The sequence below is a fragment of the Xenopus tropicalis genome, chromosome 2, assembly GCF_000004195.4.
Source record: "Xenopus tropicalis strain Nigerian chromosome 2, UCB_Xtro_10.0, whole genome shotgun sequence".
NCBI classification, from domain to species: Eukaryota; Metazoa; Chordata; class Amphibia; order Anura; family Pipidae; genus Xenopus; species Xenopus tropicalis.
In genome coordinates, this window is record NC_030678.2 from 135398657 (window position 1) to 135542835 (window position 144179).

General features: G+C 40.5%; 4 protein-coding genes across 16 annotated transcripts in view; 2 read left to right on the top strand and 2 right to left on the bottom strand.

Annotated features, from left to right (window-relative positions):
- Positions 1-2833: 2833 nt before the first annotated feature.
- Positions 2834-40215, top strand: prpf40b (pre-mRNA processing factor 40 homolog B). Of its 5 annotated transcripts, none has more exons than XM_018091675.2 (28): positions 2892-2913; positions 5465-5527; positions 6474-6554; positions 7934-8077; positions 8915-8983; positions 9499-9529; positions 10549-10574; positions 14561-14614; positions 17611-17721; positions 19236-19356; positions 19659-19686; positions 21053-21235; positions 21723-21834; positions 23232-23296; positions 24832-24996; positions 25641-25749; positions 25947-26097; positions 27135-27268; positions 27660-27774; positions 28268-28359; positions 29120-29236; positions 29334-29471; positions 30437-30532; positions 31074-31235; positions 33881-33983; positions 35979-36040; positions 36213-36380; positions 39369-40215. In XM_018091675.2, exons 1-28 carry the CDS (start codon positions 2911-2913, stop codon positions 39459-39461), a joined length of 2796 nt encoding a protein of 931 aa, XP_017947164.1. In that variant the 5' UTR covers positions 2892-2910; the 3' UTR covers positions 39462-40215. The 5 variants fall into 5 exon arrangements, with proteins under 5 accessions (XP_012813224.1, XP_017947164.1, XP_012813220.1 ...); XM_012957766.3 differs by having other exon boundaries at positions 2893-2913; positions 39365-40215; XM_012957770.3 differs by lacking the exon at positions 5465-5527 and having other exon boundaries at positions 2834-2913; positions 39365-40215.
- A 3715-nt stretch (positions 40216-43930) lies between these two features.
- On the bottom strand, positions 43931-118967 carry fmnl3 (formin like 3). Of its 7 annotated transcripts, XR_001169991.3 has the most exons (28): positions 118674-118966; positions 77778-77861; positions 75787-75867; positions 74628-74704; positions 67435-67518; positions 66671-66823; positions 66233-66344; positions 65063-65139; positions 60995-61088; positions 60693-60767; positions 60498-60608; positions 60147-60296; positions 59154-59255; positions 58234-58513; positions 57783-57851; positions 57567-57691; positions 56618-56820; positions 55053-55287; positions 54625-54693; positions 54435-54515; positions 54123-54252; positions 52541-52701; positions 52002-52103; positions 51199-51291; positions 50506-50629; positions 50195-50314; positions 47674-47721; positions 43931-46544 (listed from the first exon to the last, which is right to left on the bottom strand). XR_001169991.3 is itself a non-coding variant. In XM_004911840.4 (27 exons), exons 1-26 carry the CDS (start codon positions 118779-118781, stop codon positions 50223-50225), a joined length of 3069 nt encoding a protein of 1022 aa, XP_004911897.1. In that variant the 5' UTR covers positions 118782-118967; the 3' UTR covers positions 43931-46544; positions 50195-50222. The 7 variants fall into 7 exon arrangements, 6 of the variants coding, with proteins under 6 accessions (XP_004911897.1, XP_004911895.1, XP_031753004.1 ...); XM_004911840.4 differs by lacking the exon at positions 47674-47721 and having other exon boundaries at positions 66233-66341; positions 118674-118967; XM_004911838.4 differs by lacking the exon at positions 47674-47721.
- A 12215-nt stretch (positions 118968-131182) lies between these two features.
- Positions 131183-137808, bottom strand: atg101 (autophagy related 101). Of its 2 annotated transcripts, none has more exons than XM_012957003.3 (4): positions 137541-137686; positions 137373-137460; positions 135659-135953; positions 131183-132530 (listed from the first exon to the last, which is right to left on the bottom strand). In XM_012957003.3, exons 3-4 carry the CDS (start codon positions 135908-135910, stop codon positions 132126-132128), a joined length of 657 nt encoding a protein of 218 aa, XP_012812457.1. In that variant the 5' UTR covers positions 135911-135953; positions 137373-137460; positions 137541-137686; the 3' UTR covers positions 131183-132125.
- Positions 137809-140613: 2805 nt separating this feature from the next.
- Positions 140614-144179, top strand: part of tmbim6 (transmembrane BAX inhibitor motif containing 6) — a 14023-nt gene continuing 10457 nt past the window's right edge. Inside the window, 1 exon segment of one of the 2 annotated variants that reach the window (NM_001017100.2) lies at positions 140614-140627. The gene's annotated coding sequence lies outside the window, so the exon portion shown is untranslated. 2 annotated transcript variants of the gene reach the window in all.

Below are 144179 nucleotides of genomic sequence, written 5' to 3' on the forward strand. Positions count from 1 at the left end.
CTTTATCCATTGATATATTGGCATCCTAAAGTGTTTTTATTAGTGTGCCAAATTTTCTGTCACCTATTGGGTAGCCTGGCAAGGTATGGGTTCCTTTAACCGGCTGGTACAAAGAAGAGATGCCACACTTGCTGTATTTATAATAAGAGTGAATGCAGCACTCTATTTTACTAGAAAATGTCAATCAAAACCATAACAGAACAAATACAAAGAATGCCAGAACAGAACAAAGCCATACAGACACAACTTATTAACCCCTGTGATGCACCACACAGAACTGAGAGTTCAGGCCTGACTGTTGGGCACACTTTATTGTTGGTGCGCACTTATAGTAATCTATGGTGTAACATCCATGAGATCTGTAATTCGTTAATGGACATCCATCTTGTATTCCTTGGAAGTGGCCTAACTATGCAGGGCCGGAACTAAGGGTAGGCAAAAGGGGCAGCTGCCTAGGGTGCAACGAATAGTGGGGGGGCCAGGCAGGAGCCTCCTGCCTACCCCTAGTCCTCCTTCTTTGCCATTGCCCCCGCCGCTTGTCATTAGTGGCGGGGGCAATGACCCATCGCATGGCGCACCCCCCCCCCGCGTAAGACTACGCATGCGCACCAAAGCACGGGGGGGTGTGGCGGCCGACTGGGTTGCCTAGGGCGCCCGGTCATCTTGGCCCACCCCTGGAACTATGTATACAGCAGACCCTGCGGTCACAGGAGGTCCAGACCACAGGGTCTGCTGTACCCCTCTCCTACTTGTAAGTTTAGCGGGGCAGTCGGGCCAGGAAGTGCAGCACTAGAGGGCCTGGAGTGGAGGAGGGACTGATTGCGCTGTGCCCCCTTAGAAGATTTTTCTGCAGGAGGGCCCAGCATGCCCAAGTTACACCTCTGTTTCCAGGGATTGCAGTGCCCAGCATTCAGTTGCAGCTCTCCTCTTAGGTAGAACTGGGTAACTAGTTATGCAGGAGTGACCAACCCTAATGGGCACTGAAACCTGGCGCTCTAACCTACTCTGTTTAGGGAAGGGGCCTGACCAATAAAATTTCTAGTTCTTATGAAGTGATTTCCTAAGTCCCTAACTGGGCCTTAGATCTGCAATAGCTGGAGTAAAAGCCTACTGGAACAAGAACCTAACGGCCTAAACTGCAAGGAGGGTGAAGTCCTTCCCTTACTGGCACACTAATTGCAACCTGAAAATTGTGCAGCCTTTCCTGCACTTTACCAGCCTTGCATCCCATGGGGTCTCTCTCTCTCCCTGCAGCCAGCCTTGTGTATGCTCTCTCCTTGTTTTATTGCCTTGGCTCCTCTTTCCCATCTCCCCTTACACAGTCACATGGAATCAGCCTTGCTGTTTCCGGATTGCCATAGGCTGCCACCTGCAGGCTGGAGATGACCTATGCACTGTGCTTATTTGTCCGCTATTAAAATTATTATTTTAGTTGGGTTGAGGGGGTATTTACTTAGATCAGGGCTGTGCAGCTGGATTGAATTTTAATTCAATCCAGCCCTCAAATATGTTATATCAGAAATAACTGGCCTGCTACATGTGATAAGTTAAACATCACTGACTTAGATCTAAATTCCATATTATTTATACATTTACATTAGTGGCATTACTATAAAGGGAGCAGATTCCATGACCGCGGGTGGGGAAACAGCAAAGAGGTGTGGGGCTGTTAAGTTACACCACTGATTTTTACTTCATTTCAGGCTAATGATTGTGAATACATGAGTGATGATCTTTTTTATATTGGAAAATGGAATATCAATGGGTGAAAGAAGGGCAGTAAAGATTAATAAAGGAATGCAGAAAAAGGAAATTCACAAAGAAAAGGTGGAGGAAGAGAGAAGGGCAATATAAGTGAATGAAGAGGGGGGGAGATGTTGAAAATGTAGAAAAGTGAAGATTAATGGTAAACATGGAAAGGGATAGAAGAGGAGAAAAAGATATATGCAGGTACACAGGAAAGCAGATGGGAAAGCAGACAGGATAGGAACTGTGGGAAAGCACCAAAAGAAATGAGTGACATCCTAGCCAGGTGAGAAGGAGGTTACCAAAACAGAAAAGCAAGAAGGGCCGATTAATGAAAAAATTAGTATGCATATAAGTAAGGTTTGTCTGGAATTATTCCAGAAGTCCTTTACACATATGTCTAAAGAAATAAGTCCCATGTCCTGAGCTCTGAATCTGGGTTAATACTCACAAATCCCTATGCACTGTGTGTCTCTCAGGGATAAATTACCCATATGCCATTTATTTGTATTGGTGGCCCTTCTGGGCAAATACAGATTCTGCACCATATTACTGGCCCATTAAGGGATGGGTTATTAGGCATAAAGCACATTGAACAGTCTTGTGCCTGGGGCAGAGTGCTAAATTCCCTATGCACCATAAGGGGCAATAGGCAGTTCCCTTCAGACCTACTCTGCAGCCTGGTGAATGGCACAAAGGCAGAGGGGCCCAAGGCATCATTTCCAAACTGACAAAAACTTCAAAAATAAGCCGTGGCTTTTCAGGTACACAAAGGAGCAAACAGCCCCATAGCCCTGGCACTGAGGGCAAGGAACACAGTGGCCACAAACATAGCACTTCAGGCCATTAGCAATGTCTGTACAGCTGCTCATTGGAGAATAGCTGCACCTTGTTAAGGTGAGATTCATGTACAAGCATTGCATCTGCTGCTGTACAACTCGTAGAGCTGGACTGCCCTTATTATCATCATTGCCCATGCTTGCGCTGCTGCACTACTTTCTCTGCACCCCGGCATCGCTGGTGTATGGGGCACACATGCGAAATATCGCGTTGGTACTGAAAGGGTTAACTATTCGCCCCCCGCCTCTTGCAGGCGTAGCGGCCAATGAGTGCACTGCTTGTTGCAGGGGCGGTGCCAGTGATGGGTTCTCGGCTGGCGCAGAGATGGTAGCGGAGCTTTGTTTATTTCTTTCTGGGTTATCGAGGGGGGAGGTGGGGTTAGGGTAATGGGAACGGGAGTGGGGTGTGGGGGGCACTAGGTACTGGTTCCTTTATTCCGGAATGCTTGTCTGTAAATGGGCTGGGGGCATGCTAGAAATATGGCCGGGGGAGCGATCAGGAGGATCTGCAGTAGGAGCTAAGGGTGTATGTCATAGGGCAGATGGGAGACTGGCACTGGGGCTATTTACTGCACATGGGGTAGAACATAGGGGGTGGGTGAGGTGCCATGCAGGAATGGGCACAGCTAGTCATACCAACATAACTGTCGCAGGCATAGTGCCTGTATTATTATATAGGAGCCACACATAACTGACACAGGAATAGTGCCTGTATTATTATATAGGAGCCACACATAACTGACACAGGAATAGTGCCTGTATTATTATATAGGAGCCACACATAACTGACACAGGAATAGTGCCTGTATTATTATATAGGAGCCACACATAACTGATACAGGAATAGTGCCTGTATTATTATATAGGAGCCACACATAACTGATACAGGAATAGTGCCTGTATTATTATATAGGAGCCACACATAACTGATACAGGAATAGTGCCTGTATTATTATATAGGAGCCACACATAACTGATACAGGAATAGTGCCTGTATTATTATATAGGAGCCACACATAACAGATACAGGAATAGTGCCTGTATTATTATATAAGAGCCACACATAACTGTCACAGGAATGGTGCCTGTATTATTATATAGGAGCCACACATAACTGATACAGGAATAGTGCCTGTATTATTATATAGGAGCCACACATAACTGACACAGGAATAGTGCCTGTATTATTATATAGGAGCCACACATAACTGATACAGGAATAGTGCCTGTATTATTATATAGGAGCCACACATAACTGATACAGGAATAGTGCCTGTATTATTATATAGGAGCCACACATAACTGACACAGGAATGGTGCCTGTATTATTATATAGGAGCCACACATTACAGGACACAGGAATGGTGCCTGTATTATTATATAGGAGCCACACATTACAGGACACAGGAATGGTGCCTGTATTATTATATAGGAGCCACACATTACAGGACACAGGAATGGTGCCTGTATTATTATATAGGAGCCACATATAGATAGCCGACACAGGAATGGTGCCTGTATTATTATTATATAGCAGCAGATACTGTTGGTTAAACATATAAACTGTGTGCATATCCATTTATATCAAGGTGTTCAGGACAAGATGCTTTATACAAAGGTAGGCTCTAGAGTGAAAAACCTGTAAATGTTCTTAGCAAATGTAAGCTTCCAGTAACTATAAGATGGGAAAAGTCCTGTCTCAGGGGCTGTTAAAAGAACAAGAATGACACAGTGCATAATACTCTTAAATATAGAAGGGGGTCACTGATCCCAAAAACCTATTGTGACCTTTATTGTTAAATTGTATTACTTTACTTTTACTTTCATTATCTTTCTGTTCAGACCTCTTCTGTTGATAGTCCAGTCTGTTATTCACACTGCTTGCTGCTAGGGAAACTTGAACTCTAGCAACCAGGGCTGCTGAACAAAAAGCTAAATAATTAAAAAAACAAACATAATAAATTGAAGACCATTAGAACATGCCTACCCCTCATTTGAAATACTGACAGGGACATTAGCAGATGTATGGGGAGCTCCAATGAAAGGGACTTTTTTTGTATCTTTGAGTTTTTACATATTTTGTTCTGCATATCTCAGGCTTGATGTTTTAACTGCTGTAGGGTTACTATGGGGCACATTTATCAAAGTACGAATTTGAATCACAAAATGGGAAAAATTCTGATTAAATATGATCATTTCTGATGATTGGAAATGTCACAAAAATGCTTCCGAAAAATATTGTAATAGTCATGATAATTTTTGTAATGGTGATCCGAAAGTCACAAAATTTTCATATCCGAACGATCGTAAGTTATGTTTTATTACCTATATATTGTATCTGCGCATACAATAGTCGACCTGCAAATCACTAATATAAATATATACTAATACAAGTATGTCTATTATCCAGAATTCCTAGGACCTGGGGTTCTCTAGATATGGGGGTTTTTCTAGCAATTTGGATCACCATACCTCAAGTCTATTAAAACATACTTCAACATGATCTGGAATATATTGCTGTGTCTGAATCAGGCAGCTGTGCAGCGACAAATGGAAATACATTATAAATAGGTTAATCCCATTTGGTTTAAAAGAGTCAGATGTGCTGGGATGAACCTGCTAATTATATTATATTATCTTTTGGTCACAAAGGAAAAGTTGGACTTTATATAGAAAAAGAACAAATTTGTACAGCAGGGTTTATTATTTATGTTACACATTACATTTTATGTGCTTGTAGGGAAGCCAGTCAGTGGCAAGGATTCCAGGCCTGTCATTGAGCACAAATACAGAGTGTTGGAGCATGGAATTGTTGCTTCAGCAGTGAAGTTAGGTTCATCAAGACAAAAAGTTAATTTGTGTATGTTTTTGGATTGTAGGGGAGCGTGGAGTGCCTAGAGGAAACCCATGCAGATATGGGTCATGACACATTCTGGGCAATGGTATGCTGGGAACTGTATGAAATAATGAATGCATAGGGTCATTGATTAATGATAGATCATGGGGGAACTGTGGAGTTGGAGAATTAATATTAAAAGAACATAACTTCTAGTGGCAATATTGGCTACTTCTGCAGGTCCTTAGTTTGGTATGTAAATGAATATATATAAAGTGCGAGGGGAAGATTATACCACTGAGGTCCCTGTCTTTATCTGGCAGAGTTGTACATCATGTGCCTGGCATACTTTAAGTGTGATAAAATGTTCTAAGTTAAATAAGGCTTGCTGTCCAAGCCCCCCACCCATTACATTTTGGCAAACGCTTATATGATAAAGTCATACTCTGAACTATATTTAGTTGTATTATTTGGGTCTGTTGGTGTAGATAATTCAAGAAGGGTTCTCCTGTTTGTACATAAAGTTTGTTTTCTCTGTTATTTATAAAATATATTTTCTTGGGTAAAAATCAAGTTGTTTCAGTGTCAGTACATGTATGATTGTACTTAAGGTTCTCTATACTTGTCCATTAGGAATATAAACAAAGAGATTTTATTGGCTCTGTCTGGCATAAGATACTACTAAGACTGAGGCTGTCTGGCTAAAACCTTCCAGTGCCAGAGAAACACATTTGCGATTTGCAAAACATGTGCAATTGCCGATGAAGCAACTTTCCGCGCAGCTGCAGTTACCCTTGATTTGCTATATGTTGGTTAAAAAAATAGTGATTTGTGTCTGAAAACTGCACTTAGGACTACTGCAGGTAGTAATTGATGTGCACCACCTAGTAAATGTTGTGCTGGTACTAAAGCTGTGCCATCTGTACCCAAATACCATCTGATGCTTCTTTATAACATCACAAATGCATATATATATATATATATATATATATACATCCAAAGTCATATAGTATGTAGTTTGTGGGTAACTATGTTTCCTTTTTCCAATATAGTCAGCACCAGACTCAGGAACAGCTCCACCTGGACAGCCTGCTCCATTTCCCACGGCTCCGCCCCTTATGCCTCCGCCTTTTGTAAGTGCTTGTGTTCTTTTGTCCTGTTACTCTCTATCGGTAAGGAAACCTCGCACTACAGTGATTTGTGTTGCAGGGTGCACAATGTGTAACGTATTTAATATGGAACAAGAAGTAAGAAGAACACAATTTTCACAAAATTTGCGAATTTGTAACTACACATCAATAACAAAACTTTGTTATTGATGTGTAGTTACAAATTCGCAAATCATCCAAAGATCGGTGATCTTTAACTTAATAGATAACTTTACAAGCGTCACATTAAGTGTTTCCATCGGGGGTTGAATGCATTGTGAAATACTTACCTAAAGCTCTCACTACGAAGTATCCGGAAGGGTAAATAAGATTATGCCTATACGCAATAATAACTAAATGTAATATCAAACCGTGGGACACTGCACGTAACGTGAGATAGGAACCTATCCGTACCTAACGTGGTCACTCTAATCGAACTGCAGCTTACACCAAGAGTAATGATTAGATTGGTTAAATAACATACCAATGAGATTGATTGAATAGTAATAACCACAAGTAGAACGTTATTAAAGGTGAACGACACATATTTTTATTTTTATACGCGTATTAAAGTCACACAAATTAACCTCAGACGACCTATAATAATACTCACCTGCAAACCACTGTCTTTATTGTAACAAAGTCCTCTGCAAGACACGAGTGTTGTTTGGTGAGAGGAGTAACGATTTCCATCAATTGCTACATATGTTACTTGTAATACGTATCAAGACACCTAATAGCAACATTCACAAATAAGTAACAGTGTCACAAATTCGTTGACACGCATTGAAGCCTGGTGTATTATATAGATCTAGGGTGTGTTTCTTTATATTTTAATTCTTTCTTTTCTTTCCTTTGCTTTACTTATTTTAAATAAAAAGTTTTTTAGCTTGAACAAAATTAAAAGTTACATTTTAGACTTTACAGGTGTGCCAAGAAAATTGTGTTCTTCTTACTTCTTGTTCCATATTGTCCTGTTACTCATGAATTATAATTGCTGCATGTTACTATTTTGTAAGGGAAGAATTAAGGCTCAGAAGTAAATAAAACCCCACTGAAATAGAATAGAAATTGAAATAGAAATATAAGTTTCAGCACCTCTAATAAGTTTAAAAAAAAATGAGGTGTTACCATAGGCTAAGGGATGGTTTTTATATATACCAGAGAATGAAATTAAATCTAGTAAAAGCCAAGTCTAAAGTATCAAAAAGGAGGTGGAACCAAAACAATCGGCAAATGAACCCAGTGATAATTGCTAAAGACTTTATTGGGGAAGGTAAATAATTCTCTTGTAAATGATCCTGTTACCAAAGGACATACAACTTCTCTTTGCTAATTTGATTTTTCTTTATATTTTTTCACAGATGCCACCTCCAGGGCTTCCACCACCCTTCCCACCAATCGGGTTGCCACCAATTGGGCAGAGACCTCCAGCAATTCCACCAATGCCACATACCATGCTACCACCTATGATTCCCCCTCTGGCAGGCCCTCCGCCTATTGGCCAGGTATGAGGCACATACTTGTGGACTTGCTCTGTTTCTCATGCATTACTTGTTGGTCTGTCATTTTTATAATAATGAGCCTGTCAAAATACAAAAATAATGATATATTAATATAATACCTGTAGTCCCATTTGCCCAACATCCCTCTGGGGATGAAGCACAGCTCCCTTTAAGAAGTCAGGGCATGGTGAGCATTTCCTCTTAACAACTGGTGTAGGGGAAACATTCATTGTAATGTCAGGCACGATTTACATTTAGTCAAGTTAATACTGGTTAAGTTCTTTGTTGCCTTTATAAAACCTCTACTAAATAGGTAATGACTGGTACAGGTATTGGATCCGTTATCTGGAAATAAGTTATCCAGAAAGTTCTGCATTACAAGAAGACGATTTTCCATGGACTACATTTTAAGCAAATAATTCTAAATTTTTAAAATTACTTTCTTTTTTTCTTGTAAAAAACAGTACTTTGTACTTGATCCTACCTAAGGTATAATGAATCCTTATTTGAGGGAAAACAATCATATTGGGTTTGATTAAGGTTTAATTTAAGGTATGGAGATCCAAAGTATGGAAAGATCCCTTATTCAGAAAAGCCCAGGTCCCCAACATTGTAGATAACAGGTCCCATACCTGTAATGTCTGATGTTTCGATTGGATACTATAAACAATACTCTGTGTTCCCTCTTAAAAGAGAAATAGGCAGATATTGATTTTTACCTGAAACTCCCCCCCCCCCCCCCTTGGCTACTTACTAATTAATTTGTTGTTTTATTTCTTTTGTTACCATCACCCTGTTCAATTTGATGAGGATATATTTAATACTAAATGTCTCCCAAAGCTTCCAAGTCTGGTGCCTCCCCTAATGCCAACAATGATGCTGCCAGCAGTTACATCTAGTTCTACTACTGTGAGTATCTGTGACATAACCTCATACAGCTGCTTTGCACCTACTCCACTTTCTCCCATTGTCGGCTGGTGTCACCCCGTAACTGCCAGTTTCTCTCTGTAAACCCTTTTCAAGGATAAATCTCTGCACCTTTGAGCATCTGCATATGAACAATCCTCTACAACCATGACAGTTGTCCATATAGAGGAAAATGCTTTTGTGCAGTATTTGACCCACTTGCCACTCTTGAGTGCCACACAAAATACTGCAATATTTTACTGGCCCCTTCTGGCTTCTTTATGGAACTCCCCTTGATAAATTGGCTTTGGCAGGTTGGTGGATTGTGCACAGTAGTACCACGTGGTATAATTCCGTGTAATATTTGAGGTGATACTGTGACTTCTTTGTTTGCAGTGTCCATTAGGTGCAGGTATTTAACTTGAGAGAGGTCTTTTCCCTCACAAACCCATATGTCTATTTCAATGAATGCAAAGATTCAGTTTGCATGAGTAATACTGTGCTTTTTCTTTTGGCAGGCGCCTGCTCCAGGAGCAGAGTCTGTGAGCTGTGAGTATCCCATTAAGGTAGAAGTAACAGAGGGCTTTGGGAAGCTATTAGTACCAATAGTTTTTATAAAATGGGGTTTTTATACATTTTACAGATGTTTCTTCTCCCCTTCTGTTCAGGGGGGACTATAGTAAAAACATTTACAATAAACTTTTTCCCATGGGTGTAAGTAACTTTCTAAATATGAGCAATTTAATATACCGTATTGTTTCTGAAGTAATCAAGTAATGTTTCACTATCCTCCCCAGCAACCTGTCTCTCTGTATTCAGCTTTGTGTCAGACTTTTTGAAACACAAATACATAGTCCTGCGCTTAAGGACAAATGCCCATACCTGGTGCACCCTTTACCTTCCAATTTCTGCCTGTCTGTTACCCAACCACTTAGATTGTAAGCTCTACGGGGCAGGGACCTCCTTCCTACTGTGTCTCATACCACATGGCACTTTCTCCCTGTTTATTTATACTTATTTATTGTATTTATTATAACTCTTGTCCTCCCTGTGTGTAATTTTGTATATTGTAAGATTGTATAGCGCTGCGTACCCTTGTGGCACTTTATAAATAAAGTTATACATACATACATCATGTAGGCAAAGGGAGAACAGACAATTTATATATTCAAGCTTACTGTCAAAAATTGGCCTGGCAGCATGTAGAGAGACAGATTGCTGAAAGTGGGATAGTTAAGGGTAACTGGATTATAAATGAAATGGAAGAGCAATTTTTAATTTATTATGTTGAGAAAATATTTTATTTCCTTTAGATGAGACTATTATTACATTTTTGTTATCATAATATTTCCACTTTTTTCTAAATTATTTCCGTTTATGTGTAACACAGTCCCACTTTGCATCTCTCCCCTCCTTGCTGAATCCAGAAAAGCTAATTTCCTAGCACTGTCTCTACTTTCCCTTTCTGATGCATTTCTCCCCACTACCTGCTTTGCTCCTCCTTTCCTAGAAGCCTTTCCTTTATAAATGTAAGCATGTATTTTTATGTCCTTGCATTTGTTTTTCAGCGCCCGTGGCTCAGCCGGCTCCCACAGTGAGTAGCTAGAAACTTCTCCCTACATATTCCAATTTTTATATTTCTGTGGGCCATAGTCAGAGCCGCCATTTGGGGGCAGAGGGGGTACAAGTATACCGAGCTAGAAAAAATCAGCTTTGCAAGTGGGGCTCGGCCATGTCGTGAAAGCTATGTAAATTGCGTAAGTTATGTATAAAGTTATGAAAACTAGTTTAACTTACCTAGAAACTTAGGTAACTTCCGTACAAGCAAAAGACAATGTAGAGAAGCTGACAAGGGCAGGCAGGGGCAAACTCCACTGACTACCAATGAACTAAATAACTTAAAGGAGAACTATACCCCCCGGGCGCAAAAAGCACCATTAACTATTATTGGCTAGACCCCCTCACCTCTCCCTTATCACATAGTTTTAAAGTTTACAATCTGTCCCTATCGCTAACCGATAACTAAAATTGCAGAGAAGAGAAACCGTGTACCTTTCTGACATCTTACCTAGTGAAGAGTTTTCGGGTTTCTCCACATGCGCAGTTGGAGGCAGCAGGAAATCCTCTTCAAATGCGCATGCGCAAGCAGGTTAGGTTGTTGGCTGTGAGACCCGAAGAGTCTTCAGTAGGTGAGATGCCGGCGAGGTACGCGGCTGCGCTTCTCTGCAATTTTAGTTAGCGGTTAGTGATAGGGACAGATTGTAAACTTTAAAAAATATGCGATAAGGGAGAGGTGAGGGGGTCTAGCCAATAATAGTTAAGGGTGCTTTTTGCACCCAGGTGTATAGTTCTCCTTTAAGGTAAATACCTCCCCAATGAACTGACTGACATATTAGCACATTAATTAATCATTTTAACTATTTATATGAACTTCTTATTATAGAGTGACATCAACTGTTTATATTGGGATCTATTTGCTGAATTGTATGAGTGTCTCCTTCATGAACTTTCTACTCAGGCACATTTGGATGTTTGGTTTACATTATTTTTTTCAGATGCACAAGCAATAACTTTTTAATATAATTTGATACTGGAGATTTGATGTGTTCATAACAGCATGTGATAGATGTAGGACCTAAAATGTCATATTTGTAAAACTTTTGTGACCTTCCATTGACTGTTTTGTCCATAATCCTGGGACAAATACAGTTACAATTTCCTAACATGCTGGGTGATTTATACATTGTGCAGGGTGTTTTCACCATTACTTTGTTGGGTAGTTCTTTGGGACATGCTAGAGGCATCTGGCTTAAACCGTATACAAGATGTAGAGCAAAGGGCACTCTGTAATTACTGCTTTTCCTTTTGCAATAAGAAGTATCTTGGCACTGTAGAGCTTCAGGGGGCCATATAATGGCCAAGTCTAAGAATCCCACAGATCAGTCCCTGGGCTGATGGATACAGCCCAAATGATCAGAATAGCATAACATGTGAGAATTTCAATGAATTAAATCAACACCCAGTCTTACAGAAAATATTTAAAGGTGTATTTCCCCTTTTAATTTCCAAAACTAGTGCATAGATTCAGGTGTTTTTTAGATTAATGCTGTAGCAAGATACTGATATTTAATCCAGAGCCTCCACCATTCAGCAGAACTGCCTACTTACAAACCGATGGTTGCCTATAGTAATCCAGCAGATCTCTACTCTCACTACATCCTTAGACTCCAACACAAAAGATATACAAAAATCTAATAAAAATTTAATATATAAAAAAAAATCTTTGAAACATGTTGCACTTACATTTAGTTACTTGGGGTCAGTCACATATGTACATAAGTTTGCAAGGTTGCTGTTTGATTCAGAGGAGGACTAAATGTGACGTAACTCCCGCCTAGCCCTTAGAAAATAACCCTGAAGGACTAACATTTCCAAACACTTGTGTTATAAAATGTGAGAAGCTGCGTCTCTTTGTCACTTTTTCAATTTCCAGTGCTTTGTGCTGTGGGCAACATGGTGCATCTGCAAATGATATTTTCAAACCTGCCCAGTCGATGGCATAGATATATTGGTTGGGATTGTTCATCCAACATAGAGGTCCAGACAGTTGTGCAGAACTTTTTATTGGTCTGTGTAAGGGCAGCATTACTTACAGTGAAGGTTACTGTTATTGCCAGGTTTTGTATTACATTCATTTGTACCTTTCCTCCAAACTTTACCTTCAGAAGGCAGGATATTTGAAGAACAAAAGAGAGGGTGGGCTAGCTTTACCCCTAGCACTTCCTCTCTGACACAGTTTTTTAAGTGTCCTGTCTGCAGGAGGTTGGATCCATAGGTCTCCAGTTAGATCCACCAAAAGGAGCCATTTAGTGGAGAGTAGTGCTCACACCTGGGCAAGACTTTTGGGTAGGGTTCCCTGCACCTGAAATGTTAACCCCTGACACAGAAGCATGCATCCCTGGTGCCTTCTGACCCTCCATTATGGAAAAGACCACCCAGATTCAGACTGGGAGTCTGGACGAACAGATACAGGACAGAGCAGTAAGTATTTGACTCTGCTCTTATCCATCGTATACTGTTGGCTCCACATTGCTCCACGTGGCTCTGCAGGATCACTGCTAGCTCTCTGGCTTTTGGGCTAAAGGTGACCTTTTTATTTTTTGATTTAAAATGTGAGAGCAGTTTTAGAGGCTTTAGAACCTGGTCTAAATGTTCATGCAGATAAAGGGGATCTATTGTAAAAAAACGGAAATTGTATATAACTTTCTTCATAGTGATATTAGAAACTTTCTAAATATAATAAGTTATCTTTGTGTTTTTGAAATAATCAAGTTTCTCTTTACTCTGCCCATCTTATTATCTGCCTCTCTTCATTCTCTTTTAATGCAGTAGGTGCAGTTAGGTTTTCATTGACAATTAGGTTTAATACATCCTTTGGGGGGAGTTGTTTTCTTTGCTTAAAGCTCACTTTTTCAAAATAACCAGCTTTGTAGGTGGGGATATCGGGTGAAGATCCGCTCGCTTGGCGACATCGCCGAGCGAGTGAATCTGCCCGTGTATGGCCAGCTTAAAGGAACAGTAACACCAAAAAATGAAAGAGCTTTAAAGTAATAAAAATATAATGCACTGTTGCCCTGCACTGGTAAAACTGGTGTGTTTGCTACAGTAACACTACTATAATTTATATAATAAGCTGCTGTGTAGCCACGGGGGCAGCCATTCAAGCTGGAAAAAAGGAGAAAAGGCACAGGTTACATAGCAGATAACAGATAAGTTCTGTAGAATACAATGGTGTTTTATCTGTTATCTGCTATGTGCCTGTGCCTTTTCTCCTTTGAATGGCTGCCTCCATGGCTACATAGCAGCTTATTTATATAAATTATAGTAGACTTTTTGAAGTAAACACACAACTTTTACCAGTGCAGGGCAGCCGCACATTATATTTTAGTTACTTTTATACACTTTCATTTTTCGGTGTTACTGTTCCTTTAAGGTATTTTGTTTATGCTGAAGTCAGATATTTGTGTGAGTTCTAAGGGCAAAGACACACAGAGCTACTAGTAGCAGCTACTTGTCACAGCTACAGAAATAGACAATGTTAATCATTTACTGCTAATTGTCTCTGTGTGTTTTAGCAGTGGCAACTCTCAGTATTGTCTATGGCAGGGTATTTTCTGGTGTTTAGTAGCTGCTACTAAGTAGCTGGGTGTATCTTCACCCTAACACATCTGCTGGGAAAGGGTGCCCCCTAAAAGATATATTAGATCTACTTGTCAATCAAAACCTGACCTGACCTGAGGAAGAGAAACGTGTTGCCGAGGGGGGATAGCGAAGATTGACTTGATCATTTCAGAAACAGTGCTGAATTTTTAATTGATTGTATTAAGAAAGTTTCATATTTCCATGTGACAAAGCTTATATTCCATTATAATTTTATAGTTCCTCTATAAAGGAGCTGCCTTATATATTTGAAAACTGATTATTGTTCTGTTATTAAGTTATATAACTGGGAATGTCAGACTCTTGTCTCCCTGCTTTTTTCTCATGTGTTATTTTTCTATTATTTCATTGTATCTCTAGGTGGCGAAGGCAACAGTGGAGGAAAGTTCACCAGCTCAGGACATTCCAAAAAAGGTTTTTACTGCTTATGTACCGAGTATAGCAGGGTTCACCAGTCTGGTAAAAGGGGTTGTTCCTGGGGATGTATCAGTGTTATATTGTAAGGCTTAACTATTAAATGAGGAGATTCTGGAAGGTTCTTATTGAAAAATGTTTTTATATTTACAAAACCTCTAATTTTTTTCCTTAAAGGAGAAGGAAAGGCTAAGTCACTTGGGGGTGCCAAAATGTTAGGCACCCCCAAGTGATTTACGTAAGTGTACGAAGAAAACAGCCCCAGCCCGGGGCAGCAGTGATCGCTTCCTACTTCCTATTCGCTTGCGCGCGCATGCGCGGTAGAGTGAAAAGCCGAACTTAAACAAGAAAGTCGGTGTTTCACTCTACTGCGCATGCGCCGGCCCACGGATTTCGCCGGCAGAAGATAAAGGAAGAAGGAAGCGCTTCCTACAGGTACCCCGGGCTGGTGCTTTTTTCTCCTAACAGGGGCACCAGCCCGGGGTAAAAGGTAAGCGATCTAAGTCACTTGGGGGTGCCTAACATTTTGGCACCCCCAAGTGTTTTAGCCTTTCCTTCTCCTTTAAAGGGAGCTGCCAAACTATTTTAAATTCCTAATTTATTTTGTACTGGTTTTTTGTACTTTTTTTTTCAATTTCTATCATTATATAGATGATGTACCTACCAACCTTTTTTGTTGTAACCATTGCTACTGCTATAGAATATAGAACATGAGTAAGTGTCTGCAGCAGGAGAAATTTAATGCTGTGTTGAGGCTTTTATATTGACCGTGTGGCTACAAGCTTCCATACCTCCCCCATAGTCCTGCATTGGTGCCTCACAATAGCACTTATTAACCTTAGCTTTTAGCAAGACCTGGGAAGCCAAGTTCAAGAACTCTTGCCTTATGAGAAGCCAGAGTCGGGGTAGCCCAGTAGCCAAAAGACCATAGTTTGACTTCATAAGTGGTGTGGCAATATGACAGCACCTGGGAATAGTGTTACATTGCCATAGCTGCAGGAGACACAGCCCTCTAAGCACAGTGCAGAAGGCACAAGTTAATGAATTGTGGTCTTTTATCAGCAAGAATAACTATAAAATACAGTTATGGGAAAGCTGACAGGATATAGGACTGGAGCTCTGTAGACTAATAGTGTAAAGCAAGTATCCCCAGCCTTTTTTACTTGTGATCCACATTGAAATGTTAAAAGAGTTTGGGAGCAACACAAGCATATAAAATGCCAAATATGGGCTCTGAATGGCTATTTGGTAGCCCCTATGTGGACTGGCAGTTTACAGAAGGTTCTTTTCAGCAGTAGACCTATTTTTATGCAACCAAAACTTGCTTCCCAGCAAGGAATTCAAAAATGAGCACCTCCTTTAAAGGGTTGGTTCACCTTTAAGTTAACTTTTACAATGTTATAGAATGGCTAATTCTAAGCAACTTTTCATTTGGCCTTCTTTTTTTTTGGAACCGTTTATAAAATTATTTGCAGTCTACTTCTGACTTTCCAGCTTTCAAACCCGACATCTGAAAAACAAATTTTTTTACAGCTACAATTTTAATGTTACTGCTACTTTTTATACTCATCTTTCTCTCTGGGTCCTCTCCAATTTATATTCCAGTCTCTTATTAAATAAATGCCTGGTTGCTATTGTAATTTGGATACACAGAAGGGGGTTGTGGGAGCACTCCAAGGCTAAATAGAGTATACAAATACAATGGAAGTGCGACTGATCTGGCCAAATGAACTACAAGCATACAAAAAGAGAGGGGGTTGATCAATGCACATTCCCTGGTCCCCTGTTTCATAAGTAAATTGTCTATGCTAGTGCATGTGTTTACAAACAGGGGTTTTTAGTTACAAAATTATGATGATAAGATTGGTAAGCCACCATACCACATCAAGGTAAACCCCGTATGGCAGTCCTATCTATTTACCTCTGGTCATATTTTTCAAAGGCTGGCACTCCCGTGCACTGTTGCCATTCTTGACCTGGGGGCTGGTTTGAGTCAGAGGGCTTAGTCACTTAGTCACTCCCATGCCTTCTGCTTATATAGAGAGAGATTGCCTGGTTCTACAGGCTAAATCCTCCCCCACTAGCGGCTTGTAAAGGAGAAGACTGCCCATTAACCAACACCAATTTTTTAAAGGCATTAAGACCACCATTAAAGGGACGGATGTGGGGGTGCTGCACCCACATGGAAGTTTGGCCATTCTTCCTGCAGAATAACTCTGCTAAAATACATAGATACACAGAAGGGGGTTGTGGGAGCACTCCAAGGCTAAATAGAGTATACAATACAATGGAAGTTCCAATGATCTGGCCAAATTAACTACAAGCATACAAAAAGAGAGGGGGATTGCTCAGTACACATTCCCTGGTCCCCTGTTTCCCTGGGGACCAGGGAATGTGCATTGATCAATCCACCTCTCTTTTTTGTATATTGTAATTTGGACCCTAGCTACCAGGTAGCTTCTAAATTTCAGAACTGGAGAGCTGCTAAATAAAATCCTAATTAACTCAAAAACTACAGATAATAAAAAAAAGTGAACCAATAGCAAATCATCACTGAATATCCCTCTCTACATTATGCCAAAAGTTAATTTAAAGGTGAAGAAGGCAACTGAAAGAAACATTCAAGGGATTGTTGAGCAACATGTTGCTTACAATCCACTGCTCGCGGATCACTGGTGTAAAGTAACTGGGCAGCCCCCTGAAAAATATAACTAGTTTGAGTTATGTGTTTCAATAACATTGACAAAATCCACCTTTGGGTCTTTGCTTTCCCATGCAATATGTTAGGTATATAATTGGTGACATAATCATCCCATAGATAGGGAGATCTGACTACTGGCAGATGTAATGATATAGTTAAAACATCTGCCATGAATATTTTGTGTGTAGAATTATGGCCTTCTTCATTTTTATACAAGTGCCATTGGGGGATTTTGGAAGGTGAAATCGTGTCCCTGATTTGTGATCTGCTTCACATATTTTTGTTGTTTTGGTAGAAATCATTGTGGACTGAACACAAGGCACCAGATGGACGTACTTACTACTACAACTCTGAAACTAAGCAATCTACATGGGAGAAACCAGATGAGCTGAAATCCAAAGCAGAGGTAAGAGGGATTCAACTGTGCAACTCAATAGGAGGCACAGGTAGAAATGTGAAGGCACCTAAGTTAAATCAAACAACAAAACCTGTAACCCAGTTAAAGTCATCACATTAATGACAATCAGTTATCCTTATTAAAGGGGGAGTTCACCTTTAGTATGTTATAAATGCCTCACTCCTAGAAACTGTTCAATTAGATTTCTCTTTCCAGCTTTCAAATGGGGGTCACTGACCCCAGCAGCCAAAAAAAACACGATTGTCATTGTTACTTTTTATTACTTATCTTTCTGTTCAGGCTTCTCCTATCCATATTCCAGTCTCTCATTTAAATAACTGTCTGGTTACTAAGGTAAATAAGCCCCTGGCAACCAGATAGCTGCTGGAATTCTATACTGGAATTCTATACTAAAAAATTACAAATGAAGAAAGTCGTACATAGGCTCAAAACACTAAAAACTAATTTAAAAGTGAACTACCCATTTAAGAGGAAACTATTCCCCCAGATTGAATTCTTAACCAAAAGACAGTTTATATCATATTTAGTGGCCTTTTAAAGAATTTTACCAAACTGAAATATATATATATCAGTAAATATTATCTTTTCCCTTGAGCCACCATTTAGTGATGGGCTGTGTGCTCCCTCAGAGATCACATGACCAGAAATAATACAGCTTTAACTGTAACAGGGAGAAGTGTGGGAGTGAAAGGCAGAACTTTGTCCATTAATTCGATGTGACCTAACATGTATGTGCCTTGGTTTGGTTGTGTGCACCATGAGTCATACGATCGCAGGGGGCGGCCCTTAGTGCTTAAAATGGCAAATTTCTATTTATGATTACCCAATAGCACATACTACTAAAAAAGTATATTTTTCATAAAAATGGTTTCTTTGGAGGAGCAGGGATTTACATATGAGCTTGTTTATGTAATATATTTTTTATTGAGACCTATATTGTTGGAAGTATAGTTTTTCTTTAATAATTAGATTAGAATTACAGATTATTCAATTAGTACAGTCAGTGCATACTATGACCCTGATGCCACAAGCCTTGTTCTTTCATTATGGAGTCACTCAGTTAAAAGAAAACGGACAGATTTTTCAGCCAACTTGGGTGCCATAGCCATGAGTCCTCCGGTGGGGGGGTGGGGGGTTGAGACCAGAAGTCACTTATGTTGTAATAAAGTGGAACAGCTGAGGGAAGCAGTCACTCACCACTAATGAAAAATGATCTGGGTGCAAAAGCCCTGAACCTACACCTTAGAGAGACTTCTCCATCTCAAAAAAGCAAAGCGTGTGAGTAGGGAACCTTAGCAAGGCATGTGAGTAAGGAACCTTAGCAAGGCGTCTGAGTAGGGAACCTTTATTTCACATTAAATATGCCATTGCTATGATATGTTTTTAAAGTTTCAGCTTAACAACTCATTACTAGGCAACGCAACTGAACCCCAAACTGATATTTAAAAGATTATCGTGTTCTCATCTGTTCTAATCATCATCACGTTCCCCTCTCTGTACAGTTTCTCCTCTCACAGTGTCCCTGGAAGGAATATAAATCTGACACAGGCAAATCCTACTATTATAACTCTCAGACCAAGGAGTCTCGCTGGACCAAGCCCAAAGACCTAGATGAATTAGAGGGTAAGGGGGCACGGCTGGAGGAAGAGAAAGTATTTCTTTTAAAAGCCTTCTAAACACTTTGCAGGGTTAGCTTAGTATAATCTGTAAGGGAAGGCATAGGCAAGTCTGAAACTGCAAGCTAAGCCGGCAATAACTTCTGCACTTTTTCGAAAAAAATAATGCACATTTCATATACAAATTCAGAATGTAATGTTTTGGGCAATAGTGAATATGGCACAGTGATGAAAAGTTAGGCAAATAAAGTCATATCCAGTCTATTGTGAAACTAAGACATTCATTGTTTTATTTATTTATTTTTGCAGCACTGATAAAGCAAAAGGAGGATGTTAGGTAAGTCTTGGGCTCATAACACAGTGGATATAGTAGAATATGGTGAGCTATAAGTAAGTGGCATAAAGGCAAAAGGATATTGGAATGATAAAGTGGGAATCGGCAATATGCCTCAGAATATGTAATGTATATGGAAAACACAGCAAGATAAATTCTTATTTCTTCTTATTCTTAAAAAGCATTTATAAAGCACCAATAGGATATGGGTATACTTTGAAGGAGAACTAAAGGTATAATCACTGGGTGGTGCCAAAATATTAACCCCTAGTAAGTAAAATTGCTCCAGGCCTAGTGCTCCTTTTAGCGGGAAAATGGCACCTTGGGTATTTCTGTAGCAACTCATTGGGCACAATCTTCTTGCTCTGCTGCCTGAACCCAGGTACGTACATGTGCATTACGGAGAAAAAAACAGCTATTTGCATTTAAGTTCGGCTTTTGCTCTACTGCGCATGCGTCTGACTGGACCAGAACGAAGCTGAATAAGATGGCTACAGAAATACTCTGGGATGGCTACAGAAATACCCCGGGATGGTGCAGTTTTATTGAACAGGAGCACTGGCCTGGGGTGTAATGATAGAGTTGCTATCATTTTGGAATCCCCCAGTGATTATACCCTAGAAAAGGACAAACATTGCTTTTAATAGCAATTATATATACAAAACCATTGCAAAAGTGTAATGAATGTATATTGCAAAGTTGCTTAGAATTTTTCTTTAATTAGGCAAGAATTATGTTCTAGGTTGATTTGTCCATTAAATACAGGACCTGTGCAAGTTGTTCAGAGCACCTTGAACCAGATTTTTAATCCAGTGGCAGGTACAAAGAACACCTGGCATCTGCCAATGTTTTATGAGCCCTAAGGGGCTCTCCCACCTTTGGGTCTGTGTTGTTTGTGAACAAGAACTTATTTGTGTTGTTTAACAAGGGAATTCAATCTTATTGCTTTATTTTGCTTGTCCAACCATTAGATTTTATTTTCTGACCTTCTGAGTGACGCACCCCTTAATTTATATATAGCTGTGTAGAATATGGTGGGTCTGTGTAAACACTGAATCATGGATGCTTACAGTATTTTCTTTGCATGCCGCAATGTTATATGTGTGTTAGTGTCAGATCCTGCGTGGGCTTGCCAATGAGCACACAGCTTAGCCAAACATTACTTTTGAGCAAACCACAAGAAGCTTGCTAGAGTACTAAAACTGACCATATCTGCTGTTTTTAAGAACATTTTATTTGTGACATTTATACCATGGTAATAGTTTATTTTTATAATCCAGTTAACTTTTCACATTAAGTATACATTACCTTTGGTATAAGATTGAATTGCAATGTGGCAATGGATATGTGACAATGGATACTCTTCTAGTGCTGAACAGGAGACCCAGTCTGCTATCTCCAGCCCCTCAACTGCAGTTTCATCTGATACAGAGATGACACCCACTGAGGAACCAGCTGTAGCACAACCCAGTATACCAGAACCAGTAGAGGCATCGGAAGTAGAAGCTCCACAGGAAGAAACATTGCAGTGCCAGAAAGATATCTCAAACAGGTATCATCCTGCCACATTGTACTCAAAATACTACTTTGGTCAGCATTAAGACTAAATCATTTTGACCATTGAAGCCCTCTGAGGCAACAGTCAAAACAACTTATTTGCCACTTCCTATTGAAAAGCCAGTTAATTACAATCACTGACAGTGACTGACAGACACAAAGCACAGTGTAAAGCAGATGTAAATGCCAGATGTTTAAAGGCTATCTGACGGCCATAGTTCTGACTGAGAGGCACCACCATGGTCAAAAAACTTTCCTATTCCTTTTATGCTACAAGTTAATTTAAAGGTGAACTACCCCTTATGTATACAAATGGTTCACAATATTATATAGTAAGGTAAGATTGACATATATTTTTCCTTTTTTCTATACCCAGTGTTTTATTAAAGATTGTTCATCATTAGCATTGGCCCCTGTCCTATTAATGCTATATATATATATAACAATAAATTATTTCTGGCATCTTTTCTTTGCCTTTTCAGCGAACCACTCAGAATTGAGGATGGGGTTAAGGTGGAACCAGAAAAGAGGTCGTATAACTGGAGCACAAAGGAGGAAGCCAAGCAATTCTTCAAGGAGCTCCTAAAGGATAAGGTGTGCTATCTGTATACCTGTGTGGGAGAGGGAATATCGGGAGACAAACGTAGTTGCCCAGATGTTTAGAATCAATACTCAGAACCTACAAAATAACACAATGGAGCTAAGCGAGCAAGGATCTGATTGTTGGCTTGGACAATTGTACTAGTTTAACCTAGTAAATTAGCCCAACATCTCCGTTATCTACACAATTTGGTTTTACAGCTGTTGCTGATCTTGCTTCAAACATTACAGGCTTGAAGCCATTGTAGTTACACTAGCTGGATTCCTGATGCAAGTATAGTGGAGGTTGGGGTGCTTTATTTTAAGATTTTATCTGTTCCCTTAAATAACTATTATATGTGTTTCCTAAAAGGTTGTTAAAGCCTACATTTGGAAGCAAATTGCATTTTAGTGTAGGGTAAGAGTGTTACTGGGGGTGCTATGCACTGGGCAATTTATTCCTGTATTCTATGCAAAGCTCTTTGTCTTTTATATCTCATATTTCCCTTCAGTTCAGCTAATGCTCTCCACTGCAGTTTGCATGGTTTATGAAGACAAGTGCTACTCACATGGCAAAATGGCATGTTAATATTAAAGGGGACCTGTCACCCAGATATAAAAAGCTGTATAATAAAAGCACTTTGCATATTAAACATGAAACCCAAATTATTTTTTTATTAAAAATTTCTGCCTTAAATATATTTAAAAATCTAAACTGTCAATCATATTTCCTGTGTTCTATGCCTGAGGCTTCATTTTCTCTATAAGCATCCATTATAATCTTTGTATTCACACACTTTATGGTCAAAGTAGACACAGCAAATTGAGGAGCTTCCATAACATTTTGTATGCACACATACTGTATCATTCAGCTGTATCATATGTGATCCCAAGCTGTCATTTTTGCATGAACCAGTTGTTTGTAGTTGTTTGTTTTCCCTTCTTTCTGTGAGTAAATTAGTTCCCACAAAGGCTCCATTAATGATCAGTAGCTACTTTATCATATGTGACTGTACAACCCCTTTAGAATGGGAAATGAGGGCCAGAAATGTAAAAGGCCCCTCTATTTGAGATACAGATACTCTGTAAACTGCGGTCTAACTGGGAGATTAGTTGCCGTGGTTAAATCTCTGTTACCGCAGGTGTATAATTTCCCGAAATTCCTTTCCGCTGGCAACAAAGAGAATCGCTGGTGGAAAGGCATATGCATTGCTTCATATTTCTGAAGTCACACAAAGTATGCATATGCCTTTCCACTAGTTATTCACTTATTCACTCAGAGAGATTAGTTGCCTGCGGTAGTTGAGATTAACCACGGGCAACTAATCTCCCTGTGGGCCATCAGCCTTACACTGGATAGTAATTATCAGATTATGTTGATTGCTTCACTGTAAAATGAATGTCTTGTGCAGGGTGTTCCTTCCAATGCAACGTGGGAGCAAGCAATGAAAATGATTATTAATGACCCGCGATACAGGTAGGAGCCAGAGGTGTCATATTTTTTAAATTTTTAGGCCTAGAATCACTATGTGGCTGATGCATGTCCATGGGTGTGGTTCAACTTGTTTTGCTCTAATTTATTATATAACATGAAAAATCTTTTTGTAATATACTGCTATTTTCATCTTAGGGAGAATAGTATTGGCATGTTTATTTATTTTGCCATAGCAGCAGCAACAGCAGCCTGATAACATGTCAGGAGCAAATTCCCATTGTCTAAAAAGTGGGATGAAGTGTACAAACAAAATATCCTTCTTTAACAACCTTTACTTTCTCTCACATCCTGGGGGGTCACAGGGACCATGGGGTTAAAGGCCCCTCCCATCAGGAGTCAGGACAGATTTGCAGAACCTGCCATCGCCATATACTTCCCATAACCAGGCACCTTAATGTTAAATGGGTAAAGGTTATGGAAGGTTATGGCATGCCTTTAGGGCTCCATTGCAAGAGGTTAATGAGGGAGCAGGGCACAATTTCTTATCATTGACCAAGAAGATCCTGCTGCAATGACTTTGTACCTTCAAACCCCCAGTGTGTCTCCTAAGTCATACTGACCTACTCCCATAAAGGATCCCAAAAAGAGAATATAGTTTTTAAAATTGGATTTCCAGCTTCAAAGGGCACTTTTTCTGGGGCATTAGAGAGTTGGTCCGATGAGCAAACATTTCCCCCAACAAACCATCTCCTTCAGAGCTCACTCAAATCAAGCCCTTAGTATTTCATGGGAAGGGTAGGAATGTTGCTTTATCATAAATAATAACGGGAACTGCACTCACGTGCATTAAAGGCAATTAGCCGATTTCTTTGTGCCACAGACTGGCTCATGATAAAGTGCCTTAAAGGGGTTGTTAACCTTTAAATTAACTTTTATTATGCTGTAGGAAGTGTTGTGTTTGCAACTGGTATTTCTCTTTTATCATTTGCATTTTTGAATTATTTCGCTTTTTGTTCAGCAGCTCCTATCCTAGTAACCAGGCAGTAGTTTACAAGTGAGACAGGAATATGAATAGTGAATAGAAAAGTAATAATATGTAACAATCCCAATTAAACTGTAGCCTCACAGAGTGGAAACATTTCCACTTACCAGCACCTCGGTACTGTGCTTGGCGTGGCTCTATCGTTTCTGTTTTCTGTTACAATTTGGGTACTGTTGTGCCTGTTGATGCAGGAAACCCTGGGTTTCCCCATTGCCCTCAGTCAATAGCACAGCACACTTGTGGCAAAAGAATAGGGCTCTCAGGATACTTGCACAGTGAACACCAGAAATGAAGCCAGGCAGACTTACTGTATATTATATTGTGCTCAGTTTGCAACAAACCGCATATGGGGTTGCGTCCATTTTGGCAAATTGGAAGCAACTGTAGCAGGCTCAGCACCTGCAATGATGCCAGCATTCTTTGGGAAAAGTGAATGCACCCTAATATGCAGTCAGGCAGACATTGTGTGCCACGTGTCAGGGGACCGTGATGTTGCTAGTAACACTGGGTTTACATCCCATCCTTTTTTCCTTAGTGCGCTTCCAAAACTGAGTGAAAAGAAGCAGGCGTTCAATGCTTATAAAGCCCAGCGGGAGAAGGAGGAAAAGGAGGAAACCAGGCTCCGAGCTAAAGAAGCTAAAGAAAAACTGCAGCGCTTCTTGGAGCAGCATGAGAAGATGACTTCAACCACACGCTACAGGTAAATAAGTGCCACAAATGGTGGAAGGTATTTGATAAACATATTATATTTCCTCGATCACTTATTATAGTTCTGGATGCAGATTCAACTATGAATACGTGATTTCCCCTTGTTTACTGAATATTCAGATTTTTTTAATGTACTAATCAAGGCAACATTTTAGGGGCTACAACCGCTCACTGCTAAAGACTTGATTCTAGGTTACTGGGGCCTGCCAACCAACCAACCAGTAAAAATAATTGATTGCACCCAAAAACAATTAACAGTCAGAATCTGAGCCGTTGTGCCCAATGCCTCAACGACTGTAAATGACAGCACTAAATCAACCTCCTATTTGTGCCTGTATGTTACACAGCCATTTAGAGATACGTCTATGAAGTAGGTCGATTGGGCAGGAAGCTCCTTCCTCCGAGTGTCACTTGGCACTTCATCAGAACCATATAAGCACACTTATCTTGTAGATTGTAAGCTCTTACTTGTAGATCGTAAGCTCTTTTGGACAGGGCCCTCTTCACCTCTAGTATCGGTTATTGGTTGCTTTGTATGTAACTCTGTTACAGAAAACCCACTTATTGTACAGCACTGTGGAATATGTTGGCACTTTATAAATACATGTTAATAATAATAGCTTATCTCATTCACAGGAAAGCTGAGCAGATGTTTGGAGAGCAGGAAGTTTGGTCTGTTGTCCCTGAGAGAGATCGCAAGGAGATCTATGATGATGTGCTCTTCTTCCTGGCAAAGAAAGAAAAGGTAAAGAATGAATTGTAAAACGGAAGCTGATTATGATCATGGAGCATCACAGCAGGTGCTTGTATTCTACTTACATAGCTGCCTGGCTTATTATGTGGAGGGTGTCAAAATAGTTGAAGAAAGGTTAAGGTCCCACCATCCTTAGATATCTCCGGTGTTCTTGAAGCCTGTACGTGTGTTTTTGTTTTATTTTTTAGGAGCAAGCAAAACAGTTGAGGAAACGCAATGTCCAAGCTCTCAAGAATATTCTGGACAATATGACTAATGTAAGCTTTCAGACCACGTGGTCCGAGGCCCAGCAGTACCTCATGGACAATCCAATGTTTGCTGAGGATGAAGAGCTGCAGAGTGAGTCCTTTGCAGTGTTGTAATGAAAAATAAAAGACCTAAGTGTAATTGGGGAGACCAGTTTGTTGATGTTTTTCATTTGGCTTAATGCCCTGTGGAATAAAAGACAAAATACTCGCACCCAGTCTAGTAATCCATAGCAACCAATTACATGTTTGCTTTTAAATAGGTGGCCAATAAATGCTACCTGCTGATTGGCTGCTCTGGGTTAGTGGAAATGGTGCAAACATTATGACTTTTATTACAATGACCCTTTAGCTAAAACACTTTTACCATACACTAGAAGCTTGCTTTGTTTGTTTAGGAAAGCAGCTGCCATTTTAGCTCGGTCTGACATGACTTCCCTGCCTGCATGCTGCTCCCTGGAATAGATCTCAGCTCAGATTACAGTGGAGAAGGGAAGGAGGGATGGGGGAGAATGGAGGGGGAGAGAGGAGCAAACTGTCTAGGTGTCTTGGCTTGTGCCGTGCCCTGAAGGATAGCTGGAAGTCTGACACAGAAGAATAGACGGAAAGAAATGTGGTGTTTCTTTTAATAGGACTCAGTGCAGCGTTTCTGTGAGTGCTTATGTCTGTATTTACATAGACCTTTCTGATAAAGCTTACTTAGTTTTTACACTTTCCTTCTACTTTAATAAAAATTTTAGTATTTTTTGGACTAGGTAGGATATTGAAGAGGCTAAAACATTTTTTCCACTATATGAATTTTTAAAAAATTATTATTGATGAAAGACATAAAAATATATCAATATTCATATATACAATTATATATGCATGGGTGCAAATAATGGAGGAGTGTTGGGTTGACAAGTTCAGAAGAGGATACCATTATTGTGGGTTTTCAGAACACAAACCTTACCGTATATATCAAAATCAGCTTGGTAGTGTGGGAGCTAGGGGTAGTAAAACTGATCCAGCAGAAAAATAAAGATAGGGTCATGCTGTTACCACTTAAACATCTGAAAATAATAGATCTTTGGAAAGCTGAACAGATAATGTGTCTTAGTCCTTTATTGTGTGTAAGCCATTTCTTCCCAGATATGGATAAAGAAGACGCGCTTATATGCTTTGAGGAACATATCCGTGCTCTGGAGAAAGATGAGGCAGAGGAGAAGGAGAGAACCAGGCTCAGAGAGCGACGACAGCAACGCAAAAACAGAGAATCTTTTCAGGTACTTACATATTTACAATTAGAACAGATCCTGGCAGCCGTGCCCAAGCCTGCTGGCACATTTTAATGTTGAACACACTGAGTTATCCCCAAAGCTGCAATGAGGGAGGTTATAGGCTGGCAGCAGGGTAGGCAGGTGCCATCTTAAAAAAAGGGGGGTCTGTAAAGGTTTGCCATTCTGATGTCACTGCCTCCTGATGGGAAGACATTAAGACAAAAAACAATGTGTTTGTGCAGAATGGTGGCTGAGTCCTTATTGGTTTAGAATTATGGGTTGACATGCAATATTTTCTGCACTCCACAATTTATTATTTTCACTGAAGTCACTAATTGTGTATGTGCCCATGCCATTAGGCAGAGTACTTGAATGCAAACTGTACCTACACTATCAGGTATTTCTTGATGAACTCCATGAGACTGGCCAGTTGCACTCAATGTCTACGTGGATGGAGTTGTACCCTTCTATCAGTACAGATTCTCGCTTTGCCAACATGCTGGGACAGACAGGTAATGCCCATTTATTTATCATATATTTGCACTCATACTCTGATCTTTGTATTTAATTTAATTCACTTTGCATACAATGTATTGAAAGTGACATTTTTGTAGGACCTTATCCAGTATAATACTTAGAAACTGTATATGTGTTTATGTATGCTCATATAGATAAATAGGCTGTATATCTTTGTTCTGAGAACAGCCATAGAACTAACAAATTTGGCCACAGATTTCCATTGAAATCTGGAATAATTTTTTCAGGCCATTCTCCATTACATTTCTGGTTGAAATGCCCATGAGGTTGGGCAGCTGATGCATAGTAGCTCCTGCTATAGCAAACAGAACTAGGAAAGCATCCTGAAGCCCAGGCCTTTGTTTTACCAACAGGAATGCCATAAATATGTTCTAGCATTAGGTGCATCGCCAGCCTTGCTTAAGAGTGTAGATTTAGTTGGTATTTTGCCCTATGTCTTCCCAGTTAATTTTATGATGTATTTATTAGGTTCAACGCCGCTAGACCTCTTTAAATTCTATGTGGAGGAACTGAAGGCTCGCTTTCATGATGAAAAAAAGATAATTAAAGATATAATAAAGGTGAGAACTGTGTGTGCACCCTGAGACCATTCTAGCATGTCTGCAACAGAGCTGGTTTCTTTAAACTGTGTTCATATTATTGAAGAAAGTCTACAGCTATCTACTGGGGAGGCCACTGGTTTTGCCCAATACACAGGAAACAGCCTCCTGACTCAGTAATGAGCGCAAAAAGCAACTGTCCAAATCACCCCATATATGGCCAGCTTGTCTGTATTCTTGTATAGTTACTCAGAAATAGAAAATGGTAAATTAATGGTCATTCTAATGATTGAGGAACACAGCATTAGCCACAATTCTATGTACATGTTGTTGTCTCAGTGAATCTTTTAGGACATTGTTACTGACACATGCTGTAAATAATAGAAACAACAAAAAAAGTTTTGGTATTGGGATACTTGGGATCAGTTTCTCTGGCTATCAGTGAAATCTATTTAAGGTTCTTGCATATGCACTGATTCCCCCAGATGTTTAATAGCTGATTAATAGCTATGTGGGTTGAAGGCAAAATGCTCCCTTTTAATTTGAACATTAGTGTCTGGTAAGTGTTGCATAGTAATAGACTAGTTAGTGTATATGAGCAACAGTCACTTGACACAGGAGTGCATCGATGTTTGCAGGCAAATGAGGAGCAATTCTGGGCATTTTATTGCTTGTTCAGAGCTATTACTTGACAGAATGCCAGGATGGCTACATGTACCAGTTGCCTAAGAAAGATATAGCAAGTGTATTATGGCAAGGAATATTCTTTCCTGACTTCTAGGATCGCAACTTTAGTGTGGAGGTGAACACAACTTTTGAGGACTTTGCACACATCATCAGTTTTGACAAGCGGGCAGCAACGCTAGATGCTGGAAACATTAAACTGACATTTAATAGTGTAAGTGACCTGGGGAAGCTGGCACAATGGAAGAAAGGGGAGCAAAGGCAAGATAGGCAGAACCATAGGGGTAACTTGGACCTCTCGTTTGGCCTAGTTGTTAGAGAAAGCTGAAGCTCGGGAACGTGAGCGCGGAAAGGAGGAAGCCCGCAAAATTCGGAGGAAAGAAGCTGCCTTTAAAAGCATGCTGAAGCAATCTGTTCCGCCTCTGGAAACGGACAGCATCTGGGATGAAGTAAGAAATCCGTTCTGTGTGTGTAACGTTGTTTACAGAAGCAGGGCCAACTGGAGGTAGGGTTGCCACCTTCATATAAACTTCTGGGCTGGTGGCACAAGGGGACATTAGTCGCCTCACAAGGAAACTTCTGAAAAACAGAAGCAACGCATATGCCATCCCGCCGGCGATTCATATTCTTGCTGGTGGGAAGGCATTTGGGGAAGCTTAGTATGTGCAGCATGTCCAGGCACCCTTTTTGTCTGCAGTGGGTGGCACTCATGGAGTAAAAGTTCTAAATTCCAGCATTATTCTACTGGGAATAGAGGCAAGATAGCAGCATGGCCATCTGAGCTTAGAAGCTATCATTTCTAGGGGTTCCTAACAAATTGGCACCAGCCCCCAGTGATTAACCCTTTCCTTGTCCATTTGATGTACTAAAATAATTTGTGAACAAGAGGTAACAAGAGTTTTGAGATGCCCTAGCATGGAAGCAGCCATAAATCTGAGGTTCAAACTTATATCACTTAGAAATTGCTGTGTTTAGTCTTGTTCTGGTGCAGCCCTGGCATTGTCAGATTAAAGAAATTGTTTTTTTAATATACATTTTTTGTAGACCTCAAATAAATACAGCAAAATATGTATTGTATTTTCTTAAAGGCAAGTATAAAGATGAATTGCTGATTGACCCTTTAAAGGACAAGCACTGGGGGTGCCACTTTATTAGAATTGCCTCCCCCAGTGAGTTAAATTGTTAGTTCTTTCCCCAGGCTCCTCTTTTGACAAAATGCACTGGACTATGGATTTATTCTAGGTGCCACCACCTTACCATTTCCCAAATCGTGGTAAGTTTGTGGGGTAGAACTTTCTAGGCCAATGTATTTTTTTCATAATGAGGAGCCTGAGGAAAAAAAATGTTAGATTTTTTCATTTAATAAATATAAAGAAACACTTTAATGATTCTCTTCCTGACTGTGTCTCCTCAGGTGAGGGAACGTTTTGTCGGTGATCCTGCCTTTGACCAAATTACTGTGGAATCGGAAAGAATCCGTCTGTTTAAAGAGTTTGTTCATGCTATTGAGGTGATTTCCCCCCAGGAACAATTTACCTTCCCTCTCTGTTGTATAGTAAAGTTTAGGCAAGCATCAAAAACATTCTATAATTTGATCTCTCCTCTGCCCCAAACACTAGTTTAAATCATATAACTGGACAGTGAAAGGCTGAGTAGAATTGGCCTACGTTATTAAAAGCTCCATGTAACTGTCTGTTTCTGCTTCTGTAAAGAACCTGGTGAGGCTTCACCATGAATATTGCACTCAGTCACACACTATGTGGTCTAAGCACCAAATGATAGTCTAGAATAAAAAAGCAATAGTGTTGATAGCTATTTAGAATAGATACAGTATACAGGGCTCAGCAGCCAATCAGTGAGAGCAGTGATAAAGTATTAGGGTCATTTGAAGTGTAAGCATTAAGTTCCCACATTGCCGCTGGCTGTCAGGGTAGTAAATACATACACAAAGCCGTAAGGGGAGCCAGTAGTTGCTCAGGTTATAAGTGATGGCTCACGTGTTCCTGTAGGAATTCATATTTGCAGTTTAACCATGTGCCATCTCTGGGTAGAATGAATGCCAGCATCACCATGCCAGAAACAAGAAGCACTCCAAGAAATCCAAGAAGCACCATCATAAGCGCTCACATTCCCAGTCTCCGAGTTCTATGGACAGAGCAAAAAAGAAAGGCCCAGAGAATCTCCAAGGGTGGGACGTTCCTGTAGCAGAGAAGGTGGGTTTTGTACTTGGTGTTCTGTGTATAGCACTTGTGTGTGACAAATGTAGCAGGTATATGAGTACATCTGGTCTCTCCTCAAGTTACTGGAGTTTAGGTACAAATAGCCATTACAGTATATTATACCTATTACAGGTATGGGTTCTATTAGCCAGAATAGGGTTTTCCAGTTAAGGGGTCTTTCCCTAATGTCGAGCACCATTCCTTACCCCTACAAAAACATTTAAACAGTAAAATATCCCATTAGCATTATCCTACCGCCAATATGGATTTTTGCAGCTTCTCATCAGGTACAAACTACTGTGTTATATTACAACAGAGAAAAATTTGTCAACATTTTTTAATCTTTTATTTAAAAACAGGCTCTATGGGATTCAGCAATGCTGTAATTTGGAGCTTTTTGTGTAACGGGTTTCTAGATAATAGATTGTGGGATCCACCTATATCACTATATAATAACAGATCATGTCAGTTGCTGCTAACAGAAAAGTCAAAGCAGATTGTTCTGGTGGGGAATAATCTTCCTTTCCCAAGCTGTGGCCTCTGCTTTTGAATTTGCTTCACTGGATTTTATTGGTCAGATATAAAATGTAAAGCAGCTATATTGTATATTATATATATATATATAATGTGCATTAGCTATTAGATTGCTTCTGTTGCCATTGACTCCAGTGTGTTGCCATGTTTTTGTTGGTGCCCATTATATTTAATGACAGGACCCTTTGCCCAGGTAACCAAAAAGGTAATAATTGGGGACCCATGGGAAGGAGGGCCCTGCTAATTCAGTAGTATGGGGCCCTGTTATTCCTGAGGCAGCACTGGATATTGGTTGGTGCGTGGAAAAGCCCTGTGCGAAAATCGAATATGCTAATATATCAAATGTGTGAAACATTGTTTGGGCCTTCTGCCTCAGTGACAGGAACAATAGAAAGGCAGCTATGCTGTTGATGGACTCTCACATGGTATCTGTCTATTCGACCCACTAGCCAATTGGTTGGCTACCTGCATGCCCCTGCAGGCTGTCTTTAGAGCAGTCTGTTCTGTATTGTTGGGAAATTCACCCAAAAAAATAAACTTGCAGTTCAACTTTCCAATAATACATGTATACTTTTTAACGTTATTTGTAAATGTAATTGCTATTGTAAGCAGTGTCTGTCTGTCCTTCTCTATTCTCTTTATAACCCATAGAAAATTTATATTGAAAAATGTACATTTGTACATTTTATTTTAATTGGCAAAATTTGTGTCTACCTCCACTTTAAGTTGTTTTAGGTTTCATGTTACAGATTGTTGCAACAGTGTATCCTTATCCACCTAAGTCGAGAAGCCTCCTGGTGCCCCCTGGTGGTGACTATAGTTATTGGATTTTTTTTCTTATTTATACAGTCAACACATTTACCCAGTGCTTAACAGAGATTATACTGTTATTATTTTCTATAACCATTATTCACATCAGTCCCTGCTGCAGCGGAGCTAAGGTCCCAATGCAATTCAGACACAGTAGGATCAGTATTTATTAGGAGCCATATATCCTGCCTGTATATTTTTGAATTGTGGAAGGAAACCTAGAGGAAGCCCATGGCAACACAAGAGGAACATACAAACTTGCACGGCTGGATGCTACCCACTGGGCTTCCAGTTGTTGCCAAATGTTTACAAGGCCTAGACTGGCTATCTTGTATAATCTGGTAAATGGCAGATGGTCTGCTGTAAGATAAGCATATAGGGTCACATTATAATGGGTCTATGTGCCAGGGCCCATTATGAATATCAGTATTGGCTTGCAGGAGTGCTCCTGAATCTGTGGTCTCCTGAGGCAGCAGCCATGATGCTACTCTCATACTTCTTTTGCATTGGGGTGGGCTCGGTGGGGCACATTGCTAGTGCAGAGAGCATGACTGCACTCCCTGGTTAAAAGAAAAGTTACCAGAGGCGGTGTCTTGCCACCTTTAGTTTCCTGCCGCACCCTTCTACCTGAGCCAAGGTTCTACATTACCTTATGGCAGGACATGCAGAAGTAGGATGTATTTTATTTTCATTTTATGATGAGGTTTCCATATTCTCCCATTGAGGACCAATATATTTCTTGTATCTTGTGCTCAGCAGAGCCATTCTGATAAGCTAATTATAGCAGTATGCTTTGTTCTTAGCTGAAAATCTCTGGCTGCACAACATAGGACATAACTTAAATGCAATACATGTAGGTTGTGGTTTGCAAAGATGTAATAAGGCTTAATGAATGTGCAGAGTATTTAGCCCTTTGTGCTCTTTTGGTTCATTATAGTATTTAGATGGTGGGGCTGCTGCTTCGGGCCATGTGCAGCGATTAAGTCCATAAACAGTAATAGTGACCATCTGTAGGAGGAAGAGAAAGGGGGGCTGGAGTTGTGAAACACAGGAATGAATATTTATTAAAATAAATCCAGGGCTCAGCAGGCTCCTATTTCTTCAGAGAATTGCGCTGGAGTCTCCTGTATCCTCAGGGGGAGCAAGAAAGTTAGTCCACTGGACTGATAAATGCCGGTATCTGTGTGTTACTGAGTTGTGTCAGACTTTGCCCATAAACTATCATCATGGGGGGGGGGGGGGGTAGGTATATAGTGAGTATATATTGCATATTTTATGCATTTTTCTTTTTGTAGGGGTCAGAATCAGAAGAAGAAAATCACCACCATCGGGCACAGAAAAGAAGGAAGCGTAACCATTCAGAGTCAGGCTCAGAAATCTCCTCTTCTGCAGATTCAGGTGAATGGGGAAGCCAGTACCTAAGGGGCCTGAGGAGGGATGCTATAAGCTTCCATGTACATCAGATACATAGGGGTAGGGACAGGGGATGAGACTGACTCAACTCTGAGGTGGGGTCATTAAATGGGCAAACCAGTAACTGGATATGTTATTATAATTTAGCACAAGGGCTGGTTTCGGGGGAAGGGGATACATACCTCCCAACTATCCTGATTTTCGTGGGACAGTCCCAAGTTTAACAGCTCAGCCCGCAGTCCCCGATTCATATTGAAAAGTCCCAAAAAAAGATACAAAGTTTCTCAAACTAAATTAGAGCCCAGAATAATGAACACCTGCACTTGCAGCCTAAAGGGCATTTTCACCTTCATTAGCAAAACTGTAATAACATATAAAACAAGACACCAAAACCTCCAGACATGTGTTCAAACTTTATATTTAATTTTGTAAAATGGGAGTGGTATTTATGGGGTGGTCACAAAAATGGGTGTGGTCAAAATGTTGCCATGCTACACGGGGCATTGATTTTTGTCCCTCTTCTTATTTTTTTTTAAATATTTGGAGGTATGGGGGCAATTTATTGTTTGATTTAAATTCTAATGCCAGCTACACAAGTAAGCTTCTTATTGGCAGCGAGAAGAGCCATGAGGGGTCCTTTAGGCTGATGTCCCATGAAGAGATTTGGTCGCCCACAATAGATCTCTGCTACCAAGGACGACTAATCTCCCCAAAATGCCTTTCCACCAGCAACAATAAGAATCGCTGATGGAAAGGCCAACGCATCTCTTCGGTCTGCTGAAGTCACGCAAAGTTTCCTCTTGCAGGCAACTTTGTGCGACTTCAGAAAACCAAAGCAGTGCGTAGGCCTTTCCATCAGCGATTTGTATTGTTGCTGGTGGAAAGGCATTTTGGAGAGATCAGTTGTCTGTGGTAGCACAGATCTATCCTAGAGACTAATTCTCTCTGTGGGACATCAGTCTGAGAGCTATAGGGCCTAATCTCTATAATACAGATAACTATTTAGAATAAAATGGCTTTTTGTACTTAAATGAAAATATAACCTCCTTTTTAACAGGAGCTTATTCAGTTGGGCTTATCTAGAAATGGCGCATTAACACTGTCTGAACTTCCAAGAAATACATGTAAATGTATTTTTTTTTTGTTACACAAACATACCATTCTGCAGATTGATGGAAGCCATAATAACTCCAACAAGCTATTCCCAAGATCAGTTATGCTGAGAGTATAATGCAACTCTCTCTGTTTGTTCCACTGTCAAGTGATGAATTCTGTTAGTAAAGTCTCTCTGCTTCCGTAGTGAGGGTACAGAGATTCTCTGGAAAGCAGTGGGACGTCAAACCCCAGAATCCATCACTTTACAATGTAATAAGGCAAGGGAGTGCATTACACTTTGAGACTCGGGGGGGGCGAGTTTTTTTCTTTTTTACATGCACAATTTTTTTCTCACTTGAAATTAAATCATTAAAGTCAATGGGTATTTTTCTCACACCTACCACACAACAGTTTTTTCTTGTACGACTTTTTTCTCACTTCAGATACATTTAAGTCATGTTGCAGGTAATTTTTAAAGTAGTTTCACAAACAAATATGCTAATGGCAAAATTCAGAATTTGGTCATGAATAAATGCCTGGTGGAAACCTTCACTCATCACTAATATCTGGAAGTTCACATAGTGTTTATGCACCTACTGTACATAACCCAACAGAATGAGCTCACGTCAAAATCAGGATATTGTTTCCCTTTATGTAAAGATAAACAGGGGCTAAATGGCAATTATGACTCGCTACACACTTTTGAGATGAAAACATTTCTCATGTAAAGAGGCGCCTCTGCAGATGCTGAACAGCCAGATTTACTGTTTATTTTCATTTTTAGGTGTCGCTGGCACTTTAATACCCAAAGCACTACATATCTCTTATTACAGTTCACTGGGGTGGAGTTTGGGATTAAAAAGGCCTCTTTATTCTCTTGTGCAGAACACAGCTCCAAGAAGTCCAAGAGACAGAAAAAGAAAAACAAGAAAAAGCGCCACAAATCGGTGAGTTTAGAGGGGGTTGAAAAGTGAATTCCTTAAAAAATCCAGTTTGGTAATCCTACTTGGTGGCAACTAACGCTCTGAAATGGATGCATTTGTGTGAAGGATGGAATGGCGTTCTTTCCTTGGTAATTGCTAGGGTGGTGCTTGTGCTGTTTATTCTCTTTAACATTAGAACAGTCCAGAGAGTGAACCTGAGCGAGAGAAAGAGAAGGGTAGGAAGGAAAAGGAACAGGAAAGTGAAACAATAAAAGAGAGAGCGAAGGAGCGAGACCAAGAAGCTGAAGCGGAGCCCACAGACGGCCGACACAAATCCCCAAAGCAAAGCACACGGAAGGAGAAAGTAAGTGAGGGTTTCACACTTGTGTTCAATAGTGGCACTTCTATATGTAGATAAACCTATATTATTACTATTAAGCAAATACAAAATAGAAAAGCAAAAATATAAATGTATCTGTTTAAGGGAACCATGTTTCACATGTTGGATTTGTCTTTATGGAAATGCACTCAGATGTAAAATGTTACAAGTTTGTCAGTCTGAGTTGCAGTACTTTATCTTCAGTACCTTTACCCAGAGCATGTTGGCTTTAGCCACTAATGTATGATTTACCCAGAGCATGTTGGCTTTAGCCACTTATGCATGATTTACCCAGAGCATGTTGGCTTTAGCCACTTATGCATGATTTACCCAGAGCATGTTGGCTTTAGCCACTAATGTATGATTTACCCAGAGCATGTTGGCTTTAGCCACTTATGCATGATTTAGAAAAAGATGATCCATATACTAAGAATCACACTACCCAGCAAACTTCCACTATCTACCTTTTTTGCGGTTTTAGCCACTTACCCACCTTGCACACTGTTATTTAGGTTAAGGAGATGAGTGCATGGCTATAATATCTAATTTCACTGGTATTTAAACTGGACAGATTGGTGCCTGATTTCAGTAAAGACAGTGTTTCTGAGTCTTACTCACATCAAACTAGTGTTACATAATGAAACAGTAGGATGAGAGGGCCCTGCTTACAACCTAATATATCTAGTGCAGTGCTGTCCAACTGGCGGCCCGCGACCCACCTCTGTGTGGCCCCCCACCTGTCTGACTGCTTTGATGGCTTACCTTTGAGTAAGCATTAAATGGTATCAGTACTGAGATTAACTGGCCCCCTGCATGGTTCTCACCTCAGATTCAGGCTGTAATCCCCCTTTATTGTTTAAAAATGTAATCCCCTGTGTTTTTCACACCTTTTAGTTTCTGCATTGTTCACCCCCTGCAGTGTTCACACCTCAGGCTCAGACTGTAATCACTCCCATTGTTCCCCTGTTCACACCTCAGACATAGGTACTGTAGGCAGAGTATGGCACATACAGCCAGCATAGGGCAGGTAGAGTATGGCACACACAGGCAGCATAGGTCAGGGAGGGTATGGCACACACAAGAAGGGTAGGGCAGGCAGAGTATGGCACACACAGTCAGGGTAGGGCAGGCAGAGTATGGCACACACAGGAAGGGTAGGGAAGGCAGAGTATGGCACACAAAGGAAGGGTAGGGCAGGCAAAGTATGGCACACACAGTCAGGGTAGGGCAGGCAGAGTATGGCACACACAGGCAGGGTAGGGCAGGCAGAGTATGGCACACACAGGAAGGGTAGGGCAGGCAGAGTATGGCACACACAGGAAGGGTAGGGCAGGTAGAGTATGGCACACACAGGCAGCATAGGTCAGGGAGGGTATGGCACACACAGGAAGGGTAGGGCAGGCAGAGTATGGCACACACAGTCAGGGTAGGGCACACACAGGAAGGGTAGGGAAGGCAGAGTATGGCACACACAGGAAGGGTAGGGCAGGCAAAGTATGGCACACACAGTCAGGGTAGGGCAGGCAGAGTATGGCACACACAGGCAGGGTAGGGCAGGCAGAGTATGGCACACACAGAAAGGGTAGGGCAGGCAGAGTATGGCACACACAGGAAGGGTAGGGCAGGCAGAGTATGGCACACACAGGAAGGGTAGGGCAGGCAGAGTATGGCACACACAGGAAGGGTAGGGAAGGCAGAGTATGGCACACACAGGAAGGGTAGGGCAGGCAGAGTATGGCACACACAGGCAGGGTAGGGCAGGCAGAGTATGGCACACACAGGCAGCATAGGGAAGGCAGAGTATGGCACACACAGTCAGGGTAGGGCACACACAGGAAGGGTAGGGAAGGCAGAGTATGGCACACACAGGAAGGGTAGGGCAGGCAAAGTATGGCACACACAGTCAGGGTAGGGCAGGCAGAGTATGGCACACACAGGCAGGGTAGGGCAGGCAGAGTATGGCACACACAGGAAGGGTAGGGCAGGCAGAGTATGGCACACACAGGAAGGGTAGGGCAGGCAGAGTATGGCACACACAGGAAGGGTAGGGCAGGCAGAGTATGGCACACACAGGAAGGGTAGGGAAGGCAGAGTATGGCACACACAGGAAGGGTAGGGCAGGCAGAGTATGGCACACACAGCAGGGGCAGGCAGGTATGGCAAGGCAGCATAGGGCAGGCAGAGTATGGCACACACAGGCAGCATAGGGAAGGCAGAGTATGGCACACACAGGCAGGGTAGGGCAGGCAGAGTGCTGCCTGTGTGTGCCATACTCTGCTTGCCCTATGCTGCTTGTGGGAGGTGAACCTGGCAGGGGTTTGTTGTGGGAGTTTGTTAGCAGTTGGAAATAGCCATTAAATGGTCCCTAAGGTGTGTAATTATTTACTGGGGGTTGCTCTGCTATCCACAGGGGAGCAGGAGGCATATGGAATTTAAGGGTATATCTTAATATGACATAATTCTTTCACATATGAATGATGGTTGATATCCCCAGTAAGGACCAAGCATTTGGGATTTTGCTGTGCTACCACCATTGTGATAAAATAGGTGTGGTTTGAAGTGGGTGTGGTTTCAAAAAGGGGAGTGGTCAAAACTGGCTTCCATTAGCGGCCCTCCACCATGTATGCTAGAGAAATTCCAGCCCTCGGCACCGTAGATGTTGGACAGCACTGATCTAGTGTAAAGGTGGCCATACACACTACAATTCATATCTTATCCCATAGTCATTGGAAAGGTCATTCATCCACTCTACTATGATTAAGGGCTGAATCATCAGATATGCAAGTAAAACCAAAGAAATTTTTTACCCCTATGTAAAAATTCAGCATTAATGTTACCTTCGGAGGCGCCCAATTAAAATTTTCAGTCCTGCCCGATCAACAAAACAAGTCCTCCCCCCAAGGTGATTATGGAGATTTACTGTCTGTGTTGCTTCATCTTTCTGTTTTTCATTATTGTTTCTGTTTCAGACAGGCTGGGACACATCAGAGAGTGAGCTCAGTGAAGGAGAGCTGGAGAAGAAGCGGAGAAGCTTGCTACAGCAGTTGGGCGATGATCAGTAGATAGAGGCAGCTTGTAGGCACTGGACTAGCGCGTGGTGTTAGACTCTTTTTATTTCTTGTTTTAATTTTTGTTCATTTTAAGTTATATCTGACAAAGGTAGAACTCCTTCCCTAGGATTTGTACTCCCAATCTTCTGTTCCAGAGTTCCCCTGCAGTGGATTCTTCCTGCATTTCACCGCAGAACCCAGGAACAGACTCAGCCCATTCTTCCCTGCACCGCTGTACCCACACAGGTGCATGTAAGCACCAAACACACGTGGAATGCAACATGCATTTGATGCTTACATGCTGTCTAGGTGAGTACAGCATGATAGGGAAGAAAGGGCTGTGTTTTGACCTGCGGTAGAATGTAGAATAGCGCCACCCAGGGGAACAATGTGCCCTTAGGCTAATGGCACACAGGCTGCGCAACTGCACCTCCAATTGACTTCATTGGCCTGGCCAAGCTAGTACAGGTGTTATTGGCCTAAAAACTCCCAGTACTAGTGGGGTCAGGCAGTTCCCATTGAGGTCAATCAGAATTGGAAGGCTCGAGGCACTTCTGTGCCAGCTGAAATAAGCCCTGTGTTCCACATACATAGCTCCTAGATTTATTCCTAATGCTGGATGATAATCACAGCTGATAGAATGCAAAATCTCTCACTAAGTGGGGACTCTCAGCTAAAGAAGAACCTATAGGAACCATCTCTAAAGCAGAGATTTGCTAAAACTTGTTGTAAAGTGAAATCTATTTATTAAAAAAAAAAAAAACTTCTTACATAGATAATTTATTTTATTTTACATAACTTCAGTTATGAGTAGAACTGGAATATCCAACATGGCAGGAATCTCTTAACTCTAGCAACAGCAGGAGGAAACCTGTGAAATCTCTTATTAGGAGAAAGGAAATAAATATTAAAACTGCAGAAAAAAAGGCAAATCAGTAAGCTAAACAGCCAGGTGCCATGTGGTGTAACCCCTTTAGATAAAAGCTTTTATATCTATGATAGGAGCCATGCCTGACTGTGTCCTATTTCCACAACACATTCACTAAAGGTGGCCATACACGCACCGATATTATCGTACGAAACCTCGTTTCGTACGATAATCGGTGCGTGTATGGCATGTCAGCGAGCCGACCGATATCGCAGGAAGCTGCTGAAATCGGTCGGCTCGCTGATCGGCCAAGTTAGAAAATTTTGATCGGGCGCCATAGAAGGCGCCTGACCAAAATTCTCCCTTCAGAGCTGAATCGGCAGAAGGAGGTAGAAATCCTATTGTTTCTACCTCCTTACCTGCCGATTCAGCCCTGAATGGTGTGTGGCGGATCTGACGATGTTTCGTGCGACCGATGGTCGTACGAAACATCGTCGGATCGCCACGTGTATGGCCAGCTTAAGTGGTTAATTTAAATTATAGGCAGCTGTAATAGCTGATGATTTGGGGGTTCCATGTAGCACCCAATGTATGAAATGAAGGTATGAGAAATTCCTGGTAAGTCTGTCCCTGACAAGTGTACTGTACATGGGTATTTAGCAGTTGACTCTGCCCTGGAGCCACAGGGAGCAATGAATTTAATCTTCCACAATAGGTTTGCCTGCAGTTTGATGGAAAGTGCCCCATTGTGCTGTGAGCCCCCTTTCTTGCTGTACAGTTTCGGGAACTAGAATGAATTGCTACTGAAAAAGACATTTTTACTCAAATTCTGTACAGGGTTTCTCCATTAATTTGCAAATCTCCCACTATGTTCCTTAGGCATTCCTCGCTTTTTCCTGGTCACTAGTCTAAGGATTTCCCTTTCCTCCCCTCCGTTTAAAGGGGTTGGCCACCATCCAAACACATTTTTCAGTTCTGTTGTTTTCACAGATCCTGCATAAAATGTATGAACTAATGTAGCAAATTGTAATGGTTCAGAGCCTGGATTACTGAGCTGCCACACAAACACCACAGACAGCAGTTGTAGAAAATAGAAAGGCATTTTAAAAAAAGTCTTTGTCTGGTGTACTGATAAGTGAACAGTATGGAGATGAACCACCCCTTTTAGTGTTGTATCTTTCCCATGCATATTGACTATGGGAACATTATAGGAATCAGGGTCCCTGGGCTTCATGCAACGGGATTGCTGTATCATTCTTTTGTTTCTCCTAATAAAATAGGCAGATGGAATTTGGTTATATTCAGGGCAGACTGCTCCATGTTGTGCATGAATACAAAGGACTGGCCGGCTGGACTGTTTTACTCATTAGCTTGGTTTCCCAAAGGAAAGTAAATCTGACAGCCCTTACTGCAACACTGGAAATTGGATGGATATTTCTGACCAGTTATTACACATTGCAATGAATGAACCTAACAGATACTATAGAATGACAGCCCTTTCCCTAACACTGAATATAAATATCATGGTGTAAAAAACATTAGATACATATAGACACAGTAATGATGCTTATACCATAATATTCATAGAAGCAGGAGTACGCAGTATACTTGTAAGAAGCAATATAATTTAACTTACATGCATTTTTTTAAATCAACTGAGCTCTGCAAGTTCAATAAAGATATAGAGAAGTGAAATCTTTTAAAGGACAACGAATGCTAAGTCAGTGGGGGGGTGGGGAGGGAGGGGAGAAGGGGCTATTTATAAGGCACCCCCAGTGACCTTACCTGATACCCTGGGGCAGTGATCCATTACTTTAAAAAAAAAAATCTGTGCATTCACCAAGCCTGGCAAAAAGTATGGGAAACAGGCAGAAAGAATATGGCTGTCAACCACCCTAAGGAAAGCTACCCTATCCCAGTCATTTATATAGAAGAGGAGCACCTACCTGGGGATCTGGGTAGGCAATTAAAGACACTTAATGGGGAGTGCCTAACAAATTGGCACCTCCAAATGGCTTTCCTTATCCTTTAAAGGTCCTGTCATTTCGTAAAGAATCTCAGGCATAGCTGGATAATATCAACTCATAATTCAGTGGTTTATAGTTGTTACTGGTAATATGAAGCTGGGATTCTGACTTGGAAGATTTAGGCTTTCGTACTATTTGGAAAGATCGAATGCATATTAGACACATGATAGTAAGGGAGTGGCCTTACCTTGCTTGGATTGGAGCCTGTCAAAACCAGCTTTAGAGCAGTCAGCACTATCCGTTCCTATGGTGGGCACTAGGTGTTTCAGCTTCAGTAGACCAGCAACCAAACCATGAATTCAGAAAGCTGTTTCAGCAGCTCAGCCATGGAGAATGGCAAAAAACTACAATGCAGCAAACTGAAGTAGACTTTAGGGAACATGAGGAAAGGCAATCCGAATGGGGTGACATGGATGCACTAGCTAAATGATACATAGTAGCAAAGACACTTGTATGGCCTGGGAGAAAGGCATGTTACAATATGATAAAATCTAGATGGTCCAGCTTACCAGCTGCATAAAAGACCCACTCAATTTGAGAGATTGTTGTCCCAATGTGTAGTCCAGCTGCTATCAGGCAGACCAAACAGCGGCTTGATACCACTCTGCCTGAGCTGGATCCCATGTGAGCAGTAATGACCCATGGATCTGCATAGGAATCCTATTGATGTTTTTCCATGACTTCTAAAGCAAACTATCTATGATATCACCCAGCTGCTTCAAAGCTGAAAAGTGAGGCCAAACAGGATAAAGAATGGTTCCTGGGATTCTGTGGACTCCATGATGTCACGCTAAGGTGCAACGTTAGTGACAAACAGGCTAACATCCTTCCCTTACTGCCGAAAGTACTGGTACTGTATTTAATTACCTATTCCTGAGTTCTCTAGCAATAGTGCAACCAGCTGTGCTGCTTTATCCTACTGTGTCCTCTGAAAATTAAAGTGCTGGTTCACTTTTAAGATAACTTTTAGTATGTTATAGAATGGTCTATTCTCAGCAACTTTTCAATTGGTCTCCAATATATATATATTTTTTTATATAGCTTTTGAATTATATGCTTTCCTGTTTTGACTCTTTCCAGCTTTAAAATGGGCCTCACTGACCCGGCAGCCAAAAAACAATTGCTCCTGAGGGTGAAATTTTATTGTTACTTCTTATTGTTATTGTTACTTTTATTACTCTTTCTATTTAGACCCTCTCCTATTCATATTACAGTTTTACATTCACGCCATTGCATGGTTACTAGGGTGGTTTAGACCCTAGCAACCAGTTAGCTGCTAAAACTCCAAACTTGTGAGCTGCCGAACAAAAAGCAAAATATTTAAAACAAAAAATGAAGACCGTTTGAAAATTGTCTCAAAATAGTACTCTCTACAACATACTAAAAGTTAATTTAAAGGCAAACAACCCCTTTAACCCTGTGCTTTCCCTTGGCAAATGGCACATTATTGCCATAACAATCAGATGGAAGGGGAGACCAACCTGTGGCACTATAGTTGGTAACGCATTTCATTTCTCGGCAGCTTGTTTTCCATCAGCTGAAAAGGCAAATCTTGACTACGGCAGGGAGAAGTACTTGATGGACACATGGTAACTGCAAGTTAGGCTCTCCATCTTTATTGTTGACTAGACATAAAAAGAGAGCAAGAACAATTTCCTTAAAATCTGACAATGAGACAGGAAAAGAACCCATAGCAAACAAGTACTGGCTTTATATTAGCAATAATATACTGTACAGGATTAATACACTGGAAAAAGGTACAGTCCCTCCCTGCAATGCCAGAGAGGGCCCCAATGCAAAGCTGTGCATAGATTTCATTTGCAATGAGTTACAGACTGATCTCTGGCAAGTCAGGAATGTATTTTACATGCACAAAAAAGTTACATGAAGGCGATACAATGGAATGCTTACAAGTTAAACTGTAAATGATACATTGAAAATAACTGAAAGAGATGAATGTAGGGAAAACAACTGGTATTTAAACTATGCCCACTGGAATGGAGGTCTGTAACAGAGTTAAATGATTGCTGAACAGCCAATAATAATTTACAATATCAGACTTTACAACAGCAGTCTTGGTTTGGTGGAGGCATAGACATGAATACGAAGATAAAATTCAATCTGAAAAAGGGCTAAAATTTCTACAAGAGCAACACAGGTAATTTCTAAAGTCAGCTCTGCCTACAAGAGCCTTGGCATAAACAGCAATAAAAGTATTAGGAGACGTCATTTATTGCATATTCAAACTACTCTTGTAGCCTCAAAGAATGCCAGAGGCATGATATCATTACTTTAGTGTATTTCCTAGAGTCCCTGCTTGTCAGGAACCTCTGGTACTTAGCTTGGGCTAAAGGTGCATCATAATACTACAAAGCATTTTGTAAGATGATATTTGTATGGTCCTCGAGGGCACAAAGAATAACCCAAGGTGCTTAATCTATCCCACTGACTATTTGGTCGTTTCAAACATAGGCCCATGTAACTAAACACAGGAGACAGGAACCTAATCACCAATTACTTACACTGAAAACCCCTACAGGGGTGGAAGGTCCAGAGCAGTCAGGACAGGTTGGTCACTACATAAAGGGGCATATTTATATACTGTCAGCCAATATCACCAGTGATGTTGCTCAGAGCAACCAATCCGCAATTAGATTTAAACATTCACCTACAAATTAGAAAGCAAAGATCTGATTGGTTGCTATGTGCAACATCACCGGTGATGTTGGCTGACACACTATAATAAATATGCCTCAAAATGATTAAACGCTAAACATGGCTCAGTGCGCCAAGCTGCAGACTAAGAAAATGTGCATTTCCAGTACGAAGGATTTGGTTTGGTCACTGAATATAAGTTCATTGTTTCAAATGAGCTTAATCACACAGGGTCATTCATTTGGTCTCCTCTCAGTAACCCCCATCCCCCAGGAGCAGGTCCAAGTGTTCCATTGCAATTGGCCCTATCCTACTTTATCCATTTTGATCAAACGAACAAAAATAGAATTCCAGATGAAAATTTCCATGTGCCACAAATCCTATGAATATTAATAGGCTTTGTGGCACATGGAAAGGATCAGTGCCATCGCCAAAAGCAAGGAAAACTTGTGCCACTCAGTTGTAATACAGACAACTATACATCTGAACATCTATAAGAAATTGCTTTGTTGTCCACCCAGCAACATCTTGTATAAACATTGCTTCTAGTGCTTCTACATAGCATAAAAGATGGCCAGACCAATGGCCCAATAATTTAACAAAGGACTTGGTGCTCTAAGGAGGTGGAACTTGGAGTAACCAGATAAGACCGCAAAAGCTCAAATACTCTTATATTAATGAAAACAAATAAAATATTCAGGGTAAGAAAACTAAAGCGTAAAAGCTAGCTACTGAGTTGCAACTAAGGTTGGTGAGCAGAAAACAGTATTAGCTAAGGGCTTCCCATCTTCACTCACGAATACCCTGACTTAGTGTCATTGCAGAACACAGCTGAAAGAGCATAAGAACTGGTGCAGACGATCACTGGGGGGAACTGGTACCAGGGTGTTCTCTGGCTATAGTATTCCACCAAGGAACTATTTTTGCTTGCACAGAAACTTGTCTTTCTAACAACTTTCTAAGGCAGTCTACTAAATTTGGCACTTTCCCTTTAGTTTACCATCCATACAGCAAGTACAGAAGATAAATAATACCTCTATTAAAGCTAACCCAAACACAGGCTCTCATTTACTAGCCCTTTTCAATGAGTAAGACTTCAGTCTTATAAAATTTTAGTGTTGAGTCGATTCACTTCCGTATAAAAACTCTATAAAAAACACTTTCAAGGCACTTCTTTTTCTTCTCCTTTTCCGGCCAGTTATGCCACAGCAGCTGCCACATACTGGTTGGATGAAGAACGTTACAAAAATATTTACACAATTAACAGTAAAAACCAATAAAAATATATAAATAGTAAAAGAAAAAATAGTCCAGTAATACTGAAATTTAAGGCACTTCATAAAGTGTCCTGGCTTCTTCATTTCCTTTGAAACATGGAATGGAGGAAGGAGTGCAGAGAGATCTGATAAGTCCATCTCGATTATAGGCCAAGCCACTAAGATGAGACTGGAGCAAAGCCCAAAAGACTTCTGGTCTTGTACGTGCTAGATTCGCCGCCAGGCATGCCGGAGAACTGCATCTGCGCGCCTATACGGCTGATTCCGAAGGTCTGAAAAGGGGAAAGAATCAGGATGGTTACAGAGAGAATACCGCTAAAGCTATACAGGAAAGCTGAAGCAGCTGTAGCATTTGTAATTCAATTTGCTTGGAATCAAAGGCAGCCATTGCCCAACCAGCCATATTAAGGGTGGTGTGATTGAGAATTGCTTTTGTTATACCTGATAAATATGGGGTGTAAGACAACTGTCTTGGCTCTAAATATTAACTGTCATGACCTGCATGCTTCCTAACCTACCCAAGGGAAAACTAACTAGTTCCCTTCCTAAAGCCCTACCTTCGCTCTCAAGTCTACATACGCAAATGCTTTTTAAGAATCAGACTTATTAATTATAAACGGGGTGCTTTCTCATGTCTAAGAGGTATCAAGAAGGATATTGCATAGTAGAGTCAAGCGAGCATTGTGCAATTTCTCATGGCACATTGGCCCTGGATGGTCTGGTTTCAGTTGATTAGATGAATAGTATCCTGGGAGGCCAGCCAGCAAGGCAGATCTTACTCATAGAGATAAACACAGGCTCATGATGCTCCTTAGTGATGAGGCTTTACTAAACATTTTCAGAAAAGCAAATTTTACATATTAGGCTGCTGAACCAGAGAGAGGTTTCTCTGCTAGTATATACACACACCAACAGAGTAGAGCCAATTTGCTGCCTTCAGCTCCATGAATGTGCATACTTTAGCATTTCTACATTTGGTGCACATAGAAAGAAAGCAGAAGGCAGATGATCAGCTTTTCTCTGATGACACTAACCATGTGCCATTAGCCTAATAAGGTGTACTTTCCCTTTACCTGGACAAATCCCAACTGTAAAGTGGGTATGGCCAAATCATTTAGGGTAGGGGGTTACTGAATTGGTCCAACTTAGAGCTGTATACCCATAAGAAACAGAATTCCACAATTTCACTGATCTGACTGTAAAGAAAACCTTCCACTGGGCCTGCACTAACCAATGCATGACAGGTCTATTTCCACGAAGACATGTGTCTGGGAGGGGTACAATAAGCAGGATTACTTTGGATGAGCCCCCCCCCCCCCCCCATCCTTTAAGCAGTAGCAGCTTAGCTTGCGTAAGCAAAGCCACACATATTTTGTAGCCATTTCTTTGCATATTCCTTACCCTCTGCAAAAAAATGGAAACTAGAAGTGTTTCTTCCTGGGTTCTAATCTGAGAGATACAATAGGAATGTTTATATATTTAATAAAGTAAAATTAAAATGTAATTGGAATATTATGTTCTCAGCCTGGTCATTTTCTAACCACACAAACATAATGCAAACTTAATTACATGCAGAGCATTCCAATGTCAGGCGGGTGTCTGAGCAGGTCATGGCAAAGTAGGAAAAGGAGGCCTGCAAATAAGCATGCATCTTCACCAGCTCACAGGAATAATGCATGCATTTCCGAGCTGTGATCTGGTTAAAAAGCAGATGTACTGGATAAGGAAGATTCCAGAGACACAAACTAGTTAAACAGGGGAAATGGCTTTTCTGCGGGAGACCTTGGGCACGTGGCATTATGGTTTGTTCCAGACCAGCACTGTAAATCTTATTTCATACTGAAAAAGTTATAGCCAATTTTATGACTGCATATTGAATGACTGTTTGTAGTTTTTCCCTAATCATACGTTTCTAACTTGGTCTAACCTGTGGGTTATGCCACGCAGATGCTCTTGCAAACAACAGTGGCCTTGGACCAATGGAACATGCACATAGTTGCTCTTGCTGAAAAAAGCAATGGTCTACAGTGGGCAAATGCCTCTCTCAACCAGTCACTGCCCCTGATGTATTAAATAGAAAGCACTCAGGCTGATATACAGGGATCGGAGACTGGTGGACAGAGGCAGGCCAAGTCGGCCAGGCGCCCTAGACGACCAAGCCGGCAACCTCGCCCCCACTGCTGCTTCCCCCCCCCGGCACATGCACGAACAGGCGCACTAAAAAGAGGAGGCATCAGGAAATAAGCAGTGCCCAAGGCAGGTACCTCTTCTGCCTGCCTCTAGTTCCGGCCCTGCAGGTAGACATAGGCATGTTGGCCCAGAGGGCCGCCTGTTATTTTGACTACTGCCATTTCCTGTTGGATTATAACAGTGGTCAAAACACTCCATGTGTCACTAGCCTTAACCCACCTGTCTCTGCTTCATATAGCAAAGTATGGGATAGGATAATACCCTGTCTATGCCGGTAACTGATAAAGACAGGATGTTAAAGCAAGTGCCACTGAGCAGCGGCAGCAGGTCACTACCAATGACTGCCATAGGCAACACATTTATCATGCAGGATGCCTCTGTAGTCTGATCATTTATGGAAGCTGCCCAATCTCCTACTTATTTTTCCTTTGAACTCAACAAGAAGTCCTTATTTGACCCCTAACAATGAGTTTGAGTTAAAGGGACAGTACACCCCTTTTCAACATAAGACCAATGAATAGGACCTGTGCTCAGCATACTTTTGTTTTAATAAAGGAATATCTATGGTTTCTGTTATTTTTTGCACTAAACAAGGATATGAACACAGTTTCACTTTAGCATTTCCTGATTCTGCAGAACTTTAAAGGAGCTGATTAAACTAATTATCAGTCTGCTAAAAAGCCCCTAATAATGAGCTGCTCAAAGACTGGTACTTAGATAAGGAAGAGGTTTGTTTACAGTTAGATAGGGGGCTCTGAACAAATTGCCCAGTTCATAAAAGGAAGAGGGAGGATGTTCAGTGATAAAAAGACAACTTTCAAAATAGTGCTTTAGGGCTCTGGCACACGGGGAGATTAGTCGCCCGCGACAAATCTCCCTTGTCACGGGCGACTAATCTCCCCGAACTACCATCCCACCGGCAAAAATGTAAGTCGCCTGTGGGATGGCACACGCTGCGCAGGTGATTTCAGCAAATCTCCGAAATTGCCTCGCGAGGTAACTTTGGCCATTTGCCAAAATCGCCTGCGCTGCGTGTGCCATCCCACCGGCGACTTACATCGCCGGTGGGATGGTAGTTCGGGGAGATTAGTCGCCCGTGACAAGGGAGATTTGTCGCGGGTGACTAATCTCCGTGTGCCAGAGCCCTTAGTGTGGCAATAAAATAGGAAAATATGGATTATTTAAAATTAAAATAATATGCAGAATGGATTTGCAACACAAGTCCCATTTATGGAGCAAATTTTTAGAAAATAAGTTTTAGGTGTATACTGTCCCTTAAATGACAATCCCAGTAAGCCCATAACCTGCTGTGAAGTGATCACTGTAACGTAAGCTTTAAGGAATTTAGAAAACAGAATATTTTGTGCCATTTTTGTACCCTGCATTGCAGTTAACTGATCTCTAAAAAGAAGCCTATTTGTTTAACCAGTTGTGCATTAGAGTAAAGGTAGGAGTATTTATTTATAGAAACATATGTACACAAGTAGAAATATAAGTGTATACAAGATACACAGACACTGCGGCAAGTGCCCGCACACAGGGAATACAGACACCAGGGTGCCATGCAATTATCACTTTCCTTGGAAGAATATTAGTAGACCATGGACAAAATGTTAATCTGTGGGGAGGGTCACTATTATGGACCTGGGCATGCATTTCACAGATTTCCATAAACTTTCGTCAAAGGCTATAAAAGGATTGGTCAATGCATGCAAGGGGAGCTGGTATGTACCTTTCCATACGAGTTAAGGCACTGGGGTTTAACAGTTTGAATCCTCAAAAAGGGATGTATCACAGAAGAACCGAGAGCCCCGCTTGGCTGTTCTCGCTGTGAAGGGGACACTCTTCAGGACTGTAGCCAACGAGGGGGAAAACAGAGACATACAGTCAAATGAAGGCACGCAAAATGCTTGTTTCAAGAATTAAGAGATGGCTTTAACACGTGGGCTTGTAGATCATTCAGTCCTCAGGTGAGTTCTATACAGCAGCATAGGAGAAACGGCAATATTTCACCAGGGAAAAAAAAGAGAAGGCAAACATCACCTGTGATAATGTCCTCAATAGTTCCATCCTTCCCTTCATAAACAGGCCGGTGATCTTTTGCCTGCCTTCTGCGCAGCTCTGCAATCAGGTCTTGCTGCTGGCGTTTATTTTTCTGCACTGGGGACTGGAGAAAATAAATCAGCTTTCGTGTGAGAATGTGGAACAAACCGGTGATACACTATCAATGTTAAACACCCAGAGGCAATAATAACTTAGGGGCATATTTATTATGCTGTGTAAAAAACAGTGAGAAAATTTGTCACACATCGCCAGGCTTCGCCGTGTAAAAATGACGTAAAAACATCGTAAAATTGGCGTAATTGTTTTACGCGTTTTTTCTTCCACTGGAACTTATGGGAAAATAACGGCGTAATATCCGGCGTTCAGATGGCGATCTTCTCCATTTATTTTACACAGCTTTTTACTCCGTTTTTTCGGCGAATTAGTTTTACACAGCATAATAAATACGCCCCCAAGTTCAGTTCTCAACCAAATCTTTTACTGGGGAATGCAAAAACTGACCATAGCAGTCAACTAGGCTCAGATTATTTAAATTTGATAGTAAGTATATAAAGTATATGGAATACCAGTACCTAAATGAATGAGAAAGTAATTCCTAGTCATGAGTATAGAAGAACCACAGAAGGCGAGTGCCTCATCTGCATGTGTGTGTGTGTGTGTGTGTGTACATACCTTGGGGTCCAATTTCTTTGCTTCTTGCGCTAGCATCTTCTCTCGAAGAACCTCTTCTTGCTTCTTGCGCATCTCATTCTCCAGTTCAGCTTCCTGAATGCCAGAAGTACAATGAGCATGCAAATTCAAAACTACAGTCTAAATAAGCCCTGCATATAAAACACTGATTTTCCCTCTTATCAGCATCTCCCTACAAACCAAAGGTACTTTGCTATACAAAATCCTAACACAAATGTGTTGGATTTTCCCTTAAACAGACCATGTGCAGTATGGCTAAGCTAATATAATATTGCCAGTGGAGTACCAAGCAGAGTCTGTAGAGTGTGTAGATTCACCCAAAAAACACTAGTTAATAAGAATCTATTAACTAGTGTTTTTTGGGTGAATCTACAAACCCATCATATTCAGCTGTATATGTGTATGAGATCACCATCTGTTAGCTCATCTTCCCAAGAGCAAAATCAGTTCCACCCACAGGATCCCCAAAGGTCAGCAAAACCATGAAATGATACAAATTCCTGCAAGAGGGGGAGGAAACAGCTGACATCAGAGCACACACATTTAGTATCCCCATGTCCCAAGCTAAGCAGTCTCTTCTGGCAGTTGTAGTATTGCTGGACAGCATGCTATGGTTGTATGTGACAGGTGCCCACACCCTTAAGAGACTGTTTTCCTGAAGGAACAATTGCAGGAAAAGGTTTGGTTTATGAGCTCTGCAGACCGTCTCAGAGAGCAACAACCAATCCCTGCTACAGGTCTAAAACCACTCCCACTACTGCACAAGGGCCCATTTATTTCTCTACCTTGTACGATTTGATGAAACGTGCAAATACGGGAAAGAAAACAGAAGGCGGAGTTGTCTTTGGATTTTCTCCAAAATAGAGCACCACAGCTGCATATGCTTCCTGCAGAGGATAAAGAAGACAAGTAAAACTATTGCTCACTTATGCTTGAACAACAAACTGGACTTTCCCATGAAAGAGTTGTAACTCAGAACTGATCAAGTTAATCCTTGCTGTAAGTATTGAGTGACAGTAGGTAAAGGATACATCAAATACCTGTGCATTACATCAATATATAAACAGATACATTGCAAATATATCACAATACTCTTTTAAGATTTATGCCACTTATAGAGGTGTTCTTGCCTTGCCTCAGGCAGCATGTAGTTTTTAATATCATTTTGTAATATCACCATAACCAGAAGGAGGTAATCTGTATCTGAGCTGGGTGTCATTATCATGCGCTTACAAATGCATGACAGATATAACAGGTTGCAGTGCCAAAGTATGAATCAGTGGTGAATGGGGTGTAATGATAAATCCACTTTATCAGGCTTTACCTCAGCGGTTCGTGCATCTTTCTGCAGCTTGTCTAGTTTTCCTTCATTAGAGCTCACAAAGTTCCTTAGGAAAGTGTTATCATGGTGATGGCTTTCTTTCCGAATCAGATCCATGCCTTTACCCAACTCCTTCACATCCAGCAGGACATTCTCTAAAGAGACTGCATACAGTAAAAGCAAGAGTTATGGTGCTACAATTGTAAAAGTGGTTACAATTATGCAGTCCTGAAATTCTGTACCTACACTCAAAAGCAGTGTATGTCCTTTCATATGTTAGTTGGATGTACCCATACCTATGTTTGGACTGAAATTCAAGCATCTTTCCATAGTGTCTCTAAAAGCATCTGCACACTATCATGTTTCATCATTTTTACTATTAGTTGCCGTCTAGTGGACTCTAAACCCTTATTCTAGCCCCTTTGCAGAGTGTAATGGAAAAATTAAATGCTGCAAGATGACACTACTGTTACAGGACACTACTGCTGCACTGAGAGAGCATTTTATGCCTACCATTACCACTTTCCTTTGCAACAATTTTAGAAGCATTTAAAGTTTAGAGGCACTGTTTCCTTCACTACGGTTTATAAGTAAAGCATAGCTATCTCCATGAATAACGTACTTAAAAGAAATAATCACAGCCTCTGTAACATTTCTAATAATAATTCATTTCTAATTAAACCACAGCAAGCTTGAGCCAGAGAGGAACAGAAGATCCAATAACTTTCCACCTTGTGTTTGTTCTTTGCCTAAAGAATCATCTAAATATGAGGCCACATCTACTTCCACAAGTGCAGTGAGCAAAGTGCAATTTCGAAAGCAAACAAGATATTTTTTTATCCAGAACTCTGGTGTCATTGCAATCGCACAAGGGACAATACTCTTGATGCAGTATTGGTCAGAATTACTGCAAATGTGTGTGAATTTTGTCTCAAATCAGACCCATTTTCTGCAAAAGTAATTTCCAGTGTTCAACCATGTGAGCGATGTCTGCACCCGATACTTCAGACACAAGTTTGCTGCAACTATTGCCACCAGGTGCTAAGGGAACCCTGGAGCTACTGTCTGCTCTGGAGGTGGTGGTAGCTCTAAGGTTTTCCTATGTCAAAAGGCTCAGTAGTGCTCAATTCAAAATGGAAGGCAGAAAGAAGTGAGTGGCACCAAACACAACTATAGGGAAGAACAAGGAGAGCATTTTCATGCAAGTACCTTTAAAAAAAATGGTTTTATGTGCACCTAAGTGAGGTAAATTGTGGGGATACGATGACCTACTTTTTAATGCGTTCACACTATTTAGCCATTTCTGTTACCCAATATTGCCAAGATGTAAAAGGCATATATGCCACAATAACATCTGCTTACTGCAGCCTTAACCGATTTATTAATTTTGGAGCCACTTGCTTAAAAGCTAGTGCCATGTGCAACCTGCCGAGAAAATACCAGAGCATCCAATCATTTGCACATCAATCATCACACTCTACTTTATATGTTGACTATTCGCATTAACCTCATCACTGCCACTCTGATACAGGCACTTTAATAAGAGCCATCAGTTCTGCATAAAGAAGTTCAACAAACGTCTCACCTGCTGCTGCTTTTTCCACAAAATGTAGCTCATTATAGAAAGTGGCCACTTCAGAGTATTTCTCCTTGGCAATTAGCGCAATATAGTTAAGGAGTGTGAGCTTTCGGTCAGTTGATTTTGTGTCTTGGAGCTGTACAAGATACAATACAATTCATTAGGATTATCACATACCAGTATACTTTGTCCGGTTATGCTGACCAAGTAACAGAACAGCACAATATATGCAAATCTATAATGGTATCCACCAGATTATAACTATTATAACATGAAAATATCAATTTCACAAATACTCAATACAAGCTGACAACTTACCAGATCCAAGCTCTGTAGTTTGAAGCCATACACCGACCCTCTTTTGCTGCTGTTCATATAATTACCCAAAGCAAGTATAACCTGTGAAGAGGAATAATGCAACTAGATGAGTTTCCAACTAATTCATTGTTATGAAGTTCTATGGAACCCATGATAAATGCAAGGTACAATATTTAGATGTATCACTTACTTCGAGCATTTGTTTTAGCTTTGGGGATGACTTTACAGACACAGATGCCGCAATCACAGCATTTAGTTGCTAAAGGAAAGAAGAGAATGGGAGGTTATGCATCCAATTAAAAGTTCAGGACATCTATTTGAAACAAGAATCCGTATCATGCTGGCACATTTAGTCTACAGTGGCCAGTTGGAGCACTTTTATTTTGTGGTATAATAAACATGTTAAGAACTTTAAAAGAACAAAATAATGCCTAAAGTTAAGTTCTCCTTTATGTTCCTTTAGAAATAAGAGGATCATAAGGTTTAACAAGACACATACTGACAATTAAATAAAGATAAGAAAAAAAAGCAGACACTAGTGCATAAAAGAAAATATAGCTACAGTATATCAAAATAAATACATTGAGAATACAACAAGGTCTGTAGATAGCATCATACTGGGGTAAGCAGCTGCAGGTTCTCATTGAAATTGCCCAAGAAGGTCATGATGGACATGCGCTGGGAAAGACGTTCCACTTTACTGAAAAGCATCATGAAACGGTCCTCATCAGACAGGTCCTCTAGAGGCTTACGCTCCCTCTCGTACTGACGCAGCAGCTTCACCTCTGCTTCTGTGGGCAGGAAACGCACCAGACACTCCACAAAGTCCACAGGTAGTGTCCGCAAGTCAAACCTGACAATACACAAAAATGTCCGTTTTCATTTGTCACAACAGCAAAGAGAAAATATAATTTTAAAAATTCCTATTTATTGGCATCCAATTATTTATTTATTTATTTTTTTGTTACAATAATTTGCCTATCAAAGCAACAGCAGTCCGACTAAACAAACTTTATATTAAAAAGGGCAACATTTTTCCCTGATTCATTAAACTAAAGCAACACGCATTTGCTTTTATTTTTCTAACTGCTAAATGGTTGCTGTTCCTGTAAATGTGCCCGTATAACTACATAACTTTAGTGTTGTCTAAGGGCTGTGGCACACAAGGGAGATTAGTCGCCATCGATAAATCTCCCTTGTTGCGGGTGACTAATCTCCCGATATGACATCCTACCGGCGAAAATGTAAATCGCAGGTGGGATGGCATACGGCATGATCGCCAAAGCTGCCTCTCGAGGCAACTTAGTTGATTTACGCAAATCGCCGCGTCAGGTATGCCATCCCACCGGTGATTTACATTTTCGCCGGTGGGACGTCATAACGGGGAGATTAGTCGCGGAGTCTTTTTCGGCGATTTCCGGAAATCGCCCCGCCGCGTCTGCCATCCCGCCGGCGACTTACATGTTCGCCGGTGGGATGGCAGGGGTAGGCAACTCGGGGAGATTAGTCGCCTGCGAACAGGGAGTTTTATCGCGGGCGACTAATCTCCCCCGTGTGCCAGAGCCCTTAAGCCTCAAAAACACCCTGAAGAAACATACATGTAAACAGAATATAGGCATAAGCTAACAGTGCACCCAATTAGCACACTGATTACTGATAAGTTTTCTGATAAAAAAACTAAAACCAAATCATCCAAAGGCTCCAAAATGTACTCTCTCTTCTGTTTTAAGGGGAAGTTGTTTTCCTTTAATTTCTGTCTTTAAATTCTATCTTAATGTAGATCAAGCTAACTGACACATTTAAAGAACATTTAAGATCACCCCCTCAGTATTTAGAACAGGACATATTCATGTGGTGGGAACCTATCATGGATTCAGATGAAAGTCAGTTAGCATATAAACATTACTGGATTGTTTCATTGGTAATTTTGTCATCTGTACAGGCCCTTTGCAAACAGATATCGGTGAGGGTAGGTCAGTTACATTGTGTAGTATTGAAGATATTTTTCTGCAATTATTTGATTTACAGAATTTAAGTGTTTGGCAATTGATAATGAATGTATATTGGATGTTTGGTTGCCAACAAAGTGACAAAACAACCCACTTGTCATTGTCCTTAGGCTGTAGATAAGAAGTGATCCTAAAGGTGTATGAAGAAAATATGTGAATAAAAACCACGCCTACGTTTGGATGGCTTTGCAGATCTCTTCTGAGCTCCTTCCAGCTTTCCGTAGGGTGATAGCAAGGTTTTTGGCTCTGTTTGCTTCAAGAAGAGTCACTTTGCTGGCAGATCGCTGAGATGTTTTGTTTTTGGGGCATGTTAAGTCTATGGCAGGTCCTTGTGCTTTTGTCTTAAAGAGTTCTTCAAACTTATCCATATCCAAATCCTACAGTAAAAATAAAAAATGTGTCCTTAGCACTTATCTCAAAGCAAATTTTAGGCTAATGTCAAAAAATGCTGGGGAGAAAACGCCATGACAGGAACTGCATCTGCTCACATAGTGTGAACTTCGTCCCAAAAATGCACAGCTGCACATTTTAGGTTCAAATCTGTGTGAACAATGGCAGTTCATGTCAATATTTACAGAACACTAAGCTGATCAGGGAAGACTGGCATATTATATTCTATGCTTGTCTTTTAGGCCTATGCCTCACCTGATGTAAGCCCAAAGGGCATATATGGAGTATATTTTTCCATATTGGGTATTTGGGTCCTGTAACAGTGATGATTGATCAAAATATATGTAAATTACAAAACAAAAAATTTACATAGACAATAATGAAAAATACCCACATGTTGGGAGAGTCTAGTTAAATTCACCACTGCCGTATTGTACAACCAGATTGTTTAACGGATATTAGGAACACAGATACTATTTCTAGGTTTCCTTTTTGGTTTAGAATATCTTTCCATATTTCAGGGTTGAGCTGAGCTACGTCTGACCATTTCTTGTAAAATTTGAGCTTTGATGGCTTTGTTAGTATTGCACTGAAAGGGGCTAGTGTTTTACCTAATTCAGGAGGTAAAATCATTCTCACAACATACCAGTTTCCCTATCTTGAACATTTACAGAATGCCTTTATTGCATATCTAAATAACAATAAAGGAAGCCCTCGCCAAAAACCTTTTTACCTGCAATATCCTCTCATCATCAAGGTCATTGAACACAGTTCCACTGATCTGATTGGGCTTCAGGGCCGTCCAGTTGAACACCGGCAGGCGGAACTTAGTTTTGATTGGTTTTTTAATTCGGATTGCTAAAAGAAAAAACATAATTGGCAAATAAGCTCAGGTCTCATTTTGCACTAGTAGTCCCAAACTGTACAACAATATAAGCCTTAAATTCACCTGATAAGCCTGTGGTAAGTATTACAGATGGTGAAGAAGATGGTAAGGGTGGTGGAGGAGGGCACTTGCCTGAAAAAAAAAATAAGATATTAATATATAATTAGGTATATGCTGATCACAGGAAAATTTTGTTTTTAAATTCTTATTGGGCAAGCTCCGCAGGGGCTGGTCATACTAGATACAAACATTTGTTTAATATTGCATTTAACAGCTCACAACTGCTTGCATTTTTCAGATTTGCACTCAGGTAGTATTCTGAAAAATCTTTTCCAGAGCACTTATTAACTTGGCTAAATTCACATAAGTGTCGCATTCATTTCACTTAAGCCTTGTTATCAGAGGCCAAAATGACCTAAAGACCCACCAACAACGGCTGATTAATGACAATACTTAAAATGGTCTGTCTTTGCAAAGCTTACTGTATAATATTAATACCCCAAGAGATTCTTACTTGGCATTGGAGGAGGTGGCGGTGGTGGTGGTGGTGGAGGAGGTGGAGGAGGAGGAGGGGGTGGGGGCGGTGCAGGAACAGAGGCAGAGGCAGGGGGTGGTAGAAGTTCAGCAGACAAAGAAATATCTCCAATGGAGGTAGCTGAAAGTGGAAGTGTACTGCCAGCAGGCTGGGAAGTATTGGCCTGCTCCAGCTGACGGAGATGCTGAAATGCCTCTTCTTTCTCCTTGATGATTCTCCTTAGTGTGTGAACCTGATGATTTGCATTCTCATAAGTTTCCTAAAGCAGTAGAGAGAGACGTCAAGTCACTGTGAACCTTTTAGCTTTTTATTTAGCATTAGGGACTTAACTAAATTTACAGAAATATGTAGAATACAATACAATTAAAATATACAATTAATTTACAATTAAATCAACTGTGTTAGTATAGCTTTTCTGTATAATACCTCAAGGTGCTTTACAGATACAATTCTTAGGGTGTTTATGGGAGGCAGTCCCGCATCTATCCCAATGTGCTTTAGGCTAATGTCTCAGACCATGTTTTGTGCATATCACCCAATAACCTCTGTGTCTGCCAGCAGTGACTGGAATGGTACCTGCTTATCACTGCACAGATGGGGCAAATTTCAATCTGAATATGCACACTTCAGAGTTTTTGGACTGAAATACTTTTTATGTATGCAGTGACAGGCAGATGCCATTCTCTATGTTTTTTTTCTGCTGACAGACAAAACACTTGACATCCTGATCACCTCAAAACTGAAATACAATTTGTAGCTTATAATTCTAGCAGTGTCAAGAATTCAAGAAAAAATAGCAAAAGAAGCAAACAAAAATGTCTGTGACCCACCCCCTGTTCCCATCAGTTAATCATGAATGTGTGTAACTTAACATGCAGCTCACCCCCGGTGTCACTCACCTTGAGAACTGTCAGTTCCTTTTCCCTGTGTAGGAGTGTTTTCTCCAATTCTGCCACCCGCATTATGTTCTCATTTTCCAGGTCCAGTAACTTTTCAGTCATCTAATTGAGAAAGACAACATTGCTGTCATAATGCATCTATGAGTTATCTGCCAATGATTTCCATTGCACTATGTACGGGAACCCTCTCTGTTCACAGCACACTGGAAATTCACATAAATCAAAAGTGAAAGAGACTCAAGGCTTTTTTTTTGCCTTACTAATCACTGTTAAATAAAAAAAATTCCCTGCAAACATCCCAGATGGGGGATTCCCAAAATTACATATCTGTTATGTCATTTTCACATGATATATACCAGGGTTCCCCAACCTTTTTTAATCTTGAGCCACATTCAAATGTAAAAAGACTTGGGGAGTAAGCATAAAACATGTTCCTGGGGTGCCAAATAAGGACGGTTATTGGCTATTTGGTAGCCCCTATATGGACTGCCAGCCTATAGGAGACTCTGTTTAACAGCACACCTGTTTTTTATGCCTTCAAAACTTGCCTCCAAGCCAAGAATTCAGGACACTGGGAGCAACATCCAAAGGGTTGGTGAGCAACATGTTGCCCCTGAGCCACTGGTTGGGGACCACCAATATACACAGTACAGTTTGGCTATTTATAGTGAATATGCCATTATACAGATTAATGCAAAGTGGTTTATGTGCCACTATTAACAGCATATTAAGAGAAGAGAAATTCACTTTTAGTGTTTTTTTAACAAAATGCAAGAATGTACAAGGCAATATTTTTATACAGGAGAAAAGAAAGGGAATTCCAGTCAAATGAAACAGCAAATGGCAGAAAAATTTTTGATGAGATAAAGTTTAGTCTTATGATGTGCAAAAGTAATGCATGCATATATGATCAAATATGCTTCACAAAAACTTTAAAGAACAGTTAACTGAAAATTAAACATATTCAAGGAGAGAGGTCTAAAAAAAACTCACATGGGACAATTGCTCCTCCAGCTCCTCCACCTTCTCAAGTGCAACATTCTTGGTCTCAGCATCTTCAAGCAAGCCACCAACATCAAACACGTTGTCCAGATAAGCCTGGATCTGCACCAACAGCTTCTCGCTCTCTGTGTGCTTAGCCTTCTGCAAAGAACAAGAACAGTCATGGATCAGCACAGCAGCAATGTGTATGCTGGGGGGCTTACAGTAGTTTAACTGCAGTTTCCAGCAAAACTGACCAAGCTAGGATACTGGAAGCCATAGCCGAAAAAACGTTTACAGAGACACCAGCTTGGCATTCATTTTTGTTGCCTTCTTTATATCTACCAACCTCCTTATATTTACCTCCAAAAAATCTTCAAGGCCCAACTTTGTAAATTCAAATTGCAGATGGACACGGAAATTCATATCCTCCACTGAGTGTACAACGATGTTTATAAACTGCATGCAAGCAACCTATAGGGAAAAGAAGTCAGGTTATTTGTGATTGTGCGATAGTAGAACAACAAAATATCAACATTTCTCAGCTGCTTTTCTTACCATGAAGTCAATATTGCTGTCTTCATTTCTAAAATACTCCATGAGTTTCTCAAACCGATGTGTTTCCTTGCAGACCTAAAATTCCCATATTGCATTTTATGTATGTATTTAAGAAGCATCAGAAAAGTACATAGAAAAATAACAGTGGGGGTGTAAATCAGAATGGGAAACTTGACCAGTTCACTTAATTTTTTTTTTTAATGAGCAATTTTTTCGTTGCTTAAAGAGCTATTTTAATAGTGGCTGATCACGGGAAATGAGGATAAATTGAATGGGTAAAAGGGAAGGAAAAAAAACCCCACCTCTTTGAAGTTGTCAAAAGCCGACAGGATGATTTCATGGCCTCCTCTAACCAAGCACACAGCAGCCAGGAGTTCTAGTACTAAAGCTTTGGTCCTGGGGAAAGGAAACATGTTTATTACAAGAAACAGGCATAATTAGTGGGACATGTAAATGTATTTCCTTGCAGGAGGTTCCCCCCCTTTTTTTTTTATTGTATGGTCATAAAAAGCCACGATAACCAAGGCCAGGTCTGTGGATATATTCTCTAGTGAAACTTGTATGTAGCCTCTAAGATCCAACCAATATAGAATCTGCCTGATGAACCCATGTGTTTGCAACCTTGTCAAACAAACAATACATGGCCAATACCATGGAGTGATCTTTCCACCATGCACTGACATTAGGAGCCATGGGAGAGTGACAGCATCACACAAGTTAACTTAGGCCATCTATAGATGTCCTCAAATGGCACATTTCCACACTGGCGCTGGCATTTCCACACCAGTAGTTGTTTCAGTTCTTTATTTAGTTTTAGCTTTATTTTATTTAGCTACTGCTTCCGTCTTCTTCCACTCAGAAATTTTTGAGCAAACAAGCATAAATAATGTGTAGCATTGCTAAAGAATCATAATTCACTATTTGTTTGGATGGTGCATCCAATGCTGTACCTATATGCTAAAAGTTGCACACAGAAGTACATTTCTTATTGCAACCGTATATTCTGATATTTTAAACATTTTAGGTTAATGAAATGATAGTGACAAGGAGGCAAGTAGTTCACAAATCACCGCAAATTAATCTGCACCTTGTCTTCTAATCTCTGTAATTTAATCTGCAACTTGTCTTAACTTTTTGGTTTTGTGATTTTTTTTTCTTAAATTATCTAACTTTCATTTCTGCACTAGGTCAGTGTACCATGTAGTTTGGTTGCTAGGATCACTGGTGAAATGTTAGAGACTGAATATAATCAAATACAGTAATACTTTAGAAAAAAATACCAAGGTTTACAACCTTTTGTGGTTGTTAGGGACTGTTACCCTAGCAACTCGACTATATTTGCAAAAAATTAGTTTGGGAAAGGCAGATCAGTTAAAGAAATCACAAGGAACAATGTCCAACCACAAACTTGGTTTTCCATTTATGAATACATTTATCTTTATCTAAATAATCTTTCTTTTTAAAATGTATAACTGTAAGGTATAATTTTTATTTCACTGGCCCATTTTCCCTTTGTAAGTACAGCTTAATATTTACATGGTGTGGAAAGGCTGTGCCAAAATAGTCATGCTTCCTTATTTAAAGGGGAACTCCACCCAAACACAACTTAAGCTCTTTGAAAAGTATATCATTTTCATAATTTTAAGTAACTTTGCAATATATATCAATTAAAAAATATGCAGCCTTTTTTAATGTAATCATATGGTTTTGAACAGTAAGTCTGCTCCCCTGTTCTCCTGTTGATCTGGCTGACTATTTTGAAACTAAAACAAAATGTAACTATAGTCAACTACCCTCAGCCTGAATACTCCAATAAGGAAAGGAATATCACAGTGCAATGCATTGTGGGTTATGTAGTTCCTGCATGCCTTCTTTAAACTGTGGAGAAGCTGTTACAATTTGTAACATCAATGTTTTAGTCCAGGGCTGTCCAATTGGCGGCCCGTGGGCTGCATGGACATGCCCCCCCCCCCACCTGTCTGGCTGCTTTGATGGCTTACCTTTGTGTAAACTTTAATAGTATCAGTACTGAGATTAAATTGTCCCCTGCATGGTTCACACATCATATTCAGGCTGTAATCCCCCTGTATTGTTTAAATATGTCCTGTACTGTTCACACTTTTTAATCCCTGCATTGTTCACCCCTCAGGCTCAGATCACCCACATTGTTCCCCTGTTCACACCTCAGACAGACTGTAGGAGCAGTGCCAGCATTGTGTCAGTGTATCCTGTCTGTGTGTGCCATACCCTGCCTGCCCTTAGCTGCCTGTGTGTGCCATACGCTGCCTGCCCTATGCTGCCTGTGTGTGCCATACTCTGCCTGCCCTATGCTGCCTGTGTGTGCCATACTCTGCCTGCCCTATGCTGCCTGTGTGTGCCATACTCTGCCTGCCTTATGCTGCCTGTGGGAGGTGAACCTGGCAGGGGTTTGTTCTGGGAGTTTGTAAGCATTTAAAAATAGTCATTATATTGTCCCTAAGTGTATAATTATGTGCTGGGGGTTGCTGTGCTATCCACAGGGGAAGAGGAGGCATAGGGATTTAAGGTTGTGTCTTAATATGACATAATATAATTCTTTCACATATGAATGAAGGGTGATATCCCTAAAGTGAGCACCATTTGGGGTTTTGCTGCGCTATTACCATTAATGTGGGTATAGTCTTAAAAGCTCTTGTGATAACATGGGTGTGGTTTAAAAAGGGGGAATGGTCAAACACCTCTACCGTGTTGGCCAGAAAAATTCCGGCCCCGGGTACCACAGAAGTTGGACAGCGCTGTTTTAGTCCATCCTTCCCCGCCAGGACTTTATTCGTGTCAGTATCACTTTAAACTACTTTTCAAAATATGAATATACATAAAAACTTACCTATAGGTCGTGTTGATGGTTTTTCGCTGACAGCTTTGGTTTTGTAAGTAACTGTTACTTGAAGTTCCTAAACCTGACTGTTTTGCCAACCTGACTGTCCCTTCCCAACCTGTCTGTTATAGCTTCTAATGCTGCCCCCTCATAGAGGAACACAGGGGATCAGACAGGTAATGTAAACGCATCAGGCAAATATTTTTATGGCAAAATTATAAAGTTCTTGAAAAGACAATGTTATGATAGATGTAAAAAAAAAAGATTTACTTTCTGGTGTCAGTATCTCTTTAAATAAAACAGTGAGAACTTTTTTTGCAGCTGGATTTCAGTATATAAAAATGGTACTTATTTATACGATATTTATTCAGTGCAAAAGTACATACTCATGCTTTCTAAACTGAAATCTGCTCCTTACGTCTGCACCCAGGCTGAAGTAGTGCCTGTGAGTGCAAACACATTCCCATGTCCCACAGTCCCATGTGGCACTAGCCTTAATGTGATGTTCATACAGGCAAACTGGAGATTGTTTCTTATAGGGATTTAATCTGCCACTAATCCAAAACAATTTGGTAAGATTTATACAAGCAAAAGGATAAAGATGACAGAGGTGCATATTTTTCAGTCTTAACTACCACATAACTATAAATATAAATTATTAGGAATGCGCCAACAAACTTTTTTACTGTTGATAAAGCTCTTATAGTCTTTGGAGATATAAATTACACTGAAACTAAATTTCTGTTGAAACTTTACAGACAATTATAATCTTGTTCCCCATGGGCAAACCCACAGAGTGCATCTATACATGGACTAATTGTTCTAATCCCCCTTGCTTCTGACTGCTTAGCTCGTTTTCCTGTAAGGACATCCTGAACGCTTGCACTACTTGTTAAATCTAGAGGAGAGGGATTAAGGATTGCTTCTACAGATTAAGGGCAGGGATGCCAAACTTCCAACTCATGACTCCCTGTAACTTGCAACACTATTTATCTAAAGCAGTGGTCCCCAACCAGTGGCTCGTGAGCAACATGTTGCTCCCCAACTCCTTTGATGTTGCTCCCATTGGCCTCAAAGCAGGTGCCCATTTTTGACTTTCTTATTTGGAGGCAAGTTTTGGAGGCATAAAGACCATGGGAACTGCCAAACAGAATCTCCTGTAGTCAGCCAGTTCACATTGGGCTATTAAATAACCAATCACAGCCTTTATTAGTCACCCAAAAGGACTTTTTTCATGCCTGCGTTGCTCTCCAACTTATTTTATATTTAAATGTTGCTCACGGGTAAAAAAGGTTGGGGACCCCTGATCTAAAGTATTCTATTAGGTTTATAGCTCAGATGTCTGTAAATGTAAATGTCTGCAAGAGGATATGCTGAATCTTAAAACTCAACAACAAAACTCAACAACAAGCCATAATAAAACTAACAGCAGGCATGCAGGTCATTAGAGGAATTTAGTAAAGATTGCGTAAAATCAGTAGGGTTTATGGAAGATGTACAGAAGGTGCTTTACCTTGGGTTCTTGTTGTTTAAACTAAGAGCAATTTCATTCACGGCATGAGGATGGGACATTACTAAGTTAAAGCCATACTGAAAAAAAAAATACAATAAATTATGAAAGTACATGAACAGCACAATAACACAGTTCCTAAAAAAAGTGCAGCCTATTGTTACAATAAATAATAAAATGTGTAAATAAGATATTAACTGGAGTATGTAACTGAGAATTGTTAGCTTCAAAACTTTTACTACCTTCTGAACACTAAGGGGCTGATTTACTAAGACACGATTTCGAATCCGAATTGGAAAAATTCCGATTGGAAACGAACATTTTGCGATTTTTTTCGTATTTTTTTGCGTTTTTTTCGGCATCTTTACGATTTTTGCGTAAAAACGCGAGTTTTTCGTAGCCATTACGAAAGTTGCGCAAAGTCGCTATTTTTTCGTAGCGTCAACACTTGCGCGCAAAGTCGCGCCTTTTTCGTAGCGTTAAAACTTAAAAGGCGCGACGTTTCGCGCAAGTTTTAACGCTACGAAAAAATCGCGACTTTGCGCAACTTTCGTAATGGCTACGAAAAACTCGCGTTTTTACGCAAAAATCGTAAAGACGCCGTAAAACTCGCGTTTTTACGCAAAAATCGTAAAGACGCCAAAAAAAAAATCGCAAAATTACCGATCATTACGAAAAACCCGCAATCGGACGCATTCGGCCCGTTCGTGGGTTAGTAAATGTGCCCCTAAAAGGTGGCGAATTAGGTTGTATATTCGTATTAGCTCTTTTTACATGTATTCAAGGCTCATTGTATGTAAGGCCAACTAATATACATGCCTGGGTGATACCTGTGCCTTACACCAAGATACATGCAAATATGCAGAAAATAAAAGCACCAAGAAGAACCTGTAAATTAACCCTTATTACCCTCCTTAACTTTCATGCATGAAACAGCACAGATTGTAAAAGTGGAGGAGGTCATTACACAAAGTTTATTGCTCTAAAGGGAGAGTGGATTTACTAATAATCTAAGGACAGAATGTATCTGCTTTATGGAACCCAGACTGAAATTATTTGAAATAGCCTCAGAGTAAAAGTTAAAGGGTAAAGACACTGCTGCCAAAAGAATACAATTCAGGACAGCCAACTGTACAGTGATGTGCTGTGCTACTGTTCAGCGGGAGCCCTCACCTGATAGTTCATGATAGCCCTGAGGCACATGATGCACACATGGACATCATCCTTCTGGCTGACCAGCCTCGAGTTCTTCAATGCCTTTTTGCCAGGTAACGTATTGTAGCTGCTTTTTGGAGACAAAGAGGGCACAGAACAAAAACTCAATTCTCTTTATCAGCTGAAACCTCTGTTAAATATAAACCATCCCAAATCTTTCAGAACAGAACATTTAAAGTATAATAAAAAGGTTATACAGGAATTTAACTTTACATAAAATTACAACTTAAATAAAAAAATTCAGTTAATTTTGTTTGTATACCATATTGCACATCCATGTACCATGCTGCTTATAGTTCTTAAATGGAGAGAGGAGAAACAGAAGGGCTTCAACACTGCATCATGGCATAGACTAGCTGCAGGGGATTGGCAAGGAGCTAGCACACAAATACATACCGGAGCACAGACTGGCGGGCAGAGCGAGCGAGGCCGTTGGCGAAAGGGGTAGGCAGGGAGTTGGGATGCTGCAGATCCTCGATGGATCTGCTCCATGGTTTGGACTTTTCTACTAAGCCATCCTCCCCATTTTCCAGGCCCTCAAAATCAAACCTATATCAGAGGGATACACAAAAAGCTTCAGCGGCAGGGGGAGAGAGGTGGGGGGGGGGGGGTTGGACAAAGCAATGGTACAAAGCAGTAGAGGAACCATATCCAGCCTGGCAATGCAAAAGAGCTAGAGCAGCAGTAAGGAATCAAGAACAGGGGGGCCTTGCACACTTCACTTCACATGGCAGCCAGCACAAGGTAGAAAATGTTATATCACACATGCTCTTTACGTCAGAAAGGAGAAAAATAGGAATATAGAGAGGAGAATGATTATATATCTACAGTCTACTAATAGCCCTGTTTAATGCAAAGCCTGAATGATTAAATATAAATGAAGAGCTAAACACACTGTGGAAAGCACCTAATTTGCGGTGAAGAAAACAGTAATTTAGTAGGCCATATATATATATACATACATACAATGGCAATGTGTTAGGTGTCAGGTAGCTCTAAACATTGTCTTTTGTATGCTTTGGGGCTAATAAATAATTTTTCCCCTCTTTCACAACCAGTATGATACCAGAATTTCCTCTTTATGATTTATAATGATAGGGGTGAAACCTCAAAAAGTATTTCTCATACAATGTCAATAAAGCACACAGAGCAAGGCTTACATGACAGCGCACTGTGCAAAAGAAAGGTACTCCACCAGCACGTCCAGGCCTTTATTGTCATTGTTCAGAAACTCCCGGACCCACCTGCAAACAAGAAAAAATAATGGTCCCTTTAACAACCAAGTTTCATAGAACAACATGGCATCTGATATCTTCTCTCACTCAGTAGCTAAACCAGTGAAAAGTAGAGAAAGACATACGTCAGAAAAATGCAGAATCCTAACACATTGGTTTTATGTTTACCACAATGATGGGTATGTGATGGACCTCCCCAATGTTTTAGTTTATGGAATGTTGAGAGTTGCAGCTGCCCATGCCTGATTTAGAAGAACTGTGCAATCTGTAGTTGCAAGTGCATGTACATATGATACAGGGCTGAGCAAAGTAACCGAGGATCAAAAAGAAACTGCACTGACCCAAAAGGATGATTGCAATGAAAAACAATGTATTTTAACAACTGTCTGTGAGTTAAAGAATGTAACAAAACACTGTGTTCTAATGATTGAACATACTGTATTTTTGTGTGAAGCAAAAATGCAGATTTAGGGCATCATGTATCCCAGGCAGAAAAGTTTATAAAAGTCAACTGCTATAGTGAAGGTACAGAGAAACATTGTCTTTAAGGAGCTAAAGTAGCCCCCATTCATTCTTCTAGTGCTCACTATTGTAAGGGGAACCTTAGTGGTAGGAGGGAAACCAATTCTAAAAGTTAGTCCCATGCCATCAAAGAAGACCTGCTCTTTTGAAATTGGATCAGGGTTGTCCATTTCACAGCTTTCAAACTATTTTGAGCTAAAAAGGCCCTTCCACCCCTGCTGGGACCAGTTCATAGCCGCCTGTAATGATGCAGGGTTTAACATCCTTGAAGAGAATAAAGCTTCAGTATCTTCTATTCAGTGTCTCTTACAAAGACATAGTCTTATTCCATTTTTTGTGTGTACACAGTATATATAAATTCTTATATTATAGGAATGATGTCTTATTGCTTGACCCAGCTTGCAAATAGCAACACCCTGGTAAATACCCTTGCAACTACCAGGTGCATTTTCCAAATTCCAGAACCACCAGGTAAAAAAGGTGGAGAAAGGGAAGGAGGGGCAGATTAAGAAATAAAATACAGCAAAAGGCACTGTATTAAACTATAGTAAAACTATTTCTATAAAGTATAACTAAGCACCAGCATTACATAATGCAATAGAGAGATATTCTGTGCAATCAATACCTTTTGTGCATTACTATTTATTCCCTGCCCTGTGCCCCCCCCCCCACCCCCATAATAGACCTGGACAAGATTCTCTCTCCATTACCATGACTGTGAAGCTTCCTCCATAGAAGCTCTGGGAAAACCCCTATTTAAAACAAAAAAAATTATCTTCTGCAAATGCAGTGAATAAAATTTCGGTCCTGAGGCCTACAAAGCTTCTATACACTACACATTAGCAATAATTATATTAACAACAAACTGCAGGCCACTTAATTTCCATATGCTCACAGAAACAGAAAACGATTACAGATAAAAAAAAACAAGAAATTGTCTGCGTGGGCTTCTGTTTTTCCTGTGGGGTTAGAGAGGAAACTAGCAATAGAAACAAAAAGGTTCATATATTAACCATTACATTATGTATACATGCACACATATTTCTTAATGTTTCCACTACCTGATATCAAGTGTCACAGAATGTAAATGTGAGCTCTAATGCAATTAGAAAAATATTAAACAAAACATTTGGCCACAGCCAGTAAAAACTCATTTCCTGCAGCCATTAAATTATTTAAGATCTAAATCTGTAACTGGAAGAACAAACCAGGGAGCCTGTAATGTATAATTATCATGTCTTTAATAGCTAAATGCAAATATAACTGCCATGGGTAAATGTCAGTTATAGAACAAGTTACAGTAAGTGTCTCCAGAATCCTTGGCTTTGTTAATGTCACTTGCCAAATGATTTTGACATTCACACTTTGCCTGAAGGATCTATCTAGAACGTAACTTACAAAGCGCCTGGCCTGAACAGTTACCTGGAAAACCTTTAAATATTTTAACCTGTTTTGTGTGTGGTTTATTTAGCTTTTTATTCAGCAATTCTAAAGTTGGGAATTTCAGCAGCTACATGGTTGCTAGTATGCAGTTTACCCTAGCATCAGGCAGTGGTGTATGAAGGAGAAACTAGAAGATAAATAGAAGAGGGCCTAAATAGAAAGATAAGTAGCAAAATGTATCACTAATATTGATTCACAGAGCAACAGAGTCAGAAATCTCCATTTAAAAGCTGGGAAGCACAAACTTAACCTACAGGTAAACTATAAATGCAGCAAAAATTACTCCTATTTTTACTTGTGTCAAGTTGCACAATTACTGATTTTTAAATATGAAGTCATCCAGCAGAGTACATGAAAGCCAAGCATGCAAATACCAAACAGGTAAGGAGCTTAGGATTACATATACTGATTAAAGAAAGGCTCAGTTGTCCAGTACCTTGGGTACAACCATTTGAGTAAGAGACCACAGAGACTGCTGAGTAAGGCACATGAGTATGAGTCACTGAAAAGACGTTGATATATATATATGATGATGATTCCCTGAGGATGGAAACGAGTAGTATTTATGTCCGAATAAAGGACTTTTTTCACTGATTCCTGTGCAGTGAGTGCTCTCTTTGGATTTGTTATATATATAAATAAATATATAAATGTGATATGTAAATAAGCAATACTGGTTACACAGTATATCAACTAGGGGAAGAGAATTCCATGGTTCTATTATGTTGTATTGGGTTTTGGAGATGGCAGGTTGTGGATAATTGTCTGACCTGTCATTATTTTGTTAATGACCCATATAAACACACATCCTACTTCAGGGGTGGGCAAACTACGGCCCACAGCCCAGAGAATTTATCAAAGTGCATTATTTCTCACTCAAATTGCATTCAAGGGTAGTGTACAGGAGTGACATTTATTGGCAGCTCAGGATCTGAAAAAGGGTGACTTAGCAAACGGTTCCTGGGGAGACTGTTGTACTCATGTTGCATGTAGTATGTAACTGGCTCTAAACCCCTTCCAAGGTTGCATACTTACAGTATAATATAACTTCCTGCTACTGGAATATCAAGTAGCAGACTCTGTACAAAAATGTGTATTTTCTTCTATAAAAAGGTTTTGGCATGAATTCCCAAATAAATAAATCGTTGTACATAAATTGAAGGGAAACAGGAAAGAGAAGCATGTGACATTACAATTTATAGTGGAAATTTTTTCATGGAAATTCCTTCAAAAGTTCCTGAAAATAGCTGCAATTTACCGTGTTTCCCCGAAAATAAGACACTGTCTTATATTTTTTTAAGCTCCAAAATATGCACTAGGTCTTATTTTCAGGGGATGTCTTATTTTTCCATGAAGAAGAATACAGTACACATTTATTCCATCGTTTGAGTGGGTGTCTTATTTTCGAGGGGTGCCTTATTTTCCGAGGGGGGTGAAAAATCGGGGGGGTGACTTACTTTTGGAGGATGTCTTATTTTGTGGAAAACAGGGTAGTTGCAGAAAGGAGAAAGTGCTACAGATGCTACAGATCACTCAAGTAATCTATGCATGAATAATAAAAACAAAAAGCCTTTAGGGTTGGCCATTTTTGTTCATAATTATCCTGGTTATGCAAGAACTTACATAATTACCTAAGCACAACAGATTTAGATTTGTGGCATCTCTGTTCACGACATACTTCTGCAATGCACAAATGAGTTATCTGTGGTTTCCCTTGCACAAATGACTCAGGTCCAGGAGTTAAGAAAATAAATACATGTGTGCAAGAGGTGCAGCGAGCAGCTCAGAGACAGTACTGTCTTACATTAATTATCTAGCAGCTTCATTCAGGGGCTTGGAGAATAGCAGTTCAGTAGAGCACAGAGGCCCCACAATGGTTCATAATAAAGTCACTGTTGAGTTTCTATTTCTCTGCTATAAAGGCCTGATGCACAACTTCTCCCTCTGCCCTTTCACTCTCACAAAACAAGGGTTTATTACAGAGAAGCTAGGCACATACAGTACAAGGCAATACAAGGACATTTTTTAAGGTTTTAAATCAGTCATGGTGGAACAGATGCAGATTTTTTTTTTTTAAAAGGGATGGATCCCCACCAAGCCTCCTGTCATACAAATAAATGGAAACAGTCTGTCACACGCTGTAAAATACAGCTTCCATTCATATCAATGACAGAACAATGACAGAACAATGACTGGGGGTGGGAAATATGTGCCAACGTATATATGCTGGCAGAGAAAAGCTGTATTATGAGGGTAATGGCACATCAAGATTTTGTCCACCTCTACCGTCTAGTGGAATACAGGTTTAGACCACAATCTTCTCCCCACCTATCACCACTCCTTAATGACAAGTGCCCTGGCTAATGCACACTGAGAAGTGACAGCAAGACCTTGCTTGAGCTAAAAAGGGCATTTGACATAAAAAACACAGAATAAGCAAACAGGGTGATCCCCTGTGTCAAACAGGCTGCACACGTTTGGGGTGTGCCTCTTTATCAGGTGACTGTGTATCATTACAGATCCCATTTAAAACCCACCCAGGTGATTCAAGTAACGTATATATTCAAAGGTGCTCAAATCCTACAATTATAGTTCAATAGCCTTCAATTTTAGTCCTTATGTGACTGCTTGTATGGTTTTGTTGGGACAATTTTTGGATACCTTTTTCACATAGGGACTATAATTGAAGCTTATTGATGAACATCCTAGGATTGTTCATTTTATGCAACAGAAAATGGAATATTAGCTCCTCCGGTAAGAGGCAGCGCTCCAAATATGACCCTAACCTGCAATTAACATAGTGACCCATAACCAGCAAGATATGCTGTTATGTCTCATTTGTACACAAAAGAACATTCTCATCCTTAATTTAATCACCTATTGAATTAAAACTATAAGCACAGGTTTTCCTGTCAGAAAAAATGCTCACTCCTAATCTGAGTTATTGGATACTGTATCTAAAAATAATATAAAAAATGCACTAAAATCCAGGATTCTAACAAATGGCAAGATTTTTAGTGGCTTTTAAGATTCTGACAAATGACAAGACATTTTTGTAAAATGTAAAACTACCACAGTTCCACCCTGTTTTTCCTGGAATTCTGTTGCTCAGAGAACTAAGGATACTTTTTTAAATGCAAGAAATGAAATACAGGCAATGATTATGCACACACATACACTGGTTAAGTTTCCCTTTAAATAGGAGCATTGATACAGCAAGCTCTGTCACAGGAGTAGGTGCTGTGTTTCCCTTAACTCTCCATTCTGTCACACACACACACACAAGATTTGGCATATGACTCAGGCTGACACAAGAACTGCTGGGCTCTGGCTTTTCCTCTCCCAGGCCAGCAGCCCGCCTATTTCCTGTCTGCAAGATCTCCAGTCCCCCCACCACCTCCTGCTCATTTCCTGTCTGACTGCATGTTCTATTTCAGGGGATGCTTTTGGCTGACGTATATCGAGATTATGGCCCAAGTCCCACCTAGGGGGATGTCAAAGTATCTTTTCGCCCCTCTTTTATCGGCTTCTGTATAGTGAGGTTAACACTATATTGTGCTCAGCACACACATTTCCATGTTATCAGACACTTTCATTCAGAGGGAAAGCACATGTGGCTAAGCTTCTGGGGGCTGAATACTATAATTAATCATTTTATTTTCCAGTAAGACTTTTTTTTACTTCAAGAGTAACCATTTAAGCTTGAAAACGAGCCTTTAAACATAAATCAGCCTAAAAGTGTGCATACAAAAGCTGAACAAAACTGGTATAGAGGGCTACTGGGAGAAAAATTAACTTAAAAGGAAAGTTAAAGATAGAAAACCATAAAGATAACATGCTTTTCACCACAGTTTAACAATACAGCATGTGCTTTTCTATGCAAAAGCTTGGCAGAATTTCCAATGACAACCTGTGCATAGCACATTATTCAAGTAGGCTTAAAGAACAACGTGCCTCTGCCAATTTGCTGTAGTAAAATGAATTATGATGTGTAAGAATGGATTGCCCTCTGGTACCAAAATAGCATGTACATTTTTGTATATTCTTAGGAATACTGAAAACTAAGCATTTTGCTCTATGACGACAAGTTTTGTTTCAGGTTGTCTCCTGGACCATGGAATTTAACCAATTCATAGTGTCTCTCAGTCAATTGCTGTTAAAGCAATCCACTCTAGGGCCCATGGTATTTAGTATCTGGGCAAAGGGACCAATGTACTCCATTATGACCTGGACCTTTATTCGTACTTGTTAAGCACAAGCAGCCCTTGAACTCCCAGCATCTCTTATCAGCACTAATCAGTGACATAGGATGGTGCCAGCAACTGCAAAGCGAGTGTACGCACTAGGAAAGAGCACACTAAAGAGTATAAATGAGAGAGCTAAGCAGCAATTCCAAACATGGAAGATATAGTTTGCAGGAAATACGGCTGTTCCTGTTTCTTGTGTTTCCGTTTCAGATGCTACCTCATCCGGATTCCTGCTTACAGGCACCTGGACATCAGTGTTGTGTCATTGTACTGATACACTGTGTGACTATGCACTACTGTGTACTGGAGGCTGACAGTCTGCTTAAGCCAGTATTTAATAGAAAATTACAGGAGAGCATCAGGCTCTTAATTTATTTGACCTTTCTCTTTTTATTTTCCCTATGGATTTTTACAAATATTTCCAGCACAGAAGACAGCAACACATTACACTGCCCTTGAAAAATGCCATAATCAGCTTCAAAATGGTCATGCCTTTCCTTCATTCGAGCATTTTCTACACAAAATTTCCCCAGTTTGCACAGTGACGGACAGCTTCCTCTCATTGTCAATGCACGCAGTTACGGGGCAATTTTGGCCTGTATTTGCCTTTTCTCCAATGGTGTTTTTATCCTGGTGTGGAAAATGCATAGTGTACCTTTGCTGAGCAAACAGAACAACCTTTTGCGCTGGTCACCTGTCAATATTTTACAGTACGCAGTTTTAAACAGAAACCGGGTGATTCTGGTTCTGCTGCACAAGGATGTTCGCTTTATCAAAGGCAGCAAATTCTACTAGCTTTTAAATATTACAATATTTGAATATATTATATAGAAAGACTGATAGAAACAGAGAAAGACCCAGCTGGAAATCTGTTCATTAGTCAGAAAGAGAATGTTTGGTTCTCACCCAATATGGTTGGTGCGGAGAGAGATTTCTAGCTCACGCAGAACTTTCGTGGATTCTTGTACTCTTCTCCTAAATTTCTAAATAAAATAACAATATAAATTAGCAGGGAGATTTGGCATGCAGTTTTGCATAGTGATTAATCAGGTTTCTTAAAGGAACAGTAACACTAAAAAATGAAAGAGCTTTAAAGTAATAAAAATATAATGCACTGTTGCCCTGCACTGGTAAAACTGCTGTGTTTGCTACAGTAACACTACTATAATTTATATAATAAGCTGCTGTGTAGCCACGGGGGCAGCCATTCAAGCTGGAAAAAAGGAGAAAAGGCACAGGTTACATAGCAGATAACAGATAAGTTCTGTAGAATACAATAGTGTTTTATCTGTTATCTGCTATGTGCCTTTTCTCATTTGAATGGCTGCCCCCGGGGCTACACAGCAGCTTATTTATATAAATTATAGTAGACTTTCTGAAGTAAACACACAACTTTTACCAGTGCAGGGCAGCAGCACATTATATTTTAGTTACTTTTATACACTTTCATTTTTTGGTGTTACTGTTTCTTTAAGAGTCTTCTGCATCTTGTTTGTATTGTTTACTTTAAGGCTGCATAATAATAGTTAACTATAATGCTAAGCATCTTCCAACCCAACACATTCTGCAAGCTGTGGTCATGTAACAAGTGGCATTCTACAGACGTACCAGAGTATACTCCACTGGTTATTCATGTACTGTGATACAGATTAAAATAAACATGATCCTAACATTTATGGTGTACTGGATAAATGGTTAAGAACAGAAGCATCAGTTACCTGTGAATTCAAGTACGGGGAGACCTGAACAGGCAAAATAATTGCAGATGCTTTATTGATATTGATTTATATAATGTACAGCATTTCAATAATGTATCAACAATTATTTTGCCCATTGGTGCTCTCCCTTCTTGATTGAGTAGTGTCTGTTCTTAGATTCTTGATCTGTATTTTGAGGTTGATGCACTTAATATCTATACACTGATACAGGTTGTGTACTGAATATCTATACACTGTAGCACCTGGCGTCTGTACCTAAAACAGACAAACAGACAGAAAAAACAGACAGACAACGCGCAGAGTTGCTATCAGCACACAAGGACGTACCAACATTAAATACATATTACCTTTCGTGTGACACCAGGGTCTAAAAAGGACTGTAGTTTCTGGATGTAAGTATGCGGTGGATTTTTCACTTGAAAGCGCTCCTGAAAAAAAAAATCAGATTATTTTAAAGGAGTCAATGGAAAAATTAGACATAAATCAATACATAATTCTTTATTGTAATAACCTGAATCAGGATATCAGACACAGCAACAATACTGTTCCCATTTACTTCCAAGAAAAAGTTCATATTATGGATAACAACATCTGATTCTGCTGTCAGCTTGGGATGGATAAGCGGTTGTATTACATTTTGTGAGATTGTTGCTGGAAAGTAACATCAATGTCCCTATGGGGCAAATCACGCAGGGAAATGTTCGCTCGTCCAGTGTTTTGTGAATACAATGGCCAGCAAATCCCTACAAACCTAAGATTGCCATACAAGCAGCAGGAAGTAAACTGCTCAGACATCATCAGCCAATAAAAATTCACTTGTGATATGTATGGCAACTAGGATACATATTGCAGCCCAATTGAAATCAAATCTATTGCCTATCACGAAAGTCTTGGACAAAATCAAATACATACACACCAATGAGGTCCTCAAATACCAACTGGAAAATGAGACGGCATTATATCTTAAAGGAACAGTAACACCAAAAAATTAAAGTGTTTTAAAGTAATTAAAATATAATGTGCTGTTGCTCTGCAAAAAACTGGTGTTTTTGCTACAGAAAAGCTACTTTATAAATAAGCTGCTGTGTAGCCATGGGGGCAGCCATTCAAGCTGGAAAAAAGGAGAAAAGGCACAGGTTACATAGCAGATAACTCGTAGATAAGCCCCATATAATGGGGGTTTATCTGCTAAGTAACCTGTGCCTTTTCTCCTTTGAGTGGCTGCCCCCATGGCTACACAGCAGCTAACGTATATAAACTATAGTAGTCTTTCTGAGGCAAACACACCAGTTGTAGCAATGCAGGACAGCAGAGCATTATATTGTAATTACTTTTATACACTTTCATTTTTTGGTGTTACTGTTCCTTTAAGATATGGGACACCTGGATACTAAATAGAGACAATCTCTATTGATTATAAGGCTATGGGTAGGGCCCCCTCTACTTAGGCTATCATAAAGTAATATTTATGAAATCCAAAGCTTAGAAGAAAAAAAAAAATTAGCATTGAAATATCCTCACCTAGAGACCTAGAGCGCAAATTGTTATATTTATTTTATAAATATAACATTATTTTCTATATTTATTTTTCTTTTTATCTTGTTACATGATCTTTAAGCCTTACAAATGTCCTAACATACAATGTGACAAGCATGTAAAGAATAAAGACTAATGTATCAATAAAACATGTAAAAACTAATAAGAAACAAAGTTTCTCTTGTGTGTGTGTGAACACCTAAAAAAAGGTTTTTATTATTCCATAAAAAAAGACTTATTTATAATTCTTTCTTGAAATTGTAAAACTAGAGGGATCACAATTTTTCTAGCCAGTTAGCTGTGGGTCCATAGTGTGAAAGGCAAATAAATTGTGAATACTTCTTATACCCTAATCCTAATCCAGGAGGTCATTTTTTTTTATACACAAATTCATTAAGTAATGTGACCCAGGTGTCACCAGAACTGTTCACAGGAATATATTTTACAGGTTATTCAAGGCTCTTGTGCATTGTATGTATGTTATAAGCCACGTCTTTTTCAGGCAGTTTAAACAACTTTGGAATGGATTCCAGCTTTACAGACTTCATGGTATTACATCATGTTTGCGTGCTTAGAATTCATGTCCACAACAGGAGAGATTTATGCAATGCATATATAATGCCAATGTTCGTTATGGGAACCACTGGCTTTCCAGGGACTTGCTGTGCTACTCTGACTTCTCCCACAATGTTGCACAGCTCTAATTTATGCAATATAATAAGTAGTAAAGAGACCAAGGAAGGTGCATGCATTGTGGCCTTCTCTGGAACTGGAACGTAGGACTGAAACTCTGAAGCCATACCTGGTCACAGATAAGATCCCACTTCTTTTCGTTATCGTACTGCCGCAGGAGCCGGGCTTTATCTGGAGGAAGATTCATGGAGCTCTAAATGAGAACCAAACCCAATTATAAGAATTTGTTGTCACAAAAAAAAGCAGAAAAGGCCAATATCTACATATTGGCATCACTATATTATATAGATAATTAATGCTATTAAACTTAATTTTATAGTTAAATAAATATATAAATATGCTCTATTAAGCATTAAGGCAGGCTCGTAGCAGTGGAAGTATATGTCACAAGGAAGTTAGGGGCAATATAAAAAAATGAATCAATATAGGAACATACCCAAACTGTGCGGAAAGAAGTTGACAGTAACAAGGGCAGCAGAAAGTTATAGAAGAGGACAAATATCTAACTAAAACATGAGAACACAAGAGACTGGGAGAAAGGGAAGCTAAAAGAAGGCAAACACAGTTGAACATAGCGGAGATGAAAAAAGCAAGAGAACAGAGGAAAAAAAGGGTGGAAGAAACCAGCCAAGTACAAGGCGGGACACAAGGTGAAAGCAGATCAGAAAAAGTAAGAACTGGAATTTGTGAAAGAATAAAAATGTATGAAGCAAAGAAGAGAAAATGTAAAAAATTAATTAAAACAACTGCTGACTGCTTTTTGCTCTTATCTCTGTTTTACAGTTTTCACTATATGCCTGTATGGTCTGCAACACTACACTATGCTGAAGACACACCTAGGAAAAATATCCTCAGGTAGCAGCCATGCAATTCTTCCCCAGGTGATTTAATATAATTTATTTTTAAAGTTAACCCAATTGATAAATAATTGTAGTTTTTTGATAAGAATGAAACATAATATACATATGTTTTTTTCTTTCTCAATAAAATAGCTACCAATGCAATGCCTGTGTTAACTCAGCAGTTAGTGAATCTATATTTACCCTATTTCCCTAAAGTGCCCACCCCAAGGTGATATGTACAGTCAATTTTAGGAAGCAACCAACTCTGCAGCAGAAACTAGTTCTTTGCCAAAAATGTTTTATGATGCCATAAGATGTACTCCATGGAATGGTAAATTCTGATTGTTCAGGACGAGGGGGTGGCAAGATTTTGTTAAAGGAGATCTACTACTACAGAAATTATGTACATATGCTTCTGTGAGCAGTTTGACATTTAAAAATAATTTGTGGCAGTTTGTGAGATATTAGCAGGTTTTAGGGGCAAATACCAGGCTTTCGTTAGAGCAAAAGCTCTCTCTGAAAGTGAGAGCGTCAGCAACCCTAGGGATAACTGACTTTAAATTAGGGCAACGGTAGACGTAGAGCTTTGGTGTCCACACAGCCTCTGTCATGGGTAACAAAGCAATCGAGAACACGGTGCTGCCTACTTAAGTGCTATATAAATTAAAAAAAAATACATACAAATATCTAATTCAGAAGAATGACCAGTGACAAATCTGCACTACCGCAAGTGAAAAATCTCCCTAAAATGCTTTCCCACCAGCAATGATCGCCAAATGGAAAACATACGTGTCGCTTTGTTGCCTTGCAACACAAATTCAGGCATCATCGAAAAAACAATGCAGTGCGTAAGTTTTTCCACTCTACATTATTGCCAGTGGGAAACGATTTCAGAAATTTTGTCACCCTTGGTAGCACAGATTTATTCCGACCTTAAGGTGTGTTTTGGCTTCCTCTCACCTTACTACCTGCCCACTTGATCCTATTCCTTCTAAACCCCTGCGCAATGCCAATCCTTCTTATCAAAAGCCTTAACTCATCTACTCAATCTCTTACTCACTACTGGAATCTTTCCCACCCAACTAATAAATGCACTTGTAACCTCTATTCTGAAAAAACCCTTTCTCGATCCCTCCAATCTTAGTAATCTCCGACCCATCTCTCTGCTCCCTTTTATCTCTAAACTGCTTGAGTGCCCAGTTTACAACCAACTGACGCTATTCCTCTCTAACAATAACCTGATGGATCCACTACAATCTGGTTTTAGACAACAACACTCCAAAGAAACTACTCTAACTCGACTAATGACCTCTTATTGGCTAAAGTCAAAAACACTACTCACTACTAATACATCTTGATCTCTCATCTGCTTTTGACACTGTGGATCACCCTCTTCTCCTCCAGTCTCTTTACCCTCTTGGCCTTCCAGACACTGCCTTGCCATAGTTTTCATTTTACCTTTCAGATCGATCCTTTATTGTCTCTTACAATTGAGCATCCCAACAGAGCTCTCCCTTGGCTCCTCAAGGCTCTGTCCTGGGCCCCTTATTATTTTCTCTCTAAATTTCCTCTCTTGGCAAACCAATCAATTCATATGGCTTTCAGTACCACCTCGATGCTGATGATTCTCAGCTCTATCTCTCCTCTCCTAATGTCTACTTGCATGTCCCAACGTTACCTTAAATAAAACTTATCTAAGACAGAACTGGTTCTCTTTCCCCAATCCAACACACACATTGTCCCTGAGGTATCTATCACCATTAACAATTCTACTAATCACCCCATCTTCCCAGGCCTTGGGGTTATCATAGATTTGCCCTGTCCTTTACTCCTCATATGAAGTCATTTATCAAATCATGTCACTTTAATCTAAGAAATATTTCCAAAATACAATCATTTATCATCCAAGATGCTGCCAGAATTCTTATTCACTCTCTCATCATATCACGCTTGGACTACTGTAACTCTCTATTAATTAGCCTTCCCCTTCAGAGACCGGCCCCTCTCCAGTCTATAATGAATAGTGCTGACAGGCTCATACACCTTTGCAGCCAATATCCTCTGCCATGCCACTCCCTGCCAATCCTTGCACTGGCTTCTGCTACCATCCAGAATAAAATTCAAAGTTATGACCCTCACATTTAAAGCGGTTCATAACTCTACCCCTTCCTACATCTCTGATCTTATCTCTAGATACCAACCAACCCGCATGTTATGTTCCTCTACTGACCTGCTTCTCAACTCCTCTCTCATCATCTCCTCACACACATTCAAGACTTTGCAAGGGCTGCCCCCCTTCTCTAGAATTCGCTCCCGCACTCTGTCCAACTTTCTCCCAATCTTTCTGCCTTCAAAAGATCTCTAAAAACACATTTATTTAAATTGACATAACCTCAGTAGGCTGCTAAAAGCAATACCTTGTGCTACATGTCTTACACTGCTTTATTCTGCCCTTGCCCATTCCCACACCTTGTGTCTCAACCCTTTCTCCTTATTGACTGTAAGCTCTTTTGGACAGGGCTCTCTTCACCTCTTGTATTGGTTATTGGTTGCTTTGTATGTAACTCTGTATGTCACCCACTTATTGTACAGAAATGTCGAATAGGTTGGCGCTTTATAAATACATGTTAATAATAATAATTATGATAATGACGGGGGGGGGGTTTGTGTGCGCGGGGTGCTCGGGCGCCGGATGAGGAGTAGTCCTGCAGTGCCTGGCCACGGTCTGGGCGGTGCTACGTGTGACGTGCGGTGGTGCGGGCATGCTCAAAATGTGTGTACCTGACTGCTACATGGTATAATCATTTTTATTTAACAAAATTAGTTGCCTTGAGTATAAGCCGAGGATTCCTTTTTTAGCATATTTTGAGTGCTGGAAAACTCGGCTTATACTCGAGTATATACGGTAGTTAGAATGTCCTGTAAGGAACCACTGTTATCAGTAGCTACAGAACTAATTCTGGATATAAAGATATATAAATAAAAGAGAAAAATTACCTGTAATGTACAAACTCTCTACCCTATTTTAGACCCCTACCCTGTTGATGTATTATAGGAAAGGTTAGTACAGAATCCGTTTGCAGGAGATCAATACATGCATTTTTGCAGATTTTTTGTTTCTGCCTTTCTTTATGCAATTTAGATATTTACCCAACATAGGGAAACAAGTGTAATTTACGGCAGACAAGAAGATATTTGCCTGTGTCAAATGACTTTACTCCTCTGCCTCAGTGAAAAACAGCTCTGTGCTTCCCACACACTTACTAAATATTTCACAGATAGCGACTCCCTAGCGTGCACTACATATTGTGTGTCATTGTGGGCATTCAAGCCATTAACTGTTTACAACTCTGTGGCAGCCACCATTCCCAGACTTCAGTAATCAACCCCTTTAAAGGAAATATAAAAGCTATAGTTCTGCAACAACTGTTGGCCCAATTTTTGTTTTTACATTCCTTTTACTGGACAAAGTCTTAATAGTTAGTTTAGTGTTGAGGATATTTTTCCTTCTACCGAAAGCGCACAAAAGACTGGGAACTGATCTACTAAATGATCGTTTTTTCTTGAAAGCATAAAACTTAAAAACAGTATGCTACTGTCACATTATTTATAAACTTTTGCATTGCACAACTTTTCAATACACAACGTTTACGACATTTTAATGGTGTTAAAGTTATTAGTTACTATTGAAAGCAGTATTTGTCATTTGTTCCCTACATGGCTGGTTCTGACTCTTGAAACAATGTAGCAGAAGCCAGAAAATGGTGGCCAAACACTACCCAGTTCCCTAAAATATGTGACTGATTGGCCTACCTTTCTTTTGCTCAGGCTGTGGAACATTTTTCTCACCTGCTGATGGGTATATGGTACATTTGCAGATGAGCAACTGAAGAGTAAATTTACAAAAGTAATAAATCTGAGATACAAGAGGAGTGCACAATGATTTGCCAAAGCCAATTCTTGACAAGAACACTGAAGTCATGATTAGGTTGCCAAGTGGCTATTTTAGCAGCTTGAGAGTACAAATGATGCCTGTTGTCAATGTTTTTACTACTGAAAAGCCCAAAATAGTAGGAAAGACAGTATTTCTTTCACTAAATCCTAGTTCCTACGTGATCCTGCCCGATGCCTGACATCAATAACCTCTCTTACAGATGGGGGGGGGGAGTGGCTGTTGGGAGATGTTTTGTTTACAGCATTTCTCCCTGAGCCAGCAGCAGTGATCTAAATTGGTTGTGTGCCTTGGCTTAAGACTTTATCATACTTCAGTGCTGCAAACAATCTTTTTAGAGAAAATAACTATTTTGCTGACTCTAGTAAATCATGCTTAACGGGACAGTGCACAAAGCCCTTTCAATGTTAGGTTCTATACCTGTATTAACTTGCGCTCTATTATCTGGAGTGTTGGAACCAGGGGGGCTTGGTAGGGGGATTTTCTGTAATTTGGATAACCATACTTAAAGTCCCACCTAAGAACAGTACATTCTAGGCTTGTAACTTTTTCCTGTATTGCAGGTATTGAACCCTTTGATCTGTATGCCTTCTCCACTGCCTTTTGGTTGCAAAAAATAATTCGGCAGCTCTGCTTGGTACAAGAGCCAACAAATCTGTCCTTCAAACTCCATAATATTCAGCAAAATCCCCCAGCCCACTGATTCCTACTCCCCAATCAACTGTGGATGACGGAGGAAAAGACTCCTGTAAAGCTTACTGTTCTTTTATAGTGCACCCACACCCTCATACAGCCTCAGTATTTAGCTTACAATCCAACAGCAATGGCCATCCTCCAATTATGATCTGAATCCTTTATGTATCATAACTGATTCTTAGCACTTTCTTTCTGACGGTAGAGGGCTTATTTCACCTTTAATTGTTTAGCAGTGGGGACTTGGCCATAAACACCCAGGAATTACTTGCAGAGCCCTAGTCATTTCTCCCTTGCACAGCGGGAAGTTTATTTGGTTTTTGCTCTGATTAATGAACTGCTATCATATTCTGCCAATGCTGTACAATGCCCCATCCACGCATCTGGCTCACAGCCAATAGGTATTTACACAGCACAATGCCTTCCTAGCGTGAAGCTTTTACTGAATGTTGCTGTAACAGGGCATTTGTAAATTATACAGAGCAGGCATTTACAAAGATTGAAGAATATTATTTTAAATCAGACAGCAAAGTAAAACTGCCAGGAAAGAAAAACAGTCATCTTTATTTGAATCAAAAAGTCTAATTGTTTTAATGATGTCATTTATCATTTAAAGTGAAAGGCTTAAATCTCAAACGGATCAGAGTAATTCCAGGTTTAGTGCTTAAACGGCTTATGGAAACCCTTACGAGAGGCACAGCCGTCACATCACGTAACATTAAGCAAGTCACTTGAGTTAATAATTAGCTGCCCCTTTTACAGCCTGCTCCTATTTTCAGGCAGGGGTATAAGGGTCAGGCTGCCCTGCAGCCCCGGGAGCATTTCTGGATCTTAAACCTGGCAGACGCCCTCTTTATGTATCTGAAAGCTGTAAATGAGCCCCCCTGTGCTATGGTGAATGGGGGCAGGGATATGAAAATGGGGAGGTGGCCAAATGCTGCACATCTGTGCAAGCTCCCTACAGGGCCAAGTACTCCCTCCCAGCTCTCATATATACACTTCTCAAATTCCAGATTCCCAAATCCACCTTTCAAACTCACCCCTGAAAAGTGCCCCTTTTGCAGTATTGGTCCTACAGACAATGAGTTATTTTCAGAGTTCTTATAACAGGAGCCAGCTGGCCTAATACTAAGGGTGCAATGTTTTCAGAAATCATAGACCCCTTCTGTGAAGGTTTGGCTGCTGCTTCTTCCCTTCTGGCTATTTTGTTATGTGTCCACATTCCCCCTTTATACCAGTTAAAGCTCTGCACACACAAAACAGTCTGGGCACCCCTGTGAGCACCTAACCACATTCACCACACATGCCTTCTAAATCAAAACGCATTCCATTAACTAGTTAGTGGCATTATGGTGGATGTGCACATACAGGCGTGACCAATTTTCTATTTTATTGCCCATGCACTATTCCTGTATAGACACCTCCAAGAGCTATTTTAATAGACTGTCCTGTGATTCCACCCTGCAGGCAGATGAGGGTAGAACACCAACACCTATTCAGATGTGTTCAATCGGCCAATGACAGAATTCTTCAACTGTTTGGACAACAAACAGGACAGCCTGTGAATGGCCTCTCTTTTAGTGTCACAAAGAAAAAAACACTTTCACAGGAAAATGGTTATGCCGAAAAAGGATTTAAAGAGCAGAGGATACTGCCAAAAATTTTATGACAGTGAAAGCATGCCTTCAGAAATAAGGCCACATTTAACTAGGCAATGTGGCTTTTAAGCCAGTAAATGTGTTTTTATGTCAGGAATGCGCACTGGGCCTGCCTTGGACCACCACAACTCTATTTGACATCATTTGTTTTTAATACAGTCCTACAGAGTATTATTCGATAGGATCTGTGAACTGTTTCTTTATATAAGTCCTGCAAGTTTTCGCAGGATGTATTCAATTCCTTACACAACACACAGCCACCAATCATGCAGGTGTCTGAGGGCAGTGGCACATAGGGAGATAAGTCGCCGCCATAAGTCATCATTATTGCAGGTGACTAATCTCCCTGACAGAACATCCCACCGGAAAGAATGTAAATCGCCGGTGCACAACTAATCTCCCCAAAATGCATTCCCACCGGCAATAAGGTGAATCACCAGTGGGAAGGAAAACATAGTGCTGTGTATAGAGTATAAATAAATCTAAAGCAACTAGACTTGTTAAGTAATCATTGAAGACGTTTCACTATTCATCCAAGCAGCTTTTTCAGTTTAACGGACTGGTATGGGAAGTCCCCAGCATATGTACTATAATCCAATCACAATGGCACTTTGTAACTCTTCAGAAAGGTGACATCTAAAACTCACAGAGGTGAGAATGCTGTGGACTTTAAAAAGATCTGGTTTGGTAAATGAACAAATCTTCGGCATTCAGCAAAATCCAAAATTATATGTTTGGTGCATCCCTACCTCGTCAGAGTAGAGGCAAGAGAAGGACTGGCCAATGTATACAGAGCTTTCATACCCAGTCTGACTGCTGGGGACAAGAGAATGAAATACTTTACATATATACAGTGGATATAAAAACTCTACACACCCCTGATAAAATGTCAGGTTCCTGTGCTGTACAAAAAAGAGACAAAGATAAATCATTTCAGAACTTTTTCCACCTTTAATGTGACCTATAAACTGTACCACTCAATTGAAAAACAAACTGAAATCTTTTAGGTGGAGGGAAGAAAACCAAAAAAACTACAATAATGTGCTTGCATAAGTGTGCACACCCTTAGACTAATACTTTGTTGAAGCACCTTTTGATTTTATTACAGCACTCAGTCTTTTTGGGTATGAGTCTATCAGCATGGCACATTTTGACTTTGCAAGATTTGCCCACTCTTCTTTGCATAAACACTCCAAATCTGTCAGATTGCAAGGGCATCTCCTGTGCACAGCCCTCTTCAGATCAACCCACAGGATTCAGGTCTGGGCTCTGGCTGGGCCATTCCAAAACTTTAATCTTCCGGGGAAGCCATTCCTTTGTTGATTTGGATGTATGCTTTGGGTCGTTGTCATGCCTCATGTTCAGTTTTCTAGCAGAAGCCTGAAGGTTTTGTGCAAATATTGACTGGTATTTTGAACTGTTCATAATTCCCTCTATCTTAACTAAGGCCCCAGTTCCAGCTGAAGAAAATTAGCCCCAAAGCATGATGCTGCCACCACCATACTTCACTGTGGGTATGGTGTTCTTTTGGTGATGTGCAGTTTTGTTTTTGCACAAAACATTTTTTTGGAATTATGGCCAAAAAGTTCAGATGTGTTTTTGCAAAATGTAGCCTGGCTTGGATGTTTTTCTTCGCAAAAAAAGGTTTCTTCTTGACACTCTACCCCATAGCCCAGACATATGAGGAATACGGGAGATTGTTGTCACGTGTACCACACAGCCAGTACTTGCCAGCTATTTCTGCAGCTCCTTTAATGTTGCTGTTGGCCTCTTGGTAAGCTCCGTGACCAGTTTTCTTCTCATCTTTTCATCAATTTTGGAGGGAAGTCCAGTTCTTGGTAATGTAACTGTTGTGCCATATTTTCTCCACTTGATGATGACTGTCTTCACTGTGTTCCATTGTATATCTAATGCCTTGGAAATTCTTTTGCACCCTTCTCCTGACTGATATCTTTTAACAATGAGATCCCTCTGATGCTTTGGAAGCTCTCTGTGGACCATGGCTTTTGCTGTGGGATGCGACTAAAAAAATGTCAGGAAAGACAACTAGAGCAGCTGAACTTTATTTGGGGTTAATCAAAGGCACTTTAAATGATGGCAGGCGTATGTTGACTCCTATTTAACATGATTTTGAATGTGATTGCTTAATTCTGAACACAGCTACATCCCCAGTTAGAAGAGGGTGTGCACACTTATGCAACCACATTATTTTAGTTTTTGTTTTTTTTGTTTTCTTCCCTCCACCTAAAAGATTTCAGTTTGTTTTTCAATTGAGTGGTACAGTTTATAGGTCCCATTAAAGGTGAAAATGGTTCTGAAATTATTTATCTTTGTCTCATTTTTGTACAGCACAGGGGTGTGTAGACTTTTTATATCCACTGTACATAAGGGATACTAAGGATTTATACACTTTTTAAAAACATTTTCACTGGATTTGTTTTGTTTTGTTTTAAAGGTTTTTTGTAACTTTGATCCAGAGACATTTCTGGGGCTGCTGCCACCCCCACCCACCCTGCGCTTACCTCTTTGGCATTGCAGCAGGTCAAGGAGGGCCCTATTGCTAGTGCAGAGGAGGATATTGAGCTTTTTGTCACCCCTGGTAACTGGCCACTCTCAATGTTCTCACCTTGCCTCATGGCAGGCACGGCCCTGTTTGGAGCACCATACATTAAGGCAGTGATCCCCAACCAGTGTCTCGGGAGCACCATGTTGCTCATCACCTACTTTGATATTGCCACCAGTGGCCTCAAAGTAGGTGCCCATTTGTACATTTTTGGCTTGGGGGTAAGTTTTACTCCAAGCAGAGCCTCCTGCAGGCCAACAGTCCACATGGGGCTACCAAATAGCCAATCACAGTCCCTTTTTCCCCAAAGAACATTTTTCATGCTTGTGTGGCTGACCAACACTTTTTACATCAGAGTGTGGTTCACAAATAAAAAAGGTTGGGGTTTGGTTTTGGGGTTGCTTAAGGGCTACTAAAAAATATTTAAACATTAAGTAAACCCAATAGGACTGTGACAGTAAATATGAATGTATGCAGCTTAGTTATCATCAGGTTAAAGGTTATGATTTATCATTACAGCCAAAAAGGTAATAGAATGCTTTGCTTAAAATGGATTCTATGGGAGATGGCCTTTCCATAATTTAGAAATTTAGATAACAGGTTTCAGATAAGATATCCCATACTTGTATCTGATCTACTGAAGCAGCGGTTATCACTCTCTGACAAAACCAATGACTGCTAATAGAAACCTTGCTGGAACCAAGTGCCGGTGCTAGGTTTACAAATAGTTGCTCTGTTAGCAGGCACACTGACTATATGTACAAAAATAACTAGACATTTCTATGCTCCTCTGAGGAGCAATAGAGTGGTTTCCTTCAGCCTGTTTGTATACAGGCACATATGTCAGCAATTAAACCAAAACCACTGGCATGTCAAGCTTCTAATAAATAAATATATACCCAAATGGTCTTATAGCATATGTTTCTCCTTGCTGCAAAGTCGAGGGAATTCAGTGTAGGCAAGGGCACAGACATGTACTGAAGGGTTGGCTGTATAGTGCAAAGAATGGGGACACAGGTTTGCAAACTTAAGTGCGGCAAAATCTTGGTGCAATATCAGCTATCTAAACTGTAACTCTACATAGTGTTCTCACAGTGACCATCAGACAATCAAAGCCATCAATGCTATTTGGCCATAGATATCCATTAGAATGACCCAATCATTGTTCAGAAGTCTGTTGGCCAGCTGGGCTTATTCTCTAAGGTGTTTTTTTATTCAGGCTAAATCCTAAGCTTTTCACCCTCAGTGTTTTTGGGGGGCAGAAACCACCTATAACCAGCAGTGGCAAAGTGCTTCTATTATAGCGAGTGACAAAGGTGATGCAAAGGTGATGTGCAAGTCATGAAAAACTCAACCCACATAGTACATAATCACTGCCAATCTTACTGTACACTACCATTTTCCTTTCACTTCATTAGGAAATACTTGGCAGCCAGGGAACTAGCATTTTTCAATTTGAAAATGCTCTAGAGAATAACAGATTGAAATTTGCAACATCACATTACAAGAAGACATTAACAAAGATTTGGGAAGCCCAGCCCAAGAATAACAGAGAAGCCCTAAAAGTGAAACAAATCCTGTTTTGTCAATAAATATATCAAGCAAGCATATAGCCTGATCTGTTATACCAATAGTTCTTTTCCTGTCACTTCCAGCTATTAATCTCATTAGGCTTTTCTATAAAGTTTCATGTAAACCTTGGCTGGGTAATCAGCAGCCTTCCACATTGCTGAACAATTCCCAGCACCCTGCCGTCAGCTGTCAACAGGATGCAGTTTAACAACACTGGATAGGTGCAGATCGGGTGCATTTTCAAGCCTGCAGCAAGCTTAGGCACAATGATCAGGTAAACCCTTAGGATGTCATTATAGACAGCAAGCTGGCATAATCTTGTCTCTGCAGAATCTAATTATTATAGCATTCAACAAACAGCAATAATCACAACCTCATGGTGCAGGTATGTACTTAATCTAGCAGCAAACAGTAGGATTTGGGTTGAACTGCCATTGTATAACTCCAAGCATTACTGCAATGCTCTTCCATTCACCTGGACCTTAGAGGAAACACATTATGACCTATGACATATATTCCTGGGCTTTTTGTAGGGAAACAGGTCTTGTTATTACGCAGATACAATATTTTCAAACAACAGAGCAGGGATCATTTACAACACATATACAAATCTGCAATTGTTCACCAACCCAAAGAAATCTATGAACGATTAACAAATTTATGAAAGCAGCCGCAATAGTACTAGATAGTAACCAGAGTTGCTTGCTTCACATAGGGCCACCAGTGGTTTAGCTCTCTTGCTAATTCCTAGCTATGACTGAGCAACTCTGCACTGGAAACCTTTTTTCTGCCATCATGTTAATCTTTCACAGTGAAACATACTTTTAGTTTTGCCTCCTATAACTGCAATGGCCAGAAAAAATGGATTTACCCTACATATGCTGATGTAACCGTGTTATACTGCAGTTTGTTCAGTAGAACATATCAGAAAGGTAACAAGATTATGATTTGTTTAGAGACATTTTTCATCTTAAAAGTGGCCATATGGTGGCTGTAAAAAAGCTGCCTACTCAGCCCCTCCAGACCATGTTGGTAGCTAGACCACTTACCCACATACTTTCCCCATCAAGTTAGACCTGCTCCCGACACAAGGCCACACCTGCCATGAGACAAAGCGAGAACCTTGCCTCAGGCATCAAGAAGCGGCCAGTTACCCAGGGCACCAAAAAGCTGCCTCTGGTAACTTTAAGAGCTGAATTTACATTTTCTAAATGGAAATATGGCTCTGCTAGTGCAGAGAGCCCAACAGTGGTCTCTGCATTAAGCAGCCCCACCTTGGCCCGTTCCCATGCCCACGGAGTGGAATTAAGGAAAGGCACATATTAAAACTATCTGTGGGTGACATCACTTCCTGTCTCCATAACTTCACTTTTGGCTTGTGTGAAGCTTCAGCCCTTAAATCGGGGGTTCCTCCAACGTAAGCGTCACAGAAAGCAGACAAAGTTACAGAAACAGTAAGTGAGGTCACCCACAGATGCTTTTCATTGGAGTTCAGCAGATTTTACATTTTGTTTTCTCCAAATGGCTACCTGCAATTCACCCACCTGCATCTAAAGGGGGCCTGCTGACCGCCCACATGGTCGGGACATAAGGAGCCCTACCGAGCCCCAACCACTTTGCAGGTATTCCACCAGTACTCAACCTGCTGCAGGACTCAAGAGGCTGCCGGACCAATATCTGCCAAAAAATTGTCCATCTATCTATTGGGCAGGTTTGAAAATCCCATTTGACAAAGATCATGTGTGTGCATTGACGCTTTTATAAAGAAGATTATAAAGATAGCTTGAGTTTAATAATAAAAATAGGGTTAATTTTCCTTTTATGGTGATGGGCAGACATTTGTAGCCTAGAAAACTCAAAATACAGTCATTTGCACTACTCTTGTCATGTGAAGCAGAGCTGGAAAACTTGGTTTAAGTTAGCATTCCTTAAAGATCTGTGTGGTATCCAGAAGCAAAGACAAGCAGCAGATAATTTATATGTGTGTCCTAAAATAAAAGGCTTGTCGGAGCCGCACCCAGCTATCAGATGAGCATGAAATATCTTTATATAACCAGCACAAGGGCTCTGGGAAAAAAAACTTCTACCGCTGCTTTGTTTTTTCCACCTATTCAAAAGTGCAGCGGATAAACTTTGTCCGACAGTCCCTCTCTTACACTATAAAGGCCGATCAAATCAGAAGGGCAGGGCACAGGCCGATGCACAGGAAACAGGAAATCCATTATATTATGGACTAATCTGAGGGGGTAGTGTTGGCTTAGCACACAAAACCATGGGGAAAGGAAGAGCACAAATAACGTGCTGGGATTCCACCATTCCTAAAGAAAGAGACAAATCTGCCCATTTTTTATCTTTTAGGTGAATCGAACCCCCACATTTACCTAAGCGTCATCTTCTGAATGAGGTCAGAGTTATGATGCAACCGGTGCTTGTAGGAGAGGAGATGTGATACAGCTGGCACAGCACAGAGCAGCCTGTTATGGCAACTAGGGGCTTCTAGCGGGGTTAATATCGCTGAATAAACATTTTAAAGTAAGCAAATGGCCTGTGGGGAGCTCCCTTCATAACACCTCCTCATATCCCAGATTCCAAACTTATAACCCTTTCACATTCACCATGCAAGCAGAAGGACAGGTACAAAAGGTTCCATAGCTTGTGAGTCATATAACAGGCTGGTTTCCTATATTTTTACACCAGGGTTGAATATAGTTCACAGCAGGACTGCAAAAATGTTTTAAAGGGGAACGCCACCCAAACACAACTTAAGCTTATTGAAAAGAAAACATAATTTCAAGCAACTTTGCATTATACATCAATTTTAAACGAAAGCAGCCTTTTCATCATTTTTAAATGTAATAATATGGTTTGGAACAGTTACTTAAGCCTAGCTCCCTATTCTTCTACTGATCTGACTACTTTGAGACTCAAAAAAAAAATGTAACAGTAGTCAACTTCCCTCAGCCTGCCTTCAGCCTGCATCCTCCAAACCTCACAATTCCCTGCACATGTGATGTCAATAAGAAAAGGAACATCAAATGCAATGCATTGTAGGTTATGTAGTTCCTGCCTAATGTCTGTAAGCTGTTAAATTGTTATAATCTGTAACATCAATGTTTTGGTCCCTTCTCCCCTGCCAGTATTTCAAATAATGCAGAAAAAGAACCATTTTGCAGCTGGATTTCAGCATATAAAATGTATTAGTTCTTTCTGAAGGGACAGATTACAGTGATAGGTATATTGGATGTTTCTGTGTTGTGTGGGGCTGCGGCTCTTTAAAATGTTTTACATCAGAAGCTGGAGTTTCCCTTTAACAGTAAATGGCTGTTTAGGAAATATAAACACTGCCCAGAATAATGTAATATATTGTAAAGGTTAAGGCATGCTGAGAGTTCAGCAACATCAGGAATATATTCTTTAAGCCATATTGCTTAAAATAACTTTCTCCCTATAACAATTCTCCCAATAATAATCCTACCTGATCTGCTTCCATGTTTTAGTAATTGGAGTTGAAAACAATAAACAGTAATTGCCAGCCCTGAACAAGTGCATCCTTGATAACAATGAAGTCAAAATTACACAATCTCTGTATGTAAAATAACAGCAACATGACTGATACAGTACTAGTAATCAGCACTGTCGTTGGTGAATTATTCTGCATCTATAATTCTATAATTTTTATTCAAGAAATTTTATCCAAGTGTGATTAGGTTTTGCTCAACTCCTATAGAAAATAGGGTTTACAGTGGGGCATCCTTATGGTTGGGTTTAGAATCAATTGATCACAAAAAAAAATGACTGGCCAGACGAGCATGGGGGTGCCATGGCCCTCCCCAGTTCTGAGGTGCATGACTTCAAGTGAATGATAAAAAGGGCTCACTTACATTCAAGTAGTTTGTATTTTCCACAATTAATAAATATTTTTGACTGATTTCCCTTTTCTCTGTAATAAAACAGTGCCTTTTTCTTGATGGTAACTAACCTGTACAAATACATGTTGGTGACAAAACAACCCTATTTTAGCTTTCCTAATGTTAAAAAGTTTTTTTTTACTTTTAACATATGGTGATTTACATGACACATTTTCAGAACTCATCTGAAAATCCCCATGTCCCTATCATTCCAGATAACAGATCCCATACTTGTACTGTACAAGAACTAGATGATCCAACTGGATATTCTGCATATATTTTATACAGAGAGAAGCATTTATATATTCCCTGCTCTCTTAGTAACAAATGGCCAGAACATATCAAGATGGCATCTCTATGTTGGCTTAAGAAAGTAGTAAAGACCTATTGATGTATATTTTAAACATATGTGAATGATACAATGCTCCCTTTCACATAAGGGGCACACCCTGGGAAAATTCTCTCTCTAGTTACTAAAATAAAGGTGCATAGTTCCAGCATAAAAAGGATCTCATTCTGTAACTCTGTTTTTATTATGGCGATGTCTAATCTGCATCCCTTCAACTACTGAACTGATGTCTGACAAGGGATTCTGGGAACTGCAGAGCAACAATAATTGTAAGGAATATTTAGACAATCTATGTTTTAGTACATTTTAAGGCATTATCCAATCGTTTACAAATAAAGAAGTAGAAAAGAAAGCCTAGCAATTTGGATAATAACTTTGGATCTGGTCCTACATACAATATTGAATATTAAGGCCTGAGAGGAACAGCCAAATCAGGCTCAGAGGGGGGTCTGCCAATGCTTATTACAGTCCTTCCAGTTTAGTTTTCTATTCTAAAGCTTGCACTTTGGAGTGTTTTTTTTTTTTTTTTTTTTTTTTGCACCGGCCATAAGATAATAAACATGCACAGCTTCGAAAGTAGAGTTAAACGCTTAGGCTTATGGCACAAGGGGTTCACTTTAACAGACCACAAAAAGGGCCAGACTGACAGTGACAATACTTTTCAAATGAAGGTTGTAAAGGATAAAGTTGCCTCCTAGAACCAGCCAAGATGCCATAAAAGTCAACGGAAGGTGTATTTTCAGCATTCAAGCAAGTTGTATTTTTTCTTTTTTTCTTGTTTTTCCTTTTTGCTCCCAATCTCAACCCTTTCAAGATTTTTCAACAATATGAAAATATCCACAAAACACTATTACAGGAATAAATATGACCCTACAAGTGTTTTATAAAGTGTCTAAAGAATCTAGGATTCTAAAGTGACATACCCATAATACCCCCTAAGGAACTACCTAAATGCATAGGGAACTACCTTACTTACTAAACAGAAAAAAAAACAGAATGCCTGATTATATTGTTTAGGAGTAGTAATGGACACAATTTTTGGGCAGGAATGGGTTTGAGGCAAATTTCTGTGTTTTTTGGGTTTTTTTCAATTTGCAAACCGGGACAGATTCGCTCATAACTATTTAGGAAAACATTGAAAATCTTGTTCAGCTTCTTGTTCTCCAATGACATCTTGCTCCAATCTTCCTGTTAACCCCCTTATTCATACTTCCAACTGCTGCTTTGAGGGGCTCCAATATGTATGGGGCTCAGGGCATTTCCCCTCTATTTGTACCCCACCAAACACTGGTCAGCTGACTTCTGCTAGTTAATGTATCCAGACAAATTCCAAAGTTTTCCCATAATGAAGGAAGACTAGTTTAGTGGGTAGTATAGACAGATATTGATGAGCACACTGCTTTAATATTGCTGGAATGCAGCACAAATGCATTTACACTAGTGCACACCCATGCTTATTTTCAAAATGCATTAGCAAGTTAATATAACTCAGAATAGCAGAATATTAAACAAACACAATTTTGTTCCACTAAATTTTGATAGTATAGGCTTGCTAGCTAAATCAACATCAAGCACCTTTTTTAATAGGTGAAAACTGGCTCAACTGAAATAAGGGGCAAACTGCTTGTTCCATTTTTATTGTGCTAATGCCACTTTGTGCATTCAGCCCCTTCAGTGCCATGAAGATGAGCAGTGAACAGTAAGCACAGGTCCAGAGCGCTGAGCTTGAGTACAGACCACTAAACGAAACTGCTCTCCTAAAATCAAAGCATATAAATAAAAACTCATGGAGATGGCCTCCAAGTCACTTTTTTTCCTTATTTCCATCTTATTTAAACATCCTGTTTGAAATGTCTCTATTCATAATAATAAATAATAATAACACACATGACCAGACATAGCAGGAGAAAGATCTTGTTTAGAAAAAAAATGTGAGAGTGTTATGTTCCAAATGTAGAGATGCCAAGACAGGGAGGAGGTCAGGGCTCTTCATGAGAATCTGACTGTCCCAAGAGCAAATATGGTGAAAACATCACTTCAAAGAAGAGTACAATTTCCCATATAATGAAATAGTACATGAGTTACTGATATATCCTGCTACTGAATTCACTGTGTCAAGCACAGATTTCTATTGTTACCATAAAAAAAAAAAAAAAAAAAAAAATATATATATATATATATATATATATATATATTGTTCCAAAAATCGGCACTCACCAAACAAAAAACGCCAATGGCCGGGTGCTAACCATAAAATTGTATATAGTCTCGTAGAAAGCACTCCAGGGACATATAAAAATAAAAAAAATTTATTTAGACACAAATGTCTACGCGTTTCGATCCATACGGGATCGTCATCAGGACAATATCAGGAAGTGAGGTGTGTAGTTAAATAGTGACATGATCCAATCAGTGCATGCATACAATTGAACACAATTAACCCCTTGTGTACATATATAAAATGCCAAAAGTTAAAAAGCCATGATATTTGGAGATTTTCTTATCTAGTCACTATGTCACTTTATATTATGTCACTTTATACTAAGTCACTTTATAACATGTCAATTGATTATGATATGTCACTTTTGAGATTTTTTATCTTTTTATTATGTCCTGTTTGTCACTTTATCACAATATTTACAGGTGTCTTATGACCTGAACGAATTAAATTTGATATTGTCCTGATGACGATCCCGTATGGATCGAAACGCGTAGACATTTGTGTCTAAATAAATTTTTTTGATTTTTATAAGTCCCTGGAGTGCTTTCTACGAGAAGACAGGCACTCACGTATAAGTAGGTCCAAGGGAGCCTGGGTGCAGTCCCAAAATAATAGATGGAGTAGCTGTAGAGAGAGTCCGCACTCACAGGTCTTAAGAAAATATAGAAGTTTTATTCAAATCAACATCTAGTTGATGTTGATTTGAATAAAACTTCTATATTTTCTCAAGACCTGTGAGTGCGGACTCTCTCTACAGCTACTCATATATATATATATATATATATATATATATATATATATATATATAAAGATACAAAATAAAGATAAGTCCTGCAACTCTCTGACTTGTGATGACCAGTATCCCAGAGGTTACCTGCTTTTTTTTTTTTTTTTTTTTTAACAGGTAATCTGCAGGACTCTAGCCTATAGATTAAAGGTGGCCATAATTAGGCAGATTTAATCTGCCGCTTCAGCCCCTTCAGACTGATCCTGCAGCTTACCTGCCCTGTAAGGGTCAGATATCAGTCAGGTAGGCAGATATCAGACCCTTACAGGGGCAGACCTGTGATCCCAATCTATACCCCCATCCCGCAGGTTTTAGCAGCGGCAAATACTCAGTATTGTCTATGGCAGGGTATCTTCTGGCGTCCAGTAGCAGTGAAAAAGTAACTGCTCCTAGTAGCTCCATGTGTCTTCACCCTAAACAGTTAAGGTGGCCATAAATAGGCAGATTTAAGCTGTGCTTCGACCCCTTCAGACTGATCCAGCAGCTTGTCTGCCCCAGTAAGGGTCCGATATTGGCCTACATGACTGATAGCTGACCAAAAATCAGGTAGGTTTGATTTTCCCTTTGGATTATGGACTACATCTGCACGTTGACGTAGTCCTCAATCTGACTGCTTGCATAGCAGCAATTATGATCCAATCGTTGGCCCAAGGGACAAATGATCAGATTAGCCCAATACTGCCCACCTTCAAGGCCAGCTCTGAGAACTATTAAAGAAAACATTAAATTTAAATTACCTGTTTCCAAACAGGGTTTGCAGTTAATATATGTATTTTAAAATTATTTAATAATTTATAATGGAATAGGTTACTCTGTCCAAAAAGTTTCTCGCATACTCATTTGAGTGAATACTGCCATACTGTAATGAGTTAAATCTCATCATAGGCTGCAGCAGAACGGTGTCCTTCAGTGATCAATGGCTATTTTACAAATGGTAAGATTCTAGATTTACTGTGTAAATATGCAGTTTCTGTCACGACAGGAAAATCTTTTAACTTGGATTAAAGGCTACTCCATATGGGGCTAGGCAGCGCAGTGGCTCTGGGTACAGTCACAGGGTTAGGCTGATTCAAGCATAGGGGCAACCTCCATTTATCTATAGACAGAGAATCATTCCTGTGTGGCATCAGCCTTAACATTCGCAACGGATAAACACCATTTAAAAAGGGCCACTATACATAGAATATGGTCTTCACAAAATCACCTCCTTCTATTGAGATACAATTTTGTGATTCAGCAGCTTATTTGCCCCTATATGGGCACTAACAACAGGGCCTGCCCGACTAACATCTGGCCTGAAATTAGCTAGATCTCGATCGGGCAGGTTTGATTTTTAGTCGGATTGGGGACCATGCGGCCAAATTCGACTGTTTGGCCCTAGGGCCAAATTACCAAATTAGCCCGATACCACCTACCATAGGTGGGGATACCGGGAGATATCGCCAAGTGAGCGGATCTTAGCGTGTATGACCACCTTAAGCCTCCTTGTCTGTTTCACTCTCACTGAAAACATAAAAATCCCCTTGATAAAGAACTACATTAGTGTTTCTCATTCCTACATGTCTGCTTTTGCTGGTTTGGCTTATGTGATTTAAGGGTATCCCTTGGTATGTATATTAAAATGTAGGCAATTTTTCTGCACACTGTATAATGCTGATAAAGAATATACATATAAATTTGTGCAAACATACCAAATGCTTTTATGGCTGTATTTATTATCTTATAGTGTGCATTGATATAAGGCTATTTACTCTTACTGTAACCCCAGCCACATTCCAATCAGCAGTGATGTAAATGTTTATAAGACATTCAGATAAGGGGGAAAAATACTACTTTATCTAGTGGCACAGTAGCTCTGATCCTGAGAATGTAAAAAGAATTCATGCCATAAAGCAAAATATGGTTTGTCTTTGCCAGAAAAGAAATGGAAATTACAGAGAGTATATCAATCACATAATCAATCACTTAATTTACTGCCCCAGTAGAGCTTACAGTATAAGGTCCCAAACACATTCACATGTACTATAGTCAATTTTAACCTGCCTAGAATTTTTTGGCGTGTGGGAGGGGATGCATGGGGATAACATACAAATGCCTTGCAAATTGTACCCTGGCTGGAATTGATACTAGGACCCTAGAGTTAAATGACAAGGAAAGGCAAAGTCACTTGGGGGTGCCAAAATGTTAGGCACCCCCAAGTGACTTTAATCGCTTACCTTGTACCCTGGGCTGGTGCCCCTGTTAGGAGAAAACAGCACCAGCCCAGGGTACCTGTGAGTGAGCGCTTCCTCCTTCCTGCCCCACGACAGGCGCATGCACAGTAGAGTGAAAAGCCGACTTCTCTGTTAAAGTTCGACTTTTTCATTCTACTGCGCATGCGCGTGAGCGAACAGGAAGGAGGAAGCGTTGCAGGTACCCCGGGCTGGTGCTGTTCTCTCTGTACAGGAGCACCAGCCCGGGGTAAAAGGTATGCGATTCAATTCACTTGGGGGTGCCTAACATTCTGGCACCCCCAAGTGACTTTGCCTTTCCTTCTCCTTTAAAAGGCAGCAGTACTAAACATTGTAATGACCCCATGTATGTATGTATGTATGTATGTATGTATAACTTTATTTATAAATCGCCACAAGGGTACGCAGCGCTGTACAGTCTTACAGAATACAAAATTACACACAGGGAGGACAAGTGATATAATAAATAAATACAATAAATACATATATGTATACATATATATATATAAGTGCCATGTGGTATGAGACACAGTAGGAAGGAGGTCCCTGCCCCGTAGAGCTTACAATCTGAGTGGTTGGGTAACATACAGGCACAAACTGGAAGGTAAGAGTGCATCAGGTATGGGCATTTGCCCTTAAGCGCAGGACTGGGCAAAATAATGTCTTAGTGCTCCAGAAGGTAACAGCTGAGTTTTTTCTTAAAGAGAGTGGGTGAGTTTTCCCCACGGAGGGATTCAGGGATAGAGTTCCAGAGGTAAGGAGCAGCGAGATAGAAAGGTTTAAGACGAGAGAGCGCAGTGGGTGTGGATGGTGTTAAGAGACGGAGGCTCTGAGAGGAGCGGAGGAGACGACCAGGAACATGTAGGGAGACCAGTGAAGAAATGTAGTGAGGAGCAGGGGAGTGAAGGGCTTTGAATGTCAGCAGAAGGATTTTGTAAGCTATCCTTTGCTTGACAGGCAGCCATGCTAGTGAGCTTAATTGAGGCTGAGCAGGATCCCTCTGGGTATAAGGCAAAGTGGGCAATCTCACTGGTTAAGCGATACTGTCACTGCGTTTTCCCTTGCTGCTCTACCACTGTACTTGGATTGTGCCTAGAAGTATGTATTAATGCATTAGTTGCATTAATACAAAGCATAGCAGAGATTTTGCTCAGGTGTGATTTTGGCCCATTCTTCTAATCTTGAAGGTTTCCAAGGCCACTTCTATGAACTCTGATCTTCAGTTATTTCCATAGATTGTTTTAACTGGATTCAAGTCAGGTGATTGACTTTGCCATTCTAGCAGCTTTATTTTCTCTAAAACCAATTGAAAGTTTCCTTGGCTGTGTGTTTGGGATCATTGTTGAAATGTCCACCCTTGCTTCATCTTCAGCATCCTGGTAGATTCTTATGAATGTCCAGGTACATTTCTCCATCCATCCTTCCTTCAATTATATAAAGTCTGCTAGTACCATATGCTGTAAAACAGCCCCACACCATGGTGTTCCAACCTCCAAACTTCACTGTTGGTATGGTGTTTTTAAGGTGATGTACAGTGCCATTTCTCCTCCAAACATGGTCTGTGCATCCAAAGAGTTCAATTTTGGTCTCATCTGACCCGACTATATTCTCCCAGAATTTCATTGGCTTGTCCAATTGTTGTGCAGCAAACTTTAAACAAGCTTCAACATGCTTTTTCTTTAGCAGTGGAATCATGCGAAGTGAGCGTGCATAGAGGCCATGTTGGCTGAGTGCATTACTTATTGTTTTCTTTGAAACAACTGTACCTGCTTATTCAATGTCTTTCTGAAGTTCTGCACTAGTGACCCTTGGCTCTTGGACAGCTCTGCTGATCTTAAGAGGAGCACCTTGTCATGGCTGGTTTAGGGTGAAATTATGTTCTTTCCACTTCTGTATTATGGCCCCAATGATGCTCACAGGAACTGCATGAAGCTTGAATATACGTCTGTAACCAATGCCATCAGTATGTTTTGCAACGATAAGGTTGCAAAGGTCTTAAGAGAGCTCTTTGTTATTACCCAACATGAGATGCTTCTTGTGCGATACCTTGGTAATGAGAAACCTTTTTAGAGGCTATCAATTAGGACTAAACCAGCTGATATTAATTTGCCTGAAAGGCGTCAGGATTGCTTTCTAAATACTGACAGATTTCAGCAGGTTTCTTTGCTTTCCATGCCTTTTTGCACCTCCTTTTCTTCATGTGTTCAATACCTATTCCCCGAGTCATTCCACTTTATTACACATAACAATTTATGGACTTATTTGTTTTGAGCCCCATTAGAAATATATTTACTGAGAAAAACGTTGACGTGTTCAATACTTATTTTCCCTGCTGTATGTATGTATGTATGTATGTATATGTATGTATATATGTATATATATACATATATATATATATATACATACATACATACATACATACACACACAAACATATTTACACACCCTTTCCTATAAGCTATGGGGGGCTTATGACACAAACAAGACCTCTGCTCTAAACGCTCAGTTTATGCTCAAGCTTTCTGGACTCTAGTGTTCAAATCTGGATCTTAAAAACAATGTGAGTCCGAGCGGCTGGACGGAGATCACTACTGGAGCTTTTATGCGGAATTGTCATCCTGTCACACATGGAGCACACTAGCTGTGCAGGCTCCTCTCTCAGCAATTCTGGCATTTCCTCTGCACAATCCACAGCTTCCTCTTGCAGCTGAAGGAAACATTCAAGTCTCTAATACGTAGGCCAATCCCACAGGGCTTTGCCCAGATTCCTTTAGCCATTCTCCATAGAGGAAACATAAAATAATCACTTGGAAACTATTCCTTGCAAAGCAGCATTAAAAAGGGGATCTCAAATATGGAAAAATGTTTTTGGTCTTGTATCTATTTCAAAAAAAAATATTTATAACCTCACAGAATAAAATTTTTTTGTTTTTTACTTGACTCCAGAATGCCCTCACAAGGGTCACTCACACACCAGGAAACCCTTGGAGAAAGTACTGATAAGTATAACTAACACATAGTTTAAAAGGGGACCTGTCACCCAGACATAAAAGTCCTTTTCTAATTTAATATGAAACCCTAATTAATTGTTTTTGTATAACAAGGTTTTACCAGCATAGATAGTACAATCTGACAAAGAGGTAAATTAAATAGATAATAAAAAATACTAACACCTTCATACCCATTATAAAGTAAAAAAGTCAAAGTCAAAAACCCAGCTGTCAATCATATAATGCCTGCCCCACTTTTATGCAGCACTCACTTTCCCCGTCCCTCCTCACAATCTAATTGTGTAGCCAGTGCATGGGCATGTGTATCAGGTCCCGCCATTCTGGTGCATACACAAGATTTAGGGGTGATACAAAGCCAACCTTAATAACAGTGTTCACAAAATGGCACCTGTCTGCTTGCTTTGACTGTTTAATTCCAAGACTAAAGCTGGCCATACACGTGGCGATCTCACGATGTTTCGTACGACCGTCGGTCGCACGAAACATCGTCAGATCCGCCACACACCGTTCAGGGCTGAAACAGCAGATAAGGAGGTAGAAACAATAGGATTTCTACCTCCTTCTGCCGATTCAGCGCTGAAGGGAGATTTTGGTCAGGCGCCTTCTATGGCGCCCGATCAAAATTTTCTAACTTGGCCGATCGGCGAGCCGACCGATTTCAGCAGCTTCCTGCGATATCGGTCGGCTCGCTGACATGCCATACACGCACCGATTATCGTACGAAACGAGGTTTCGTACGATAATATCGGTGCGTGTATGGCCACCTTAAGGGTAAAAAACTCATGGAGCTACATAGTAGCTCTTTTCATGTCTACTAAAATACACAATGCTGGTCATTTACTGATAACTGTCTGTACGTGTGTTCTAGTAGAGGTAATTCTCAGTATTGTCTATGGCAGAGTATTTTCTGGTATTTAGTAGTTGTGACAAGTAGTTACTACTAAGTAGCTCTGTGTGTCTTCACCCTAAAGGAAACAACATTTATATTACTTGTATAGTTTAAGTTTATTTTGCTTGATAAACACAATAGAATTTTTTCTTATGATGACAGATCCACTTTAAGAGTTATTTTTGTTATATATAAAGGATGTCCCTGCATGCTTCTAGCCATTGTTTAACATCACTTCCCAGCATGCCACAGCCAGCTCTAGGCTGGATATTGTAATTCTGCAAGACTTGCAGGCATGCATATCCCTTAATTGTAAAATTGTTATTCTCTTAGATGGGGCCCTTAAGTTCCCAGGGCCCCTACATCTCTTAACTTCAGTAGTGGTTATAAAAAATAGAATGTGGGCTACAGCTTAGCTGTATTATCTGATAAACATGAACCTATACATATAATGCAATCTCTGCAGCCCGGTAGCACACGTCTGCATCTGTATCTATGGAATGTGTGTTACATTCACCACAGCTTCTCCAAACTCTGTATTGTGGAACATATTTAACAAAAGGCTGGTGGTGTGTCACATGAGAACCTTGTTTAATGCCTTGCAAGTATAAAGTACTGATTCATCACTGTCAGAAATACCTCACTGCTCCATGAATCAGCCCCACAGGCTCAAACAGCATGAACTGATCACTCATGAATAGATCTCATTGAGCCAGAGCAGCAGCCTGATGCTCGCTGGAATGAAGCCCCTGGGATTGGTTAGAGCTCTGGTACAGAGCTAGGAAAGATTTTGGTCCATAGACCTCCAGGCTTTATATAAAAGCTAACATTAAAGTATAAGAGGCACTGAACACATGCAGGTTCCCTCCCAACACACTTTAGTCTTGTCTAGCCAAAACATTTGTAACGTGCTGCCTTGCAGCTGTTGTTGATGAACTACAAGCCACAGTCATTGAAAAACAAGAATTAAAGGCCCACAGGCTGAATACACTAGTTATGTTTTTCATCAATCCCTGTTTGATGGCTGTTAGTAGTGAAAAGCCAGGTGTTTATAACACACCTGTTATCTTAGCATCAGAATATGATATTACATATTTAATGCCAAATGGAGGATTTCCTCGGGCAATAGAGGGAGGGAGAGAGAATCAATCAATCAACAAGTTTAACATGTGAGAGACAGCGCTGCTAAGCCTCAATATTGTACAAATATCAACCAATATATACATATTTAGTTTTATTTCAAGCAAATATCAGGAGATGCCATTATGACTGTTCTGCTTAACCCTCTATAGGTCACTATAGGTCTCAAAGGTAAGGAAAATGACATGTGCATGGCGTAAGCAACCAATCCTAAAATTATGGACAGCACTCCAGCCTCCAATTTTCTTATAATAAAATGTCATGTTGTACAGTACTGCTGTACTGGACTGTGCCAATTATGTGAATAAAGGTTTTTTATTATAAGAAGATTAGAGGTTGGAGTGCTGTCCATAGCTTCAGGATTCACAGTGGGACATGCACCCAGTAAAAATGCGCCTGGTTTGGTGCTGCTGCCCACATTGTGACAATAAAGGCTTTTTAAATTCGAACAGAAGAAGCTCCAAACACTCCGGACTTCAAAGATTAAAATTCCATCTTTATTAATCCATTAAAATACGAGTGCCTAACGCGTTTCGTGCGCATGCGCACTTAATCATAGGCATGTGGAATTTGGAATTATTCCCTTGGCTACGGGTTCAGGGCCCTGAGCACCCGGACCATTTTGGGACTCGGGTGAGTGAATTTGACTGTTATTCACGGGCTTTGGCTTGGCTCTTAACATTTGTGCTAGGTTCGGGGTGTTCACACCTGGACCTCATTGTTTGACTTGGTACGAATTTTATCGTTTATATTTTATGTTTCAGTTTTTCATTTTCACTAAATAGATTTTTGAGTTTTGAATTTAATCAATTTTTGTATTTGGGGATTAATAAAGGCTTTTTAATGAATTATGACAGAGTGCTGCCTATAATCATTTGTTGCTGACTACCAGCAAGTTTACTGGTGTAAGCAACCAGCCAATAAGATTCTACCCAAACAGAAGGGCAGAGTGATTCTAAAAAGGGTGGGCTCATTAATCAACATTTGGCAAATTTGAACCTCGACAATCACCTTACTTCAGGTATTGCTGAAAACATGGCTGCCATGATTCCAGTGGTAATTTCTGGTTTCAGCCAACTTGTGACCAATTCCAATTTGTTCATTAAGAGCGAACCTGCAGCAATTTTATCCACAAAGAGCATTCTACAAAAGGCAGAGTGATAAAAACAACTGCCTAAAATGAGAACAAAAGTAGGAAAAGTGCTGCAGAACATATACTTATTTGTACACATACATCAGACTAAGGCTGCTTCACCCAATAAACCAGCTTTCACACAAAAAGCAAAATGTTTGTTTAAATTTTAGGATTAGTTCTCTAGAAAAAAAAAAAATAATAATATTTTACCAAAAAGGCCCCCAAGGAACATATGTCTAATTAAAATAATAATAAAACAGACACAAAATATTTCTCTAAAATTGGACTGTGAGCTGGAAAAGACTGTTCATTGTAAGGAGTCATATTTTTAGTTTTCTTCCATGAATAAGCGAAGCCACAAGAATGTTCTTCTTTTCCAGTACAGCCGACTGCGCATGCCTCACAATACAATCCTCTTAAAGCATTCTAGGATTAGGCTAAACCGCTTCTTTGTGGAAGGAAACAAAATCACTGGGCTATTTATTCCTTTATTACTGACCAGCTAAATCAAGGATTGACAACCTGTAGCCCTACAATGTGAGCTGACTGCCCATCCCTGAGCTCTCTATACAGCATACATACCTGGGTGTACATACAAGAATGCATACAGCCAGCAGTGGTGCATTGTGTATATGGCAAGTAGGCTGTCTCTCTTGTAGTTGCACATTCCTTTATGGACTGCCTTTACAGAACAATGAAAGAGTCATTGCAAAATATAACTTTATCCAATCAAACCGCCAAACCCACCAGACGGTCCTACATCACTTGACTGTAGGGCAGCGGTTCTCAACCTGTGGGTCGAGACCCTTTCACAGGGTCGCCAAAAGACCATCAGAAAATACATATTTCCGATGGTCTTAGGAATAATTTTATGGTTGGGGGTCACCACAACATGAGGAACTGTATTAAAGGGTCGCAGCATTAGGAAGGTTGAGAACCACTGCTGTAGGGATGTAAACCTGTTCATGTGTATTTACCAACTTTAAACTGCAATGCTTGTTGCTTCCAGTTCTTATGGAATAGAAGGGCAAAAAATGCATTATTTCAGTATGTCAGCTAACAAACAAGGCCTGAGAAATACAGTGCCTTATATCTAGGAGACAGCATCTGGCTGATTTCACCTGCTAATCCACATTGCTATAGAGTGGAGTTGACAGGAGGAAAAGGCTTAGCCTACTTTACTTGTCATATGCAATAAAGCCCAAAAGCAGAGCATGTGGAGTGTCTGGGCTTTGAAGACAACAGGGGCATATGGCCATGTTAAAAAAAGACAACTGGGTTAAATAGAACAAATGTTGATGTTTAAGCCCAGTGACACAATTTCCCATAAATGCTATGTACTGTAATGCTTGGGCACAGTAAGAAGCATTTCATTGCTCTGCCATTATATTACTCAATTAACAAAAGAATGAAGTCTGACCCATATCTGAATGTCAAGACTTTTCTGCACAGATTTTCTGCAGATAACTGATTTGGCCCATGAAGTAGGTGCCTCAGTGTAAGATCAGAGCCAAGATTAGATGGAATGTTGGTGAAATGTACAGAAACTGCACAGATAAGCACAAAGCTGGGAGAGCACAGAGGGAAAGGTTTACTTTACAGTATCTTCAAAAATTCCTAAGGCTAATGCCCCATGAAGAGATTAGTTGCCCACATAAAATTTATGCTACCACAGGCGACTTATCTCTGCAAAATGCCTTTCCACCAGCAAAAAAGTGATTCCCCAGTGGAAATGCATACACAAAGTTGTCTGCAGGAGGAAACTTGTGCAAAAAAGAAGCAACGCATATGACTTTCCACTGCCGATTCTCTTTGTAGCTAGTGGAAAGGCATTTTGAAGAGATAAGTCATCTGCAGTAGCAGAGATTTATAGCGGGCAACTAATCTCTTCATGGGGCATTAGCCTAAGGGTGCTGCATCTGCATAGATATTTTACATTAAGCTTCCTAAATATCTTTTAAAAAGTACTGATGGACTAGTTTAATAAAATAATGGGAATTTTATATATTCACAAATGGCAACTTTCAGGACTTTCTCTCCAGTTCAAGTTGGTTAGTATGAACTTAGAGAAAAGGCTCATTTAAGAATCAGAAGTGCAGTTGTGCTGTGCAGTCAACACATAAATGGATGCCATTTGTTAAAGGTATTAAAGTCTAACACCACTCCTTGCACTTCTGCATAGCTGCCTTATGTGTTACTGGGTCTGTCCAGCCTCCTCGTAAGAACTGTTCCTATTGACACAGAGGAACCCTGAAGCTACCACCTTAAGGCTAAGGACCCACGGAGCAGGTTAGTCGCCCATGATAGATCTCTGCTATCGCAGATGACTAACCACTACAAAATGCCTTTCCACCGGCAACAATGGTAGTCTCCAGTGTTAAGGCCATCGCATGGCTTCGTTATTCTGAAGTTGCACAAAGCTTCCTCCTGCAGGCAACTTCACGCAACCTCAGAATGACAAAGTGAGTGGCCTGCATATATTAATGCAGTGAGCTCACAACTAAAGAATGTAACACATACATTATTTTGATGCTGATAAGCGGTGATCGCAACATCCAAACATCAAAGATTTTCAGCAAAATTGTGTCCAAGCTGCATAGAAGGCATGTGCAACCATGCTCATTTTGATGCATCAGCCACAAATGTGTCAGGCACATCACCAACCTTGCGCCCATTAACTGTTGGGGGAAATGCCACAAAGTTGTCAAAAAACACAACTTCAGCCCCCCAAAAAAAAGCCCTCCAAAAGTTCAGAGGGATTATGGCAGACAGATCACACAAAAGGGCTGATTCACTAAAGGTCGATAAAGCTTATTGCATGCTTTTTTGCGTTAAAAAGCATGCGATAATTTAGTCCCGATACATCAAAGTCATTTTGCATGCGTTAAGACGCATATAAAGCAACGCACTATCGCAATGCTTTATTTACCTCGCATTGCGTTAATTCTTGCACAGAAATAATACTAACGCATGATTCACAAACACATATGAAGCGTTAAATGCGCTAAATATTGCATTAGTCTGTGTGAATATTAACACCTACTTGGGGCAGGCGGTACTTAAAGAAAATTGCAGTTTGTGAGCTTTTGCCAACACAACATGGACTTTGCAGTGGGATTTTTTCAAGTATGTGATCATCCTAGAGTGATGCAGCCTCCAGTTTTCAGGGAAATGGTAATTTTCAGAACAGTAGTTTTCCGAAAGTAATGGTAACGTGCGTAAAATCGTGCGCTAATATAGCAAGGGGCAAAATATATCGCGCGCAGCAGGAATTAACACAAGAAAAACGATCATCGTGAGTTAAATAACGCAAATAACATCGCGTCTTAATTATGACACCTGTCCTTTTTGTGAATCGAGCGTTAAGTCGCAAAATTTTTAACACATGCTAGAATTAGCGCTCGTTTTATCGCCCTTTAGTGAATCAACCCCAAATTATCTGGATTTAATGCAACAGACTCAAAAATGGAAGAAAGTCTGCAGTTAAAGGCCACATTTTCTTCAAAATTAAAAATGGGTAATACAGTGATTTCATTTTTCAATACAAAACATGGAAATTATAAGTAACTGGGCACACATAGCTACACTAACAAGTAAACAATATATTGTACGATTCACTTTTTGGAACACAGGTCCTGGTTTACTAAGGGGGAGCAACCATGTGGATACCTGAAAGTGATTTTGAGGCTGCTCAAAAAACCTTAAAGGCTAAACTCTACTCTTGATCAGAAGTCAGATGGCATGTTTTGTACCATTCGAATGTCTATGTACTTCAGTAAGAAAAAAAAGTCTCAGATACCACCAGATATTAGACACAGATGAAGACGCAGCATGTAGCGTTCCTTTCCCACAGGTGTGTTGTGTTGGATGGCAGAAGTTTCCATGTACTTAACACATCATATTTTTGTATCAGTCCCATCATATTTTGATCCACGCGGCTGCATCAGACTTTTAAGATGCATTTTGTTGATCCAACACCATCCTACAAAAGCTCCCATAGAGTTTAGCCCTAATGCACTGCACATAACTGTTCAACAAGGGCAGGGAATGTTCCTATGCTTAAAACTGTATCTGATGCTATGTTGCAAGCTGTCATGTAACCCTCATAACTATTAATTTAAAGGTAATTATTACTTTACTGCACCCAAAAGAATTTGCAACCATTATTGCTGGCACAGACTGGCAGTTATACAGCATAACTGTGCATAAGAATATGAGCCCCACGATTCCACTTTGTAATAGAAGGGCATGTAGACACAAAGCACCTCGTGCAGGTTTATGACTAGATTAGAGAAGTAGATTAGAGAACAGTACCCAAAGGGGAATACTAAGGAACATGTTACACTGTCTGTAATTAACAAAGCGTCCAGTTACAGACCACCACCAGTTTATTAAGTGAAGAGGATAAAACATCACTGAGCCAGCCATCCTACCAGTGGTGACCGTGCCATGCAGCACCTCATTATTAGCAGAAAGATCCAAGGAGGAAATCCCAAGATTTCCACCAACACCAGTAAAAACTGGCAACATGGTGCACCACCAAGTCACCAGGCCAGAGGTTGTGACTAAAAAAAAAAAAATTATATTTTGTTAGCAGTTCAATAGGGGAACTAGAAATCCTGAATCCCAGTGGTATTATAGATATAATATAGTACAGGTATTAGATCCCTTATCCGGAAACCCGTTATCCAGAAAGTTCCGAATTACGGAAAAACCATCTCCCACTATATTGTTTGTTTAAACAGGATTATATGAAAACTGCCATATTTCAGAGCTTTCTGCATTAATGAAAACAGAAAAATATAAATCTGCAGAAAGAAACAGTTGCTTCTTATTTATACACCAATAAAATAGTCAGCTGTTACCTGTATGACTTTGTTGTAGGAGTAACACTTAAAGGAGAAAGAAAGGTAAAAACTAAGTAAGCTTTATCAAAAAAGGTCTATGTGAGCCAAAAGCACTCACAGAAACGCTGCACTGACTTTTCTGTCAAAAGATTAGTTGTGTCTGTTTTCCTATGCCAGAGACACGCAGCTTTCTGTTCTCTGCTCTCTCTCCTGTTCCCCCCTCCCTCAAGAATGCTAAGAACTCACTCTCCCCCCCCCTTAGGAATGTGGATCTGAGTCAATCAGCAGAAAGCTGACTCATAGTGTAACTAACTGAGCATGTTCACTTGGTCTGGGTGTCTGTGGAGTGAGGCATTATGGGAACTTTCTTTACACAGCTAAGCATTTTTTCTTCCTGTTTGGCTTCTGCTTATCTGAACGGGAGAAATATGGGGAGAATTAAGGGCACTATTGAGACAACTGAAGGTATGCCTGCAGCTTGAGATTAACTCTTTATTAGCCTTTCCTTCTCCTTTAAGGGACCTAGCTCAGCAATCTCTAATTATTTAGTTAATTCTTCCCTGTAAAAATAAAAATATGTCCAAAATACAAGAAATGAATAAAAGACAAGTCTTCATAGGACTATAACTAAAGGGATATGGTAAAATGACATTAGGGAAAAACCCACTGTCACACAATCTCTGTGACCCAAGGGAATGGGGAACTGAAAACAAACTTGTGACAGGAATCTGTAATATGTTCCTGCTTTCTAAACTATGGTCTTGGAAAATTTAGGGGCGGAAGTCAGGAAGGTGGAGGGGGAGCGAGATTATTTGTGCAGGAAACCCTCTCTGCTGCACTCTGACTGAAGAGCAATACATAAGTAAGTTTCAGAAATCACATGAACAGGAATCTTAAAAGGGGTTATAAAGTAATATAGGCTAGTTTGTCTTGGTCTAGTAACCCATAGCAACAAGTCAGCACTCTTTACTGATGCAGTGCTGTTAGAGTAATGATAAACACCTATCTGTTTGCAACAGGACCTAGATTGGGTTGAACTTTTGCCAATTATATTTTTTCCTCTGTAACAAACTCTAATTAAATATAGAAGTATATCAAACTGTATTCATAGCAATGAATGATCATTTTCGCAAGACTCCACTGATGCTGAAGTAAAAAAAAATGCCTTGTTTTTAATAGGTTTTTCATAGTTATAAACTAGTAATAGGGACTCATATTAGCCAATCAGAAAATAGATCTGATCTGTCAAGAAGACAGAAAAATGAAAGCAAATAACTGACTGGTTGCCATAAGTTACAACAGCAGGGCAAACATGCTAAGTGTTAGAAACTGTCATTATTAAGTTTAAGATTTTTCTGGAAAAAAGGCTTTAGTTGGAGTTACAAAAGGAATAACTTTTACAAAAAAAATCAGATCTTTTATTAAGCTGGAAAAGCCATGTAAAACATGTTTCCATGATCCATAATATCCATAATAATATAATTGGTCAGGATATTGTTTCCTTAATGCACTAGGTCTATAAACCCATAACAATTAATCAGAACTAAAATATACTGGTCAAATTCTTGCTTCCTATGAGTTACTAGATTGTGCAAACTTTGCTACTTTAATTACTTTATATTATTTCAAATAATTTCTTATAAAGGCTCTTTGTGTTGTCATCTGTTATAATGTGTGCTTAATATGCACATATGACTCACTGAAACTTGTGTATTATAAAAAAAAAAAAAAAGTACCCTCTGCTTAGTCAACCTCTGTTCTAAAATTTGAAATCTGGTTTACCTATGCATTTAACCTGTAATAGGATACGGTAGACATAGACAATTTGCAGTTTAAATAAATTTGGTCATGGTTTTTGGATTATTTCGTTTTTTTGGACTGCAGCTCTCCAGTTTGGAATCAGCAGCTATCAGTTTGCTAGGGTCCCATGTACCAGGCAGTAGTGATGAAAAAACTCGACCCACACCCGACCCTAACCTGCCCACTCCCAACCCAAACCTTACCCCGATTCAGCTTCTGCCCTGTATTTATAGGCCCGAGCCCGCCCCACAATAATGTCACAAAAAAACCCACCAGCAACAAAAATGATGTTCCAAGGTCAGCCCGAACCCACGGTTAAACCCGCTGGTATCGGCCCGGCCCGCACATCACTACCAGGCAGTGGAACAGACTGGAACATGAATAGGAGAGTGTCTAAATACAAGAGCAGATCATTTTAAAGAGAACAAGGCTGTCATGTCTAATGTCACACAACTCTCAGATCTGTTGTGCTGTCCATATTGGTTTAAAAAAAGGCTGAGATAAAACACCTTCATCAAATGAATAATAAATTTATCAGACATAACATAAACAGAAGCAAGGCTACTAATACTGTAATCCTAATGTTAATGCATTGGGGTGAGCACCAACAAAGCAGGGACTACAGAGTATTTTGGATACAAGACTTCCAAACATTACCAAAAGGAATACTTAGTATTACTGTTCCCTTTCATTCATTACTTGTTTTCTACATAAAAACAAAATTTAAAAAAAAATACAAGCATTTTACACAAAGTAAGCTTCCTCTTTCTTGTTTCGGAATGATGCTTACTGCATTAAGTCATGGCACATATTGCAAACACTGAGGGGTAGGAGGCATAGGTCAGAATGACATACTCATATGGAAACAAATGAATAGAACTGGGGATAAATGACATGTACACAAGACATCAGACCTTTGCCTCCAACCTGATTTGTTGGCAGCCACCATCTTTGCCTGTGTAACTTCCATTTGCCAGCTTGGATGCTGCTGATGGCTGAGCAGGCAAACACCCAAGCTGACAATAAAAGTTGATCCATGGCTCTGGGCAAGTGCTCAAGTTCCTAGTCTTACTTTCAGCATTCAGTCAATATACTTTTAGCATGTCCTTTTTTTGTATTATGCGGACAATGGTATTCAATACAATTTCTGAACCATTAAAAATAGAAGACTAACTGCAAATTTTCGCATTAACATTATACTAGATGTTAGCTCAAAAAATAACAACCCTTTAACTTAAAAATGAAAAAGAATTTAAGTTTCATTTCACCTTTAAATATACAAAGGGACACACTAATGTTTAAGAGCAAAGCATTTCTTTTCCAAAGAAATATAAAACTTCTATAAGACCACATGCTGTGAAATTGCAGGGTGGGGATCTAAAACCAACCTTAAAAAGCATTACTTTATGGAGTTGGTGGTGGTTGCCTGAAATTGTCCGCTAGAAGTGGTCATGTGAGATGAAGAAGAAACAGTAGCTAGGCATGTGGCTAGTAAGAGAGCACATAAGTAGTCATATCTTATGATCAGGATAGACTTCACAACAGCTATATATATGCCAATAATGAAACCAAAGCACAAAAAAGTTCATTGTACAACTTCTAGGTGACTGTTACTCTAACAGACAGCAACTAAAAACTTTGGAACTGCATGGAGCATTTTTCAGATGGGCCAGCTTAATGAACTAATACATGGGGTAAGTACTTGAGTCTTGCCCATGAGTGAGTACTAAGAAAAGGCAAACTTCAACTAATATCATGTTTTCCATGAATACATTAACCAACAAATGTATATATTAAATGACAAACAGCACTAATCCAGACCTGCCTGACTTTTCAAATCGATTGTTTATCCATTTTAGAAGAAAATGGTCACAGTGAATAAAAAAAATCTGTGCCTGATGCTATGCACAGACAGTCATCATGTTATCTCTTTGAGCAGTTATGCCTGAATAGTCACAATGAGCCTAGATGCAGTGACTCCAACTACACCACATTGTCACCAATGCTGGTTATTCGGTTATATTTAAGAATGCCCCTGGGTTTTTCGGAGAAGCCAGGCCACACCCCAACAGGCAGAAAACAAAACATTGGTCCATTTATACCAGAAGCAGTGGTAGTGTGCCAGTGTCTGAAGAATGTTGGTTCCGGTCACTGTGCTTCTCTTTACGCAGATGGAGAGATTATAGGAGCATATAGATTACAAACTGGACCAACAAACTTGCTGTTGGTAAACTGTTGGGTTGATAAAGACAAGCAAGAATTCTACATTGTTATTTTGGTCACTGTTGTGACCAAACAGTTGTTGAGAAGAGTTTCCTAGTGCAGTGCTTTCTAACTTATTACATGTAGTAGGCCAATACATTTTCATACCGAATGTTTGAAGATTATATTAAAATTATACTGTTACACAATAAACTCTATGGAGCCCTAAACAGACTGGGGGCCATAAGAATAATTTGGAGCGCCACATCTGGCCCTACAGTCCGCCAGTTGAACAGCCATGCTCTAAAGCAGTTATTTCTGGACTACTTGGGTTCAAGTACTCCTTGGAGGACCAGTTTTGTTGAGACCACCATTTAGCTTACATAAAGGCAACAGCTATAGGGGGATATTGGAGTACTAGCCATTCAACTATAGTTCCAAGTATATCTAGGAAAGCAAATAAGTGTCCACCACAAATGTTACCCTAACTGCCCCCCTAGACCACTAAGAGCCAGCTAGAAGTTCAAATAGGCATCATTATACTTTTGATTAGAGCCCTCTAATACTATATTTTACTCTTTGCTTCTTGCTGGCACTATGTAGATAAATGATGATGAGGATTATTGCCACATCAAGCCCCAACCGGTTTTCAAACTAAGCACCCCCCGCCACTATTTGCGGACCCCCAAAAGGCCTAACCCCACAGTTTGCAATCCATAGCAACTCTTTAGAATGACTGCATCAGAAATGCTACTCTGCCACAGTCAATCATTCATATTTCACACAAAATATCCATCAATGTTATGCGAAGCCATGCAAGCTTGTACCATTTGTACATTTTTCAGCAGGTTATACAGGGCATAAGTAGATTATTTCCTTTGTTTTTCTTACCCTATTTAACTTGGATTTGTGTTGTGCATTATCTATTGTTTAGCAGTTTTTCCTGTATTCAGAGCACTCCACCCTTTGCCGTCTCCTCCCAGAATCTCACATGGGGAAACTCTTTGATACACATAAAAATGCCTCAAAACTTGTAGAGTTGTACCCTATGGCTTTGCACTGGACAATTATTTCAGCACAATATTATGTTTTCTGACAGCATAACCCCATCCAGTGTACAGGTTACTTGAATTTTCTTTTATTTTTAGGTAGTAAAAAAATGGGCATTTTGTAGCAGTTTCTTTCAACACCCTGTTTCCAAGGAGATAGGTTCAAGTGTGTAATAAAATAATTTGGCTCATGGCAAAGTCAAGATCGCCCAATGCTCAGACATCAGCAATTCTTGGAGATTATTGCTTTGATGTAGCCAGGTCTGTGACACTATGAAATTTAGATAACAATGATCAAACACTGCTAACCCAGGATTGTTTTCCAATAACGTGAATAGAAAATATTAAAGTTACCCTGAACATGTCCATTAGCACATGTACATTACCAGAGTCTGGTTCCTAGTAATTTGTAGCGTTTCCATTCAACAGACTAAAGCCAGCCATAAATTTAAAGATCCGCCAGGTTTGGAAAGAAGAGATCTTTCCCAATATGTCCATCTTGAGGTGGACGATATCTGGCTGATCGGATCATTTGGCCCTCGGAAGGAACGAAATGGCAGCTTTTATCAGCCCATGTTTGGCCACCTTGTTGTTTGGCTGATCAGATAAAAGTGCTGGGATCTGATAGGCAGATGGGAGATTCAAACTTTTCTGTACTGCAGCATTTGTTGGCTGCATATCTTTACTATGTGGGCCATGCTGTCTCTAACCACTCATTTAATAGTAAGAATATTAAAAAATATAAAAATTTTAAAAAATATTAAAATGATAATGATGTGCTGAACCCATCATCTTTGATGTTCACCAATTGATGCTTCATTCAGTTTGACATTCAGCCAAAAGCAATCTGATATTTTTAAATTCAAAAATACGTTGTATTCCTAAAACAATCATTTTTATCTTGAGATTGCAGAATGATGATGTTATCAGCAATTTGGTACGTTAAAGTCATAACATTTTTGCATTCCATAAAATAATAATGTAAATTCAACAGGGCTAATTGATGCTCCAAATAAGATGCTACAAAGCTTATATTACAAATATATACTGTGTGCCAGTATGTGCCAGTGTGCTCTATCCCACTAAAGCTTACTCTAGAAGTAAAAGCAGTCCAGTACTCCTGGGCAGAATTATATTGAAAAGTGGAGGCTGTCTTAACCTTGAAAGCCATAACCTAGCCCTTCAGCCAGCCATGGATAACCAGAATGCTGACATGCAATGACAGCAACAACTCAATGCTTTTCTACATCTCTGGACCTCTTCATTAAAATATTCATACAAATAATATGACATTAGATACATTTTATACATCATCATAAGTTTATATACATTTGCTCTGGTATAGCAAATGCTGGTATATTTCACTACACCTTAGTAAAATTAAACATAATTTGTGTTTTTCCTTGCCTAAGTGAAGCTTACAACATAAGTACTTACTGATATACACACACTCTGGTCAATTTTATTGGGAACCCGTGTGTGTGTAGGAGGAAGCTTGAGCACCTGTATAAGCGCAGGTAGAACATACATACTGCTTGCATAGAGTGTCCTGACTTGAATGACAGCTAGAGGTGGCCATGCTCAGGGAGAGTTAAGGTGAAGACACACAGAGCTACTAGTAGCAGCTACTTGTCACGACTACAAAATTAGACAATGCTGATCACTTACTGTTTTAGCAGAGGCAATTTTCAGTATTGTCTATGGCAGATTATTTTCTGGCATTTAGTTGCCGTGACAAGAAGCTGCTACTAAGTAGCCCTGTGTATCTTCACCTTTAGGGCTCTGGCACATGGGGAGATTAGTTTCCTCTCAGGGAAATCGCGGCGCCGCATATGCCATCCCACCGGCGATTTACATTTTTGCCGGTGGGACGGCATTTCGGGGAGATTAGTCGCGGGCGACTAATCTCCCCGTGTGCCAGAGCCCTTAGGCCAATCTGTCAGCTTTTCTACCTGTGTATGGCTACCTATGACATGGCCACTTCATATATGGACGATATATGGCAGAAATTGATAAGGCAGGTTTAAATATCCAATCAGGGGAAGAACTGCATTGGCTCGTTGATGCAATCACTATCCCAGCGGCCTGCATTCCCGTCATGTGATCTGACTGGTTCGCCGTCTGGGTTGCCACAAGTTGGGCATATGAGGGAAAGATCCACTGCTTTGGCTTTCAATGTAAGACTGCCTTAAGTACAGCAATGCAAGGCAGCTATTGTGAGAACTGCAGGGCATATCCATTAGGGTGTTATTTCCTATACTGGGCTGAAAGAAATCTGGGTTTCTGATGACAGCTACAGTAATGTGTCTCACACTCCATCCCCCCTTTTAGATTCTGAGATCTAAACAGCAAGGTCCTCTTTATGTCATTTATCAATCAGTATTTGTATGTAATCGGAATATTTTATGTATACTCCTTTCTATTGTCCAGTGCTATAAAATAACTAAGGTAAAATCAAGGACAAGGACTACATGGGGTGTTATACAAAGTCTGTACAGGGGATCAGTGTTCTGTTTATAGCTGGATATCCCAGCATGCACCCAAATAAACATGACAGAGCAATAGTCACCATCTTTATTATTAACATTCCAGCAGATGCTAAGATTGACAAGCCATGCTACAAAAGAGAGGGGCTTATGAATGCATTCAGTCTTCACATTCAGGTACCGAGATGACAAGATAAATAGAGCTAACCAGAAAGAGCTGAACCATAAGAATTAGCTGTGCGCTGGAGCTGCCCTATTACACGCCCCCTCCATAGAGTTAGGCTGAAATTCCTCAAATCCCCAAGAGACATCACAGTTCAGCAAGGAAAAAAAAGTCTCTGAACTAAAAAAAAAATATATAAAAATAACGGGATTTCCTACTGTGAATGTCTGTGAGCCATTGCAGGCTCAAATCTATAATCACAAAATGCAAGATTTACCCCTGCCCTGTGCTAATGTAACAGCGTAACCTGATCCAAGTTTAATCAAGACTAGGACGCCCAGATAAACCCCCACAGAGTGACTGAGAGAAACTGTATGGATTCAGGTTGTGCTCAGAGATGGGCACTATTGTAACAATAGAGAGTATACACCTTGTATAATCCGAATAAGTGCCAGCACATCCAGAAGGGAGAGATTTGTAACCCAACCCCAACCCACGCTTGCGAGAAGAAAGAAAAAGTGCTGCTGAACTGAATTGAGAGAGCAGGCAACATACTGATGGGGAGCCCATCCATCGGTAGATAGGGGCATAGAACTAACAGTACATGAGTGATCTAGCAGGGCCATGGTGTAGCTCAGGTATGAAACACTGTCAAGGTCCAGCAACTGCCAGTCTGGCACGCACATGCCCACTTAATGAGAGTGCTTTCCTTCTGTGCCATACCCTGGCTTCCTGGGGGAAGTCCCACTCATGTATATTACTTATATTACATTAAAGCCCCTTGGGCAAAAAATACAGCGAATATTCACTCTTACCCAGTGACACAGACCATATTTGCTTCCTTGTCAGGGGGCACACAGGCCTTGTGTGCTTAACTGCTCCATTTATACAATCTTCTTTAAGTAAAGAGGCTGAGTCAGAGGGGCACCTTAAACTGTAGCAACCAGAAACCCCCCTATGACGTGCACCCCATCTCATTAGTTATAGCCCCCATGCAGCAATACACAGCCAAAGGCCCGCCAGCTACTGCTGACCCAAAGTAAAACAGTTCCAGCTGGTTACAGAATGGGCATCTCTGCACTAACAAATCTTTTTCTGTGCCAGTGTGCAGTACATATTCCACTCAATAACACCCATAGGCAATTAGGCTGGGAGCTCTTACAGGAATGACTGTACTGATAGTTGGGGAAATTGGTAGAAGCAAATGGCATAAGCCAGGATTACTGCAAGGCAGTTCTGCTCTTTTTAGAGTGTAAGCTCTTGAGCACAGGGCCCTCCACCCTGTTGCTATATACAGTACAGCTAACTATGCGCAGTGAGTAGCACTTACTAACAAATTACAGCATAGTTGTGGGATAACGCTTACCCCCCCCCCCCCACTGGCGAAGCACATGACCTTTCTGCAACTTAATGGGGAGCAGGACACTTTTGAGCCATATTGGGGCACCTCCCGCAGTTTTACCCCTGTAAGGGGCACTTCTCACCGCAGGACACAGAGCAGAACTTACCAGGACCATGGCGAATCTTTCCTCCAACTCTCCCGGCTCCGGCATCGGGACTTTAAGCGGCAGCAGCGCGGTACCCGGGGGCCCCCCGGCGCTTTCCGCGTTCCCCATCCTCCCGGTACTCCGAGCCCGAAATATCGGGTGTCCCCCCCCTCCTCCAGTGCGCGTCCCCGCTACTCCAATACAAAGTCTCCGGGACCCATCCTTTGTACTAGCGAGTCCCGCCTCGCAGCCCACACTAAGCTCAGCTCCATTCACCCCTGCCTCACAAACGAGGCCCCGCCCCCTACTTCACTGTCCAATGGCTCCCAGCTACAGAATCCCTGCTCATACTAATTGTGGGACACTAAAGATTCCAAGCGCGCAACTCTCCCTCTGCTGGTTGCTCTCGGTGCTGCACACAGCCCCATAGATGTGAGCAAGGCAAGTAAGTGCAACTGTGCAGGCAGCGGTGTCAGTTACTTTTGTGGAGTTCTGTTCGGCGGGGCGTAAGCGGAGCCCAGCAGTGTGGATTTCACATATTGCACTGGCTGCGTGGGAGGTTCCAGTTAGTAAAACAACCAGCAGAGGGAGCTGGAACTGCACAATTCAAGTTAAACTGCCGACCTGCTGCAGTAATTGAGCAATTGCTGAACTGCAACTATAGTTCATCTCGTACGCCTTTGGCAGAACAGTGCAGCAGAGGGCTGCAATGAAATTCCATTGTTGGACAAATACTGGGAACTTATTGGTGAAGGGACTGAAGCTGTGGGATTGTGTGTATAGTAAGGCAGCATTGTTTTAGGGATTGTAATGTTGGGATATGTAGCAAGGCAAATTGCAACTGTGGGTTAATGTGTATAGTAAGGCAAGACTGTGTCATATATCATACCTTTAGGCATGACTGTGTAAGAGGAAGGGAATTTTACTGTTGGTTTCTTGGGGTGTCTAGCACTGATTTTCAGAAATTTTATGCTGAATCTTCCAAGGGTTGGTCAACCATCACCCAGCCATTATCAAGCTATAGTTTCTGGAATAGGCAATATGTTGCTCATGAGCCACTCATTGGGAATCACTGGTAGAGATAAAGCACTGCTTAAGGGCTGTGACACACAGGGAGATTAACAACAACAAATCTCCCTTGTCGCAGGCAACTAATCTCCCTGAAATGTCTAGAATGTAAATCGCCGGTGGGATGGCATATGCGGCGCCACGATTTGCCGAAGTCGCAGAAGTTGCCTTGAGAGGAAACTTCTGCAACTTCGGCAAATCGCGGCGCTGGGTATGCCATCCCACCGGTGATTTACATTCTAGCGGTGCGACTAATCTCCCTGTGTGTCACAGCCCTAAAGCTTGAAATATTGTTCTGCGCCACAAACAGCAAATAAAGGATTTTAGCTTATTTGTTGCTGTGTTGTTACAGGTTTTTTTTTTAGATAGTGGGAAAAATACAGCAAGATTGGTGTCCTAGGAAAAACTTCCAACAAAGGAGCAGTGGGGTATTGGAAGGCAAGATTATTATTAAAAAAACCAATGTCATTCCACAGAGATTGTACATCATTGAGTGCCAAAGTAAAGCTTCCATTCTAAGGTCCCATTCACATTCACACATGCTATAGTGTGAGCCCCATCACTGCAAACACACACATATTATATGTATACATATATATATATATATATATATATATATATATATATATATATATATATATATATATATACGGTATATATATATATACGGTATATACAGTGGTGTGAAAAACTATTTGCCCCCTTCCTGATTTCTTATTCTTTTGCATGTTTGTCACACAAAATGTTTCTGATCATCAAACACATTTAACTATTAGTCAAAGATAACACAAGTAAACACAAAATGCAGTTTTTAAATGAGGGTTTTTATTATTTAGGGAGAAAAAAAATCCAAACCTACATGGCCCTGTGTGAAAAAGTAATTGCCCCCTGAACCTAATAACTGGTTGGGCCACCCTTAGCAGCAATAACTGCAATCAAGCGTTTGCGATAACTTGCAACGAGTCTTTTACAGCGCTCTGGAGGAATTTTGGCCCACTCATCTTTGCAGAATTGTTGTAATTCAGCTTTATTTGAGGGTTTTCTAGCATGAACCGCCTTTTTAAGGTCATGCCACAACATCTCAATAGGATTCAGGTCAGGACTTTGACTAGGCCACTCCAAAGTCTTCATTTTGTTTTTCTTCAGCCATTCAGAGGTGGATTTGCTGGTGTGTTTTGGGTCATTGTCCTGCTGCAGCACCCAAGATCGCTTCAGCTTGAGTTGACGAACAGATGGCCGGACATTCTCCTTCAGGATTTTTTGGTAGACAGTAGAATTCATGGTTCCATCTATCACAGCAAGCCTTCCAGGTCCTGAAGCAGCAAAACAACCCCAGACCATCACACTACCACCACCATATTTTACTGTTGGTATGATGTTCTTTTTCTGAAATGCTGTGTTACTTTTACGCCAGATGTAACGGGACACGCACCTTCCAAAAAGTTCAACTTTTGTCTCGTCGATCCACAAGGTATTTTCCCAAAAGTCTTGGCAATCATTGAGATGTTTTTTAGCAAAATTGAGACGAGCCATAATGTTCTTTTTGCTTAAAAGTGGTTTGCGCCTTGGAAATCTGCCATGCAGGCCGTTTTTGCCCAGTCTCTTTCTTATGGTGGAGTCGTGAACACTGACCTTAATTGAGGCAAGTGAGGCCTGCAGTTCTTTAGATGTTGTCCTGGGGTCTTTTGTGGTCTCTCAGATGAGTTGTCTCTGCGCTCTTGGGGTAATTTTGGTCGGCCGGCCACTCCTGGGAAGGTTCACCACTGTTCCATGTTTTTGCCATTTGTGGATAATGGCTCTCACTGTGGTTCGCTGGAGTCCCAAAGCTTTAGAAATGGCTTTATAACCTTTACCAGACTGATAGATCTCAATTACTTTTGTTCTCATTTGTTCCTGAATTTCTTTGGATCTTGGCATGATGTCTAGCTTTTGAGGTGCTTTTGGTCTACTTCCCTGTGTCAGGTAGCTCCTATTTAAGTGATTTCTTGATTGAAACAGGTGTGGCAGTAATCAGGCCTGGGGGTGACTACAGAAATTGATATTGAAATTGAAAATTGAAATTGATAAACCACAGTTAAGTTATTTTTTAACAAGGGGGGCAATTACTTTTTCACACAGGGCCATGTAGATTTGGAGTTTTTTTTCTCCCTTAATAACGTGAACCTTCATTTAAAAACTGCATTTGTGTTCAATTATGTTATCTTTGACTAATAGTTAACGGTTTTTGATGAGCAGAAACATTTAAGTGTGACAAACATGCAAAAGAATAAGAAATCAGGAAGGGGGCAAATAGTTTTTCACACCACTGTATATATATGTGTGTGTGTGTGTTACAGGGATTGGTTCAAGCACAAACAATCTACAAGGAAACACAGTACATCTACAATTATTCATCACAACGCAGGATCTCAGCACACTGGAAAAAACAAATTTCTTTCAATACATTAGCACGAAACAATGATTTACATAATAACAGTGTTGGTCCATTGTTTTACTTGGTGTGTCTGGGACAGGGGCCTATTTTTGCTAATGGGACAGGAAGTGCAGTTTCAACTGCCCCATTGTTATTCCAGCCCCAGTGTCTTAATAAGATATCTTTAGAAAGGGCTGCAACACCAGAACAGTATGTATATAAGGCAAGAGTGTCCTCAAATGGAGCTATAGATATGGGATAATGAGCACAGTTAGGGAATATGGTGTCTTTAGAATTAACCTCAACTGTGCCATAGTGTGTAGGCTAAGACACAATAGTCAAGGGGGAAGTGATGCAAATGTACTATAATATATCTCATATTTTATAGAAAAAATACTGGCATTCTTAAATCTGTTGTCTTTATCGCCTATAAAAAGTGCAAACATGCATTCAATAAATAGGGCTTGTGCCTAACATATTTTTAGTTTTTTTTATTGTTTGAATTAGGAAATATCTATCCTTTTTCATTCTTGGACTAAACAGTGCAAATTTTTAAATTCTACTGTCTGAAAACACAATGCAAACAACTCAGGAAAAAACTCTGTATAAACAACCCCCTCTCTCCAAGCTAAATCAAGAGGACTGCTGATTTGTTTCAATTGTTCTTGTACAAACAGGAAGTAGAATGTAACTTTTACCTTGTAATTTTCTAATTTGCTCTTTTTAGTGCAACAAATAACAAAAAAAAATTTAATTTAATTTCTAATTAAAACAATTAGCAAAAAGCCCTATTCATTGAACTCCATGTATTGTTGTCTAAGTGGGCCCTCAACGAAAAAAGGTTTCTGGTGGTTTTAGTAGGCCCAGTCCGAAATTGACAATATCACTCACTGGAGAATAATTCTAATTCTTTGTAAAATAATCCATGTGTCTTTTTCTTTTTATTTCCAGACTGTAGCCATCACTGTACATCAAGGTCAAGTTTTAAAATAATTTAATTAAATACCCTATGAACATATGAACAGTATATCTATTTTAAATATGGGACAACATCAACCACACAATGTTTTTATGTGCACAGATAATTTTATATGCATGCACATTACAGGACAATCACTACAATCAGATCTTATTAAGGTAAGTTAAGGCAATAAGGGTACTATAGAAATATTGCCAAACTACAAACCCCTGCATCCCCACATACCTGAGGGCTGCCTGTGGTGCTGGCAGTTTTAGATCAGTAACATATGGGTGGCTCCAGGTGGCCTTCTACAAATAGCGGGGATCAGTTTCAAAGAGTTACCAATCATGTCTTGCTATTGCTAACAGTGGTAAGCAGCTCATTCCAGGCAGCTATCACTTGAACAGTAGCTGTCCAGGCAGGGGTTTAACCACAGAGAAAGCAGACCCTGGGGTTGCAGGGGTCCCCAAAGTGTAGAGGTCCCGGTAAGACCCTTAGGGCTCTGGTACACGGGGAGATTAGTCGCCCGCGGCAAAACTCCCTGCTCGCGGGCGACTAATCTCCCCGAGTTGCCTTCCCCCTGCCATCCCACCGGCGAACATGTAAGTCGCCGGCGGGATGGCAGACGCGGCGGGGCGATTTGGGGAAATCGCCGAAAAAGCCTTGCGAGTCTTTTTCGGCGATTTGCGCGAAATCGCGCCGCCGCGTCTGCCATCCCGCCGGCGACTTACATGTTCGCCGGTGGGATGGCAGGGGGAAGGCAACTCGGGAGATTAGTCGCCCGCGAGCAGGGAGTTTTGCCGCGGGCGACTAATCTCCCCGTGTACCAGAGCCCTTATTAATCAGCAGTTTCAATATATATTGGTAGAATAGATCCATTTACCAATGTTTTGAAATCCCAAATTGAATTTGCTGTGGGGCCCAGTAACATGTAGTTACACCGTCCGTGGTTATTTTAAATGTGAAGTACCGGTAATCTACATTGCATTGCAAAGCAGTGAAATCTTTTTCTAAATAATATATCCTTATAACCCAGTTGACCACTGATATTGTTGTTAACCATATTGCTACATTGTACAAGCTGTGTTTATTTCTGTTTTATCACTTTTTACTATTTTGAAACTTTTTCCTTCACTTACCATTTATGTTCTTACTACAAGTACCGGCACAGTTTATTTACATTGGTTACCATGGTTACTAATACTCTTTTTGGCGCCCTTTTTGTTGTGGTGGGGCATTTATGGGGGGTGAGGTTTGCACCGTCTTTTGGTTTGTCCCTGAGGAAGAGCCCAGTTGGTGCTCGAAACGTTGGATCGTTTTCATTAAAACATTTTTTGTTTTCTAACTAAGTCCCTGTGTGTGCGGCTCATTGTCTTGCTATATATATATATATATATACACTTTGAAAAAGGCTAGAGTGCTAGCCGAAACGTTAGTCTCCTCTTTAATAAAATAATTTGTTTGTATAAGTCCTGTGAGTGCTGACCCTCTCTCAAGCACCTTCAACATTATTTGGACCTGCACCCAGGCAAAAGCAACTTATCTATACGTGAGTGCCGGCATTTACTTGGAAGTTTATATATATATATATATATATATATAAATCTATTACTGGTACCTTGGAGAGACTGTCAGTGCTGTGTGTGTGTAGCATGTACCACAGATGACATCACTTGGCTCCGTGCTTTGTTCCTACACAACCAGATTCTGCCTGATCTGTAAGTGTCACTGCATGGCCTGCTGCTTCCAATACGGTTCTCCTCTTAAAGGGAAAGGGTACGCATTGTGGGCTGGTGGCAGAGTGGCTGGGACCAGTCTGACCCAGTATGCAAGAACAAGCTTACTTTATCTAGCGCTGAGATACACAGGGCCTGCATCCATGGGTGCCCTCAGACCAGCGCAACATGTAGGGATACAAAAGGAGTAAGCTTCTATTACTTATATTACAGGTAATTAAACTGCCAGTAAAATTAAAAAAATTTTTTAAAAAATTGGGACGTGAGTAGTGAAGTTAGCCGTTACACTTCTATTCTCACTTACTATTTCAGGTGTGAATGAGCCTGCAGGGTCGCTTCAGAAGCAGATAATTTCCTGACCGACTGCTCATGCATCACTGTGCCCGGCCTGCCTGCAAAGCCACCTCTTCCTATAGGTCAGTTAAGTTTTACTGACTGCCTCACGGACCTATAGGGAACGATAGAAAGTAGCTTTTCCCGGGAAAGTGTTCTGTTTACAAGCAGGTGTCAGGGTAGCCTGTTGGGTTGGCAGGGCAGCAGGAATCGCTAGCAGGGGGTTACAGATCAGGCTGCGACTCAAGTATAAGCACATTTTGTGTGCTTATACTCGAGTATATACGGTAATTTTATTTAGACAAGCTTTGTCTATACAGGTGTCCACCCATTTCTACAAAAATATTTAGACAAGTGCATAAGGTAGAAACACATACACAGCACATTTAAGCTGGCCATACAGGTTAAGATTTTTCTCTCCCTACGACCAATTTCAGTGCGATCCGACAAATCGACAAATTCTGCCCTGTCGAAGGCTAAACAGGAATTCTACAACACTCTTATAAATAACAATAAATCCAACCCACGACGCCTGTTTTCTATATTTAATACCCTTCTGTGTCCCTCGCAGAACCCATTACCTCACTTTATGCACTCTCCCCAGGACTTTGCTGATTTCTTCATGAACAAAGTGGGGTCCATTCACAATCAGATTCCCCCTCTACTAATACGAACCAGCTCCTCCTTCCTCAGCCCCCTTCCACATGTCTTAGCTCTTTTGGTCCTGTAACTGTCTCCGAAGTCTCCCGGCTTCTTTTGTCTGTTCCCCTCACCACTAGCTCTCTTGACCCTATGCCTTCTTCTCTGCTCAAACACTGTGCTGCTGAACTTACTCCGGCTCTTGCTCACATCTTCAACTCTTCTCTGACTTCTGGAAGTTTCCCCTCTTCCTTCAAACAGGCCTGTGTCAAGCCCATCCTAAAAAAGGCCACTCTGGACCAGTCCTGTCTCTCTAACTACCGCCCTGTCTTGCTTCTACCGCTTGCCTCCAAAATCTTAGAGCGTATTGTCTTCTCCTGTATTACTAACTTCCTTAACACCCATAATTTATTAGACCCGCTGCAATCTGGCTTTTGACCTGCGCACTCTACTGAGACGGCGCTGTGCAGAGTTACAAACGATCTTCAGGTGGCCAAAGCCAAAGGTCACTTCTCTATACTAATCCTCCTAGATCTATCGGCTGCGTTTGATACGGTTGACCACTCCCTCCTGATGCAAATTCTGCATTCGATTGGTCCCTGTAGTCAGGCTGCATCCTGGATCTCTTCCTACCTCTCTAACCGTTCATTCACTGTCTCCTATGCTAATAAAACCTCATCTCCAGTTCCTCTTAATGTGGGGGTACCCCAAGGCTCTGTACTTTGGCCGTTGTTGTTCTCCCTTTACATGCTGTCTTTGGGAGATCTTATCAGTTCATTTGGCTTTAAATATCATCTGTATGCTGATGATATCCAAATTTATTTGTCGACCCCTTCGTTAACAGTTCAAACTGAGACTCAAATCTCTAACTGCCTCCTGGCTATCTCTAATTGGATGAATCAACGCCACCTCAAACTTAATCTAACAAAAACTGAACTAATGATCTTTCCGCCTAAGCCTGGTCCTACTCCCCTCTTTTCTATCTCTATTGATGGCACCCTCATCAATCCTGTCGATTCGGCCGTTGTTTGGGGGTGATCTTTGACTCCAGTCTCTCCTTTTCTGACCACATTAACTCCACTGTCAAAACCTGTAACTTTTTCTTATGCAATATTGCCAAAATCCGTCCCTTTCTCTCTACTGCAAAAGCTAGGCTGCTCATGCATGCGCTCACCCTATCCCGACTGGACTACTGCAACCTGCTACTAACCGGTCTCCCTAACTCCCATCTTTCCCCCCTACAGTCTATATTAAATACTGCAGCCAGAATTCTCCTCCTCTCATCCAGGAGAGTTCAGGCCCTTCCCCTGCTAAAGTCCTTATCGTGGCTTCCTATCAAACAAAGAATATCTTTCAAACTCCTTCTCTTAACTTCCAAAGCCCTCCATTCCTCTGCTCCTTACTACATCTCTTCCCTTGTGTCTCCGTACGTTCCTGGCCGACTCCTTCGTTCCTCGCAGAGCAACCGTTTGGTTGCACCCCCCGCTACTACTGCTGTTTCCCGCCTTAAACCTTTCTGCCTTGCTGCCCCTTACATTTGGAATGCCCTCCCTGATTTCCTCCAGAGAGAATCCTCCCCCAGTCTTTTTAAAACCAAACTAAAAGACTACCTTTTGGAGCACTCACCCAGCACCTGACCTGGGAATAGCACTTATATTGTGATGTCACCCACTGTGACCTACAGCACTTATATTTGCCTATTTGTATCTGTAAGTTACCCTCCCATATAGATTGTAAGCTCTACGGGGCAGGGACCTCCTTCATCTTGTGTCGTTGACTCTTAACCTATTGCAACTGTATCTTGTATTTATTTGTATTTATTGTTATACTTTGTACTTATCTATTATTATCTTAATAACCCCCTGTTTGTATTAATGTATTGAACTGTACAGCGCTGCGTACATAAATAGCGCTTTATAAATAAAAATATACATACATACATACATACATACATACAAATCCATCAAATTATTGTAAGATTAGTGGGCACTGAACGATTGCACATGTGGCAATTTTTAATCCAACGCCGGTCAAAAAATTAATTGGGCAGGTTTGAAAATTGTCATAGCAATGAATTTGGTTTATTGTCCAATTTTTTTGCAGGACCAAGCAGGTAGTCTTCCTGGGTAAATTGGACTTTTAAACAATAATTTTAAGATAAGCCTGGTTCTACAATAACAAAAAAATGTATGACCACCTCTATACTATAAGAGGGTGCAGTTTTGGTTTGTTGGTTTGCATGTAAACCAGAGGGTCTCTATGCCTGTTTAGTGCCCACTGCATGCATATTGGTGTCTGCGTGATTTTTGGTGTCTGCGTGATTTTTGCCTGACTCTGCTTGGACACAATCCAAGCAGAGTCAGCCAGGCAAGGGTCAATACCAGCATCAGAAACACTAGTAACAGGAGCGCTTACTATGGGGAGTGTAACCAGCTAGGAGGTTTACCACTGAACTGAGATGGTATATTTGCATCAATGGGGCTATGTCGCCAAGCTGTAATGGCTCAGTCGAATCAAGGTCTGGGCTGGTAATCTGTGGATTTTGACAAATGCCAGAGCGCCTGCTGTAAGTTACCAGTCACTATTTATTGGGATGGTGGGGGGCTGTTTTGGCCTCTGTGTACTTAAAATGACAGGGCCTATTTAGAATCACAGTCCAGGCCTGGTGACATCATTGGCAGCAACTGGTGATAACTGGTGTGGTACATTGTGCCTGCAGGCACCGGTCTTCATCAGTGCTCTTTTAGGGTATGTAATGAAACACACCAAGATAAGGCTAGAGTGGGACCTGTATAAAAGAAGCCTGTTTATTAAGCTGACATAGACCTTTTAAGCAATTAAGTGCACCAAAACCAAAGTTGATGACGGGAGAAAATGTCCTGGCTTCAAAACGTGCACTAACCTCATGTGCATCTGATGTCATGTTGGTTTTGAGGGGATGATAACATGCAGCTTTAGGGATTGGAACATGATCATTATAACTTGGTAATTGATATCACCCAGTTCATTTTGTTGTCAGACTCTGTTGCTTTTCTTCTGAAGTTCCTGTAACATCTGCTTACCTGCTTAGGTAATAAGGGTACTATGGGGCAGTTGTTCCCATTTATCTTCGGCATGTTAAAGAATTAAAATCTTGCCAGATATGAATTGCTTTGATTGTCCAGGATATCATGCATCCCACTTGTGTTTTACACTGTCCCTTTGGATACCCATTGATGTCTCTGATTTAATGTCTTCCCCAAAACACATGCAGTGCTGCAGGGAGCAACTGCTGAGTGGGGTTAGGAGAATCTGTAACAGATACCATAATTTGAGAGATATTCTTTGAGGTTTTTTTCTTTGAACCCTTTAGAGTATACATTTTTTGTAAAGTAGGCATTGTTAATTTTGAATCTAACCCTTTTCTATCATAATATCTGTTGTCTTGCTAAATACTGATCCTTTTGATCTTTGTACCTGGTACTTGACTCCTTGAACTTGGATGAATATAATATAGGTACAGATGAATAAGTTAAAAAGAATCTTGGATCATTTTTGTTTTTGTATTTGGCTTATATAAATTCACAGAAGAGAGAGAAAGATGAAAAAGAAATTTGATACCTCACTCTTTATTTTCTATCATTCACATGGCAGTGGGCATATTTTTTTAATTGGTTCCCACTGCCCTGTTTCAGGCCAGGAAATAAAAAAAAACCACGGTAACGACGATTGACAGGATTTTATCTTTAGGGTTTGGGGTATGAGGTAGCTTTGTTACCCAGTGTTGTAACTACAGTATAACAGAACCCACAAGGGGCCCGGATTGCAGGGTTTGCTTGCCCATAAGCAGGGCAAGACTGTCTGAATTGCCTCCATTATAATCCAGCACTGCACTGTGTAAAAGGCAGTAGACAGAGTTAGAGCTGGGCGGTATGACCAAAAATTTATATCACGGTATTTTTCAAAATTATATCGGTGTCACGGTATTTGACGGTATTTTTTTTTTCCATGCATGATTAGGTGTTAACCCCATTTCCTAATAAAGTAGAGAATAATCACTGCAGTATTGAAAATCAGAGTCAGGCAAGCAAAGGATCGGCAACAGAAAGTCGTAATGTAAATCAGGCAGGCTTAGTTTCCCAGGCAAGGCCGCAGACAACATAGCACAGGAGGAGGCGTTTGAGAGCTTTAGATATCCCCCACGCATGCGCAGAACCGGTGCCGTCAGCACGTCGCGGACGTGCACGCTTGGACGCACGAGACCGGGCCGCACGGGTGAGTACCCTGACACCCCGGTATTGGGGTATCTGAAAAATGAATATAGTTTTAAAAAAAAAACACCGGTATTCGGTATTAAACGGTATATCGCCCAGCCCTAGACAGAGTCTTCTGTGACTGCAATGGGGAATTCAAGTCACCACATAGCTCTCTGGCTCCGCTCAGCTATATTTGCAGCATTTTGTCATCCCTTGCCTGCCTTCTCTTTGCTGCTAAGCAGTGAATGTGATCTTTTTTTCTATGTAAGTAAGCTGCAATATGATTAGATCCTTCTAACTAGATTTCCAGTAAGACTGAATGTTCACTTCTGTTAAAAGAAAAGTGCGCCCAATGCTAAGCTGTGAACAGAAGGCTGGCAAGTTTAGAGGGAATGATACAAGCACCTGCCAGAGTCTTCAGCCTGGGCTTTTATAAAGGATGGGGGGATATGGGGGTGGTTTTCTCTTACCTAACAGCAGTGACAGATTATCACTATATAGTGTTGTGGGTGATGCTCAATGAATGCTTTGCTTAAAGGAGAAGGAAAGGCAAAGTCACTTGGGGGTGCCAAAATGTTAGGCACCCCCAAGTGACTTAAATCGCTTACCTTCTACCCCGGGCTGGTGCCCCTATACAGAGAGAACAGCACCAGCCCGGGTAGCTGCAGCGCTTCCTCCTTCCGGCTTTAACAGAGAAGTCGGCTTTTCACTCTACTGCGCATGCGCCTGTCGTTAGTCCTTCCAAAAGCAAAGGCGGAAGGAGGAAGCACTGCGCTCCAGGTACCCAGGGCTGGTGCTGTTTTCTCCTAACAGGTGCACCAGCCCAGGGTACAAGGTAAGCGATTTAAGTCACTTGGGGGTGCCTAACATTTTGTCCTTTAAGTACCACCCCAAGGCACCCAATCACTCCTAACCCTGCTCACACTGTTTATCTTCACCACTGTAGTTTTACTGAATACAAGAAATTACAGCACTAGGCCAATGGCAAGTGAAGAATACAACAGCTTGTTGTCCTGAAGCTCCCTTCAACACTGTCTTCATTACAATCTACCACAGCATAGGCTCAGCTAGACAATAACAGCAATACCACTTTAGGTTCAAATTTACATGTCCAAGGTGAAATAGAAGTCAAACAGTGTTAGTGATGAAGTAATAAATATCAAAGCTCTGCCATCTTTATTGTTATGCCCCATGCACACCAATGCATTTTATGATTTAGTTGGTTAAACTACTGTAATTCATTAAATTGCCTAGGTATAAGTAAGTCAGTAATTTCTCGGGTCTAACATAAAACATATGAAGCACATAACAGCATGAGTCACTAATAAAAAGCCTTGCACTTCAGTCAGTATGTCATGAGTAAGTTAATTACGCTATGGGGGAAATTATAGGTTTAGGCTTATGTCCCACAGAGCGAGTTAGTCACCTGCAATAATTTTCTGCTACCATGGGCGACTAACAGCTTCCAAATAGGAATTGCCGTTGGAAAACCCTACACATTGCAAAGTTGCCTGCAAGAGGAAATTATGCGCGACTTTGGAAAGCTGAAGGGATGTGCCACTGGCATCTCCTATTGTTGCCAGTGGAAAGGCATTTTGGAGTGGCTAGTCGCCCGTGGTAGCAGAGATCTATTGCTTAACTATGAAACAGATCTTTAATACCCTCTTAGGTCTAGTGATTTCTTTTGTAAACATAACAGTCTCCAGTAACAAAAAGCTATTCAAAGAAAAATCCTTTAAAACAATTTAGTTTACATGGTATCAGCTCAGCAATGTATTCTTTAATGCTTGGTAATACATTTCCAGAAAATAAGAGCACATGTCAAGCTAATTAGTCCAAGACAATGAATTCTCTCAATCTCTTAATTGCCAATAAAATAGTATTCTTATTTTTTTGTTGTTGTTGTTCTGTACAGGATCGGCTTTATTACTTATAATCAGTGCATGTCATGAAAGAAAATAATGCGTTTATACATGAAAGGTAGTTCTTAAATAGAATCTTTTTTGGATACTAGATCAACCATTTAGATAGTAAACAAACAAAAGATCCAAGTCCACCAACCGGATACTCCACTAAATGCATGCAGCTCTACAGAGCCAAAGTATCTTTTATAAGTCTTCTCATTGTAGTGGTGACAGATGTGCCCAGTGAGTCAGTAATCTGATAAGAGATTTTGTACAGATAGGGCTGCACATCTTTAAGACTTGTATCAAACACATTATCCACCTCAGACTGTGTTGGCATCTTTGGCAAGTATTCATGTCTGTTCATGACCTCCACAATGTTAATGATCTTTTCACCAAGTTTCTCTCCCACCTTCTCTCTGCAGATTTGCTGTTCCTGCTCATTGGCTAATGAAACAACATTAACTTTGATGGTCCAGACTTCCCATGGAATGCACTCATCTGAGAATGGCCATCGTGATTTCTTCTTTTGATAGAATTCCAAGGAAACTTGCCCAATCCCATCACTTCCTGAATTCCGCAGAGCATCCTAAAAATATGACAAGTGGAGTTTATTTTAATAGGTAGTCAAGCTGCTTCTTTTTTAACCTTGAAAGGTGAACATAGATAAGAATTTATTTTCAAATCAGTTCTCTCAATTTGAAGTATTAGTTGGAAACCTCAGTACCAGTCTTAAATGAAAGTCCCCAATTTACATACCTACACCTATGGTAAGTAACTGTTAGGGAAGGCAGATGTGGGGTCAGTAAGAAAGTTCCATTATTGGGTGGAAATCAGTTTAAATAAAGCTATTTCTAAATAAAGTAAACATATTAAAAACAGCTCGTAGTGGTGAAACTAATTACCCTTAAATGTAAGGCTTAAGCCTATAGGGCAATGGCAGTTGTGGCTCATGCAATAGTAGCATATGCAAGTCCAGGCAATGGCCACCAAAGTGATTAGGGAGCAATTCTGAGTGTTTTGTTCCCCATTAACCGATCCAGAGTTTCCTCAAATGCCACTGATCTTAGCACTTTTAAGTCAATGCAGTCTGAGCAGCCGTTTGCAGGGATTATCTGATTAAACAGCTTGAACATGTACTTAGAAATTACACAGACTTCTATCAAGTTTAGAACCAAAGCGAAGTTAAAAACACATACGCCAGTTCTGATAACACGTGCTCATAGGACTATGAAAAACAATGTACCACCATGTATAGTATTACACAACAAAGTCTAATACAGGTCCTTTTCAAAAAATTAGCATATTGTGATAAAGTTCATTATTTTCTGTAATGTACTGATAAACATTAGACTTTCATATATTTTAGATTCATTACACACAACTGAAGTAGTTCAAGCCTTTTCTTGTTTTAATATTGATGATTGTGGCATACAGCTCATGAAAACCCAAAATTCCTATCTCAAAAAATTAGCATATAATGAAAAGGTTCTCTAAACGAGCTATTAACCTAATCATCTGAATCAACAAATTAACTCTAAAAACCTGCAAAAGATTCCTGAGGCTTTTTAAAAACTCCCAGCCTGGTTCATTACTCAAAACCGCAATCATGGGTAAGACTGCCGACCTGACTGCTGTCCAGAAGGCCATCATTGACACCCTCAAGCAAGAGGGTAAGACACAGAAAGAAATTTCTGAACAAATAGGCTGTTCCCAGAGTGCTGTATCAAGGCACCTCAGTGGGAAGTCTGTGGGAAGGAAAAAGTGTGGCAGAAAACGCTGCACAACGAGAAGAGGTGACTGGGCCCTGAGGAAGATTGTGGAGAAGGACCGATTCCTGACCTTGGGGGACCTGCGGAAGCAGTGGACTGAGTCTGGAGTAGAAACATCCAGAGCCACCGTGTACAGGCGTGTGCAGGAAATGGGCTACAGGTGCTGCATTCCCCAGGTCAAGCCACTTTTGAACCAGAAACAGCGGCAGAAGCGCCTGACCTGGGCTACAGAGAAGCAGCACTGGACTGTTGCTCAGTGGTCCAAAGTATGTCATTCGGAAATCAAGGTGCCAGAGTCTGGAGGAAGACTGGGGAGAGCGAAATGCCAAAATGCCTGAAGTCCAGTGTCAAGTACCCACAGTCAGTGATGGTCTGGGGTGCCATGTCAGCTGCTGGTGTTGGTCCACTGTGTTTTATCAAGGGCAGGGTCAATGCAGCTAGCTATCAGGAGATTTTGGAGCACTTCATGCTTCCATCTGCTGAAAAGCTTTATGGAGATGAAGATTTCCTTTTTCAGCACGACCTGGCACCTGCTCACAGTGCCAAAACCACTGGTAAATGGTTTACTGACCATGGTATTACTGTGCTCAATTGGCCTGCCAACTCTCCTGACCTGAACCCCATAGAGAATCTGTGGGATATTGTGAAGAGAAAGTTGAGAGACACAAGAGCCAACACTCTGGATGAGCTTAAGGCCGCTATTGAAGCATCCTGGGCCTCCATAACACCTCAGCAGTGCCACAGGCTGATTGCCTCCATGCCACGCCACATTGAAGCAGTCATTTCTGCAAAAGGATTCCCGACCAAGTATTGAGTGCATAACTGAACATAATTATTTGAAGGTTGACTTTTTTTGTATTAAAAACACTTTTTTTTTATTGGTCGGATGAAATATGCTAATTTTTTGAGATAGGAATTTTGGGTTTTCATGAGCTGTATGCCACAATCATCAATATTAAAACAAGAAAAGGCTTGAACTACTTCAGTTGTGTGTAATGAATCTAAAATATATGAAAGTCTAATGTTTATCAGTACATTACAGAAAATAATGAACTTTATCACAATATGCTAATTTTTTGAAAAGGACCTGTATAAGGGCAAGGGAAAAATCAGTATGCGAAAAGCATGGGGTCCAGCTTGAGAGCCAAAAAAAACCTGTTAATCACAATTCGGTAAGGTCCAGTCATCTATGAGTAAAACTAATCTTGCTTCTTAAATTTTTTTGTCCTACTTTAAGTAATTCACATTTAAATTAACTCTTAGAATGCTAAACATGTCCTATGCTTAGCAACTTTTCAAATAGGGTTTCTGACCCCAGCAGCCATTTTTAGGCTGATGGCTTAAGGGGTTATTAGTTGACTGTGGTTAAATCTCTGCTACTGCAGGCAAATGATCTCCCCGAAATGCCTTCCCACACTGGCAGTAAAGTGAATCACCAGTGGAAAGGTATACACGTCACTTAGTTTTTCCGATATTACATAAAGTTCCCTCCTCAGGCAACATTGTGCGACTTTGGAAAATACAGTGATGCGTATGCCTTCCCACTGGCGATTCACTTTATTGCCAGTGGAAAGGCATTTCGGGGAGACTAGTTGCTGTGGTAGCTGAGATTAACCGTGGGCGACTAATGCCATTGCCCTTAAATCTGTCATTCAACCCTCTGCTGCCTTGGTTTTAGGGTAAAGTGGACCCTAGCAACCAGTAAGCTACTAAATTACCAAACTGGCGTACTTCTGAAAAAAATGCTAAATAATTTTAAAATAAGATCTAATACAGGTTATCATTCCCAACATCATACTAAAAGTTCATTTAAAGTTTAAATTATTTAAAAAAAAAAAAAAATGTAACAAAGCAAAATAGTCAAGTTTTTAACATTGTAAACTTGCTTTCATGATCCAAAGTATATTGGGATAAGTGAACAGATTTTCGGTACAGTTATACATACCTTGAATTCACTAACAGCTTTGTGTAGTGCTCTGTCCAACTCCTCTGATGATACCCTGACATAGGTGAACTCGATGAAGTCACAGTCAATATCCTGAGTCCCTACTGTGCCAATTGAGTAGGTACCTTCCTTCTTGTAGTGAAACTTTCCAGTGCTACGATGGAGCAATATGGTGTGGAGTACAGCCAACACAGCCTCCTCTACTTGCCGTCCTTCCACTGACACTTCCAACACTTCAGAGCGGCAATTCATCTTATCAGCTTAAGCACACAATACCTGATATCTCTTCAGAACACTGCAAATATTCATAATGTTTATGTTAGATATAACATAGTAGAAACTAGCCTAAAGGTGGCCATACACGAGCAGATCCGCTCGCTTGGCGATGTCGCCAAGCGAGTGGATCTTCCCCCGATATCCCCACCTACGGGTGGGCGATATCGGGGACCATTTAGGTAAAAAAAATAATAATCCGATTGTTTGGCCCTGGGGCCAGACGATCGGATTATGTGAGCGGCAATGGGGCAGTCGGATCGGGGACCGCATCAACGAGCCGATGCGGTCCCCGATCCGACCAGATTTTCTAACCTGGCCGATCGAGATCTGGCCAATTTCAGGCCAGATATCGGTCGGCCAGGCCGCTCTGCTCTCCCCATACACGGGCCGATTAGCTGCCGAATCGGTCCAAGGGACCGATATCGGCAGCTATAGTCGGCCCGTGTATGGCCACCTTTACTCTATTACCCCTTTTGGTGGTCTAAAACAAGGTTCCATCTAAGCTTTGCACACAGATGTTTTATTTCCTGACTACAGAGGATACTAAAGCCACACTGGAATACTAAAAATAACAATTTTTTAAATTACATTGCAGGTCTTTATAAAACCTATGTAAAGCGATGTTTCATTTAATTAAAGCCTTTTTATTGTTTCACTAGAATTTCTAGAGTCTGTAGTAGCCTTGCTGCTTTAGTACATGTTTGTTGTAGCCAACAGATATTCTTTTGTTTTATGCTAATATTCTGTCAAGTATTGTGGGGGAAACTATGTGGGGGATAATCATCTATATGCTTCCCACAGCCAGCCCCTCATGAATACAGAACTGCCAAACACAGCCAGCACTATATTTATCAGAGACCTGCTCCTCACCACAGGGCAAATTTTTTTTTTGCACTTTGCTCCTTGCCCAGGGTTTTGTAAATAAACCCTTGAAACTTTTGGTTTGCTCTAATAACAAAAATCACTTATTCAGTTTGTACCAGGGCAGGTTACAAAGTGTGAAAAACATGTTAGTTTACATCTGCCGTTTGTTTGTTCACACTTTGCACCATACACAGGGTTTTGTAAATGACCCTATGAATGTTTAAGTTTATTCTACTAATTTTATAAATCGTGTTCATGGTACCTCTATTATAATTTGTGGGGGTATATGCTCACATTTCCCTACTTGGGGACACATTATTATTTGAATCACTAAAATAAAGACAGGGATCTCCCTCTGACTGTGTAGGTGGCAGTTTAGTAGCAGTTTACCTGCTGATTATATAATCATTCCTGTTCCAGACACTGGTAGCAATGACTACAACAACCAGTAACAGTGCAAATACACTTGTATTTTGCCAGCAAGGGAAAGTAAAGCAAGTTCAACCTCGACAGGACATGGGCTCTTGCAAAACTCCATCTATAATAAAGACTGTTAAAGGTTGGAAGCACTTACCTGCGCTGTAAGTGCTTTATACTTGCTGAACAAGAAGAAGTTAAAGTTTCACACATTTCCAGAGAGCCAAGATGCCCATTTCTCTGTTCTGCAAGGATAAAGATATTGTTGATTAGTAGTAGGCCATTTTTCATTCTAGCTTATTAGAGACGGTCAGTAAATACATACACATATTCATGTATTTAAGCAGAGCCATTTGCCTTCTCTCTCCCCCTCTCCCTGTGTCATGTGACCAGGCTGCAGCTCAGCTTCTGGATGAAAACAATCAGCAGTTGCTGCGATCCTTTATATGTTTAAAAGACACATAGTGTGTCAGCCTATTCTCTCCTAGTATTAAATGCCCCCTACCTTTAAATGTATTACTTTAAATGTATAATAGCGTTTTACCTCAGAAATGTATTAGAACACAGCTGCTGAAAGATCCCCTCTGCTCAGTGTTTACACGGAAATGAGAGCTGGGCGTGTCCTTTCTTTCTCCTACAGGAAGTGGTCATAACTGTGAGTGACAGTCAGAACTGTGCAATAGCAGCCCAAGTCCCGCCCTGCGTTTCTTTCCAGATTGTTCCTGCTAATCGTGTCGAGCAGAGATGCACTTTCCTTCTCCCACAGTTCTGTTGTGCCCCCATTCTCTGAACTTTTATGTCCACAACTTCTTTCCTGAATAGTAACCCATGGGATTTGCTTATCTTTTAAATCAGTAGTTCTATGGGCCCTAAAGCAGCAGTTATGTTGACTGCTGTCAGCTACAACTCCCTGTAGCCTTACATTCAGCAAACTGATGTAATCGAAGCAATAAGATTGCCTCCTTATGTACTGCTGTGACCAGCTGCCCCTTTCAGCTGAAACAACATCTGCCTTCAACCCTGGGTGGAAGCAGTACTAGTTTTGTGATGTGGATAGGGTTGCTAGGTGGCCAACTCTATAGCTTAAGGGCTACCTGCTCACCCAGGGCTGGTACTAGGGGTAGGCAGAAGAGGCAAGTGCCTAGGGTGCAATGGTGGGGGAGAGCTGGGCATGTACCTTTTCTGCCTGTGTTCCCTGTCCTGGAGGATCAGTTTTAGCAGATCACTTGCTCTCTGAACCCGCCACCCCTGCTCATCAGCGCACATGCTCCTGAATGGGAGCAGATATCTTGGCCTAGCCCTGGGGCCACCACCTAATATTTGCTATTGGATAATAATAAGAGACATGCTATAACAATAGAGAAAGCAGACCCATGGTCGTGGGGGAGGGGGGCACCAGGGGACTGGGACTGCTTCACAAAACTCCACCTTTCCCGGACAGTTTTTACAGAAAAAAATAGGGAAAAATTAGGCTGCTCCCCACCAGCTCCCATACGGGCCTGCCAGATGTGTGAGCAGGCTGTGCTCGCTGGGCCCCTAAAAAGATTTTTCCCCACCATGATAACAAATCCAGCGTTGACCACCCCCTTTGATGCTGCTCTCGGTAGCCACAAAGTAGGTGGCCATTTTTAAATTTCTGGCTTGGAGGCATATTTTGGAAGCACAGAGACACATAGGGTTGAAAAAAAGACCAGAGTCCATCAAGTTCAACCCTTCAAAGTAAACCCAATCTATACCAAAACAGTTTTACTCCAAGCAGAGCCTCCTGCAGGCTAGCAGTCACAGCCCTTATTTAGCACCAAAAGAACTTTTTTTATGCTTCTGTGGCTCACCAACACTTTTTACATCTGACTGTGGCTCATGAGTGAAAAAGGTTGGGGATCCCTGCTTTACTGCATTCCCCCAATAATGTTTCAAGTTACTTAGCAGAGCTAGATGTGTGCATACACGGTGAATAAGGAGACTAGGGTTGCCACCTGGCCGGAAAAAATGATGCTTAATGCCAATATTATTAATTAGCTAAAAATATAGCAAGGCCTGTATTTTTTTCCAGAAAAGGTGGCAACCCCAGTGGTGACTTGGGTGGAAGCAGTGGCATAAAGTTTGCAGGGAATTTTTCAAGGTCACCATAAGGGATGGTGTGGAAGACCTCAGGCCCAGTGTTCACGCACACTAGTATGTGCATTCATGCTCTGCTTGCTTGCTCCCTTACTCACTAGCTGCCACAAGCTGTGGTTGAGTGAATTTATTCATACAGCCGACCCTGTGACCGTCCAAGCCCCCTCTCCCCTGGGCATGCCACAGAAAATTTCACTTGTGGCTTATTGATATTGATACTTTCTTTCCTATTAATAACATTGGCATTACGCATCATTTTTACCGGTCAGGCCGGTAAAATACCAGCCAAGTGGCAACCCTAGCACAGGTCCTTACCTGTTTTTTGCACCCTCCCTCCGGTCTCCCCTCATCCTACCACATTCTCCAAATTTTTAAACTCTTTAGATTTTTCAGGTTTCCTTTAAATCCTGGCACGTATGCGCAGTAAACATTTAGTGATGTCATATGGGGCATATTTGCATGCTGAGGCAGCATCCGGGGGCTTCTGAAGAGCAAATGCACATCACTTTCAGGGGTGTGTGAAATCACTTATAGCTTCTCTGAAAATGTTCTGCAGCACGCTGCATGCGCCGCATCGATCCCCCTTAAGGGGACATCTCTTAACGTTGGCAGCTCTGAACGTATACTTAGATGGGTAAATTACCAAAACTGAGCAATTGCCACTTTTGACAGGTAACTCCTGGAAAAGGTTAACACTTCTGAAGAAATACCTGCCCTCTTGGCTGGAGCTAGTTATTAGGGACAGCTTGAGGAACACCTTTCTATTTTTGCTATTGGGTAATGACAGGAAAGTATGTTTTTCCAGTGAGTCAGAGGCGCTCCAGCTCACAAAACTAGAACTGCTTCTGTCCAGAGTCATTTCTACTATCAGGTATTTTGAAAGCAAAAATCCACCCCTGGTTACACAACAGCAAAATTATTTTTTTAAAAGCACTTCTGCTTCCATCCAAATTGGAAGAAAGGTCTGTGAAAATCAGGGGGCCAGCCCCACACAATAGTACAGGTGGCCCTGTAGCTGTTATTGAATCACTTATATCAATGTTCTTAGTCTAAGGTTGAAGGGATTTTTTTTTGTGAAACATGTAGCTCCACTAACAACCGTCAATAAACAATCTATCCATGCCATTAACTGGGAATAGAGAGGAATGGGGCGGGGCTTTGTCTGCCTTGATTGTCATTTACAGTTATGACCACTTCCTGTGGAAGAATCAAAGGACCCTCCCAGTCTTCAGTTCCGCGTAGACACTGAGCAGAGAGGATCTTAGCAGCTGTGATATAATTACATCTCTGAGAGGTAAAACACGATTGAAACGATGCTTTTTATTCTTTTGAAACGATACATTAAAAGGAAAAGGACATAGCGTATAATACTATGAAATGAGGCTGACACAGTGTGTCCAGTTTAAACCTCGAAAGGATCGCAGCAACTGCTGATTGTTTCGTTTAATCCAGAGGCTGAGCCAAAGCCTAGTCACGTGACCCTATGTGAGAGTTAGAAAATGGCTCAGCGTCAGTGTGGGGAGAGGGGGCTGAATCTGCTTGCATGTTTGTGTGTGAGATAATCATTGTGCATTGCTGTGTATGTGAGTGAGTGAGTGAGTGAGTGAGGGCATTACTACCTGTGGCTGCAGCACCAAAGAAACCCACCAAACCAGTGTGAGCTCCTCTGTATATATCCTATTACAACCTGAAGAAGGTAGGATTTTGCTGTTGACACATCTACATAAATGACTGTTTACGTCTTTCAAAATGTTTGTACCAAGTAAATGTTTGTAGGAGAGACTTATATCAGGTACTAAAATTGCAACCATTTTCCTGCCACTGACATCGTTACTAGATCATTGTTGCAAGAATGCAGAACCTACAGTGCGTTTCTGGAGTTAGGGTTGCACTACAGGAAAAACTAGTTGCCTTGCGATGCGCCTTTCCCCACTAAACCCGCCAGTTGGAGAGGGTGTTGAGTGCTACAGTTGAACAGTAGCCTGATTTATGTAGGGGGGAATCAGCTCAGTCACAGTGTCACAGACCACAAGTGTTGGGATGGCACACCACATAAAAGATACATTAATTAGAGAGGGTGCTCACTCTGGGGAGCTACCTGAACACTCTCAGTAAGTTCAACAAACATGGCACACCTCAGAAAAAGGTAAAAATGTATTAAAAACCCATATGAAAATAAACCAGTGTTTCGGCTCTAACAACTAGCGGCCTGGAACCCTCAGGCAACTTCGGAAAGAAACACTTATTTTAACTTCAGAAAGCTGAAGTGACACTTATTTAAATTTGGAAAGCTGAAGTGACACTTATGTTTTCCTACCAGCGATTTACATTCTCACCAGTAGGAAAGCATTTAAGGACATAAGTCACCACTTCTAGAGGAAATTAGTCGCAGGCAACTAATCTCCTTGTGTTTCATCGCCCTTAGATAACAAAAGGATGTGATATTGGCATTCTAGCAGAGACTTACTAAGATATATTTGGTTATTTAAACAGTTTTTCTGTGGGGACCAGAACTGGGTTAAAGACCCCATATTCAATGGTTTCCACTTTACATGGGAGCTCTTTTGTTTTAAAGCAGTAGGATTTGTTTCTCTGCTGCCTGAAAAAAATAATAGGTTTAAGTGTTTTTTCTGTGATCAGTTTTATTTTTATAACCTGCTGCTGGTTATAGAAATCTCTATAGGTGGTATTTTCATTCTCTGTGTAACATCCATAATAATAACACTCCGCTGTTGCCATGTGTAAACGAAAATTACATGAGTTCCTGAAGACATGAGACTCTTTTGAGTCTGCCCCCCCCCCATGAATAACAGATTTTGCAATTGAACCCTAAGGATCTGTAAACTGGTTCTACTAGCATTTGTTATGAGTGATGAGTGAATTTTTTAGCCAGACATGGATTTGCTGAGAAACTCTGCATTTTACTATTTGTAAATTTTTTTGGGAAACTGCGATTAAAATTCATTGACTTTAATGTATTTGATGTGAGGAAAAGCTTAAAAAGTTGTGCTGGTGTCAGTCGTGCAGTAACTGTATTTTGGAAAAATGTTGCCATTTCGCCACCAAACAGGGCAGATTTACCCATTGCTATGCATTCTCTTTAGTAGGAGTGCTGGATGGAGGTTTTGCAGGATTTTCTATATATTTAGAACCACACTAAATTTCGTTTGTAGGAAATAAAAGGGTGACATGGGGAATAATTTCAGATTACATGTGCATACAGGTATAGGATCTATTATTCAGAATGCTTAAGACCTGGAGTGTTCAGATTAGGGATCTGCTTAATTTTGATCACCGTGTCTAAAGTCTGAAAAGATTAAATTAAACCAAAAAGGATTCATTAATACAAAAAAAGAAATCATTTTTAAAACTATATTTACTTGCTTAAGATGGACTCTGTGGGAGACAGCCTTTCACCTAATTTTGAACTTTTCAGATAAGGGACCCCATACCTTTATTTATGAAACTTTTTTTTAGTTGCATTTTAAGGGGGAATTCCAATTACGTTTTGTACAGTCCTTTAACATTTAGAAATTTCAGCTCTTTGCATCAGTAGCCATTCTTTTGAAGCCAGTGGAACACAGATTTAAACAGGTGTGTTGGACACAATGGGTAATTCCATCTCGTAATGTAACCAGTTTCTTTTTCCTGCCTCTTCTGTAACATGATGAAAGAAAAGTTGTGTGATAAATTGTTAGTAGATCTTGTAAAATGAAAGTAAGCTTTAGATGTTTGCTAGACTAATAGTCATGTAGTAGTGGCTGAAATCTGCCTGGTTTAAAATAAACAGTATCAGAAGGCATTTCCTTCTCTAGTTAAGTGTTATTGGTGCCTATAGGTATACTGTATCATGTTTGTTTGTTTTTGTTATTTTAGTTTTTTTTTTTTGCTGGAGTCCAGTGCAATGAATGAGAAATAGGAACATGAATAGGAGAGGCCTAAATAGAAAGATAAGTAATAAAAAGTAACAATAAAATAGTAGCCTCCCAAACCAGTATTGTTTTCCCTTCTGTGGTCAGTAATCCCCAATTGAAAGCTGGAAAAGGTAATAAAAGGAAATGGAAAGTAGAAGTTACTAAGGTGTATTTAGCATACTAAAGTTAAAGGCTAACAACCCTGGTAATAGAATTTTGCTTCGCTGTAATGGTTTCTAAAGTTTAATTTTAAAATACTAATTAGATTTCACTGCTTTGGTGGTTAGGGTTATGTGTATGTATTATAATATTACAGTCAATATGCTAATATAGTTTAACTGATTTACATAGGTTTTATTCTCTTAATCCTCCTTTAGAGGGCCTAGTAGTTTGCCTGAATATGCAGACTTGTGGGGTTATCCATGAAGGTCAGCAAATCAAGTGCCCTGGCAAGATTGTCTCACAGTGATATTGAAAATAAAATGGCAGCAATTTTCATATATCAAAGCAAGCTTCTATACATATATGTATATTTCTCTGTAGGGTATGTCTAGGATGGCAGGTTTCAGGGTATGGCCCTCTGGTAATAAGGTCTAAAACCTTCAGTTGTAACAGTACCTAAGTTGCCATTGTCTGCCCGGTGGGTTCGCTATAACTTCCCACAACTCTTGTAAAATTCCCACCAGCTCTTTCTTATTTTCACTGTAAGCCTATATATAACCTCTATACCATTTGGCACTCTGTCTGATTATTGTAAGAGTGGGCCATGGATATCAGAATGTTCTCTGGTGTCCTGTCCGACACAGCACTTATGTTGGCTTGCTTGGCAAGTTCACCCAAATGAGCTCTTCAGGCTGAAATCTGCCATGTTTGTAGTGACAGGCAGATTCAGCTCCTGTCAAGGCCCATATGGGGCGATTGGGGGTGTGGTA

What these genes read in the sequence shown, in the direction of transcription:
- prpf40b (XM_018091675.2), top strand. An exon ending in ATGACACATTCTGGGCAATG is followed by an intron (nt 5,528 to 6,473) that starts GTATGCTGGGAA and finishes TTTCCAATATAG; the next exon opens with TCAGCACCAGACTCAGGAAC. An exon ending in ACTTCAACCACACGCTACAG is followed by an intron (nt 24,997 to 25,640) that starts GTAAATAAGTGC and finishes TCTCATTCACAG; the next exon opens with GAAAGCTGAGCAGATGTTTG.
- fmnl3 (XM_004911838.4), bottom strand. Translation starts at nt 118,781, where the DNA reads ATGGGGAACGCGGAAAGCGCCGGGGGGCCCCCGGGTACCGCGCTGCTG. An exon ending in TTAAACAACAAGAACCCAAG is followed by an intron (nt 61,089 to 65,062) that starts GTAAAGCACCTT and finishes TCCTTTCCCCAG; the next exon opens with GACCAAAGCTTTAGTACTAG. An exon ending in AACTACAGAGCTTGGATCTG is followed by an intron (nt 54,253 to 54,434) that starts GTAAGTTGTCAG and finishes TATCTTGTACAG; the next exon opens with CTCCAAGACACAAAATCAAC.
- atg101 (XM_012957003.3), bottom strand. Translation starts at nt 135,910, where the DNA reads ATGAATTGCCGCTCTGAAGTGTTGGAAGTGTCAGTGGAAGGACGGCAA. An exon ending in AAGCTGTTAGTGAATTCAAG is followed by an intron (nt 132,531 to 135,658) that starts GTATGTATAACT and finishes TCATATTTTTAG; the next exon opens with GATGCTCTGCGGAATTCAGG.